The 139,875-nt window shown below is 39.9% G+C and overlaps 1 protein-coding gene, 2 long non-coding RNA genes and 1 other non-coding gene across 6 annotated transcripts; 2 read left to right on the top strand and 2 right to left on the bottom strand.

Annotated features, from left to right (window-relative positions):
• The first annotated feature begins 57,363 nt into the window (after positions 1-57,363).
• Positions 57,364-58,247, top strand: LOC142161695 (uncharacterized). The gene is made up of 3 exons (XM_075252704.1): positions 57,364-57,535; positions 57,614-57,893; positions 58,029-58,247. Exons 1-3 carry the CDS (start codon positions 57,515-57,517, stop codon positions 58,118-58,120), a joined length of 393 nt encoding a protein of 130 aa, XP_075108805.1. The 5' UTR covers positions 57,364-57,514; the 3' UTR covers positions 58,121-58,247.
• A 2,051-nt stretch (positions 58,248-60,298) lies between these two features.
• LOC107825943 (uncharacterized) lies at positions 60,299-69,454 on the top strand. 3 transcript variants are annotated; one of them, XR_012709879.1, is made up of 6 exons: positions 60,299-60,827; positions 60,908-60,980; positions 61,063-61,319; positions 62,004-62,046; positions 62,835-62,895; positions 68,331-69,454. It is a non-coding gene; the product is annotated as an uncharacterized LOC107825943 (transcript). The 3 variants fall into 3 exon arrangements; XR_012709878.1 differs by lacking the exon at positions 68,331-69,454 and adding an exon at positions 63,047-63,404 and having other exon boundaries at positions 60,300-60,827; positions 61,063-61,328; XR_012709877.1 differs by lacking the exon at positions 68,331-69,454 and adding an exon at positions 63,047-63,404 and having other exon boundaries at positions 60,303-60,827.
• A 15,521-nt stretch (positions 69,455-84,975) lies between these two features.
• LOC142181258 (uncharacterized) lies at positions 84,976-109,198 on the bottom strand. Its single transcript, XR_012709876.1, has 2 exons — positions 108,530-109,198; positions 84,976-85,324 (listed from the first exon to the last, which is right to left on the bottom strand). It is a non-coding gene; the product is annotated as an uncharacterized LOC142181258 (long non-coding RNA).
• Positions 109,199-129,093: 19,895 nt separating this feature from the next.
• LOC107823055 (uncharacterized) lies at positions 129,094-132,703 on the bottom strand. Its single transcript, XR_001656536.2, has 2 exons — positions 131,903-132,703; positions 129,094-129,355 (listed from the first exon to the last, which is right to left on the bottom strand). It is a non-coding gene; the product is annotated as an uncharacterized LOC107823055 (long non-coding RNA).
• Positions 132,704-139,875: the final 7,172 nt, after the last annotated feature.

Raw genomic sequence — 139,875 nt, 5'->3', positions numbered from 1 at the left:
ACAACTCTCAAATGTTTCGTGTGCTCCTCATGACTACGCGAATACACCAGAATATCATCAATGAAGACTATGACAAACAAGTTGAGGTAAGGCCGAAACACACTGTTCATCAAATCCATGAACGCTACTGGGGCATTGGTCAGCCCAAAAGACATCACCAAGAACTCATAATGACCATATCGGGTCCTGAAAGCCATCTTAAGAATATTTGAGTCCCTGATCTTCAACTGGTGATAACCTGAACGGAGATCAATCTTGGAGAACACTCTTGCTCCCTGAAGCTGGTTGAATAAATCATCAATGTGAGGTAAAGGATACTTGTTCTTAACTATTACTTTGTTCAATTGCCTATAATCAATGCACATCCTCATAGTGCCATCCTTCTTCTTTACAAATAGAACTGGTGCACCCAAAGGTGACACACTAGGCCGAATGAACCCTTTATCGAGGAGTTCCTGAAGATGCTCCTTTAACTCCTTCAACTCCGTTGGTGCCATACAATACGACAGAATAGAAATGGGTTGAGTGCCCGACACTAGGTCAATACCAAAATAAATATCCCTGTCCGGTGGCATGCCAAGCAGGTCTGCAGGAAACACATCGGGAAAATTCCTCACAACTAGAACAGAATCAATACTGGGGGTCTCAACACTGACCTCCCTCACAAAGGCTAGATATGAAAGACAACCCTTCCCAACCATACGATGGGCCTTCAAGAATGAGATCACTCTACTGGGAACATAATCAGTCACACCTCGCCACTCAATCCAGGGCACACCCGGTATAGCCAATGTGATTATCTTGGCATGACAGTCCAGAATAGCACGACACGGAGATAGCCAATCCATGCCCAAAATGACATCAAAATCCACCATACACAATAATAAAAGATCCACTTGGGTCTCCAGACCCCCAATAGTCACCCCACACGACCGGTACATACGGTCTACAACAACAGTATCGCCCACCGAGGTATATACATGAACAGGTGAAGCAAGAGACTCACGGGGTGTAGCCAAATAACGAGCAAAGTATGATGACACATAAGAAAAGGTGGAACCAGGATCAAATAATATAGAGGCATCTCTATGGCAAACTGAAACAATACCTGTGATAACAACATCTAAAGCAATAGCATCGGGTCTAGCTGGAAGTGCATAGAAACAGGCCTGACCATCACATGGTCGACCTCCCCCTCTTAGACGACCCCTAGCTGACTAACCTCCACCCCTAACTGGATGGGCAGGTGGTGGTGAAGTAACTGGCACTGAAGTCGATAACTGACCCATCTGCTGAGATGAACCCGCAAGACGATGAGGATAGTGCCTCCACATATGGCCCATCTCTCCACACTCATAACAACTCCCGGGTGCTGGAGAAGGGTACTGAAGGGAACCCCTAGCACCAGAATGACTAGCAAATGCACCTGGCATAGAAGAGCCCTGAACTGATGGAGCACGAGACGAACTCTGAGCTGGAAGGGCACTAAGTGATGACTGGCCCTGATGAGAACTGTGAGAACCATGACCCGATGATGCCCCACGATAAACTGGGTGAGCTGGCTGAGCATGCCTGAATGGACGACCTCTGCCGTGCTGAAACTGACCTCTCAAAGGAGTACCACTATAACTACCAGATCCTCGAGGCCTCTTGGCCTCCCTCTCCTCTCGCTCCTGGCGACGAACAGACTCAATCTCACGGGAAATATTCACAACCTCCTCAAAAGTAGCACCAGACACCCTCTCCCTAGTCATGAGAATGCGAAGCTGATAAGTGAGGCCATCAACAAACCTCTTAATCCTCTCTCTATCTGTCGGAACTAACCAAATAGCATGACGAGCTAACTCGGAGAACCTCATCTCATACTGCATCACAATCATCTCTCCCTGATACAACCACTCAAACTCCCTACGCAGCTCCTCTCTGCGAGACTGCGGCACATACTTCTCCAGAAAGAGAACGGAGAATTGTTGCTAGGTAAGGGGTGCTGCACCAATAGGCCTACACTCTCAAAAGTCTCCCACCAAGTGAAGGCAGTTCCATAAAATAGACAAGTAGTGAAAGCGACCCCACTAGTCTCCAGAATACCCGCTGTACGAAGCATCCTCTAACACTTATCCAAGAAACCCTGGGCATCCTCGCCCTCTACACCACTAAAGGTCAAAGGCTGAAGTCTACCAAACCTCTCCAACCTACGCTGCTCATCCTCCGGCATGACAGGAACTACATAGTCCTGAGCAGCTACCACCAGCTAGGCTGGATGCGCCCCCAGTGTCTGAAGTCCCTACATGACCTGCTCAGGTGTGCGAGCGGCGGGAGTCTGATTGCCTCCCCCGACCTGAGAAGTAGCTGCGGCTGTAGTGGCTGAAATCGCCTGAGCCAGGCCAGTGCAAACTGATAAGATCTAAGCTAAGGCCTCCTGAAGACCCGGAATCACAATAGGCAAAGGTGGTGCCTGAGCTGGTGCTTCTGGAGCGTCCATAACTGGAACCAAATCCTGAACAGGGGCAGCTGGTGAATCTACAGGTGCTGTCCTAGCTGATGTGCGGGTCACACCCCTGCCCCTACCGCGACCACAATCGCGTCCTCGGCCTCTAGTGGCCATAGCTAGTGGTACTTGTGGTCCTCCATCCTGAACGATAGCACGTGTCCTCACCATCTGTGAGAGAATAGAATAATAGAAGTTTAGTACTCGGATCAACAGATTTGCACGACAAGAATTTCAAGAATATGAAGTTTCCTAAAGGTTTTGCAGCCTCTCGAGGATAAATACAGATGTCTCCGTACCGATCCGCCAGACCCTACTAAACCTTCTCATGACTCGTGAGACCTATGTAACCTAGGCTCTGATACCAACTTGTCACGACCCTAAATTCGAACCCGGTCGTGATGGCACCTCTCGTTAAGACAAGGCCAGTTGACATTTTCCATTTCAGTTTTAAGCATTCAAACCATATGAATTTAAGTCTAAAACATGATAAATAATCCAAAAGTAAGCAGTTAACAGAAGTTGCTGAAGATAAACCCAACACAGTCCGATATCGGGGTATCACTAGTCATGAGCATCTAACAATATGCTACATGTCTGAAATGCCTACAAACTATTATAGAACAACTGATTAAGAGATAGAAATGAGATAAGGGGGGAGAAACACGAGACTGCGAACGCCAAGAAACTACCTCGTGGACTCCGAAGTTTGCCGGGAGCTCTCAACTCGCGCTAGCAGGATCAACAACGCCTGAATCTGTACACGGGGTACAGGGAGTAAAGTGAGTACTCCAACTCAGTGAATAATAATCATAAATAAACGACTGAGAGATATGAAAACACGTAAGGCACATTACAGGCTATATTGAAGCAGTAAAACAGGTAAGAACAGTGATTCAGTAAAGATATGTAAGATCATTTAAGTTCAGTTTAAACTTCATGAAATGCCTATTCAACAATTACATAGGTAAACGACAAACAAATAAGAAAGATAAACACATAAAGGTTCGCCCCTCAGGCACAATATAAACAAATTCACCCCTCGAGCAATATCTCAGAACAATAACAGCCCTTCGGGCTATATCTCACATCACAATGGGTACCCGCGCTCACTAGGGGTGTGAAAACTCTTAGAGGGGCCCTTTACGGCCCAAGCGCAATATCAAGCCATCCCCTGGCATCATCACTAGGCCCTCGGCCTCGTATCAACAAGACACCTCGTGGCGTACATATCTCAGGCCCTCAGCCTCATAATCATAATCAGTGTTTCCTCACAACATAGGCCCTTGGCCTTACTCAGTCAGAATCTCACAACCACTCGGGCAACAGTAAAACATAGTGCTTAGCCCAAAATATCATTTAAAATGTCATTTAAGTGTTAAAGCAGAGTAAACATGGCTGAGTTATGAAAAACAGTAGAATATAGCATGACTGAGTTCAAGTATAAAGTCAAAACAGTGAGGAAATATCAATAAAAATCCCCTAAGGGTTCAAATAGTTGGCACGAAGCCCAAATATGGCATTCAACCAAAAACATGACGATAGTAAATAGTTTTCAGTCAAATACGCGGTACAACAGTCATTCGGGATGGACTAAGTCACAATCCCCAATAGTGCACGACCCACGCTCGTCATCTAGCGTGTGCGTCACCTTAATATAGCACTACGATGTGCAATCTGGGGCTTCATACCCTCAGGACATTATTTACAATCATTACTCACCTCAATCCGATCCAAACTCTAGTCGACGACGCCTTTACCCCTCAAATCGGCCTTTACTCGCGTCGAATCTATCTAAAATCAGAATCACGGTGTCAAAATATGCTAAGGGAACGAAGCCCAAACGCAAATATTCAATTTACAACATAAATCCTGAAATTACCAAAATCTGACCCACAAGCCCACATCTCGGAATTTGATAATTTTTACATCAATAGATTCCTCATCTCCCCACGAGTTCATACATATCAAAAGTTCTGAAATCTGACCTCAAATGGTCCTTCAAATTCTCAATCAAAGGTCTAAGTTTTCAATCCCTAATTTTCCCCTAATTTTAACCCTTAATTTCCATTAATTATAGCTCTAATCCGTGAAATAATACCATAGGAATGAGTTTTAGGTCCAAAATCCTTACCTCAATGAAGTTCCCTTGAAATCCTTCTTCAAAATCGTCCAAAAAGCTCCAAAGCCGACTTAGAAATGGTGGAATAGCTCAAAAATCGCGAAAGAAACAATTTATATGTTCGGTCCCAGGGATTTTGCATCTGCGGCCCAATTCCCGCTTCTGCGGTCAAGACCACTGCATCTGCCATCCTCACTTAAGTCCCACTTTTCGCATCTGCGATGAATAATCTGCATCTGCGCCTTCGTAGGTGCGGTCCCATAACCGCATCTGCGGTTCCTGCCTTCCCATCCATTTCCTGCTTCTGCAGCCCCCTTCACGCATCTGCAGCATCGTACCTACGGTCCCCAATCCATAGATGCGGAAACACCAGAAGCCGAAAATCTGCAGCTTTCTCCAAAATTCCAAACTCTCCGTCAACCATCCAAAATCACCACGAGGCCCCCGGGACCTCAACCAAAAGTCCCAACATATCCCAAAACCTTATTCAAACTAAACCAATCTTCAAAACACCTCAAACAACATCGGATGAACCAAAACTCATCGGATTCATGCCTAAGTTTCAAAAATCTTCTGAATTCCGCTTTTGATCGAAACCCAACCAAACCACGTCCGAATGACCTAAAATTTTGCACACGCATCCCAAATGACACAACAGAACTACTGAAACTCTTAGAATTCCATTCCGACCCCTATATCAAAATCTCACCTATCAACCGGAAATCGCCAAAATACCAACTTCGCCAATTCAAGCCTAAATCTACTCCGGACCTCCAAAACACATTCCAATCACGCTCCTAAGTCCCAAATTACCTCCCAAAGCTGTCCAAACCATCGGAACTCACATCCTAACCCTAACACATAAGTCAATATCCGATTGGCTTTTCCAACTTAAGCTTCCTCAAAAGAGGCTAAGTGTCTCAAACCTTACCAAATCCTTTTTGAACTTGAGACAACCAACCCGATCGCATATAGAACCGATAGACAAAGCAATAAGAAGCAGAAATGGGGGAAATGGAGTGGAACTTATGAGACGACTAGTCGGGTCTTCACAGATTGTGACTTGGTCCTTCCTGTGAGTCTGTGGAATCGAATAGCTTATTGTCTACTACATGTTCCCTCTATTTTTATAGAAATTGACTGTACTTCATGTTAGAAATCATGTTTAGGCCTTGTGATATCACTGCTGGGACCCGTTGAGATCGTGTACTTGTTGAATTAACTGCTAATTGTTGTTTTGTTCTCAGTCATGATATTACTTGCGTGTCATACATCCGTTCCTTCTTATTTGTTATTAATACATATTATTATCTCTGTTTGGGGCTGAATTATGTGCTTTCTGAGAGCCCGAGGGACTGGAGAGGTTGGTGACTGAGATAGGGCATGAGTGCCAAGCTGTGAGCTTTGTGAGTGTATATGGATCGGGTTGCACGCCGCAACGAGCCTTCAGGATAATTATCTATATTGGATCGGGTTGCACGCCGCAACGAGCCTTATGGCTGTTTATATATTGGATAAGGTTGCACGCCGTATCGATATAGTGCTTGGGCTGAAGGAGCCCCTCCGGAGTCTGTACACCCCCAGTGAGTGCAGGTACCTATTGAGTGTGAGCATTGAAGGCCGAGAGTCGAGTGATTGAGCTGTTGAGATGAGCTGAGTGACTAATGTCTTGAGAGACTGTATTTGCTTTCAATTAATTGTTGCACTTAGTTGTTATCTGTCCCTGTTGTGCAAATTTCTGGAAGACTTGATATCTGGTTTACTTGAGCACAAACTGATTTGACTTAAACTACTAAATTTGAAAGCATGATTGTTCTTTATTGAAAGTTATTGAAATAAACTGTACTTGCATAGCTCGTCATTGCTTCTCAGTTCCTTATTTATTTCTGTTACTTACTGAGTTGGAAGTACTCATGTTACTCCATGCACCTTGTGTGCAGATTCAGGTTAGACCGGTCGCGGAGGTCGTTGAGTTCGTGCGTAGTTGACTATTGGAGACATACGAGGTAGCTGTCGGCATCCGCATCCCTTGTCTCTCCTTCCATTGTCACCTTTTCTTTCTGTTTTTGGCATTTGGCGGACTATTGTAAACTCTGATTTTAGACTGGTTGTAGATGCTCATGACGTAGTGACACCCCGATGTCGGGCTATCTTTTCAGCATTTTATTTTGAGTTTAACTCTTTTATGAAATTTCTATTATGAAAATGGGCTTTGACTTATCTTTTAATGAAATATCGAAGTGTTTTGGAAAGGTGTCGGCTTGTCTAGTACCACGATAGGCGCCATCACAACATGTTAGAGTTTTGGTTCGTGACATACATTAGTCATTTTTATTTAAAAATACCATAGGCTTCATAATCCTTTGGATATTTGCAAGAGGTAGTTAAAAGTGTTCTTATTCATGTTGAATTGATATCTCTTCCAAATGTCAACAGTAGATAGGACACTAATGCATTGGTATTAGAGTTCCATATAAATTTATGGTAGAAGGAGGTTTTAATGTTAGCACAATTTTATCCAACAATTAGTTTTTTGAAGAACAATCATTAATTGACGTCAGACAAAATTAATAGAAAAGAGTCTTGACGTGCATAAAAAGCAATTTTTTTAAAAATAAAATCTCGACATTAGCTTCTTTTTCTTTTCTTTTTTTGTTTATTTAAATAGTCAAAATTGTACAATTGGGATGTTAAAGTGCCATGTGTATAATTGATATCGATTAGCTAAATATTTTTCATAAATTTAAGCACTAATAATGAGTATAGTTTTATCCATTATGAAATATGACGATATAAATTTAAAGAGAAAGCAATGGCTAAAAGAAGTGGGAATCGAAGATAAATTTTCGAATTTGTTAATTGTGGTAGCCTTCTAAAAAAAATCTTCAACGGCCAAAGAGTATGTAACTTTTAGAATTATGTAGTTACGTAAATGTGTGTGTTTTCTATATTTATATTTAGAGTGAAATACCGAAAATTAGAGTTTTTCTACCCTAATTCGGTGTTAGAGCCCCGAGCCGGCTCAGACTCTTTTGCGCAAACGTTGTGGAAAAAACTAAGTTATTGTAGTTAGCAAACAAAAGAGAGCACCATGTGATTGAACTGTTCGTAAAGAACACTCGAGCATACTGGAAGACTGACCTAATTAAGAATATCTATGCTCATTAGATAAAATTGAATACCTCAATTTATCTGTAATACTCTTTCAGATTAAATCAAACCTTGTTGGATTTCACATTCATGGCACAAAGAAGTACTTAGAAACCCTCCAACCAAAAACCTATGAGTTATAATTGATAATTTCCATCAAACACAGAACTTGAAAGACTTAATAAAGAAAATATTTCAATACAATGTAACCAGGAAAAAAAAAATCAATCAAAAACAATACTCAATTTATGTAATTCAAAAGTAATCGATTTGGATTTTTCATCAAATATATTATAGTTACATAGGATTATGAGACTAAAATTACTAACAAAACAAATAAAGAAAGCAAGCAAAAAGAAAGATAACAACGAATAAGGCTTGAATCGCAACCAAAACAAAAGGCAAAACAAAGTAGAAAAGAAACCACAACTAACCAAACCTATCGGACTTGAGTGAAAAGAGTGTTTTGATCATTAAAATGTATTACTTAAATCTAAGTTTAATGGTGATCAAATAACAAAATTGTTTTCCTTTTCAACGTGATCTTTTATGATTTTATGGTTAGTATAAAAGGTAAAATTTTAATTAATTGATTTTAACGCTTTAAATATAAATACTTTTTACATAGTTTAAATAAGGAACAAAATAGTAAATAAAATTTTGGTTGATTTAAAGTGCTAAATATTAGGAATATAATTAAATGACTACTTGTCCAATGTAAACTCTATTTTAAAAGGGTAAAAAAGGCGAACGATATTTCTCTAAGGGCCTTCGTGTTTTTTAATATAATATAGAATGTAGATAGATTTTAAGCTCAATGGACATTAAGCCATCTGCATGGATCGGGGCAATCGGACCCGGATGACCTAAAATTTTATCGGCCCATAAAAAATGACCTAAGGAACAATTGTCATCGCCTCGACATTACTGTACCTCATTTTTTAGCGTTTTAGGGCCATAAAACTGGAATTCCGCCCGATTCTAAGATTTTTGTGTGCTATAGCCCAAGCAACCAGACTCGAATCGCCTAAAATTATACGGGCCCATAAAAATTCACCTAATGAACAATAGTCATCTCCTCGCCATGACTGTTTCTCATTTTTTGGCATTTTATGGCCATACAATTAGAATTCTACCCGATTTCCAAATTTTCTATGCTATAGCCCACGCTATCTACATGGGCCCAGGAGACCAGACCCGGATTGCCTAAAATTTTACCGGCCATCAAAAACGAAATAATAGTCATCGCCTCGCCATGAACGTTTGTAATGACCCGACCGGTCATTTTGAGCTCTAGCACTTTGTTTGGTGGTTTGAGGCCATGAGCAGCTTTACTTAAGGTATTATGATTTGCATGCGTGGTCGGAATTAAATTTCGGGAAGTTCGTAGTTGATTTGGAAAGAAAATTCTCATTTCGGAAGCTTTAAGTTGGAAGAATTGACTAGAGTATGATTTTTGAGTAAACAACATCGAAATCGGGGTTTTGAAGGTTCCAACAGGTCCGTATGATGATTTTAGACTTGAGCGTATGTCCGGATCAGATTTTGTATGACCCATGAGCGTTTCAGCGCCTATTGTGGAAGTTCGCATTTTGAAAGAATTTCATAAATTAGGGTTGAGGTGTATTTAAATGTTATCGATGTCCATTAAGGATTCCCAGTCTGGGAATAGCTCTGTATGGTGATTCTGGTATTGGCGGCATGTCCGGAAATGGATTTGGAGGTTTGTAGATCATTTTGGGGTCATTTGGCGAACGTTATAAATTTGAAGATTTTTGAGAAGTTTGACTGGGAGTGGACTTTTTAATATTGGGGTCGGATTTCAATTCTAGAAGTTGGAGTAAGTCAATTGTGACGACCCAAAGGGTCATCACCGTAGTTCTTCCTTGTTCCGCGCTTCTGAGGTCTTGAAAACCTTGCTTTTAGTTGCCTCGATTTACGTGCGCAGTTCGGGCGCGTAGCCGAAAAGTTTTTATGTTAGAATATGTGAATTATGTGAAAAATTTGATGGATTTTGATATTAATATGCATAATATTGACTTCAGTCAACATTTTGGATAAACGAACCCGGACCTGTGATAAAATATGGGACTTGGGCGTGTGCCCGAAATTAAATTCCGGGGTCCCAAGCCCGAGAAATGAAATTTTGTGTGAAATTATTTTCTGAGATTAATTAAGGAAAATGAAGAAGGAAATTGATCAGAACACTGTGGTATCGGGCTCGTATTTTGGTTCCGAAGCCCGGTACGAGTCTTAAATATGTTTTAAGCACTATCTGTAAAGTTTGGCTAAAAACGGACGTCATATGACGTGTTTCGGACTTAAAATGGGGAATTTGAGTTTTATGAAAGTTGAAAGAAAATCATGTGTTTTGAGGCTTGATTCTATGTATATGATGTTATTTTGGCGATTTGATCGCACAAATGAGACCGTAAGATGTTTTTAAGATCATATGTATGTTTGGTTTGGAGCCCCGAGGGCTCGGGTGAGTTTTGAGTGGGGCCCAGGAGGTCTTAGACTTAAAAAAAATGCAGGTTCAGGTGTTGCAGGCCCAGCGCGGCCGTTTTCGCGCGGTCCACGCTGGCAGCCACGCGACCACAGTGCTTTTCTGTGCGATCCGCGTGGTGGGGGTTCAGAGGGTCGATAGCCAGGTCGACCAGCGCGGTCGCGCACCAAATCAGTGCGGTCCACACTGGGTGGGTTTCAGAGAGCCCACTTCTTCCCTCCCTCGGCGCGGCCGCGGTACATTTCCGTGCGGTCCGTGCTGGCAGCCACGCGGCCGCGGTGCATTTCTGCGCGGTGCGCCAGCCCCCAGCAAAAATATATAAATTCTGGATTTTCAGTCATTTTTCCACTTTTCAAAAACCCAAAACCTAAGAGGCGATTTTCCAAACAACTTTTCTTCTCCAAAACGATTGGTAAGTGATTTCTAACTTAATTTCTTTATTCCTTGACATCTTTTAAAATGATTTCAAACTTAAATCAAAGATTTTCATTGGGGAAATTGGGTGTTTTGGGTAGAACCTAGGTTTTCTACAAATTGAGAAGTTGGACCTCAATTTGATGTCCGATTTCAAAATAAATCATATATTTGGATTCGTGGGAGAATGGGTAACCGGGTTTTGGTCCGAACCTCGAGTTTCGACCATGTGGGTCCGGGGGTGTTTTTGACCATTTTGGGAAAAACCTTGTAAAATTTATTTTCATGCATGGGGAGTGATTCATTTAGTAATTATTAATATGATTAAGTAACTTATGACTAGATTCGAGCGGATTGGTGGTGGAATCAAGAGGTAAAGCTATACTAGAAGCGTGAGTTGAGTTTGGAGCATTCGAGGTAAGTGTTTGTTCTAACTTTGGCTTGAGAGAATAGGATTAGGATGATATTTGCTACTTGCTAATGTGGAGTACGGTGTATAGGCATGGTGACGGTTATCTATGCACCGGAATCTAGCATGACCGTGAGTCTTAATTGCTTTTAATTCGAATAGCATGACACAATCTCCTTGATTATTTGATGAGTTTCATATAATGTGAACGGTTGAGGTAAAATTGTGATTGGTGTACTTTTGGAGCGTTAGCTCGAACATGAATGTGTTAGTTGAGGAAGAAGGGATTCTAAAAAGAGAATGTGTTATGATTACTCCCTTGCCGGGATGTGTAGACCGATATATATACTCTCCCTTGTCGGGATATTTTGGGCTGTTAGTTGTACCCTTGCCGGGTTAGAGTGATATGTCGTTGATTTCCCCTCATGGGACTCTCCTTACAAAATCAGATGTTTTGAATTATATTATGGGATCGTGTGGCACGCCGTCCACTTTTATATATGATATTATGGGATCGTGTGGCACGTCGTCCACTTTTATATATATGATATTATGGGATCGCGTGGCACGCCATCCACTTTTATATGACATTATGGGATCGTGTGGTACGCCGTCCACTTTTATATGATATTATGAGATCGTGTGGCATGCCGTCCACTTATATATGATATTATGGGATCGTGTGGCACGCCGTCCACTATGTATATATATATCATGAGAACCGGAGTTTCTTCTGTTTATTTCCGATATTTCATTTTTATCTGTTACTCCTCGATAGCATGTCCCCTCCTAGATTTACTTTGTATTATCTTGTTATTGTTTTCTTGCACTTGTATATATATCTGTACAGGTTAATTGTGGTAGGTCATGTTTAGCCTTGTCACTACTTCGCCGGGGTTAGGCCAGGCACTTACCAGCACATGGGGTCGGTTGTGCTGATGCTACACTCTGTGCATTTTTGTGCACAGATCAGGGAGCAGCTTACGGTCCACAGCAGTAGGACTTCTGGGAGCTATTTTCAGTCCAGGGACTCTCGAGGTAGCCTAGCTGGCATTCACAGGCCGAAGCCCCATTCCATGTTTTTCGTTTGTTCATCTTGTATCCGACAAACATGATGTATTTCCTTTCAGACATTGTTTGTAGTATTCTGTAGTAGTCCGTGAGCTAGTGACACCAGACCTTGGGTAGTGATGTGTATTAAACTTCCGCACTTTTGATTTTCAGTTGCTTTAGATTTAAAGTCTTCCGCTTAAATTTTGTCTCGTTTATTATATTGTTTGAAAGAAAGCAGGAAAGGTGTTTTAAATATTTGGCTTGCCTAGCTCCGATAGTAGGCGCCATCACGACACCCGATGGTGGAAAATCCGGGTCGTGACAAGTTGGTATCAAAGCACTAGGCTACTTAGGTCTCAGAACTCACGGACAACTCGGTAGAGTCTGAGGGATCGGTACGGAGACGTCTGTATTTATCCCGCAGAGGCTACTGAGTTAGGAAAACTTCACCTTGTTCATTCTTGTCGTGTGATTCTATTTCTCAAATACTGATTGTCTTTCCACTCTATTCTTTCGCAGATGGCAAGGACACGTGCTTCCTCTTCTACCGCGCAGCAGCCCGAGCCCCCAGCAGCAGCTTCTATCAGGGGTAGGGGGCGAGGCCGAGGCCGTGCCAGAGGCCGAGGCCGGGGCAGAGCTCAGCCCCGAGCGGCAGTCCCAAAGGTGGAGCCTCATGTTGACTACGACGAAGGGGTCCCAGCTCCAGCAGCTCCGGTGGGCCCAGCTCAGGTCCTAGAGGGTTTCATAGCCACTTCAGTGCTTCAGGACGCTTTGGTCCGACTGGTAGGCTTTATGGAGGGCATTTCTAGAGGGGGTTTGCTTCCCGTAGCTCCAGCCACATCTCAGGCTGGGGGAGGAGTTTAGACTCCCGATACTCGTACTCCAGAGCCGGTAGCTCCTCGGGCTCAGGTTCCAGCAGTTCAGCCAACCATGGCAGTTCAGCCAACTATGGCAGCCCAGCCAAGTATTGCGGCTCAGTCCAGCGATGGTGCGGCTATGTCCGCGGATGCTTTGTGGAGGCTTGATCATTTCACCAAGCTCTTCACAACCACATATAGTGGCACCCCCTCAGAGGATGCTCAGGATTTCATATTCAGCTGTCATGAGGTTCTACGGACTATGGGCATTGTAGAGACCAATAGGGTCGACTTCGCCACTTTTTGCCTGGCAGGATCCGCCAAGACTTGGTGGAGGGATTTCTGTTTAGCCAGGCCAGCAGGGCCGCCATAATTAACCTAGGATCAGTTTTCAGAGTTGTTTCTGGGGAAGTTTCTTCCAGTTACTCAGAGAGATGCTCTTCGCAGGCAGTTTGAGTGTCTCCAGCAGGGTCCTATGACAGTCACCCAGTATGAGACCCGGTTCATTGATCTTGCTCGTCATGCCATTGTGATACTCCCCACCGATAGAGAGAGGGTGCGGATGTTTATTGATGGGTTGGCCCAGCCAATCCGTGTTCAGATGGCCATGAGTGCTGGTAGTGAGATTTCATTTCAGGAGGCGGCAGATGGTGCCCGCCGGATAGAGATGGAACTTGCTCAGGGAGGTGGTCACTGGTCTGATAAAAGGCCCCGTTATTCTGGTAGATTCAATGGCACCTCGTCTGGAGGTAGGGATTCTTATGGTAGATGCCATCCTTCGAGGCCCTTTCAGTCAGCTCTCCAGGCTTCTCATGGTACACCAAGTGGTCGTGGTTCTCAGCCGCAGTATTCTGACCAGCAGCTCTTCAGTTCACCATCAGCACCTATCAGTGCACCACCACTTCGTTATTCTCAGCAGCCGAGGGCTTGTTATACTTGCAGCGATGTGAGTCACATTGCCAGATATTGCCCTCGAGCTTCCAGCAGCTCGCAGCAGTAGGGTCCTCGCCCGATGATCCAGGCACCAGTTGCCCCACAGCCTGCCCAGCCAGCTAGAGGCGGGGGTAGAGTATATAGAGGTAGAGGTAGGGGTCTTAGAAGTGGAGCTCAGACCGCTAGAGGTAGGGGTCAGCCAGCAGTAGATCGTCCTAGGGATATGATTCAGAGAGGTGGGGCCCAGCCCCGTTGTTATGCCTTGCCAGCCAGGCCAGAGGCTGAGTCATCAGATGCTGTGATTACAGGTACTATTCTGGTCTATGATAGGGATGCTTCTGTGCTATTTGATCCCGGATCTACGTATTCATATGTGTCGTCCTATTTTGCACCCTATTTGGTTATGTCTAGTGAGGCCTTGAGTATTCCTATATATGTGTCTACGCCAGTGGGGAATTCTATAGTGGTGGACCGGGTTCATCGTTCATGTGTTGTGGTATTCAGGGGTCTTGAGACCCGTGTTGACTTGTTTCTCTTGGATATGGTGGATTTCGACGTCATATTAGGGATGGATTGGTTGTCCCCGTATCATGCGATCTTGGATTGTCATGCCAAGACCATGACCTTAGCCTTACAGGATTTGCCCCGTTTAGAATGGAGAGGGACTCCTGGTCATTCTTCTCGCAGCGTTATTTCTTATGTGAAGGCTCGACGCATGGTCGAGAAGGGGTGTCTAGCTTATCTGGCTTATGTTCGCGACTCCAGTGCTGAGGTCCCATCTATTGATTCTGTTACTATTGTTCGGGAGTTTCCCGAGGTCTTCCCTTCAGACCTGCCGGGCATGCCGCCCGACAGGGATATTGATTTTTGTATTGATCTGGCTCCGGGCACTCAGCCCATTTCCATTCCGCCGTATCGTATGGCGCCGCCAGAATTGAAAGAGTTAAAGTGTTAGCTTCAAGATTTGCTTGATAAGGGTTTCATTAGACCCAGTGTTTCGCCTTGGGGCGCACCGGTACTATTTGTGAAGAAAAAAGATAGTTTGATGAGGATATGCATTGATTACTGGCAATTGAACAAGGTGACGATTAAGAACAAGTACCCACTGCCGAGGATCGACGATTTATTCGACCAGCTTCAGGGTGCGAGGGTGTTTTCAAAGATAGATTTGAGATCTGGCTACCACCAGCTGAGGATTAGGGCGTCTGATGTCCATAAGACAACATTTCGCACTCGGTATGGGCACTATGAGTTTTTGGTCATGTCATTTGGATTGACTAATGCCCCAGCAACGTTCATGGAGTTGATGAACCGAGTGCTCAGACCTTATTTGGACTTGTTCGTGATAGTCTTCATTGACGATATTCTTATATACTCCCGCAGTCAGGAGGAGCATGAGCAGCACCTCAGAGCGATTCTTCAGACCCTGAAGGGTAGTCAGTTGTATGCTAAGTTCTCGAAGTGCGAGTTTTGGCTGAGTTCGATCGCATTCCTGGGTCATGTCGTGTCAGCAGCAGGTATTCAGGTAGACCCGAAGAAGATAGAGGCAGTCAAGAACTGGCCTCGACCAGCTTCAGCTACAGATATTTAGAGTTTCCTGGGGTTAGCAAGTTACTACCGTCGGTTCGTGGAGGGATTTTCATCCATTGCTGCCCCTATGACTAGATTGACCCAGAAAGGTGCCCAATTCAGATGGTCAGATGAGTGTGAGGCGAGCTTTCAGAGGCTCAAGGCAGCCCTGACCACGACACCGGTGTTGGTTTTGCCCACAGGTTCAGGGCCCTATACAGTCTATTGTGATGCATCTCGTATTGGACTTGGTGCGGTGTTGATACAGGATGGCAAGGTCATTGCCTATGCTTCGAGGTAGTTGAAGGTTCATGAGAAGAACTACCCAGTGCATGATTTGGAGTTGGCATCCATTGTTCACGCATTGAAGATTTGGAGGCACTATCTGTATGGTGTGGCATGTGAGGTGTTCACGGATCATAAGAGTCTTCAGTATTTGTTCAAGAAAAAGGAGTTGAATTTGAGGCAGAGGAGGTGGTTGGAATTGTTGAAAGATTATGACATCACTATCTTATATCACCCGGGAAAGGCCAATGTGGTGGCCGATGCCTTGAGTAGGAAGCCAGCCAGTATGGGCAGTCTCGCTTATATTCCGGTCGGTGAAAGACCGCTTGCTTTGGACATTCAGGCTTTGGCCAATCTTTGTGTGAGGTTGGATATTTCTGAGCCTAGTCGAGTATTAGCTTGCACGGTCGCTCGTTCTTCGTTATTGGAGCGTATCCGTGATCGGCAATTCGATGATCCCCATTTGTGTGTCTTGAGAGACACGGTGCAGCGTGTAGGTGCCAAGAAAGTAACCTTAGATGATGATGGCATATTGAGATTGCAGGGGCGAGTTTGTGTGCCCAATGTTGATGGGATTTGAGAGTTGATCTTAGCGGAGGCCCACAGTTCTCGGTATTCTATTCACCCGGGCGCTGCGAAGATGTATCAGGATCTGAGGCAGCACTATGGGTGGCGCAAGATGAAGAAAGACATCGTTGCGCATGTGGCTTGGTGGTTGAATTGTCAGCAGGTTAAGTACGAGCATCAAAGACCTGGTGGTTTATTTCAGAGGATTGCACTTCCCGAGTGGAAGTGGGAGAGGATTACGATAGATTTTGTTACTGGACTTCCGATGACTCGGAAGAAGTTTGATGCAGTTTGGGTCATTGTTGATAGGCTGACCAAGTTAGCGCATTTTGTTCCTGTTGCAGCCACCTATTCGTCTGAAAGGCTAGCCGAGATTTATATTAAGGAGATTGTTCGCCTTCATGGGGTGCCGCTATCTATCATTTCGGATCGGGGTACGCAGTTTACCTCGCATTTCTGGAGAGCGGTTCAGCGAGAATTGGGCACCCAGGTTGAGTTGAGTACAACATTTCATCCCCAGACGGATGGTCAGTCCGAGAGGACTATTCAGATTCTTGAGGACATGCTCTGAGCCTGTGTCATTGATTTTGGAGGCTCGTGGGACCAGTTTTTGCCTTTAGCAGAGTTCGCCTACAACAAGAGCTACCAGTCCAGCATTCAGATGGCTCCGTATGAGGCATTGTATGGTAGGCGATGTCGGTCTCCAGTTGGATGGTTTGAGCCGGGAGAGGCTCGATTATTGGGTACGGATGTGGTTCAGGAGGCCTTGGACAAGGTCAGGATTATTCAGGATAGACTTCATACACCTCAGTCCAGACAAAAGAGTTATGCAGACCGCAAGGTCAGAGATGTTGTTTTCATGGTTGGGGAGCGGGTATTGCTCCGTGTATCGCCTATGAAGGGCGTGATGAGATTTGGGAAGAAGGACAAGCTCAGCCCTAGGTTCATCGGTCCATTTGAGATTCTTGATCGTGTGGGAGAGGTGGCTTATAGACTTGCCTTGCCACCTAGCTTGTCAGTTGTGCATCCTGTGTTTCATGTATCTATGCTCCGGAAGTATCGCAGAGATCCATCGCACGTGTTAGATTTCAGCACTGTCCAATTGGACAAGGATCTGTCATATGAGGAGGAGCCGGTGGCTATTCTAGACCGGCATGTTCGACAGTTAAGGTCGAACAGTTTTCCTTCGGTGCGTGTTCAATGGAGAGGTCAGCCTCCTGAGGCATCGACCTGGGAGTCCGAGTCCGATATGCGGGGCCATTATCCTCATCTATTTCCCGACTCAGGTACTTCTTTCTTTTGTCCGTTCGAGGACGAACGGTTGTTTTAGAGGTGGAGAATGTGACGACCCAAAGGGTCATCACCGTAGTTCTTCCTTCTTCCTCACTTCCGAGGTCTTGAAAACCTTGCTTTTAGTTACCTCGATTTGCGTGCGCAGTTTGGGCGCGTAGCCGGAAAGTTTTTATGTTAGAATATATGAATTATGTGAAAATTTTGATGGATGTTGATACTAATATGCATAATATTGACTTCGGTCAACATTTTGGATAAACGGACCCGGACTTGGGCGTGTGCCCGGAATTAAATTCCGGGGTCCCAAGCCCGAGAAATGAAATTTTGTGTGAAATTGTTTTTTAAGATTAATTAAGGAAAATTAAGGAAATTGATTAGAAAACTGTGGTATCGGGCTCGTATTTTGGTTCAGATGCCCGGTACGAGATATGTTTTAAGCACTATCTATAAAGTTTGGCTAAAAACGGACGTCATATGACGTGTTTCGGACTTAAAATGGGGAATTTGAGTTTTATGAAAGTTGAAAGAAAATCATGTGTTTTGAGGCTTGATTCTATGTATATGATGTTATTTTGGCGATTTGATCGCACAAATGAGACCGTAAGATGTTTTTAAGATCATATGTATGTTTGGTTTGGAGCCCCGAGGGCTCGGGTGAGTTTTGAGTAGGGCCCGGGAGGTCTTAGACTTAAAAAAAATGCAGGTTCAGGTGTTGCAGGCCCAGCGCGGCCGCAGCCGTTTCCGCGCGGTCTGCGCTGGCAGCCACGCGGCCGCGGTACCTTTCTGTGCGGTCCCCGTGGTGGGGGTTCAGAGGGTCGGTAGCCAGGTCGACTAGCGCGGCCGTGCACCAAATCAGTGCGGTCCGCGCTGGGTGGGTTTCAGAGAGCCCATTTCTTCCCTCCCTCGGTGCGGTCGCGGTACATTTTCGCGCGGTCCGTGCTGGCAGCCACGCAGCCGCGGTGCATTTCTGCGTGGTCTGCACCAGCCCCTAGCAAAAATATATAAATTCAGGATTTTCAGTCATTTTTCCATTTTTCAAAAACCTAAAACCTAAGAGGCGATTTTCCAAATAACTTTTCTTCTCCAAAACGATTGGTAAGTGATTTCTAACTTAATTTCTTTATTCCTTGACATCTTTTAACATGATTTCAAACTTAAATCAAAGATTTTCATGGGGAAAATTGGGTGTTTTGGGTAGAACCCAGGTTTTCTACAAATTGAGAAGTTGGACCTCAATTTGAGGTCTGATTTCAAAACAAATCATATATTTAGATTCGTGGGAGAATGGGTAATCAGGTTTTGGTCCGAACCTCGAGTTTCGACCACATGGGTCCGGGGGTGTTTTTGATCATTTTGGGAAAAACCTTGTAACATTTATTTTTCACGCATGGGGAGTGATTCATTTAGTAATTATTAATGTGATTAAGTAACTTATGACTAGATTCGAGTGGATTGGTGGTGGAATCAAGAGGTAAAGCTATACTAGAAGCGTGAGTTGAGTTTGGATCATTCGAGGTATATAAGTATTTGTTCTAACTTTGGCTTGAGGGAATAGGATTAGGATGTTATTTGCTACTTGCTAATGTGGAGTACGGTGTATAGGCATGGTGACGGTTATCTATGCACCGGAGTCTAGCATAACCGTGAGTCTTACTTGCTTTTAATTTGAATAGCGTGACACAATCTCCTTGATTAGTTGATGAGTTTCATATAATGTAAACGGTTGAGGTAAAATTGTGATGGTGTACTTTTGGAGCGTTAGCTCGAACATGAATGTGTTAGTTGAGGAAGAAGGGATTCTAAAAAGAGAATGTGTTCTGATTACTCCCTTGCCAGGATGTGTATACCGATATATATACTCTCTCTTGTCGGGATATTTTGGGCTGTTAGTTGTACCCTTGTCGGGTTAGAGTGATATGTTGTTGATTTCCCCTCGTGGGACTCTCCTTACAAAATTAGATGTTTCGAATTATATTATGGGATCGTGTGGCACGCCGTCCACTTTTATATATGATATTATGGGATCGTGTGGCACGCCGTCCACTTTTATATATGATATTATGGTATCGTGTGGCACGCCGTCCACTTTTATATGATATTATGGGATCGTGTGGCACGCCGTCCACTTATATATGATATTATGGGATCGTGTGGCACGCCATCCACCTATATATGATATTATGGGATCGTGTGGCATGCCGTCCACTATATATATATATATATATATATATATATATATATATATATATATATATATATATATATATATATATATATCATGAGAACCGGAGTTTCTTCTGTTTATTTCCGATATTTCATTTTTATCTGTTACTCCCTGATAGCATGTCCCCTCCTAGCTTTACTTTGTATTATCTTGTTATTGTTTTCTTGCACTTGTATATATATCTGTACAGGTTAATTGTGGTAGGTCCTGTTTAGCCTCGTCACTACTTCGCCGGGGTTAGGCCAGGCACTTACCAGCACATGGGGTCGGTTGTGCTGATGCTACACTCTGTGCATTTTTGTGCACAGATCAGGGAGCAGCTTACGGACCACAGCAGTAGGACTTCTTGGAGCTATTTTCAGTCCAGGGACTCTCGAGGTAGCCTAGTTGGTGTTCGCAGGCCGAAGCCCCTTTCCATGTTTTTCGTTTGTTCATCTTGTATCCGATACACATGATGTATTTCCTTTTAGACATTGTTTGTTGTATTTTGTATTAGTCCGTGAGCTAGTGACACCAGACCTTGGGTAGTGATGTGTATTAAACTTCCGCACTTTTGGTTTTCAGTTGCTTTAGATTTAAAGTCTTCTGCTTAAATTTTGTCTTGTTTATTATATTGTTTGAAAGAAAGCAGGAAAGGTGTTTTAAATATTTGGCTTGCCTAGCTCCGATAGTAGGCGCCATCACGACACCCGATGGTGGAAAATCCGGGTTGTGACATCAATAATGTCGAAAATAACTTGTGTGCAAAATTTAAGGTCAATCGGACGTGATTTGGTAGGTTTCGGCATTGAATGTAGAAGTTTGAAGTTCTAAAGTCATAAAGCTAGAATTGAGTTGCGATCTGTTATTTTGGTATTGTTTGATGTGATTTGAAAGCTCGACTAAGCCCGTAATGTATTTTGGGATGTGTTGGTAAAATTGGTTGAGGTCACGCGGTCCCGAAGGCCTCGGGTGGGATCTGGACGGTGAACGGATCGAGTTTGGACATGGAAGAAAGGTTAAACAACCTGCCTTCTAGTGTAACCACACCTACAAGTTTTGGACCGCAGGTGCGGGGCCGTAGAAGCGGCCACAAGGGTCGCAGGAGCGGACTAGAAAGGGGAGGCCAGTGACCGCATGTGCGAGAAGGCTGGAGGCTTTGAGTTTTTTTTTAAAACGGGGGTTTGGCCATTTTTCTTCCATTCTCTCTTGGTTGGACGATTTTTGGAGAGCTTCAAGTGGGGATTTTCATCAGTCAAGTCAAGGTTTTTTTTTGGTTGAAAATATGGATATATATATAATCAAGTTCTTACAGGAGATGCATTAGAGGCATCAGATTTACAATACTAGAGGTAGCTAAGGCTCCCGTAGATGAACCAGTACTAGAAGAAAAAGTAGAACTACCCAAAAAATTACTATTCCCACCTCATTATAAGTTAAATACATGGTTTTATTATGGATTCAAGCATGAAAATTAGTAGAAATTTGGAATTTTGAAGAAAAAGCCTAGAAATTGGTATTCTTGAATTTTGACCACGATTTTGGATATGGAATTGAGAATAAATTATATATTTTAGTTCATGAGGTTATGGGTAAAGTTTATCTTCAAAAAATTTCAGAATCTGGGTACGTGGGCCCGAGGGTGATTTTATCAACTTTCCGAGCATAGTTGGGAATTGTTGTAAATTGAATTATTATGAGTACTAGAGTATATTTTCATTGGTTTGTACATTGTTTGGCTAGTTTTGGAGCGTTGTGCATCGGTTTGAGGTGTTAGAGTGGCGTTGGAGTCGGTTATGGAACATCGGAGCGAGGCAAGTCTCCTTTCTAACCTTGTAAGAGGGAATTAACTCCATAGGTAAATTGAATTATTATGTGCTTCTATTTGTGGGGGCTACATACGCACGAGGTGATGAGAGTTTGTACGTAGCTACTAGCTATGCTTATGTTTGGGTAGTTTCAGGCTTACATCATGCCTCGTTGACATGCTGTTAACTTATATTTATTATATGTCTTGAGAAGAAGAGAGATTGGTTAGCTTATTAAATGTTTTGAAAGGAGTTGAAATTGAGGAAAAGTTGGGAACTTAAAAAATTTCATTTGAAATTCGTAATTTTAAAAAGAATTTAGGAGTACTTTAATAACTTAAGAAATCTATGTGTAACCGTGTGGCATGTATGTTTCGCGAGCGGGGTAATTTCCTTAAAAAGCTACAAGCTGAATTTTTCTTATTTTGAAAAGAATCAAGAAAGAGATATGATTTTAATGTTAAATTTATATTTGACCGCGTTACAAGTATGATCTGTGAGCGGGGATTCCTTATATTTATATTTGACCGCATTGCACGTATGATTCGCGAGCGGGGTATTTCCTTCTACTTCTCTTATGGGATCGGGCCGCTTGCCTCGGCAGGATTTATGTACCACACTTTCATTGGAGCGGGTCGTTCGCCTCGGCAGGTTAATTGATGCATCTATGGTTCGCGCCGTTCGACCCTCAACAGTGCACAGTTTACTTTTATGTTGGATCAGGTCGTACGCCTCGGTATTTTAATATATATATATATATGAAATTCTCATGGAATCGTGTGTAACATTTGGATAGAAGCCAGTGTATCTGAGAGTTTTTCTCCTGATTTGAATTATGACAACCTCTTGATGATATCCACTATACCTTTATACATATGCTCCGGTTATGGAGGGAACTTGCTAGTTAAGAGCTTGAGTAAAATTGTAAAGAGTGGAATTGTACCACGTATTTTATACATGTTTATTTCATATATTTACTCTACTTCATACTTGTTCATTTCTTTACTGTATCTGATATCATTGGACCATTGTAAGTATTGTTCACTACTTCTTCGAGGTTAGACTGGATACTTACTGGGTATGTGTTATTTTCGTACTCATACTACACTTGCTGTGCATTTTTGTTGCACATGCACCTGTATGACTAGTGGCCTAGTGGGCGCAGCGGCATGGCCAATAAGGAGACTTAGGTGAGATGCATCTCTCGAGATGACCCGCAGCCAGCAGAGTCTCCTTCAGAGTATTGTATTTTCTTTTCTATCCAAATTTGTATTTCGGACAGTTATTGTATTTTATTTTATTTCCTAGTGATTGCTCATGCACTTGTGACACCGGGTTCTAGGGTGATTATGAGATATTCTGTGTTGAAATCGGAAAATATCATTATTTAATTTATAAATTTCATCTGTTACTAGTGGAATTGAAGAAAACTTCATGACTTCAAAAATAAATAAAAGAGAATTTAATTAAATATTTAGTGTCGGCTAAGCTGATAGTGGTGTACGGCGCCATCACGACCTTTAACTGATATTGGGTCGTGACAATATGGTATCAAAGCACTAGGTTCACTTAGGTCTCACGAGTCATGAGCGAGTCTAATACAGTCTTGCAGATCGGTATGAAGATGTCTGTACTTATCTTCAAGAGACTACAGGGTTGTTAGGAGCATTTCCCTTCTTTATCCCCCTTCGTGCAGTTTGATTCCTTTGAGGCTTTTGACTTTGTTTCTTTCCTACTCAATCTTATGCGACGTAAAACGCTTTCTATCAACTGAATTAAGAAATTGTAATGGTACTATAGATGCAGTATGGGATGCTTCCCCCTACGTAGTTGATTGGGCTATTGTCATCGCCTTGCAGAGGGATATTTCATCATTTCAGCTTAGTGGTTGTACTTCTGAGAGCTTCGAGGCTACACACAGGTTGCTATGTTGCTCATGAGTTGTTATTGCACAGTATTGAGGTGATGGTGAGAAGCTTGCCTATGTGTCGGGGCAGTGAATGACTTGAGATAAGGTTTGCTTAGTGCATGATTCAAAGATTCAGTATTTTATTTCCGATGGAGGAAAAGGCGATCGGACTATGAATGTTCAGGTTTGGGTTGACGAAGAGCGAGACTTGGTACTTTCGAGCGTGTGATGCAGTGTCATTGACCTTGTTGAATACGTTAAGTTTGCCGGTGTTATGGTTTTCTTCAACTCGCCTTTGGGGCGGGGTAGCGTGAAAAGGTGCTGGAGAAGTGTCTATCAAAGGTCGCGGTATCATGCGGTGGTTAGACTTCTATAAGGCCAAGTGTGAGAAACAGGAGTCGAGTAATTGCTTAAAGGAGGTAGTTTGACCAAAGAGGGAGAGTGGCAGAGTAGCATATGGGTTCTGTTGTAGGATGACTACATGCCTTGAGAAGAGGTTAGAGCGATTTGGGATTCATGGTGGACATTGATTAGGTCTACGGACTTAATTTAGAATATTGGCTATTATTCGGGAAAAGTCGGATACGACAGAAAAGAGTGCTTGATATGAAGAAGAGTACAATATGACTTTGGATTGAGGTGTATTGTTGAATCTTTTAGTTGATGTCCATGAGAAGTGAACGGACTCGTACGACTGGTGAATGGTCAAGGGCTCAGGATGGTTACTGATTTTGTAGCAACTGTACCTAGTGCAGCGACGAAGGAAGAATCTTGGTAGGTTGCAGGTTTATGCAATGGTAGCTTCAAGATAAGTGGGAGAGTCTCACCGCCTACGGTTGGATTGTATAGTTATCTACTTGTGAGGTCTCGGGTGATCAGCATATTAATGGGTTATTACGACTAAGGAAAGAGAACACCAGTGGTGATTTGAGCAAAAGGATTTGAGGAATGTGTGCTATAATTGGCCTTATTAATTCATGATCAGGATTTGGGAAGACTTAGGATGTATATTTAGTGTAGAGGTGATCTGTAGGGAAAGTTATTCAGTCGGGTGCTTCTTTGAGAGGGTGTTCATGTGCTAGTGAAGCCTTGGAGTTTAATAATATTTGGGACCAAGCAGTGGGTGACTCACAACAACGGTCCTAGTGGATTCAAAAGTTAAAGTGTGGTGCCTAAGGATTTTGAGTCCATAGTATGGTTGAGTATCGAGCGTTTGCAACGGATTATGATAAAGGATCTTGGAGTGTTCAGTGTTATCTTCCGTCTGCGGTGTAAATTTAGAGGAATGGGAGCAAATGACTTCGGATTCATAGAGGAATTTTTAGAATGGACGTACCAGTTGAAGACGCGATTTTGCGCACAAGGAATGTATGAAATGGTTCATGGGTTGGAGACAATGTGGTTGTATGAAATGGGGTCGCTCAAGACAAGTGCGGATTGAGTTCGCTATATTTTAGAGCTATTATAATTCCTAAGGCAAGTCCAGGGTAAATTACAAAAAGCTGGATCGGTTAGAAATGGCTGAATCAGCATGATGATAGCAATGATCAGCTCCTTCAGCGTGTTGAGTTACTCGTGTGGTTTGTGACGGTATGTGCGAGGTTCGACTGTCACCGTAATTGATTTTATTTGGAGGCTTTCGGGCATTATTTCATGTTATGTGCAGATGGGTCCTGGAAGAGTTATGGTGGTTTAGACCATTACTTGAGGTTAGTGTTTTCTGTGGATATGAGGAATCAGTCACGTGTTGCAATGGTTCTCTTAGAATAAGTTAAGTAAAAGGTTCCTATATGATGAAGTGTTTACCCTATTGGTGGTTCAGGAGTTATAAAGGAATTCTTGTACTATTGTATATTGGCATGATTAGGTGCAGTGGGTAGCATGGGAATTGTAAGTTGAGGATCAAGGTTGTCGTTTCGTGCTGGCAAGAATATTACGAGCTCGGAGGAGCAGGGAAAAAGGATTCAAATGGTTAGACCAAGCTGGTATTATTTTTAGCGTCACTTGAGATCAGTGTCTTGTGTAAGAGGCTTTGCCTACTGGTTGCAGATTCTTGATTTGTTTTACGGCATTAGTGCGGCCGGTGGTATGGATGTGCAGATTGTTACCTGGTGCGGAAGGTCGTGGGGGGCGTACCCCACGGGAAGATTGTATAAGTGTGACATGTAGTCACTTTATTGATTGAAGATTGAAACCAAGTAAGAAGATTGTGGTAATATTGCTAATCTGATAATTTATGCCTGGAGGGCGTTCAGTCCATTTGGTTGTGGACTGTGGAAGTTTGTTTCGGTTATGACGGTTGTTCTTGTGTATCATAATAAAAAAGGTTATTGTGAATCCTTGAAAGATTATTAGCCTAGTGTGGTACGATTAGAATTGGCTTGAGGTACGTGGATGGATCTAAATATATTTGTGGGCTTTATATCAGGTCGAATGTATTCATTTCAGCATAGCGCTCCTTATGGAGGAGTACTCGGGCTTTGGATGTTATTTTGTTGGTGGTTAATTAAGGTAATACTATATTGTGTAGTGTGGATTGTGAAAAGGCTAGATTTATTGCATATGTGTTGAGGTTCCACGTAGCGATGGTGTTATGTGAGCAGAATGACTCTCGAGATGCAGGTCATTTATTGCACCTTAGTCGTCCTTTAGTTTCATAGTTTATGGCACTATCCGTCTCCCCAGGGTTTGTATTATGCACTTCGCGTGCCAGTAGTTGATATTCGGTATTTCATAGGTATGAGCATTTTAGCTCGGTAAGTATTTCCTTTATAGATTGTCATGTTTAGATCGGGTGGCACACCGCCACAAGTATCGCGTGTGGATCGGGTTGCACACCGCAACAGTGTGATGTTGAGTACAATCCCTATACCTATTTTTATGTGTTTTGTTTCCCATTTTCTGAGGAAGGCTCATGACACCTTTTCGGTTGTCTAAGTAGTTACGTGGGTGGAGTAGTTCTTTCCAGAGTTCGTTTTCCCTATGTATCACATTCAAGTTGTAGCTTATTGGCACGTTGTGGCATCATATGAGAATTTTGGTAGTGTCTGAGGTGTTTTATTGCGTGAGCAGCTTATACTAGGTGGGACGAGATTATGGGACCTAGTATCAGTGCGGTCAGCTTTATATGAAGTATAGTAAAGAGCAAATATAGTTATTTGGTTCAAAATGAGGCAATGGTTCTTATCAGGAGGAGAGGCTCAATGAATTATTGACTTGGCAGTCGGTTATGAATTTCTACGCATCTCTTCCGTCAAAGTTGGAACAGGACGTATATATGTCATGAGACATATTGGGAACATCGGATTCGTAAAATTTCAACTATTGTTATCAGAGGATATTATTGTGGTTATGTGAGTTATGCAGTGCTAAGTGTGGATTAAGCAAAGGTACGCAATCATGTATCGTGTGGTGATTGATACGGTGTTCATATGATGGAAACAAGCATGGTAGAGAATTCCGGGTGATAGAATTGGGCTCTAAGGCTTATTCGCCTAAATAAAAGAGAATATCTTCATATTTGCTCTAGATAATAAGCTCAACTGACTTGTGGTAGCACGGGTAGGTGCACGAGGTGTTAAGGAGCAATTTCAGACAACTCCAGCACAGTTCTTAGCATGTTCGAGGACGAACGTATGATTAAGTGGGAGAGAATGTAATGACCCGATAGGTCACATTGTGCTCTAACACATCGTTCGGCGGTTTGAGGCCATGAGCAGCTTCACTTAAGGTACAATGACTTGCATGTGTGGTCGGAATTGAATTTCGGGAAGTTCAGAGTTGATTTGGAAAAAAAATTCTCATTTCAGAAGCTTTAAGTTGGAAGAATTGACTAAAGTGTGATTTTTGAGTAAACGACATCGGGATCAGGATTTGAAGGTTCCAACAGGTTCATATGGTGATTTTGGACTTGGGTGTATATTTGGTATCGGGTTTTTAATGACTCGAGAGCTTTTCGATGCCTATTGTGGAAGTTGGCATTTTGGAAGAATTTCATAAATTTGGGTTGAGGTGTATTTCAATGTTATCGATGTCCGTTTGGGATTTTGAGTTTGAGAATAGCTTCGTATGGTAATTCTGGTAGTGACAGCGCGTACGGAAGTGGATTTGGAGGTTTGTAAGTCATCTCTGGGTCATTTGGCGAAAGTTATAAATTTGAAGGTTTTTGAGATGTTTGACCGGGAGTGGACTTTTTGATATCGGGGCCGGATTTTGATTCCGGATGTTGGAATAAGTTCGTAATGTCGATTATGACCTGTGTGCAAAATTTGAGGTCAATGGGACGTGATTTGGTAGGTTTCGGCATTGAATGTAGAAGTTTGAAGTTCTAAAGTCATAAAGCTTGAATTGAGTTGCGATCTGTTATTTCGGTGTTGTTTGATGTGAGTTGAAGGCTCGACTAAGTTCGTAATATATTTTAGGCCGTGTTGGTAAAACTGGTTGAGGTCCTGAGGGTCTCGGGTGAGATCCGGACGGTGAACGGATCGAGTTTGGACTTGGAAGAAGGGTTAGAGCAGCTGCCTTCTGGTGTAACCGCACCTATGAGTTTTAGACTGCGAGTTTTGGACCGCAGGTGCGGGACCACATAAGCGCCCACAAGGGTAGAAGAAGACTAGAAAGGGGAGGCCAGTGACCGCAAAAGTGGACCAGAGACTGCACCTACGAAGGTGCAGGTGCGAAGGAAGCCATCGTAGAAGCAGCACAACGACGTAGAAGCGGCCTATGCACCGCAGGTGCAAGAGGGCTGGAGGCAGTGAGGTTTCTTTAAAATGGGGGCTTGTCCATTTTTCTTCCATTCTCTCTTGGTTGGACGATTTTTGGAGAGCTTCAAGTGGGGATTTTTATCATTCAAGTCAAGGTAAGTTGTTCTCACCTTATTATAAGTTAAATACATGGTTTTATTGTGGATTCAAGCATGAAAATTGGTAAAATTTTGGGATTTTGAAGAGAAAAAGTCTAAAAATTGGTATTCTTGAATTTTGACCACGATTTTGGACATAGAATTGAGAATAAACTATATATTTGAGTTTGTGCGGTTATGTGTAATATTTATCTTCGAAATTTTTGGAATTTGGGCACGTGGGCCCGATGGTGATTTTATCGACTTTCCGAACGTAATTGGAAATTGTTGTAAATTGAATTGTTATGAGTATTAGAGTATATTTTCATTGGTTTGCACATTGTTTATCTAGTTTTGGAGCGTTGGACATCGGTTTGAGGTGTTAGATTGGCGTTGGAATCGGTTATGGAACTTCGGAGCGAGGCAAGTCTTCTTTCTAACCTTGTAAGAGGGAATTAACCCCATAGGTGAACTAAATTATTATTTGCTTCTATTTGTGGGGGCTACGTACGCACGAGGTGATGAGAGTCCGTACGTAGCTACTAGTTATGCCTATGTCCGAGTAGTTTTAGGCTTACATCATGCATTGTTGATAACTTATGTTTATTATTTGTCTTGAAAAGAAGAGAGATTGGGTTAGCTTATTAAATATTTTGAAAGGAGTTGAAATTGAGGAAAAGTTGGTAACTTAAAAGTTTTCATTTGAAATTCGTAATTTAAAATGAACTAAGGAATACTTTAACAACTTAAAAAATCTATGTGTAACCGTGTGGCATGTATGTTTTGCGAGCAGGGTAATTTCCTTAAAAAGCTTCAAGCTGAATTTTCCTTATTTTGAAAAGAATCAAGAAAGAGATATGATTTTAATGTTAAATTTATATTTGCACGCGTTACAAATATGATCTGAGAGCGGGCGATTTCTTAAATTTATATTTGACCGCGTCGCACGTATGATTCATGAGCGGGGTATTTCCTTCTACTACTCTTATGGGATCGGGACGTTCGCCACGACAGGATTTATGTACCGCAATCTCATGGGAGCGGGTCGTTCGCCTCGGCAGGTTAATAGATGCATCTATGGTTCACATCGTTTGACCCTCGGCAGTGCACAATTTACTTTTATGTTGGATCGGGTTGTACGCCTCGGCATTTCCTATATATATATATATATATTATTCTCATGGAATCGTGCATAACATTTAACTAGAAGACAGTGTATCTGAGGATTTTTCTCCTTTTAATTATGACAACCTCTTGATGATATCCACTATACCTCTATATATATGCTTCGGTTACGGAGGGAACTTGCTAGTTGAGAGCTTGAGTAAAATTGTAAAGAGGGAAATTGTACCACGTATCTTATACATGTTTATTTCATATATTTACTCTGTTTCATATTTATTCACTTCCTTACTGTACCTGATATTGTTGGACCACTAGTAAGTGTTGAAGTCGACCTTTCGTCACTACTTCTTCGAGGTTAGACTGGATACTTACTGGGTACCCGTTGTTTTCGTACTCATACTACATTTGCTGTGCATTTTTGTTGCACAGGAACCTGCATGACTAGTGGCCTAGTGGGTGCAGCGGCATGGTTGATACAAAGACTTAGGTAAGTTGCATCTCTCGAGACGACCCACAGCCAGCAGAGTCTCTTTCAGAGTATTGTATTTTCTTTTCTGTCCAAATTTGTATTCCGGATAGTTATTATATTTTATTATTTCCCTAGTGATTGCTTATGCATTTGTGACACCGGGTTCTGGGGTGATTATAGGATATTCAGTGTTGAAAATCGGAAAATATTATTATTTACTTTATAAAGTTCATCTGTTACTAGTGGAATTGAAGAAAACTTCATGACTTCAACAATAAATAAAAGAGAATTTGATTAACTATTTTGGGTCCGGCGCTATCACGACCTTTAACGGATTTTGGGTCGTGACTCCATTCCTTGTTCTTTGACGTTTTAGGGCTATAAAACTAGAATTTCGCCCCAACTCTTAGATTTTGTGTATTATAGCCCACGCCATCTATATGGGCCCTGGAAATCGGATTCGAATTGCTTAAAATTTTGTCGGCCCATAAAAAAATACCTAAGGAACAATAGGCATTGCTTCTCCGTGACCGTTCCTCATTTTTTGGCGTGTGAGATCCATAAAATTGGAATTCCGCCCGATTTCTAAATTTTCGTGTGTTATAGCCCACGCCATATGTATGGTCCTGGGCAATCGGATCCAGATCGCCTAAAATTATGCCGGCCCATCAAAAATGTCATAAGGAACAACAGTCATTGCCTAACAATGATCGTTTCTTATTCTTTACCATTTTAGGGCCATAAAACTAGAATTCCGCTCGATTCTGTTATTTTCGTGTGCTATAGCCTACGCCATCTGTATGGGCCCCGACGACCAGACCCGGATCGCCTAAAATTTTATCGGCCTATAAAATTTGACCTAAGGAATAATAGTCATTGCCTCACTATAACCGTTCCTCATTTTTGGTATTTTAACGCCGTAAAATTGAAATTTCACTTAATTTCCAGATTTTCATGTGCTATACCCCACGCCATCTGCATGGGCCCGAGCGACTAGACCCGGATCACCTAAAATTTTGTCGACCCATAAAACAGGACCTCAGGAACAATAGTCATTGTCTCACCATAATCGTTCCTCATTTTATTTTATTTTTTGCGTTTTAGGACCATAAAATTAGAATTCCGTTCGATTTTCAGATTTTGTATACTATCCATGCCAATGCTTGGGCCCGAACGTCCGGATACGGATCGCCTAAAATTTTTTCGGCCCATCAAAAATGACCTCAGCGTGTTAAAATGTCAGTTATTTTTTAGGGATTATTTGGCTGGAAAACAAGTTATCCCAGGATTGTAGCCACAAGGAAAATCAGTATGATGAAGCCAAAAGTGAGACTGAGGGGAGGTATCTGGAATTATTATCCCAAGAGCACAAGTATAGTTTAGGACCGAGGCTCGGAACTCAAAGAGCAGGCGAGTAGAGGCGGCTCGAGGATTTAAAAATGGAGGGGGCATTAGAATTTTTAATTTAGACGGAGATGAAGACTTCACCTGTAGTTGTTGGGTGTCCGCAGATGCCAGCAAACTTCTAGTGATGACTGACATGTGACGTGAGTGAGTTGAGGTAAAGTTTGATTTGTAATTTGGTAAAAGGGATTCTGAGTTTTGTTCTTAGCAACGCGAAAAGACAAGTGTGATTTGGAGCTTTTTAGGGGAGGGGTTTATTCAAAACTCAAAAGAAAAAGGGGGTTTGGGTGTGTTAGGGGGTGGGTAGGTGGCTAAGGAGGAACCTAAAATAAAAAGGCAAAAACAAATAAATTAAAAAATCTGTGCTGAAAAAGAAAATGACCTTAAGGAAGGAGAGGCAGTGTTGATTCGAACCCGAACATTCCATAAGAAAGCAAAGGAAATTGCAGACTTGACCAGCGGTCCAAGCAGACTCTGATATTTTAGGGTGCCTAATTTAATATAAACCAGTTTCTCCAGGTATATATACATATAATACATATATATGTAGAAATTTTCTCGAGGTTAGTGAGGGCGGTTTTAGGTGTTGAAGATGATTGAAAGATAGTCTCATACATATTTTTCCTCCTTTTAATAGGAAAGTCATTCAGCTGATCACTTTTTAGCCTATTTTATATTTATCCATTGTTTGAAATTAAAATAATTAGTTTTTAGTTACACAAACTTTTTTGTCGTTATCTTCTTCATATTAAAGTTACAGAGACTTGCTTCTTCATTGCCTCCGCTTTCTCAAACATCAGGAGTCAGAACATTGTCTTGGAGTTTAAAATTTTAAATGTGAAATTCCAACATAACATGCTAGAATTTAAATAAGAAAATTTTTAATATACCGTATTGAAGTAGATAAATGTAGATCATGAATTATACAAGATCGAACATTCACTTTTATAAATTCGAACTCTGGAGTTTCACTTTTATATAGGCGTATCCACCATCTATGGAATTACTCCATTATAGTTTTCTTTGCACATTTCAAACTGAAATTACCCCATTAAATTTTTAAGTATCACCTACAAAGTTGTTTCACAATTTTCTTCGTTGAAAATATTTGATATTTTACATAGGTTAAATTCTGTAAAATGTAGATATAACCTTCGTTAAATTCACTTGACCGAAGATGATCCTTTGTAAAGATGGTCAAGGGTGTTCAAGTTTTTGAGTAGGTCGTGAGTTCGAAACTGGGCTGCAGCACTCGGACATGTTTTTCCCCCCTAGTTTTGTAGGCAAGGGACTAATAAGTAGTTACCCTTGTTAGTTGATTCTTCCTTTTCCTCTATGTGATTTAGTTTTTATCTCTATTTGTGTACTTTATTTTTATTTTACATTTCATCTCTTTACTAAAATCTAGTAGGAAATATTTTACAGTTTATTTTACTTTATAAGGACAAACTTTTCTACAAAATGAAATCTTACATTATTTTTGCTAAAATATGCAAGTGCAATTTTTAAAATTATTTATAATTTGTTAGTCCAACTGAAATTGTTTATTTTATGTTACATTAAATTATTAATTTACTTTATAAGCTGCCTTTTCTTATAAATTTGTATTAGTTTAGTTTAAGTCATAACTCTTTATTTTTTCGTTGTCTTTTGCTTGTAAATTAGCAACTTTTTTCGTTGCAGATTTGGATGTTGATGTGGTCATTTAATTAAAGTTTAACAACCTTAAGCTCAGATCCAAAATAATCACCGTTCATCGATATATGATGACGTAAATATTAAAAAAAGAAAGATGCCATACATTTTCTTTCTGGGAAAATGCCAAAAAATAAGGAATATTTTTCTTGATATCTTTCAGTTGAAGTTAGTAAAAGATGCAAATTATCCGATGTGAGATAATGACCCCAAGAAGATAAAAAATTAGAATTAAATATATGACGGGTTCGGGAATTAATGTTTTATGGTTTCTTAACTTACCACCGTACCCATATATAATTTATTAATTTTAGTTATTGCATTTGCAATTAAATATTAACATATATTTAATAAAGTTTATAATACAAAAATTAGATATAAGCAAAGGGGTTCATCCCAACCGTGGGTACCCAATACACTAGCTCACTATAACAAGCTGGCCGGTCGTTTCATGATTTATAGTCCCGTATCGTGTTGGTTGGTTCGGGTTCGGAGTTGTTTTGAATGAATTAGACACTTCGTCTCTTTTGAGAAGGCTTAAGTTGGAAAAGTCAACCGGATGTTGACTTATGTGTAAACGATCTCGGATGAGAATTCTAATGGTTCAGTTAGCTCCGTTAGGTGATTTTGGACGTGGGAGCGCGTCAGAAAAGTAATTTGGAGGTCTGTGGTAGATTTAGGCTTGAACTGGCGAAATTGGAATTTTGGCGTTTCTCGATTGGCAGTGAAAATTTTGATATCGGGGTCGGAATAAAATTCTGAAAATTGGACTAGGTCCGTAGTGTCATTTGTGACGTGTGTGGAAAATTTCGGGTCATTCGGAAGAGGTTTGATAGGTTTCGGCATCGTTTGCGGAATTTGGAAGTTCTTAGGCTTGAATCCGAGGGTGATTTGGTGTTTGGATGTTAGTTTGAGTGTTCTAAAGGTTTGAATAAGTTTGAATGGTGTTGTGTGACTTGTTGGTATGTTTGATAGAGGTCCCGAGGGCCTCGGGTTGATTTCGGATGGTTGACGGATCAAGGATGAAGGTTGGAGGAATGTTGAAGATTTGTTGTCAGCTGTCATAACCCCACCTGCAGAAAGGGGATCGCAGGTGCGGGCCCGCAGAAGCACAAAAGCAGCCGCAGAAGCGGCCACAGATGAGAAAGGCAGGAGTCGAAGGTGCGCACATGGGACCACACCTGCGAGAACGCAGATGCGGGTGTTTGACCGCAGAAGCGAGATTCGAGGTTTAAGTAAAAACCACACCTGCGATGGATTTTCTGAAGGCGCGGCGACGCAGAAGCGACATGGGGACCACAGATGCGGAAAATGCTGGGCAGAAAGTATAAAAGGTTTCTTTCGCGAATTTTTGCTTATTTCCTCCATTTTTGAAGATGGGATTGGAGCTTATTTCCTCCAGTTTTGAAGCGGGTTTAGTAGAGTCTCGCGGATCGGTACAGAGACGTCTGTACTTATCTTCAAGAGGCTGGAGAACCTTTAGGAAAACTTCACATTCTTTAATTCTTGTCGTGCGAATTTGTTGATTCTGGTGATTAAACTTCTGTTATTCTATTCTCTCACAGATGGTGAGGACATGTACTACCGGTCAGGATGGACGGCCACTAGTACAACCAATTGGGGCCGCGAGAGTCCGAGGTCGCGATCGAGGCCATGGTAGGGGTAGGGGTGTAGCCGCGTAGCAGCAGCAGATCCACCAGCCACCCCAGTTCATGATCAGGTCCTAGTTATGGACGCTCCAGCAGGACCAGCTCAGGCACTGACTTTGCCTATTGTTATTCCAGGTCTTCCGGAGAGCTTGGCTTAGATCTTGACCGTGTGCACTAATCTTGCTCAGGCGGTCGTTATTTCTACTACAACAGCTTCTTCTCAGGCCGGGGCAGGCACTCAAACTCCTGCCGCCCGTACACCCGAGCAGGTTGTTTAGGGACTGCAGACACCAGAGGCACCACCAGCCTAGCCGGTTGCACCTGCTAAGGATTATGTGGTACCAGTCGTGCCTAATGATGAGCAGCGACGATTGGAGGGGATTGGTAGACTTCAACCTCCGTCTTTCAGTGGTACAGATGGCAAGGATGCCCAAGGTTTCTTGGATAAGTGTCAGAGGATGCTTTTTACGGCGGCTATTCTGGAGACTAGTGGGGTCTCACTCACTACTTTTTAGTTTTCTGGATCTGCCTTTAATTGGTGGGAGGCTTATGAGAGTCGTAAGCCTGTTGGTGCAGCGCCTTTTACCTGGCAGCAGTTCTCAGTTCTCTTCCTGGAGAAGTATGTGTCGCAGTCACGCAGAGAGGAGCTGTGCAGGCAGTTCGAGCAGTTGCGTCAGGATGATATGAATGTGACGCAGTATGAGATGAGGTTCTCTGAGTTAGCCCATCATGCTATCTGGTTGGTTCCTATAGACAGAAAGAGGATTAGGAGGTTCGTGAATGGCCTTTCGTACCAGTTACAGTTTCTTATGACCAGAGATAGGGTATCCGGTGCTTCTTTTGAGGAGGTGATTGACATTGCTCGGGAGATAGAGTCAGTTTGCCGCCAGGAGCGAGTTTAGAGGGAGGCCAAGAGGCCTCGGGGATCTGGTAGTTTCGGTGGTGTTTCTCCTGGAGGTCAGTTTCAGCATGGCAGGGGTCGTCCATTCAGACATGATCAGTCAACTCGCCCAGCTCACCGTGGGGCATTATCGAGCCATGGTTCCCATAGTTCTCATCAGTGCCATTCATCACTTAGTGCTCTCCCAGCTCAGAGTTCGTCCCATGCTTCATCAGTTCAGGGCTCTTCCATGCCAAGTTCTTCTACTAGTCATCCCGGTGCTGGGGGTTTCCTTCGGTCCCCGTCACTAGCACTAGGGGGTTGTTATGTGGAGTGTCGGGGAAAATATGGAGGCAGTGTCCTCATCGTCATGGGGGTCCCCCTCAGTAGAGAAGTCAGCCATCGACTTCAGCACCAATTACTTCACCACCCACCCAGTCAACTAGAGGTAGAGGACAGTCAGCTAAGGGTCGCCCTAGAGGAGGAGATCGATCAACCGGTGGTCAGACCCCTTTCTATGCACTCCCAGCTAGACCAGATGCTATTGCTTCAGATGTTGTGATCACATGCATTGTCTCAGTTTGCCACATAGATGCCTCTGTATTATTTGATCCTGGTTCCACTTTTTCATATGTATCATCATATTTTACTCATTATTTGGATATGCCGCGAGTCTCTTGTTTTATCTGATGGTGTATCTAATTCGGTGGGTGATACTGTTGTTGTGGACTGCGTATATCGGTCGTGTGTGGTGAGTATTGGGGGTTTAGAGACCCTAGAGGACCTTCTGTTGCTTAGTATAGTTGATTTTGATGTGATATAGGGCATGGATTGGTTGTCTCTGTGTCGTGTTATTTTGGACTGTCATGCTAAGACAATGACATTGGCTATACCGGGAGTGCCACAGATTGAGTGGCGAGGTTCGATAGAATATGTTCCCAGTAGGCTGATTTCATTCTTGAAAGCCCAGGGGATGGTTAGGAAGGGTTGTCTTTCATATTTGGCTTTTGTTAGGGATATCGGTATAGAGACCCCTCCCATTGATTTAGTCCCGGTAGTGAGGATTTTTCGGGTGTGTTTCCTACAGACCTACCAGGCATGCCGCTAGATAGGGATATTGACTTCGGTATTGATTTGGTGCCAGGCACTCAACCTATTTCTATTCCACCGTATCGGATGGAACCGGTGGAGTTGAAGGAGTTGAAGGAGCAGCTTCAGGAACTCCTCGATAAAGGGTTTATTCGCCCTAGAGCGTCGCCTTGGGGTGCGCTTCTTCTATTTGTAAAGAAAAAGGATATCACGATGAGGATTCACATTGATTACAGGCATTTGAACTAAGTCACAATCAATAACAAGTATCCTTTGCCTCATATTGATGATTTATTTAACCAGCTTCAGGGAGTGAGAGTGTTCTCGAAGATTGATCTCAGGTCAGGGTATCACCAGTTTAAGATTAGGGACTCGGACATTTTTAAGACAACTTTCAAGACCCGATATGGTCATTATGAGTTCCTTGTGATGTCTTTTGGGCTGACCAATGCACCAGCAGAGTTCATGCATTTGATAACATCATGTTTCGGCCTTATATCGACTCATTTGTTATTGTATTCATCAATGATATTCAGGTGTACTCACGTAGCCAGGAGGAGCATGCTGAGCATTTGAGAGCTGTATTGCAGCGGTAGAAGGAGGAGAAGCTTTATGAAAAGTTCTCCAAGTGTGAGTTTTGGCTCAGTTCAGTGGCATTCATGGGACACGTGGTGTCCAGTGAGGGTATTCAGGTTGATCCGAAGAAGATAGAGGCAGTTCAAAGTTGGCCAAGACCGTCCTCAGCCACAGAGATTCGTAGTTTTCTTGGTTTTGTGGGTTATTACCATCGATTCATTCAAGTATTTTTATCTATTGCACCACCCTTGACCAAATTGACTAGAAAGGGTGCTCCTTTCAGGTGGTCAGATGAGTGTGAGGCGAGCTTTCAGAAGCTCAAGACTGCCTTGACCACAACTCCAGTGTTAGTTTTGCCATCAGCTTTAGTTTCTTATACAGTATATTGTGATACTTCTTGGATCGGTATCGGGTGTGTGTTGACGTAAGAGGGTAGAGTGATTGTTTATGCTTCTCGTTAGTTGAAGACCCATGAGAAGAACTACCTTGTTCATGATTTGGAGTAGGAAGCCATTGTCCACACGTTAAAGATTTGGAGACATTATCTCTATGATGTGTCTTGTGAGGTGTTTACTGATCATCATAGCCTCCAGCACTTATTCAAACAGAAGGATCTCAATTTGAGGTAGCGGAGATAGTTGGAGATGCTAAAGGACTATGATATCACTATCTTGTACCATCCGGGAAAGGCCAATGTAATAACCGATGCTTTGAGTAGGAAGGCGATGAGTATGGGCAGTTTGTCATATATTCCTGTTGAGGAGAGACCTCTTGCAGTTAATGTTCAAGCCTTAGCCAATCGGTTTGTGAGGTTGGATATTTCGGAGCCCAATTAGATCTTAGCTTGTGTGGTTTCTCGGTCTACCTTATTTGATCGTATCAGAGAGCGCCAGTATGATGATCCTCATTTTCTTGTCCTCAAGGATTGACTTCAGCATGGTGATGCTAGAGATGTGACTATTGGTGATAACGGGGTATTGAGGATGCAGGACTGGATATGTGTGCCCAATGTAGATGGCCTTCGGGAGTTGATTCTGGAAGAGGCCCATAGCTCACGGAATTCCATTCATCGGGGTGCTGCGAAGATGTACCAGGATTTGAGACATCACTATTGGGGGAGGAGAATGAAGAAGGATATAGTGGGGTTTGTAGCTCGGTATCTCAATTGTCAGCAGGTGAAATATGAGCATCAAAGACCGGGTAGCTTGCTTCAGTAGATGGATATTCCAGAGTGGAAGTGGGAGCGGATCACCATGGATTTTGTAGTTGGACTCCTACGGACTTTGAGGAAGTTCAATGTTATTTGGGTGATTGTGGATCAGCTGACCAAGTCCGCGCATTTCATTCCTGTGTGTACTACCTATTCTTCAGAGCGGTTAGCAGAGATTTATATTCGATATATTGTTCTCTTGCATAGTGTCCCGGTTTCCATCATTCCAGGCAGAGGAACTCAGTTTACATCGTAGTTTTGGAGGGCCGTACAACGAGAGTTAGGTACTCTGGTTGAGTTGAGCACAACGTTTCACCCTCAGACGGACGGGTAGTCCGAGTGCACTATTCAGATATTGGAGAACATGTTACGCGCTTGTGTCATTGATTTTGGGGGTTCAAGGGACTAGTTTCTGCCGCTAGCAGAGTTTGCGTATAACAATAGTTATCAGTCAAGTATTCAAATGGCTCCATATGAGGCTTTATATGGGAGACGATGTATATCTCCAGTAGGTTGGTTTGAGCCGGACGAGGCCAGGCTTTTGGGTATAGACTTGGTACAGGATGCTTTAGACAAGGTGAAAGTGATTCAGGAGCGGCTTCGTACAGCGCAGTCGAGACAAAAGAGTTATGCGGACAGAAAGGCTCGGGACGTGTCTACATGGTTGGGGAGAAGGTTTTACTGAAGGTTTCATCCATGAAGGGTGTTATGAGATTTGGGAAGAAGGGCAAATTGAGCCTTAGGTTCATTCGGCCTTTTTGAGGTTCTTTGGAGGATCGGGGAGGTGGCTTATGAGCTTGCTTTGCCACCTAGCTTGTCGAGTGTGCATCCGGTATTTCATGTTTCTATGCTCTGGAAGTATATTGGAGATTTGTCTCATGTTTTAGACTTCATCATGGTTTAGTTAGATGGTGATTTGACTTACGATGTGGAGCCAGTGGCTATTCTGGAGTGGCAGGTCCGAATGTTGAGATCAAAGGATATAGCTTCAGTGAAAGTGCAGTAGAGTGGTCGGCCCGTGGAGGAGGCTACTTTAGAGACCGAGTGGGAGATACAGAGAAGATATCCACACCTGTTTGAGGCTTCAGGTATGTTTCTTGACTCGTTCAAGGACAAACGTTTGTTTAAGAGGGGGGATGTAACAATCCGGCCGGTCATTTCATGAGTTATAGCCCTGTTTCCCCATTTATGCTTCTTTATGTGTTCTTCAGTTGTATGTCATTGTATCGTGTTGGTTGGTTTTAGTTCGAAGTGGTTTTGGAGTGAATTGAGACATTTAGTCTCTTTTGAGAAGGTTGGAAAAGTCAACCGGATGCTGACTTATGTGTTAACGATCTCATATATGAATTCTGATGGTTCGGTTAGCTCCTTTAGGTGATTTTGGACTTAAGAGTGCGTCCGGAAGGTAATTTGGATGTCCGTGATAGATTTAGGCTTGAATTGGTGAAATTGGAATTTTGGCGTTTCTCGGTTGGCAGTGGAAATTTTGATATCGGGGTCAGAATTAAATTCTGGAAATTAGAGTAGGTCGTATTGTCATTTGTGACATGTGTGCAAAATTTTGGGTCATTCAGACGAGGTTTGATTGATTTTGGCATCGTTTGCCGATTTTGGAACTTTGGAAGTTCTTAGGCTTGAATCCGAGGGTGATTTGGTGTTTGGATGTTGGTTTGAGTGATCTGAAGGTTTAAATAAGTTTGAATGGTGTTATGTGACTTGTTGGTATGTTTGGTAAAGGTCCCGAGGGCCTTGGGTTGATTTCGGGTGGTTGACGGATCAAGGATGGAGGTTAGAGGAATGTTGAAAATTTGTTCTCAGCTATCGTAACTGCACCTGTGGAAAGGGGATCGCAGGTGCGGGCCCACAGAAGTGCAAAAGCAACTGTGGAAGCGGCCATATATTAGAAGGGCAGGAGCCGCAGGTACGCACATGGGACCGTACCTGCGAGACCGCAGATGCTGGTGTTTGACCGCAGAAGCGGGATTCGAGGTTTAACTGAAAACCGCACCTGCGATAGATTTTCCGTAGGTGCGGCGTCGCAAAATCGACATGGGGACCGCAGATGCAAAAAATGATGGGCAGGAAGTATAAAAGGTTTCCTTCGCGAATATTTGCTTATTTCCTCTATTTTTGAAGATGAGATTGGAGATTTTGGGGAGTTTTGAATAGGGAATCAAGGGGTTCTTCATTGTGGTAAGTTTCTTGAGCCTAACACTCGTGATTATGGTGATTTTCAGTTGTTTAAGCATGAAACTGGTAGAAATTAGGGATGAAATTGAGGGGTTAGGGCTTGGTAATTAGAGAGTTTAATTTGAGGATTTGAGGGACCATTTGACGTCAAATTTTGATGATTTTGGTATGCATAGACTCGTGAGTGAAAGGGGTTTATAGTTTTGTGATTTTTGTCGGATTCTGAGAGGTGGGCCCGGGGGCCGAGTTTTGGTGAATTTCAGGATTTTGGTTTAAATTGATAGTTTTTCATATGGAATTAGTTCATTGGCCTATATTGATCGCATTGTAATGCTTTTGATCAGACTCGGGACGTTTGGAGGCCAATTCTAGAGGCAAGGGCATCACAGCGTAGGGATTTAACTAGTTCGAGGTAAGTAATGATTGTAAATCTTGCCCTGAGGGTATGAAACCCCGTATTTCACATCGTTTAACTATTTTGAGGTGACGCACATGCTAGACGATGAGTGTGTGGGCGTGCACTATTAGGGATTGTGACTTTGTCTTTCCGTAGCAACTATTAAGTTGTGTATTTGACTGGAAACGATATGATACGTATGTGTTTTAGAAAAAATTTCTATGGTTTGGGCCTCGTGCCAAGCAGTTTGGAACCTTACGGGCCTTTTCTTATTATTTCCTCACTGTTTTGACTTAAGATCTATACTCAGTCATGCTATGTTTTACTCATTTCATAACTCAATCTTTATTACTCCATTTTGATGCATAAAATGATATTTTTGGGCTGAGCACCCTGTTTTACTGATAACCCGAGTGGCTTGAGAGGTTTCTGACTGAGTGAGGCCGAGGGCCTATGTTGTGAGGATATTATGGGATTAGGCTACGCGCCACAGCATGTTGTTACTGATTTATGATATATGAGAGGCCGAGGGCCTGATTGATTATGCTACGAGGTGGCTTGTTATAGTGTTTGGGTTGTAGGAGTCCTTCCGGAGTCTGTACACCCCCAGTGAGCGCGGGTACCCTGAGTGAGTGATATGAAGTTTTGCCCAAGGGGCTGTTTTTGATTCATGTTGTGCCCGAGGGGCTATTTACGAGTGACTGTGAGGATAACCCGAGGGGCTGATTCTGAGTGATATTATGACCGAGGGGCTGGTTTATTATTCAGGTTGCTCGAGGGGCTATATATGAACTTTGTTTTGCCCGAGGGGTTGTATATGATTTTCATCACTTTTACTCTAAATTTCATCGAGCCTCTATTGAAACTATTGAAAATATTCTTCAAATGATTTTTACCGAAAACTGGATTTTAAACGAGATATTTGACTAATATACTGATTTGAAAGCATGTTGTTCTTACTGAGTTTTCATAATGTGGATTTTTATGTATTTCCTACTGCTCAGTCTTTATATACCTTTATTACTTACTGATTTGGCGTACTCACATTACTCCCTGCACATTGTGTGCAGATCCAGGGGTTGCTGAACGTGCTAGCGAGCGTTGATTTTCATCCGCCGCGGATATTTTGGAGTTGGCAAGGTAGCTGCATGGCGATCGCAGCCTTGCTCTTCTCCCTCCTATCTTCCTATAGATATTATTAGCTGATTTCCAGACTATTTTAGTCTTGTTATATTTCGGAACAGTTGTAGTATTTGCTCATGACTTAGTGACATCCGAGGTCGGGCTTTTATTTTCGCATTTTGGTTTTGAATTTATCTCTTTTATGGAACTTTCAGAATGAAAAAGTTTATTATCTAAATTCTAATGAAATGTCGAATTATTTGGGAATGTGTCGTCTGGCCTACTTCCATGATAGGCGGCATCACAACCGAGTTGGTTTTGGAGTCGTGACACTTACGAACATATACAGACATGTAAATGTACCTATTTATTATATACATGTTTCACCTAACTAGGGGCGACCAAAGGGTCAAGCAATTCTAATGAAATGTCAAATTATTTGGGAATGTGTTGTCTAGCCTAGTTCCATGATAGGCGCCATCACAACCGGGTTGGTTTTGGGGTCGTGACACTCACGAAAATATACACACACGTAAATGTACCTATTTATCATATACATGTTTCACCTAACCAGGGCGGCCAAAGGGTCAAGCAATTAAAACAGTAACTTTGGGGCCTCAATTTTTTTTAATCCTTATTCGGTATTTGTATTGAAACTCCGGCTAATTTGAATTTGAATTGCGTAAGGCTTAGTAAAAATGAAAGTGTACTCTAACACGATATCATCCATATGGCTCAAACCTGAAATATCTGATTAAGGTAAGTTATATCATATTCATTCCACCACAATTCTTGGAGGTGTAACCAAAATTTTACCAAAAATATATTGTAAGTTAATTCTTTTTTTAAAATATGAGTATTTCAAAGTAGAAAATTGAAATATTTTATATAAAGTAATATAACTTTTAGTTTGTTGATATAACCGTTATTTGAGCAAAAATTGGAGAAAGAGAATCACTCCCCTAAAACCCTTACTCTAAATACAAAATATTGGGTTATTTACATTTTTTTGATTGACATCATTAGTGAAGTATCTACATAATTCTTTTCTTTTCATATTTCGTCAATAGAAAATGTGTAATAAACTTATATAATCCCTTTTAAGGTGTCTCTAATAGTTCAAATCTCATTTTAAATATTTATCACCATAAAACATATGTTGTACTCTTATGCTCTCTTTCTTGGTTTCTGCAAAAATTTAGTTTTCAATAAACTATATTGTCCCGTAAAAAAAAGGTTACTTTTTTTTCTAATGATCAGAAGAGCTGAAAAGTACTATTGAATACATTATATTGCGCATTTTTAATATTTTTTTCTCAGGTTCCATGCATTGCAAGAAGTGTACTAAAAAGTCAAATAATTATTTCGATATTAAGTTATCAACTTCTTGAATCTGGTTCTATTTCCTAAGATCAACAATATCTTAGGAGAGGTTAAATGCTTTATAAAAGAAATTATTAATAACTTTATGTCGCGACCAGGAATTCCCACCACCGGGTCCGTGATGGCGCATAACATCGGACTCGCTAGACAAGCCAACATTAGAGTTCTATTCACCTTTTTCCTTTACATTTCATAGTTTAGAATTAACAAAACTAAATAAAGCTGAAATAAATGCGGAAGTACATAATTAACCTATTATCTATATACTATTGACAATACCGAAACTGTTACCACCTAGAAATTGGTGTCACAATCAACGAACACACTATGAATATCTACAAACATTAGTCTAAAAGAAATTACATCTGTTTCGAATGAAAAGAAAACAGGAATGTAGAACATAGGAGGGGACGCCAAGGCCTGCAGACTCCAGCAGCACTACCTTGGGTCTCTTAGATGAAATGCCTGCAACCGACCTCTCAATCAACCACAACCAGCTCCAAAATTTGCACAGAAAGTACAGAGTGCAGTATCAGTACAACTGACCCCATCTACTGGTAAGTGTCGAGCCTAACCTCGACGAGGTAGTGACGAGGCTACGGCAGGGTAGTTACAATATAACCTGCATACAGTGCATAATAAAATAGAAAGAAGAACGGAACAATTAAATAGTAACTTGCAAGGAAGGAGTACATAATTTCGGTATCTTTTCAGTAATCAGCTATAACCAATCCTTAAATATAAAGACAATTTACAAAATAACTTGCACAGTAGAAGAAAAGTGCATAAATATATAAACTGATGCGGCGCGCATCCCGATCCCACCATATAATCAATATCAATATAAATATTCACCCTTATTACTCTTTTCAATCCACCCTTATTCCTCTTGTTACGACGTGCAACTCAATCCCACCGTATAATAGTAATTCACACTTATTTCTCCTCAACATACTACCTTTATTACTCCTGTTGCGACGTGCAACCCGATCCCACAAGGCAATTACATTTTACCCTTATTCCTTCTTAATATATCACCCTTATTCCTGATGCTGCGGCACGCAACCCGATCACACCATATCAATACCAATCACACAATAAGAATAGGAATTTCACAATTTAGCTCAAAATCCTCAACAATATTTAAGCCTAAAAGCAAAAGGAAAGATATACAATTATGAAACTTCACTCAATTTATACTACACATCGAGACCAACCAAGTTATACCATGAAACACTGATAAACCAACTTAAATAAAAAATGAAATACAATGAAATTACGGGATAGTTAATATTTGTAATAAAAGAAACAACATCTAACAAGAAGAAATTAAACATGGAAACACCAATAAGCATGTAGTAGTTAAGACAGAAAGATATATATTAAGGCCGGGAAAAGAAACAGGTTAAACAAATAATTTGACGACGCATAGGGACTCGTCACCTCACCTATATGTCACACACATGGATTTTCACATTACAAATAAGTTGGGGATCCCTAATCCCTCAAATCAAAGTTAGACACAACACTTACCTCGATTCAACGGCCAACTCAACGCTCAATTACCGCTTTTGCTCTAGATTCCACCTCTAATCTACTCGTATCTAGTCATAATTAACTTAATAACATCAATTATCGCTAAAGAAATCAATTCCAATACATAATTATAAGTTTCCCAAATGTGGCCTGAGCTTAACACAATTGCGATCCTGAGCTTCGCAATTGCGAAGGTCCCCTCCCAACCCTTCTGCTCGCAAATGTGAAACTTCTTCGCAAATGCGAGCCTCGCATTTGCGAGTCTGCACACCTGAAGTATATCAGCGAAATTTCTTAAGTCCAAATCACTCCGTAGCCTATCCGAAACACACCCGAGCCCTCGGGGCTCCAAACTAAACATGCAAAAAAGTCTTAAAACATCATACGAACTTGCTCGCGCGATCAAATTACCAAAATAACACCAAGAACTACGAATTTAGCACCAAATTGCATGAAATTTTTTAAGAAAGTTTCAAAACTTCTATTTCCTCAACCAAAGGTCTGAATCACGTCAAATCAATTCCGTTTTTCACCAAATTTTACGGATAAGGTATAAATATCATAACAGACCTGTACCAGGCTCCGGAACAAAAATATGGACCCGATACCAACGAGATCAAATATTAACCGATTTCTTAAAACCATTGTAATTTTAGTCTTACAATTTTCATCAAAAATTTATTTCTAGGGCTTAGGACCTCATAATTCGATTTTGGACATACGCCCAGGTCACCTTTTTTTCTATGGACCTATCGGAACTATTGGGACACAGGTACGGGTCCATTTACCCAAAACAGTGACCAAGGTTAACAAAATCAACTTTTTAGGCCAAAAATTAGTATTTCAACAATTTTTCATATAAAAGCTTTTCAGAACCATGCCCGGACTGCGCATGCAAATCGAGAAGGAATAAAAATGAGGTTTTGAAGACTTCAGAATACAGAATCGAGTTCTAAAATATAAGATGGCCTTTTGGGTCATCACATTCTCCACCTCCAAAACAACCGTTCTTCCTCAAACGGACATAGAAAAGTATTTGAGCTAGTGAAAAGATAGGGATATCTACTCCACATATCGGACTCGGACTCTAGGTAGCTGCCTTAATAGGCTAACCTCTCCAATGCACTCGAACCGAAGGATAACTCTTCGATCTCAACTGACAAACCTGCCGATCTAGGATAGCTATCGGCTCCTCCTCGTAGGTCAGATCCTTGTCCAACTGGACAGTGCTGAAATCCAACATATGGGATGGATCGCTTTGATACTTCCGAATCATGGACACATGAAACACTAGATGTACCGTTGGTAAGCCTGGTGGCAACGCAAGTATGTAGACCACCTCTCCCACTTGATCAAAAATATCAAAAGGCCCGATGAACCTAAGGCTCAATTTGCCCTTCTTCCCAAACCGCATCACACCCTTCATGGGTGTTACCCGAAGCAACACTCTCTCTTCGACCATGAATGTCACATCACAAACCTTACGATCGGCATAACTCTTTTTCCTAGACTAAGTTGTACGAAGTCTATCCTAAATGATCTTAACCTTATCCAAATCACTCAATAACCGAGCCTCTTGGGCTCAAACCACCCAACCGGCAATCCACACCATCTACCATATATACCTCATAGGGAGCCATCTCGATGCTCGATTGATAATTGTTGTTGTAGGCAAACTCTGCTAACGACAGGAACTGATCCCAAGAACCTCCAAAGTCAATAACACAGGCGCGAAGCATATCCTCCAAGATCTGAATAGTGCGCTCGGACTATCCATCCGTCTGAGGGTGAAATGATGTATTCAACTCAACCCACGTACCCAACTTACATTGTACTGCCCTCCAAAAATGCTAGGTAAATTATGTACCTCGATCAGAATTGATAGACATGGGCACACCATGAAGACGAAAGATTTCACAGATATAAATCTCTGCCAACCGCTCCGAAGAATAGGAAACTGCCACATGAATGAAATGCACTGACTTGGTCAGCCTATCCATAATAACCCAAGCTGTGTCAAACTTTCTCTAAATCTGTGGGAGTCCAACAACGAAGTCCACAGTGATACGCTCCCACTTCCACTCAGGAATATCAATCCTCTGAAGCAAACCACCAGGTCTCAGATGTTTGTACTTTACTTGCTGACAATTAAAACACTGAGCTACATATGCAACAATATCCTTCTTCATCCTCCTCCACCAATAATGCTGCCGCAAGTCCTGATACATCTTAGCGGCACCCGGATGAATAGAATACCGATAATAGTGGGCCTCCTATAGAATGAACTCACGGAGCCTATCTACATTAGGCACATAAACACGACCCTACATCGTCAAAACTCCATCATCTCCAACCGTAACTTGCTTGGCATCACCATGTTGCACTGTGTCCCTAAGGACAAGCAAATGAGGGTCATCATACTGCCTCTCCATGATATGCTCAAACAAGGAAGACCGAGCGATTGTGCAAGCTAAAACACAACTGGGCTCAGAAACATCCAACCTCGCGAACTGATTGGCCAAAGACTGAACATCTAATGCAAGCGGTCTATCACCAACTGGAATGTATGCAAGGCTGCCCATACTGGATTACTTCCTACTCAATGCATCGGCCACCACATTGGCCTTCCCAAGATGATACAAGATGGTGATATCATAGTCTTTCAATAGCTCCAACCACCTTCTCTACCTCAAATTGAGCTCCTTCTTCTTGAACAAATACTGCAAACTCTTGTGATCTATGAACACCTAATACGACACGCCATATAAATAGTGCCTCCAAATCTTCAGCGCGTGAACAATGGCTGCTAGCTCCAAGTCATGAACTGGATAATTCATCTCGTGAATCTTCAACTGTCGCGAAGTATATGCAATAACCTTGCCACCCTGCATCAATACCGCACCAAGTCCAATACGAGATGCATCACAATATACTGTATAGGGCCCTGAACTTATGGGCAACACCAACACCGGCGCCGTAGTCAAAGCTGTCTTGAGCTTCTAAAAGTTCACCTCACACTCGTCCGACCATCTGAACGGGACACCCTTCTAGGTCAACCTGGTCATCGGGGCTGCTATAGATGAAAATCCTTCCACAAACTGACGGTAATAACCCGCCAATCCCAAGAAACTCTGGATCTCTATAGCTGATGTAGGTCTGGGCCAGCCCTTGACTGTCTTAATCTTCTTAGGATCCACCTGAATACCTTTTGCTGATACGATGTGACCAAGAAAGCAACTGAACTCAACCAAAACTCACATTTTGAAAACTTAGCATATAACTGGCTATCCCTCAGAGTCTGAAGTAGGATCTGAGGATGCTGCTCATGCTCCTCTCGCCTGCGGGGGTTGATCAAGATATCATCAATAAAAACAATCACGAAGGAATCCAGATAGGGCTTGAACACCCAGTTCATCAAATCCATGAATGTTGTTAGGGCATTTGTCAACCCAAATGACATCACTAGAAACTCATAATGCCCATACTGGGTCTGAAAACTGTCTTAGGGACATCGGATGCCCTAATCCTCAACTGATGGTATCCAGGCCTCAAATCGATCTTCAAAAACACCTTGGCACCCTGAAGCTGATCAAATAAGTCATTAATCCTTGGCAATGGATACTTTTTCTTGATGGTGACTTTGTTCAATTGTCGATAGTCTATGCACATCCTCATCGACCCATCCTTCTTCTTTACAAACAACACCGGCGCACCCCAAAGTGAGACACTAGGTCTAATAAAGCCCTTATCAAGCAAATCTTGCAACTGCTCCTTCAATTTTTTCAACTCCGGCAGGGCCATGCGGTATGGCGAAATAGAAATGGGCTGAGTGCCTGGAGCCAAATCGATGCAAAAGTCAATATCCCTGTTGGGTGTCATCCCCGGTAGGTCTGCAGGAAATACCTCCAGGAACTCCCGAACAACTGGTACAGAATCCATGGAAGGAACATCCGCACTAGAATCACGAACATAAGCCAAATAAGCCAAACACCCTTTCTCGACCATAGGTCAAGCTTTCATATAAGAAATAATCCTACTGGTAGAATGACCAGGAGTCCTTCTCCACTCTAATCATGGCAACCCCAGCAATGCTAAGGTCAGGTCTTGGCATGACAGTCCAATATAGCATGATAAGGTGACAGCCAATCCATCCCTAAAATGACATCGAAATCAACCATATCGAGAAGTAGGATATCTACGCTAGTCTCAAGACCCCCAATAATAACCACAAACGAATGATAGATACGATCTACAATAATAGAATCCCCCACCAGTGTGGACACATACACGAGGACACTCAAAGAATCATGAGGCACAACCAAATATAAAGCAAAATAAGAAGACACGCAGGAGTATATCCCTACCACTTTGAACCATATCACTGGGACGGCCTCCTATTGGCTGGCCTCCACCTCTAGTGGTTTGGCCTCCAACTCTAACAGCCTGACCTCTATCTCTAGCGGGCTGACCTCTACCTCTTGCTCCCTGACCCCTACCTCTAGATGACTGAGCAGGTGGTGCCGGGATCATGGTATGAGAACCCTACTACTGTGACTGAACACCCACTAATATCATACAGGACCTCTAGATATGCCCATACTCACTACACTCAAAACATCCATCCTGATACTGCGGCTGAGGAAACTGAGACTAAACCTGATGAGTTGACTGACCGTGATAATAACTCTAAAGAGGAGGTTCTTTAATAGAAGCTGGTGGTGCACTATAAGCTGACTGCCCTGAAGGAGGTACATAAGGACCACGACCCCTTGAAACTCCATGGGATGTCTAAAGTATTGAATTAAATGGCTTGGGAGAATGGCCTCTATCAAAAGTACCTTGACTTTTAGATGAGGCCCCACTGAATCCACCAGAGTGACGAGGCCTCTTGTCAGACCCCTGACCACTCCCTTGAGCTAAAACCATCTCAACTCGTCTGGCCACATTGGCTGTACTTGGAATGAAATCTCACTCCCTGTCTCCTTAGCCATATGCAATCTGATAGGCTGAGCGAGTCTCTCGATAAACCTTCTCACCCACTCTCTCTCGATAGGAAGTATAAGAAGAGCATGATGGGCCAAATCAACAAATCTAGTCTTGTATTGAGTGATAGTCATAGAACCTTGCTGAAGACACTCGAACTGCCTCCGATAGTCCTCTCTCTGAGTGATAGGAAGATATTTCTCCATAAATAGCTGAGACAACTGGTCCCAAGTGCGAGCTGCCAAAAAATAATCCCTCCACCATTTCTTGGTGGAACCTAAAAGACGAAAGGCAGCAAAGTCGACCTAATTGGCTCCATTATCCCCATGTTCCATAATACCTCGTGACAACTATCCAGATAGTACTGCGGATCCTCTGAAGATGTACTATCATAGGTACTGGTGAAAAACTTGGTAAACCTATCCAATCTCCACAAGTCCTTAAATGACATAGCTGATCCATCATCGGTCTGTGTTGCAACACCCGGCTAAACTACCTCAACAAGCTGAGCTACTAGAGTCTGAAACTGGGGAGCCATCTGCTCTGAAGTGTGAGTAGCGGGCGTTTGTGCTTCTCCCCTAGCCCGAGAGATGGCTAGTGCTACAGGGAATGTGTCGTCCTGAGTAACACTCTCCATAAGGCCCACTAGATGGACCAAAGCATCCTGAAGTACCAGGGTAGCGATGAACCCCTCTGGAACCTTAGCCGGCCTTGCTGGAATAGTCTGGGCTAGAGCCTCCTCATCAAACTCTACTTGAGGCTCTGTCACTGGTGCTGCTGCTCGAGCTCTGGGTTGAGATCTGCCCCTGCCTCGGCCTCTGGCACGGCCTCGGACTCATCCTCTTTGCCTCGTAGGATCTTCCACTAGGGGCTCGGGCTGCTGATCAGTTGATAAAGCGGTATGTGTTCTCTCCATATGCGAATGAACAAGAGTAGAGAGTTCAATTAGCATTGAGAGACCAAATCGCACGACAAAGAAGAATAAATGTGAAATTGTTCCTAACTCTGTAGCCTCTAGGGGATAAGCACAGACGTCTCCATACCGATCCCTCAGACTCTACCTAGCTTGTTCGTGAATTGTGAGACCTAGACAACCTAGTGCTCTAATACCAACTTGTCACGATCCGGAATTCCCACCATCGGGTCCGTGATGGAGACTAATATTGCACTTGCTAGGCAAGCCAACATTAGAGTTCTATTCACCTTTTTCCTTTACATTTCATATTTTAAAATTAACAAGACCAAATAAAACTGAAATAAATTCTAAAGTACATAATTAATCGGCTACCTATATACTATTAACAATACTGAAACTGTTACCACCCAGAAACTGGTGTCATAATCCATGAACACACTATGAATATCTACAAACGTTAGTCTAAAAGAAATTACATATAAATAAAACAGGAATGTAGAACATAGGAGGGGACGCCAGGGCCTGCGGACGCTAGCAGGACTACCTTGGGTCTCCTAGATGAAATGCCTGCAACCGACCTCTCAATCAGCCACAACCAGCTCCAAAATTTGCACAGAAAGTGCAGAGTGCAGTATCAGTACAATTGACCCCATCTACTGGTAAGTGTCGAGCCTAACCTCGACGAGGTAGTGACGAGGCTACAGCGGGGTAGTTACAATATAACCTGCATACAGTGCATAATAAAATAGAAAGAAGAACGGAACAATTAAATAGTAACTTGCAAGGAAGGAGTACCTAATTTTGGTATCTTTTCAGTAATCAGCTATAACCAATCCTTAAATGTAAAGCCAATTTACAAAATAACTTGCACAATAGAAGAAATGTACGTAAACACATAAACTGATGTAGCGCACATCCCGATCCCACCATGTAATCAATATCAATATAAATATTCACCCTTATTACTCTTTTCAATCCACCCTTATTCCTCTTGTTACGACGTGCAACTCAATCCCACCGTATAATAGTAATTCACACTTATTTCTCCTCAACATACTACCTTTATTACTCCTGTTGCGACGTGCAACCCGATCCCACAAGGCAATTACATTTTACCCTTATTCCTCCTCAATATATCACCCTTATTCCTGATGCTGCGGTGCGCAACCCGATCCTACCATATCAGTACCAATCACACAATAAGAATAGGAATTTCACAATTTATCTCAAAATCCTCAACAATATTTAAGCCTAAAAGCAAACGGAAGGATATACAATTATGAAACTTCACTCAATTTATACTACACATCGAGACCAACCAAGTTATACCATGAAACACTGATAAACCAACTTAAATCAAAAGTGAAATACAATGAAACTACGGGATAGTTAATATTTATAATAAAAGAAACAACATCTAACAACAACCAATTAAATATGGAAACATCAATAAGCATGTAGCAGTTAAGACATGAAGATAATATATTAAGGATGGGGAAAGAAACAGGCTAAACAGATAATTTGGCGGTGCATAGGTACTCGTCACCTCACCTATACGCCACACACGTGGATTTTCACATAACAAATATGTCGGGGATCCTTAATCTCTCAAGACAAAGTTAGACACAACACTTACCTCGATCCAACGGCCAACTCAATGATCAATTACTTCTTTTCCTCTAGATTTCACCTCCAATCTACTCGTATCTAGTCATAATTAACTTAATAACATCAATTATCGCTAAAGAAATCAATTCCAATACGTAATTATAAGTTTCACATCATTTCCCCCAAAAAGTAAAAAATCGACCTCGGGCCCACTTGGTCAAAACCTAAAATTCGGACCAAACCCCGATTACCCATTCACCCCCGTGCCCGGATATACAATTGATTTTGGAATCTGACCTCAATTTGAAGTCTAAATCCCCAAATTTTGGAATTCCTAAGTTCTACCCAAAAATCCTCAATTCCACCATGAAAAATCCAAGATTCTAGGATGAAATCTTGTAAAAAGAAGCAAAAGATTGAAATAAATAAGTTAAGATTCATTTACCTATAATTTGTGGAAGAAATGGTCTCTGAAAAATCGCCTCTTGAGGTTTAGTTTTTGAAAAATAAGAGAATGAATGAAAAATCCTATCCAAAATCGTTTTTTAACAGTTGCAGGTATCGTATTTGCAATCAGGGGTTCACAATTACGAACCACGCAAATGCGAACTTTACTTCGCAAATGCGAAGAATAACCTGTCCTGCTAGCATCACAAATGCGAACAAGTGTTCGCAAATGCGGCCTAAGCTGATCGCAATTGCGATCCTAAGCTTCGCAATTGCGAAGGCCCCATTCCAGCCCTTCTGCTCGCAAATGCCAAACTTCTTCGCATGTGCGAAGTCTGCAGACCTGAACTATACCGGCAAAATTTCTTAAGTCCAAATCACTTCGTAGCCTATCTGAAACACACTTGAGCCTTCGGGGCTCCAAACCAAAATTGCACACAAGTCTTAAAACATCATATGAACTTGCTCGCACGATCAAATCGCCAAAATAACACCTAGAACTATGAATTTAGCACCAAATTGCATGAAATTTTTCAAGAAAGTTCCAAAACTTCTATTTCCACAACCAAAGGTCTAAATCACGTCAAATCAGTTCCGTTGCTCACCAAATTTCACAGATAAGGTATAAATATCATAACGGACCTATACCGAAACCAAAATACGGACCTGATACCAATGAGATCAAATATTAACCAATTTCTTAAAACCATTATAATTTCAGTCTTACAATTTTCATCAAAAATTCATTTCTCGGGTTAGGTACCTCGAAATTCGATTCCGGGCGTACGCCCAAGTCGCCTATTTTACTACGTACCCACCGGGACCGTCGGAACATGGGGCTGGGTCCGTTTACCCAAAATGTTGACCCAAGTCAACAAAAATTAACTTTTTAGACCATAAATTAAAACGTTACTATCCAGTAAGGAAATCATACAAAGTTTGATTAAATTCACCAAAATGTGATGTTCTACATCTACCAAGTAGCAATCTTCAACAAGGAATTCATGCGAAATTATACGGATCTTCCCCTACTTCGATCCTCCGTTACATGCTTCGTCGCAAAAGACGTATGTTAGAGAGATTTTCAAGAGAATCGGCTCATGTATGTTAAGGTTATCCCTCCTTTCTTTTTGGCATGATCCGTACGAAATAAACGAAACGATCAAATGCACAACTTTCATAAATGACTCTATTCATAGAAATCTTAGGGGTGTCTATATTCTTGATTCCTCATGTGAATTATTATTATATCTTCTGTTCATGGGTCTCAGAAAAATACGTACTTGATAAAGTTTATCCGAAAGGCATATTGATTTTTTGGAAATCCGAGTAAATCTTATTAACGAATTTCTTATGCATTTATACATGTACATTGACCCATGACCAGATGTCATTATATACACGTATATATGTATATTATGCGTATATGGGATATGGGAAAATGTTATGGCGTTATATACGCACCACCACCTGATCAGTTGGTATACGTTGATGATTTGCCCACAGTGGCCGAGATGATATGATGGGATGCCCTCAGAGGCTTGATGATGTTATGAACACATGTGCCTATGCACGACATGATATTCATACGTATATGCATGACATTATAAGTACTTCATGATTTACAGAGTTATCCAGGCTTACAGGTTAAGCCATTTATTCTATATTTCTTCCATGTCTGTTATGTACTTATTTATGTGCCTTACATAGTCTGTAAATTATTCGTACTGACATCCCTTTTGCCCGGAGAAACTGCATTTTATGTCCGCAGGTCCCGATAGACAGGTGGAGAGCCCTCCAAGTAGGCAATCAGCTTAGCGGAAGATGTTGGTGCACTCCATTTGCTTCGGAGTTGCTTGTTTTGGTTAGTACGATTTAGATGAGTATTGTTGCGGGACTCTGTTCCGACTTTTATGAAAATTATGTATCCTTAGAGGCTTGTAGACGGATGTCATGTACGTAAAAGATTGTATGGCCTTGTCGGCCTATGTTCAGCATACGTTGTTATTTTGGCCTTATAGGCCCATACGTCATATGTATAAGTTTGGATTATATGTTGGATCGTCCAATATCGAGTATTTTTCCATGTTTTATTGTACTTATCTCACGACAACTTCTCTGGCTCATTTACCTATGATAGTATGATACGAAAGATACGTCACGTAGGCACTCAGTTGAGTAAGGTACCGAGTGCCCGTTGCGACCCATCGGTTTGGGTCGTGACACTTTTGGGTCATCACACTTTACATTTCAAAAGTTAGAAGAAAATAGACTTTTAATAAAAATATATATGAAGGTTTTGTTTAAAAAAGGAATCCAATTAAATTTTTAGTTTAGGCCTTGAATCTTGTTCAGTTGCCACTATGTATAACAACAACAACAACAACAACAACAACAACAACAACCCAGTATAATCCCATAAGTGGGGTCTGGGGAGGGTAATATATACGCAAACCTTACCCCTACCCCGAAGGGTAGAGAGGTTGTTTCCAGGAGACCCTCGGCTCAAGAAAGCAACAAGAGACGATATATTAGTACCATAGAAATGCATAATAAAATAACAGCAATATAAGAGATATGAAATACAGAATACGAAATACGAAATAGATGGCTGGTATAGTAAAAACTAGCACGTAAGGCCCTGCATCAATAGACGACCAATGACATTCTTAGTCTAACTCCTAACTGGCTAGTCTCACTCTATTGTGCTGTAGAAATATTCACAACTTTCCCCTAACCTACAACCTTAATGCTCGACCTCCATAATTCCCTGTCAAGGGCCATGTCCTCAGTAATCCTAAGTCGCGCCATGTCCTGTCTGATCACCTCTCCCCAATACTTCTTAGGTCGCCCTCTACCTCTCCGCGTGCCCACTACAGCCAGTCGCTCACACCTCCTCACCGGTGCATCAGTGCTCCTCCTCTGAATGTGCCCGAACCATCTGAGTCTTACTTCCCGCATCTTCTCCTCCATGGGGGCCATGCCCACCTTCTCTCTAATATCTTCATTCCTAATCTTATCCATCCTTGTATGCCCGCACATCCACCTCAACATCCTCATCTCTGCTACTTTCATCTTCTGGATGTGTGAGTTCTTTACCGCCCAACATTCAGTTCCATATAACATGGCAGGCCTAACCACTGCTCTATAAAACTTACCTTTTAGTAACGGTGGCACTTTCTTATCACACAAGACTCCCAACGCTAACTCCACTTCATCCACCCCACCCCTATATGGTGTATGACATCCTCGTCAATCTCCCCGATCCCCTGAATAACCGATCCAAGGTACTTCAAAACTACCCCTCTTGGGAATGACTTGAGAGTCAAGCCTCACTTCAACTCCCGCTTCCGTTGGCTCAACCCCAAATTTGCACTCGAGGTATTCCGTCTTCATCCTGCTCAACTTGAAACCTTTAGACTCAAGAGCATGTCTCCAAACTTGAAACCGTTGCCACTATGTATAACATGTTTAAGAAAGATCGTTGGCGTGTGTCTTTTACTTGTTTCTATGAGCCAATTCTTTTCTAACTACAAAGAACGACTTCGTTGATGAAATAAATGATATGCTAATTGCTCAATTTCCAGCTGATGAAAAAGTCTATTTAGCTACCGATGAAACAATTGATCCAAAAGATCAAAGTGAATATGACGACTTTTTGCACGCTTTAAATCCTCCTGGTTTACCTCCTTATAAATTGTGTCTAAAAAAAATTGTCCAATTATATTATTAAGAAATTTGAATCCTTGCGACAGTTTGTGCAATGGGACACGATTAATATATAATGACTTCAAATCTCATGTTATTAGTGCTACAATATCCAGTGGTGATTTTAAAAATACACATGTATTCATTCCGCGAATACCACTATTAACATCAGAAGATGAAAAACTACCCCTTCAATTTAAAAGAACACAATTTCCGATACGGTTATGTTTCGCCATGACTATAAATAAAGCTCAAGGCCAAACATTATATTTTGTTGGCATTTATTTGCGAGAACCTGTATTTTCTCATGGTCAATTGTACGTTGCTTTATCAAGAGCTAAAGGTTCTAACTGTGTTAAGATATTAATTAGACCGGTTATAGCTGACGATGATGATGATCACTCCACATATAATGTAGTTTATAATGAAATTATTGAAAAAGCTTTTTCCATAACTTAGACCATCATTCCTAATAGTAAGTGTGATGTACAACTTATTTACTTTTTTGATTCTTTGATTTTGTATTATAATCATTCTAACAATTTTACGTTTGCTCATTATTATAATTGTGATGCGTTATGATTATCGATTATGTCTAGATGGCAGAAAGATTCAACATCAATGCGATTACTCCAGAAACGGAAGAATGGACCTGCAAGATACAAGTAGTTGATAAAGGCAGACCTAGAGACAACAGAGAGAAAACGAAAAAAATCAGCTGATGGTTTTGCAAGATGAAGAGGTAATCATTAAAGGATTCATAAGTTTGCCAATAGTAATTAAGTTAATATTATTTTAATTGTGCCTTATTTTGTTACAGGAAAATCAAGTGGAATGCGTTATATTCAATGCGGAGATAATGCATTTTGCAGATCTGTTTCGCCCTTTCCATACTTACTTGGTGTCAGTTGCACAAGTCAAAGAATCAAACTATATGTACGGAAATCCACTTAACAAATTTACATGGACAATTGATAGGTGTACCATTGTTGAGCCAATAGAAACTGTTAATCCTCCAGAAAAGCCACTACCTCCGCCAACGCGCCTAAATCTTACACCATTTGGCAACTTTGAATATCAACTCGAAGGATCTGAATTCGGTAATTGAAGATTTATCTATTTATGTTGTTTGTTTGCCTAAAATTCACATTTATTAGTATTGTTATTATTACGATTATTGTATATATCAATTTTTATTGTCTATTAGCTTATTCATCGTCCTTTTTAAATGCAAGATGTGCTTGCCATCGTGCTCAACGCAAGCCCCTCAACCTATGCTTCAAATGGGCGGAGAATTCAAGATTTTATCATCATGGATGATCAGTAAGTATACATAAACCTGTTTTATTGGATCCAACTAGCAACTGCTGATTCAAGTATGATGTAATGTGTCACTTTTTGTATATTGTCTAACAATACCCCGCAATAACTGAAACCAAAATTCAAGTTGAGATTGTACCCTTTTAAAGGCTGCTTTTCATGCTTCAATTCAATTTTGGCTTTGCTGCAATTATAATGTTTCAAAGCATACTTAGATCTACTACGCATTCCTGGAATTATTATGATTTAAGCTTTTTACTACTAATAATATTTGATCATATCTTTAAATATATTCTCAACAATGCAAAGTTCTTATCTTGTTGTTTCTCTTGCTATAAGAATCTAAGTAAAATTAGGATTGATATCATATTGTGCTTTGATTTTGTAAATTTTAATTTAGCTCAGCTTTTTTGCAAGTAATTTATGCTTTTCCAAAATTAACTTCAAACTTTCAATTTATTTTGATTTATATATCAACAATTGTTGGGATAGCTGCATAGAGTGATGATGTTTGGTGGCTAAAAGTACACACCAATCAAAGAGTTTAAAAACCATATCATTGGCCTTTAACATTTTAAAAATCTTTATTTGTTCTTCAATAAAGTTAGAAGCAATGATCCAAACAAAGAAATTTTAGTTATGGCAAAATCACTAATTAGAAAGAAGCTATTAAAAGCTAACTTAAAAATTATTTAATGTTATATGCGTCAAGGAATTAGATTGTTGCTAAGAGGTATTCAAAGAAAAATATATTGCCTTCAAATGTAGAAATATAACATAATTAAATATGTAGTTGCTTATTTTTCTCTTTAACAATGACTTTCTAATTTACCCGTAGTTGTTCTTTAATAAAGGTAGTGTCTCAAAAATTATGATTATATTTAATTTTTTTTACCTACTATTAACTCATCCGGGTTTAGTAAAAAATTCGATCCTTTTGATGTCATGTTTAGCTATTGGATTTTAAATCAAATTATATTTCAAAAATATGCTTTTTTCCATTCAATACTTTGGATTAAGATTAACCAAAATATTCATGTAATTAGAAAGCTGAATAAAGAAGAGCGACTTTGTCTCCTCTAATTTTATATGTTTCTGAACAAATAGACAACCTATCTCAAATTATAGCCAATATAATCTCCCTCTTATTAGGAATTTAAGATATAGTAGTTCTTGCACAAATTGTATAAAATTGATGAATCTTATATATACTAGCTTTTAATTAAAAGAAATTAGAGTTAAACATTTGAATGTCTTTGAAGAAAAGCTAATAAGTAGCTTATAGAAATTCTATTCAGAGTATTCATGCAATTGTGGATTCCTAAGTACTAAAAGTTTGTATATCACCAACATTTTTATAAACTATTGTATTTCAAATGTGCAAATATTACCAATGCTGAAAGATCTAATAGAATAAAGTAGCATATCATTATTACGAACATCTCTATTAAATATTCTTGTAAAAGGGAATTAAGATGTTAAAGAGAAGAGATGTACACCTCGAGTCATATAACAATTACAGGTAGACTCATGGATAGGCAAATAAAGCCACATATATTTATGATACAACAAAAGTGATGCTAAATGACTAGATTGCTCTCATGCATTTTGAAAAAGACACTAAACATTTATCAGATGCATAGCAAAAAACATGAGCAAAATTGAATAAAAACAAACCTGCAGGTAGAAGCAATTTGAGGAAGATGAAGATGTCTCTAAGAAGCAACGAAAATCTAAAAGTGTAAACAAAATGGAGGAAACCTAATATGTTGTCTATGTAAAACTCACTTGGGCTCATTTAAAACTTACACGTAGCATTTTGTATAGAAAAACTAAGCCACATGTATAATAAATTTGTAAGAATTGGCGCGAAAGGACTAATATACCCTCGAGCTTTTTAGAAATGACGTAAAACACACATGTCGCCATTCCAGGTTTTCCTTAAGTTTCTTCTTCACTCTGGCCACTAGCTTTTACTTGATATCTATAATTTTTTCATTTGCTCTTTGGTTTTTGGGTTTTTTATCATATATGTGAATTCTTCAGAGTTTCTTGGTGATGCGATTTTGATGATACGTGTTGGTTTTTGCAGTTTCCTTCTTTGTGATTTTGGGCTCTAGTTACATCGTAATATCTAAACTTATTCAAAACATCTTTATGTTGAAACTAATTGGATCATTGATACAATAAGTTGTGAATTATATCTATTTCTCTTTTAATAAGCATAAAGCAATTCTACCATCTATTCTAGATTTGAGACTTATTGGCTCTTCGACAACATATGACAGTTCAAACTATTTTGCTTTAGAAGCTTTTGTTAGGGACCAATAGTCAACACCTCAGGAAATATCTGTTTTCTTCGAAACTAATTGCATTATAGAAATTTCTACACATTAAGATACCAATATGTGTTCATTTTTTAATCATGTCTAATATTTAAATGTTGTAATTGATGCTCATTTATGCTGCTTAAGCATTGACATTCCCATGTTGATTTAAGATAGTGATTTAACAATTTTGTTCTATTTTATACTGCAAAAAACCAACGAAATTCACACTCTGGGAAGAATTTATTGATCATGATGGGAACAAACTACTCGAACTGCTTAAAAAAGAATATCCAATCATTCTTGCTAAAAAAGTTGCAAGACCAAAGTCGTCGTCAGGTAAAACACCTCAAATGCATGCAAGATGGAGTAACAAATTCAATACAGGTAAAGTATATAAGCAATTATATTTTAGTTTTTCATATACCAGAGGACCAAATTAGAACTGAATGTTCAAATGTATGTAGGATTGACTAACAGATTCAGTACAACAATCGAAATCAATCCTCCATACCCACAAGCAAATGCGCTGAGAACATGGTATTGTAATCAATATATTATTGGTCGTATATGTGCTTGAACATATACAAGAACTAATTTTGAAATGTTAACATACTTGAAGGGCCCAACAAAATGAACAAATGCTTATTGCGTACACAATGAAGAGCACAGGTCCAACAGGCTCTCTTTTATTTGTTCCTTTCGAAGAAGAGATAGTACCGATTGCAGAAATCCGACATTGCTCTTCCCAGATATACGTGTAGGTTGTCTGCTACTCCAGATATATGCTTTTCTTCTTTTTCAACATAAACATATTCCTTGGCTAAGCATACACAAGAAAAGGCATAGAGAAACGATCCATCACAAGATCGAAATCAGGTAAATCAGGTAAGAGTTTCTTTCTGAAGTTCACTTCAATTCTTTTTGGTTTTGGCATTTGTTGGCCTGTGAGTTGTCCAGTTTTCTTCTCAAATCTCTTGAACTTTCGGGTAAATTTCTTAGTCTCTAATATCAATTTTGTTATTTTCTATGTGTTGTTTCTCCTTTTTTTGTTCCAATTTGTTTCAACTCAGACAACATCGGGAAATTTCAAAGTTAGGGCTTTCATGGATGAAATTGGGGGAATATTTGGGGTTTTGATAATTGGTAAAAGTCTGATTTTTTCCCCACCGAGAAAGCAAATAGAACCCAGGTAATAATCCCTTTTAGAAGTTAAAATTTGATTTTGATCTAAAACTATTTTGCTCGATCATTGCTAATGTTTCTAATTTCTACTTAGTTTCCTCATCTCTCTGAAAATTAGCTTCTTTTTCTTTTTACATATCTCCCTTTTCTCTTTGATTCTGGAGTTTGTTTTACCTGTAAGTTTTGCTAAGTTTCTTGGTGATGGGATTTCGAAGATATGTGTTGGTTTTTGCAATTTTCCTCTTTGTGTTTTAGGTACGTGTGATTTGGCGGATGATTTTTTCTTCTCTCTTTGTTGCTTTCTTTGTTTTATCCATTTATGTTATTTTTTATTGATGTTGTTGTTAATTTATCTTTATTTCATGTTCTTTGTTTCAGTTTTTACTCTGGGTTGTGGTAGCCGTCTCCTCTGCATCATCCTGTAAGCACTGCACTTCTATTGGTTTTTTTCCTTAACTTCTTAGTAGATTATTTATTTATATATATTATCTGTTTATTAGAGTTATTTTTGGTTTGTAATGTATGTCAATAACACACAACTTATATTACTATATATCTAGATTTAATTTTAATTTAGTATTTTTGAAGCCTTATTTTTCAACGAATAAAATGGACTTCATTGTTCTCGAGTAAGTATAAAAAGGATCAAATGTTTGAAAAATACTACCGGTAAAACGACTAGGCAACATGAATTATATAGAGTGATGCTGATAAAAAGGATGCTCTTATACCGTAGGTCTAATATATGACACTGGAAAAAAAATGATTAATAAAAGAGAAGAAAAAATTTGAACTCGATAGCCCTTTTAAAGGGGGTAAATGCAAATATGGATTACTATCTGTTAAATTCTCCCATAGTGAGGAATCTGCGGTGAATCGAGCAAGTGTACATCCTGGTGTATGATGAAAATACCAACAAAATGCCGCAATCAGTCATATTCGAGTAATTTTATTAATTTCATATATTCACTTGTACATATATATTCTCATAGTTGGTTGGTGTTTATTTGTTTTAGTAGGATATATAAATAGCAATATAAGTCTTCTCGTATGGCTGGAGTGACAGAGGTTGGCTACTAAGTTGGGCATTGTTGCAAGCTGCTCATGTCGATGTTTAGGATGTGCTTTATGTTATGCTTGAAAATACAAACTATCCCTATGTATTTGAGAGGCATGCAGATTCTCAATTTATCTTCTTTATTATTGCAGTTCTAGCGATTCGCTGTGGTTGTTTTCTACCTCTGTTATTCAGTGGCACTTGAACCGAAAGGTAAATTTTCTAATATCTCGTGATTTATTTTTAGGTATTGTAAGTTTTTGCTTGAGTTCTTCTAAAAAATTATAATAAACATATATAAATATTAAATAATATTGAAAATATATTCAGTAATGCAAGTATGCACTTGACATTTCTCCTTCAGGAAATAGATGCGTGAATATGTCGAGTAAAAATCATAAAAATGAAAGTTGTGAAAAAATATATGCTGACAAGAAGGCTAGGTGACGCGAATTATACAAGATGATGCAAGACGATAAAAAGGAGGCTCTCCTAGTGCGAGCACGCGCGCGAGCAAGTAAGGACGAAACAAGTGGTCGGCAACTTCCTGCTTGCTCACTAATTAATAGCTCTGTTATCGCATCATCCTCTATGAGTGCTAATATTTCAAGCGAGCAATATCTTCCTTTTGTGGGATATTCAATATATGAAGCAGGTTAGAGAGCTAGACTATGACTTCTTGATGGTATACACAAGTATAAATACGTATATGCATTTATAACTATCAAAATTATATATTTATACTTGTTATTGTTGCATCCCAGGATTTACATCTAATACAAATCATGAACACTATACTGAAGAGTCAATAACAATTCAACCATCAATTGATTATGTTATGTTAAAAACTGTTCCCAAATGCAAATTTTGCGAAGCCAAAAAATTTGAATACGAACCACCCGCATTCTGTTGTCGCAAAGGCACTATTAAGCTGATTTCACATCAAGTACCACAAGAGTTACGAACTTTGTGTCTAGGAAATACTGAAGAATCAAAGCATTTTCGAACCTACATAAGAACATACAATAATACATTTGCGTTCACATCCCTCGGAGTAAGTTATGACAAAGAGTTGGCGAAAAGGAATGACCTGATACCAAGTAATGAAAAAGGAAAAAATCTACAATTATATTTCTATGATAATGAAAATGAGGTGAGCAATCTTGAGAAGAAATATCTCGTTTCTCTATGCCTTTTCTTGTGTGTGCTTAGCCAAGGAATATGTTTATGTTGAAAAAGAAGAAAAGCATACATCTGGAGTAGCAGACAACCTACACGTATATCTGGGAAGAGCACCAAAGGGCACGTATATAGCTAATAAGAAATGACTGAAATAGCCTCAAGCTTGTTTCTAAGCATACATGTTGAAAAACTTTCTCTTCTAAAGAAGAAGAATATCTCGTTTGTCGTTTTTCTAATGGGGCATGACATGAGATGATAGAAATATTAGTAGGTTATTTGAATACTTTGAAATAATTAGTGAAAATTCTTAAAACAACATTCTTGACGTGTGAAAAATGTGCCACTTGTCATTTACTTATTTTAAACCCTTAAAGAGAGGTAGAAAAGAAAAGCTAAAATATAAAGCAATTATTTTCACATTATGGTAGCTGAGACTCGAGTTCACCGTTTTCATAAAACAGAGTGGCTTTATTTAATATTTAGTATTATCTCCGTTTTAATTTAGATAATATAGTTTGCCTTCACGCAAAGTTTAAGAACAAAAGAAAACTTTTGAAATATTTGTCCTAATAGCTTAAGAGACAAAAGTTTTGTGGGGCTATGATATTTGTGTGACTATAAAAGCTTTTCATTAAAAGTAAAGTGACTAAAATAAAAAGTTTAAAATTAAATTGTTTCTAAATATAGAAATGTGTCATTCTTTTTTAAACGGTCTAATAAAGAAAGTGTGTCTTTTAAATTTAAATAAAGGGAGTTTAGTTTTGGGATGGTTATTGCTAGACACCCTCTACGCAAATTTTATGGTAGTTGAGATCACTTGAGTTCCATGTTTATATGAAATAATAAAGTGGCTATATATGAATGATATACAGTAGATTTGAAATGATTAATGCTAGAGACTACATTTTAACTGCACTTTATATATATATATATGATATAAAGAAGTTTTATGGTTCCTTAATAATCTTCAACCAAGAATATTATTTGAAAACGATGCTTTTAGATTATGCATTTTACAATATATAGACCAAGTACTGTATTGATTCACGTGTAAAACGAAACGATAAGAGATTAAAAACACATGCACGAAATTAAAGATACACTTCATTTTTGGAAGTAAAAGGAGCTCACAAAATCGACATTAGACCTTCACTTAACGGCTATAAATATGCCCCTAATAACTCAAACAAACACAACTTCCCCACTTCAAGTTTCAAGACAAAGCATTGGCAATGGCTGGAATTAAATTTGCTTTCTTTTTGGCTGCTGATCTCCTCTTGGCGATTGTTGGTTAGTGGTTGCATTCCCCTCTTCCTAGCTTTCGATCTCTATGTATATACCATATTTTTTTTCGTCCCAATTTATAATGCATATTCTATTTTAGTCTATCCAAAAGAAAAAGACAATTTTATTTCAAAAGTCTTTATTTGTTTTTCCTAAATCTCCGTGTTAAGTCAAACAAGACCACGTAAAGTAGGATGGCGAGTGTGTGCAGGGGAGGAGCTAGAAGCCTAAATACGGTTCAGTTGAACTTAATAACTTTTGCTCAAGCAGTATATTTGTGTTAAAAAATCATTATGTAGAAATATTAAACCTAGAACGTAGTTATTAGCTAGCACTTGAAGTCGCCACTCTAAAATCTAAAACACATAAAATTGAAATTCTAGCTTCGCCTCTAAGTATGTGCAGGGGCAGAGGCAGAAGCCGAGCAAAGAGTCGACAGAACCCATCAGCTTTTGCTCAAATAATGTATTTTATATTAAGAAATTCATCAAATATGTGTAAATATTAAATTTAGAACCGAAATTCATCAAATATGTATAAGTTATTAGCTAACACTTGTAATTGCCGTTCTAAAATCTAGAACACATCAAATAAAATTGCATTTCTACTTGTGTTTATCTTGCCTTTCATGTACCTACTTTGAGTGAATAGTGACGACTAAGATGTAATTAAGATGTCCAAATATTCGTGGTTATTTCATATCATATATGTATATGCCTACTTACCATGGAGCATTAATCTTAATGAATGAAAAAAGTTATGCAGTTTGTGTATTCTCTCTCTTTTAGTACTATTTCTTTCGCTTCATCATTTTTGAAAAACGCTTCGAAAAATCTTATCGTTAAAATTGAATGGTAACTCAATAGTAGAGTTGTTATCGTGCATCTTAGAGGTGCCATTGTGTAGCAATTGTCATCTTAGAGGTGATAAAGAGGAGTTGCTCTGGTGGTAAGCAACCTCCACTTTCAACCAAGAGGTTGTGAGTTCGAGTCTCCCCAAAAGCAAGGTGGGAAGTTCTTGGAGGGAAGGATGTCGATGGTCTATTTGGAAACAGTCTCTCTACCACAGGGTAGGGGTAAGGTCAGCGTACACACTATCCTCCCCAGACCCCACTAAGTGGGATTATACTGGGTTGTTGTTATTTTTTTCTACAAAACAAAAAGTTAATATTCGAAAAAATTGATTGTTATATACGTCTTCTCGCATTTTTAAAGTAGTCCCTACACAACGCTCAAAAACCTTTCCATCAATATTGAACACCTGAACCTAACCTGGAATGACACATTCCCGTTTGTAAACCTCTGGCTCAATAGGAACAATAACTACTACAACAACCTTTGTAAAGTCCTCACCTTCAACATTGTTGTCATACGTTGCATGGAGTATAAATTTTACATTGACTGGCCAAACCAAGATCGCACCTTCACTCCTATATTGGTAAGGTGGCACCCCCCGGCTGTAACTGATTTAAAACTCAACATAGATGGAGATTTTAAAGGAAAATACAGAAAAAGGTGGTATTGGAGGTATTTTCTAGAATAAAAATATCGACTGGATCCTTGGCTACTACATGCCCGCTTATGGCTACAAGGCTACCTACATGGAGTTGCTCGCCTTAAAGCATGGCCTCTACATTGCACAAGCTAACCACTTCCACGGTTTAGAAATTGAAATGGATGCCACCGAAATATTCCAATTACTTTGCCATGATAACTGCTCCCTATACATTAACCTTGTTAATGAGTGCAGGTCATTATTGAAGGAACTGGGGAATTCCGAGGATCCGGCATAGCTTTAGAGAGGGAAACAATGTTGCACATGTTTTGGCTACAGTAGGATCCAAGCAAGTGTAACGACTCGGTCGATCGTTTTAAGAATTTACACCCCGATCCCCTATTAACTGCTTTCTCCAAGTTTGTTTCTGCTATTTTGAGTTGTTGGGAGGATTCGTTTTGTATTTTGGAGTGTTTTGGGACACTTAGTCCCTCAATGAGTGCTTAAGTTTTAGAATTTGGACCGTAGTCGGAGTAGTATGAAGACGGCCTCAGAATGGAATTCTGTCGGTTCCTTTAGCTTCGTTGGGTAATTTCGGGCTTAGGAGCGTGTTCGGATTGTGCTTTGGAGGTCCATAGCTTAATTAAGGTTGAAATGCCGAAAGTTGAAATTTGGAAGTTTTCCGATTCGATAGTGAAATTTTGATATCGGGGACGGAATCCAATTCCGAGAGTTGGAGTAGCTCCGTAGTGTTGAATGTGACTTGTGTGCAAAATTTGGGGTCAATCGAACTTGGTTTGGTTGGTTTTATCATCGGGTGTAGGATTTTTGAGATTTCTAGTTCATAAGGCTTGGATTGGAGAGTGATTTATGGTTTGGCGTTGTTTGATGTGATTCGAGAGTTGGAATAAGTTCGTATGATGTTTTAGGATTGGTTGGCATGTTTGGTTGATGTGCCGGAGGCCTCGGGTGAGTTTCGGGTGCTTAACGGAAGTTGAATTGGACTTAGCAGAAATCTGAAGTTGACTGAACCTGTCATAACCGCACCTGCGTGTGTAGGACCGTAGGTGCGGTATGAAGATCACAGGTGCGGGCTAAGTCTTGAGTGGAGTTGGTCGTAGATGGAGCCCAAGGACCGCAGAAGCGGACAACATCTGCGAGTTTGTAAGCGCAGGTGTGGAAGTTGGGTTTTAATGAAATGTCATAGGTGTGGTCCATTTGCCGCAGAAGCGGATTCACTGGTCAGAAAAAGAGAAGAACGAGGGTTTGAATTCAAAACTTGGGAAAATCGATTTGGAGCTCGGTTGAGGGTGATTTCTCGAGGGTTTTTGAAGGAGAAATATTGGGTAACGTTTTCTATCTTAATTTTGATCGTAGAACTATAATTTATTGTTGTTTTCCTCTTCTAATTAAGGAAATTGGGGGTAAAAGTTTGGAAAATGGGAGAAGGTTTCCCGAATTGAAAATTTGAGTTTTGAATGAGATTTTGACGTAGGATTTTTGTAATTTTTGTTCGAGTGTGTTCATGAGTAATTGGGGGTTCTGAATTTGTAAATTTTATCCAATTCCGAGACGTGGTCCCGGGGGACTTTTTGGGCGATTTTCTTAATTTCGCGTGTTAGCTTTGAGTTAATTAGTTAAATTAGTTTCTTGAAGTTATATTTACATTATACTATTAATTTGAATAGATTTGGGCCATTTGGAGTCAGATACTCGTGGCAAGAACGTGATTTCGAGTTGATTGAGCTGGTTCGAGGTAAGTGGCTTGCCTAACCTTGTGTGGGGAAACTCCCCTTAGGATTTGAAAATGTGTTATGTGAGTAACGTGTACGTGAGATGACGAGTGTGTACCCATGTTAATTGTTGAAATTTCGTTTTTATGAAGTTAATACCTATGTTTTCTTGTAATTGAGTAATATTTGTACTTGAAGCCTCTTGCTTAGTTTAGAAAAACCATGCTTATTTGATTTAACTGTCTTACCTGCTTTAATTGCCTGCTTGTAACCGTGCAGCATGTTAGAGTACAATTTCCTGCTTGAATTGAAGAGAGATCCCCCTGCATGTTTACTTTGGGACTACGGATCGGTATTCCGGTATATCCCCCTGCATATTTATATTTGGGACTCCGGGACAGCACCCGATAGATCCCATGTACTGGATATTTACTTTGGGACTACAAATTTGTTTTCTAGGAGTTTCCCCTGCATATTTATGATTCGGACTACGGGACGATATCCCAGGAGATTCTCTGGACATTTACGTTAGGGACTATGGGACAATATCCCAGGAGATCCCATGTTGCTATTTCTTTGTACTGAGTTAGATTCTTTCTATGATTTTATTTGTTATAGACTGTTAGCATTTTCAACTATGTTGTCATATTCTATATTGTTTTACCTTGTTTTTTGTCTATAATCAATAGGGCCCTGACCTTCCTCATCACTACTCGACCGAGGTTAGTCTTGGCACTTACTAAGTACCGCTGTAGTGTACTCATGCCCTTTCCTGCACATGTTTTTCGTGTGCAGATCCAAGTTCTTCGGCTCAGTCATACTTCCAGTGAGGCGTGGCGATCTTCAGAGACTTCGAGGCATATCTGCCGTGTCCGTAGACCGAGGAGTCCCTCTCTATTCTCACTTCTAGCTTTAGCTCTGCTGTATTTAATTTTGTTTAGATATTCTGAAGTTAGAACACTTGTATTTATTCCACAACTTGTGATTTCATGAGGTTCCGAGTTTTGGGAGTTGATTCAGTTTGAGAGTTTATATTTGTATATACCGAGTGGCATCTTAAACGTTTTATTTATGTTTATTCCGCAGTTTTTGTCTAGTTTTTATCTTTCATTTCTTTTTCTGCAAATCGTTAGGCCTACCTAGTCGTAGAGACTATGTGCTGTCACGACTGTTCATAGAGGGCGAACTTGAGTCGTGACAAGTTGGTATCAGAGATCTATGTTAATAGGAGTCATAAATCACAAGCTGGTTTATTAGAGTCTCATGTATCGGTACGGAGACGTCTGTACTTATCTACAAAAGGTTATGTAACTATTAGGAAAATTCCACTTCATTTGATTTCCTTGTCGTGCGGGATTTTGGTATCACAATTCTAAAATTCTATCTTCTATTCTCTCACAGATGGTGAGGACACGTGCTACCGGAGATGACCAGGCACTCGCATCCTCTGCTAGAGCCGTCAAAGGTCGGGGCCGGGATAGAGGCCGAGGACGCGCCTGTGGTGCAGCCAGAGCACCCGCGCGAGCTCCATAGAGAAGCCACCAGCAGCTCCAGCCGGAGTCCAGGCACTTGATACGTCTACTGCTACTACTATTCCAGCTTTTTAGGAGACTCTTGCACAGTTCGTGAGCATGTAAACCACTCTAGCTCAAGAAAGGTTGATTCCCTTTGTTGCAGCCACATCCCAGGTCGGGGTAGGAGCACAAACTCCCGCCGCCCGCAATTCTGAGTAGTGGGTCCAGGTTGATCAGATCCCAGGGGTTATACCGGTACCACCTGTGGCCCCAGGGCGGCGACTTTAGAGGATGAACAGCGGAGGGTTGAGAGGTTCAAAAAGTATAAGCCTCCTGTATTCAGTGGTTTAGCATCAGATGATGCCTTGGGATTTCTGGAGTAGTGTTACCGTATCCTCCGCACTATAGGTATAGCAGGATCGAGTGGGGTTTCTTTCACAGCCTTCCAGCTTCGAGGAGCAGCCTACCAGTGGTGGCGCACTTTTGAGTTGGACAGTTTCGCTGAGGAAGCATCCCTTATTTGGACTCCGTTTTCAGATATGTTCCTGAGAGAGTTTGTCCCTCAAAGCCGTAGGGATGCATGGCGCACAGAGTTTGAGCATTTGCGCTAGGGCACTATGACTGTTTCGCAGTATGCTATCTGTTTCACTGACTTGGCCAGGCATGCACCAGCCTTGGTTGCTACAGTTTGTGAGAGAGCCTTCCGGTTTATTGAGGGTCTCATTCCCAGCATCAGGTCTAGCATGGCTCGTGAGTTGGAGATGAATATTTCTTATCAGCAGGTGGTGAGTATTGCTAGGAGCGTAAAGGGTATGCATGCTCGGGATAGAGAGGAGAGGGAGGCCAAGAGGTCTCGAGAGTCGGTCCATTATCCTAGTGCTCGTGCTCCAACTGCAGTTCGTCATGGTAGGGGTTATATGAATTGCCCCATTCATTCAGCTCTTCCAGCAGCCAGTGGTATTCCAGCTCCTCCTAGACCTCAGGAGCCTTATTGTACACCTCTAGAGTCTAGTGCGCCTCCTGCACGGGGTGCTTTCAATGGTCAGTCCAGCAGACCTAGCCCAAGCTAGTCCCAGCCACCACGTTCTCCTAAAGCTTGTTTTGAGTGTGGTGACACACGCCATATAGTGAGGGATTGCCCCAGACTTAGGAGGGGTATACCTCCACAGACGTCTCAGCCGCAGCGTTCCCCGCAGAGTTCCCAGGCTATGATTACAGCACCAGTTGCTACCCCACCTGCTTAGCTAGATAGAGGTAGAGGTCGAGGAGGTAGAGGTCACCCTAGAGGGGGAGGTCAGGCCAGATATTATGACCTTCCTGCCAGCACTGAGGCTTTCACCTCCGATTTTGTCATCACATGTATTGTCCTGGTTTGTCATAGAGATGCATCGGTTCTATTCGATCCAGGCTCCACTTATTCTTATGTGTCTTCTTATTTTGCCTTGCATTTAGGCGTATCTCAGGATTCTTTGAGTTCCCCTATTTATGTTTCTACTCATGTGGGGGATTCTCTTATTGTGTACCGCGTTTATCGATCGTGTTTGGTTGCTCTTAGCGGGTTTGAGACCAGAGCTGATTTATTATTACTCAGCATGGTAGATTTTGATGTTATCTTGGGCATGGACTAGTTGTCGCCCCATTATGCTATTCTTTATTGTCACACCAAAACCGTGACGCTGGCTATGCCAGGTGTACTGCGAGTAGAGTGGATGGGTACTTTAGATCACACTTCCAGTAGAGTTATTTCCTTCCTTAAAGCTCAGCGAATGGTTAAGAAGGGGTGTGACACGTATCTGGACTATGTGAGAGATGTTAGTATTGATACCTCTACAATTGATTCAGTCCTAGTAGTACGGGACTTCCTTGATGTGTTTCCAGCTGAACTTCTGGGCATACCGCCCGATAGAGATATTTATTTTGGCATTAATTTGTTGCCGGGCACTCAGCTCATTTCTATTCCTCTATATCGTGTGGCCCCTCTTAAGTTGAAAGAGCTGAAGGATCAGTTATAGGAATTGCTTGATAAGGGTTTTATTCTGCCTAGTGTATCACCTTGGGGTGATCCTGTCTTGTTTGTGAAGAAAAAGGATGGTTCTATGCGTATGTGCATTGATTATCGCCAGTTGAACAAAGTTACAGTGAAGAACTGGTATCCTTCGCCTCGTATTGATGATCTGTTTGACCAATTACAGGGTGCGCGAGTATTTTCTAAGATCGACTTGCATTCAAGTTACCATTAGTTGAAGATTCGGGAGCCAGATATCCCGAAGACTGCCTTCCGAACTCGGTATGGTCATTACGAGTTCCCTGTTATTTCATTTGGGCTGACCAATGCCCTAATATCCTTCATGCATTTGATGTATAGTGTGTTCCGGTCATATCTTGACTCATTCGTCATTGTCTTTATTGATGATATCCTGGTATACTCCCGGAGTCAGGAGCATCATGAGCAGCACCTAAGGACAGTGCTTCAGACTTTGAGGGAAAAGAACTTATATGCAAAGTTCTCGAAATATGAGTTTTGGTTGGATTACATGGCATTATTGGGTCACGTGGTATCGAGTGAGGGTATACAGGTGGATCCGAAGAAAGTGGAAGTAGTGCAGAGTTGGCCCAGACCATCCTCAGCTACAGAGATCCGCAGTTTTCTTGGCTTGGCTTGTTATTAGCGTCATTTTGTGGAGGGGTTTTCATCGATTGCAGCCCCTATGACCAAGCTGACCTAGAAGGGTGCTCTGTTCCAGTGGACGGAAGAGTGTGAGGCGAGCTTTCAGAAGCTCAAGACAGCTTTGACTACAGCCCCAATTTTGATATTGCCTACAGGTTCGGGGTCTTATACTGTCTATTGTGATGCCTCAAGGATTGGCCTTGGAGCAGTATTAATGCAGGATAGTAGGGTGATTGCCTACACGTCCAAACACTTGAAGGTACATGAGAAGAATTATCATGTCCATGATCTCAAGTTAGTTGCTATTGTTCACGCCTTGAAGAGCTGGCGTCATTATTTGTACGGTGTTCCTTATGAGATCTATACTGATCACCGGAGTTTGCAGCATCTGTTCAAGTAGAAAGATCTTAATTTGTGCCAGAGGAGGTGGTTAGAGTTGCTGAAGGACTATGATATCACTATCTTATATCACCCGGGCAAGGCTAATGTGGTGGCCGATGCTTTGAGTTGTCGGGAGGAGAGTTTGGGGAGTTTGGCTTATTTACTAGCAGCAGAGAGGCCTTTGGCGATGGATGTTCAGGACTTAGCCAGCCAGTTTGTGAGATTGGATCTTTTGGAGCCTAGTTGGGTTCTATCCTACGTGATTTCTCGATCTTCCTTATTTGATCGTATCAGAGAGCGTCAGTATGATGACCCTCATTTGCTTGTCCTCAAAGACAAGGTTCTGCATGGCGATGCTAGAGATGTGATTATTGGTAATGACAGGGTATTGAGGATGCAGGGTCGGATATGTGTACCCAATGTTGATGGGCTTGGGGAGTTGATTTTAGAGGAGGTCCATAGTTTGCAGTATTCCATCCACCTAGGTGCCGCGAAGATGTACCAGGATTTGAGACAACACTATTGGTGGAGGCGGATGAAGAAAGATATAGTTGGGTTTGTAGCTCGATGCCTCAATTGTTAGCAGGTGAAGTATGAGCACCAGAGACCATGTGGGTTGCTTCAACAGATAGAGATTCCGAAGTGGAAGTGGGAGCGGATCACCATGGACTTCGTAGTTGGACTCCCACGGACTTTGAAGAAGTTCGATGCCATTTGGGTGATTGTGGATCGGCTGACCAAGTCCGCGCACTTTATTCCTATGTGTATTACCTATTCTTCAGAGCGGTTGGCGGATATTTACATCTGGGAGATTGTTCGTCTGCATGGTATTCTAGTTTCCATCATTTCAAATAGAGGTACTCAGTTCACATCACGGTTCTGGAGGGTCGTACAGCATGAGTTGGGTACTCAGGTGAGGTTGAGTACAACATTTCACCCCCAGACGGACGAACAGTCCGAGTGCACTATTCAGATTCTTGAGGATATGCTCTGTACGTATGTGATGGAGTTTGGAGGTTCTTGGGATCCGTTCTTGCCATTGGCGGAGTTTGCCTACAACAACGATTATCAGTCCAGCATTTAGATGGCACCGTATGAGGCTTTGTATGGTTGGCGGTGTAGATCCCTGGTGGGTTTATTTAAGCCGGTGAGGCTAGATTATTGGGAACAGACTTGGTTTAGGAAGCCTTGCAGAAGGTTTAGGTGATTCAGGATAGACTTTGCACAGCCCAGTCCAGACAGAAGAGTTATGTAGACCGGAAGATTCGTGATGTTTCCTATATGGTTGGAGAGCGGGTCTTGCTTCGGGTTTAGCCTATGAAGGGTGTTATGAGATTTGGGAAGAAGGAGAAATTGAGTCCGAGGTTTATTAGTGCTTTTGAGATATTGCGACGCGTTGGGGAGGTTGCTTATAAGTTTGCCTCACCTCCCAGCTTGGCAGGAGTCCTTCCGGGATTTCATGTTTCGATACTCCGGAAGTATCATGGTGACCCATCGCACGTATTGGATTTTAATTCAGTCTAGTTGGAGAAGGATCTATACTATGTTGAGGAGCCAATGGCAATATTGGATAGGCAGGTGTTTACCTTGAAAATGGTAATAATAATTACATTTGTTGATGGGACTCTAAAAATACGTGATCTATTTTTATACTAGTTGTTAAGCAGTTGATGCTAGGTATGCGAAGTTTAAAGACGAAATGCGAACAAAAGTAGAGTTATAACCGAACCGAGGGGTTGGCTATTCGGGCCTCGGACTGGCCGATGAGAGGCCTCGAGGTCGATGCCTAGGCTCGGGCTCGAGTTATCGGGGATAATCAGGAAAGGGCTAACAGTTAGGATATGATTAAGGGAGGCTCTTTATGGCCAATGACAAGCAATAAAAGAAGAACAAGTATGAAGGCCATAAATATGAGCAATAATATCGAAGGAATATGTTAGAGAGAAAAGAGAGAGAGAGTTGTTATTCATCTTGTGTAGGATAGTTGGAGCAACAACAACCCTTTACAAAATGGCAAGGATCCCCTTTACAAAATGGCAAGGACCCCCACTTTTTCACTACTTCAGGTATGTCTCTGTGCTCGTTCGAGGACGAATGAATGTTTTAAGAGGGGGAGGATGTAACGATCTGGCCGTTCGTTTTAAGAATTTACATCCTGATCCCCTATTAATTGCTTTTCCCAAGTTTTTATGCTATTTTGAGTTGTTGGGAGAATTCGTTTTCTGTTTTGGGACACTTAGTCACTCAATGAGAGCTTAAGCTTTAGAATTTGGAATGTAGTTGGAGTAGTATGAAGATGGCCTCGAAATGGAATTATGTTAGTTCTGTTAGCTCCGTTGGGTGATTTCGAGCTAAGGGGCGTATTCGGATTGTGTTTTGGAGGTCCGTAGCTTATTTAGGCTTGAAATTCCAAAATTGAAATCTGAAAGTTTTCCGGTTCGATAGTGAAATTTTGATATCGGGGTCGGAATCCAATTCCGAGAGTTGGAGTAGCTTCGTAGTGTTGAATGTTACTTGTGGGCAAAATTTGGGGTCAATCGGACTTGGTTTGGTTGGTTTTATCATCGAGTGTACGATTCTTGAGATTTCTAGTTCATAAAGCTTGGATTGGAGAGTGATTTGTGGTTTTAGGTTTGATTGATGTGATTCGAGGATTGGAACAATTTCTTATGATATTTTAGGATTGGTTAGCATGTTTGGTTGAGGTCCCGGGGGCCTTGGGTGAGTTTCGGGTGCTTAATGGAAGTTGAATTGTACTTAGGAGAAATGTGAAGTTGGATGAACCTGTCGTAACCGCACCTGCGTGTGTAGGACCGCAAGTGCAGCACCGCAGAAGCGGTATGAGGATCGCAGGTGCGGACTAAGTCTTGAGAGGAGTTGGTAAGCGGTATGAGGACCGCATCTGCGAGTTTGTAAACACAGGTGCGGAAGTTGGGCTTTAATGAAAAGTCGCAGGTGCGGTCCCATGGTCACAGAAGCGGATTCGCTGGTCAGAAAAAGGGAAGAACGAGGGTTTGAACTCAAAACTAGGAAAAATGAGTTGGAGCTTAGTTGAGGGCGATTTCTCGAGGGTTTTTTTAAAGAGAAATATTGGGTAACGTTTTCTATCTTGATTTTGATCCTAAAACTATAATCTATTATTGTTTTCCTCTTCTAATTAAGGAAATTGAGGGTAAAAGTTTGGAAAATGGGAGAAGGTTTCCCCAATTGAAAATTCGAGTTTTGAATGAGATTTTGACGTCGGATTTTGGTAATTTTGTTCTAGTGTGTTCGTGAGTGATTGGGTTCTGAATTTTTAAATTTTATCCAATTCTGAGACGTGGGCCTAGGGGACTTTTTGGGCGATTTTCTTAATTTCGTGTGTTAGCTTCGAATTAATTATTTAAATTAGTTACTTGAAGTTATATTTACATTATGCAATTAATTTGAAAAGATTTGGGCCATTTGAAGTCGGATACTCATGGCAAGAACGTGATTTCGAGTTGATTGAGTTGGTTCGAGGTAAGTGACTTGTCTAACCTTGCATGGGGAAACTCCCCTTAGGATTTGGAATTGTGTTATGTGAGTACCGTGTACATGAGATGATGAGTGCGTACACGTGTTAATTGTTGAAATCCCCTTTTTATTAAGTTAATACCTATGTTTTCTTGTAATTGAGTAATATTTATACTTGAAACCTCTTGCTTAGTTTAGGAAAAGCATGCTTATGTGATTTAACTATCTTACCTGCTTTAATTGCCTACTTGTACTCCATGCAGCATGTTACAGTATAATTTCCTGCTTGAATTCTAGAATATAACTGTAAATTCTTCTAAAATTATTGTGTGATTTACTTTGGGACTACAGGATGATATCTCGGGAGATTCCCGTGCATGTTTACTTTGGGAGTACAGATCGGTATTCCGGTAGATCTCCATGTACATTTATATTTGGGACTACGGGAAAGCAACCGGTAGATCCCCTGTACTTGATATTTACTTTGGGACTACAGATTGGTAATCTGGGAGCTTCCCCTGCATATTTATGATTCGGACTACGGGACAATATCTCGAGAGATCCTCTGGACATTTACGTTTGGGACTACTGGACGATATCCCGGGAGATCTCCTGTTGCTATTTCTGTGTACTGAGTTAGATTCTTTCTGTGATTTTATTCGTTATAGACTGTTAGCATTTTTAACTATGTTGTCATATTCTATACTATTTTACCTTGTTTTTCATCTATAATTAGTAGGGCCCTGACCTTCCTCGTCACCTTGTAGTTATTCCACAGCTTGTGATTTCATGAGGTTCCAGGTTTTGGGAGTTGATTCAATTTGAGAGTTTATATTTGTATATGCCGAGTGATATCGTAAACATTTTATTTAAGTTTTTTTTGTAGTTTTTGGCTAGTTTTGATCTTTCGTTTCTTTTTTCGCAAATCGTTAGGCTTACCTAGTCGTAGAGACTAGGTGCCATCACGATAGTTCACGGAGGGCGAACTTGGGTCGTGACAGCAAGCTACCACCAACACTCTTGCAACACAAAGATCTCCCCCTAGGGATGTTTTGAAAGTTGTCCAGGAAGACAAAATCGGAGCACCCCATACTAGATTAGTAACTACAAATGTATTAAATAGTTTGGTTAAATTTGGAAATCTTAGTAGTATTGGTAACTCTATCTCTAACCCTACTGTCTTGGATGTTTTTGATAGTCCCAATGGACATCATCCTTATATACTGCTACTAATTAAGTTTTAATAAATTTTGTCTTTCTACCAACAAAAAGTAGTTTTGCATGCGGTTATATGCAAATATAAAAGAACGATCTTTTCCCATATCCAAGTACAATGGGATAGTACTTAATTATTTTGCTCGTATCTATAGCTAATTTTTATGATACATTATGTCACGACTGGAGCCGTGTGCCACCGCTTGAGCTACTGTTAGTAGTCTGTATTTGAAAATTAAATTCTAGAAAAATAAATAAGAAAAATAAAAATGTGGAAGAAGCAGAAATTAATCCGAGCTTATTAAATTTATAATATTTTCTTAAGGAGCTTAATCACCTCCTAGTACCCGAGTTTTAGAATTATTTCCTCCTAAGATAGGATGAATAACCACACTGGTGAACGGTGCTTCAAATATTAGTGTATAATGAACACAAATGGTGGCAATAATCGCGCTTACTGTGTTTTTGTAAGAAAACAATGCAATTTAGAAAAAAGAGATTTTAGAATTTTCGTAAGTACACTTGAGGGAATGACCTAGTATTTATCGACAGCAGGTTGAGTTCAAACGAAGAGGTGCAACTCTTCTGAATGGCCTTTCGCGTAAAACATCTATAACATAAATGACTATTTATGCAAAATAAAATGGAAAATTAAATTCAGAGGGAAACTTAAATTACCGTTACAGAAACTGTTAATTTGGATTAAAAATATTAATATGATTTTAATATTAATATTAATATTAAACAAATAAATATGTCCGAAGCTGAAGTCCTAAAGCCAAGCGATGACGACGGCGCAAGGCGTGACTTTTTCTTATCTCTTTAAGAGCTAGAAGAAGTGCAATTATATATATGCCCAACAAATGAGTTTTCCTCTTCCAATATGAAAAATTTTCCTTTGTAAAAATGAGGAAAATTTACAATTTTATTTTTTCCTCCATTTTCTATTCACCTTAATTTTTAATTAAAAATCCAACAGCTACTACCTATTGAGCGGACTGTAATAACAATAAGAAAAAAATCAACTGTAATCTCACATGTGGAGTCTAACGAGCTCTAACTTATTATCATTTTGTGAAATAAATAGTAGTTTAAATACTAAGATAATACATAAGATATAAAGTTATATAAATGGATAAAATCCCATAATACGCTGATAATACAGGGTATGGACTAACCATCTCGGCCAAAATATACATGTAACGACCCGACCGGTCGTTTTGAGCATTTGAACTTTGCTCGGTAGTTTACAGGCATGAGTAGCTCCGTATGATGTATTATGACTTATGTGAATCGTCGATTTTAGTTTTCAGGTTATTCAGAATTGATTTAGATGAATGAATTTCATTGATGAAGCTTTGAGTTGAAAGAGTTGACCAATTTTGACTTTTTGTGAATTTTACCTTGGAACAGAATTTTGATGGTTCCATTAGGTCTGGATGGTGATTTTGGACTTGAGCATATGCCCGGATTTGCATTTGGATTTTTGTAGAAGGTTTTGGCACAAATTGGCGCAAATTTGAAATTTGAAGGTTTGGAAAGTTCAAAAGTTTGACCGAGAGTGGACTTGTGGATATTGGGTTCGGATTGTAGTTTCGGGAGTCGGAATAGCTTCATTATATTATTTGGGACTTGTGTGCAAAATTTGAGTTCATTTCGGGTTGGTTTGCTATGTTTCGGCACAAGTTATGGTAGTTAAAAGTTCAAAGTTCATTAAGTTCGATTCGAGGTGTGATTCATCGATTCAATGTTGTTAGGTGTGATTTTAGGCCTTGAGTAAGTCCGTGTTATTCTATTGGACTTGTTGGTATATTCGGACGAGGTCCCGAGGGGCTCGGGTGAGTTTTGGACGAGGTTTGGAGTATTTTGGAAAGTTTGGCTAAAGCTGGTTTGGGCAGAGGTTCTGGTGTAAGAGCACCTACGGAGCCATGAGCGCAGGTGCGGAGCCGCAAAAGTGGCAATGTCATTGCAGATGCAAAGGAAGGCTTGGCTGGGGATCATCGCAAATGCAAAGGAAGAGGCGCAAATGTGTGTGCGCAGAAGCGGAAGTTGTGATCGCAGAAGCGAGTTTGTGCGCAGAAGCGCATTTTGTCTCGCACCTGCACTTGCACAGAAGCGGTGCCTGTTGCACAGGTGCGGAAGGGAAGACCTCCAGTGTTTTCCGTAGGAGCGGGAATTTTGTCGCAAAAGCAACACTGCTGAAGCGGCCATTTCTTCGCAAAAGCGAAAATCACTGGGCAGAAGCTATATAAACATTGAGGGTTTTGGTTCTTTCTTCATATTTTGAGATGTGGGACTCGAATTGATGCGATTTTTGGAGCAAATTGTGTCACGAGGATTGGAGTAAGTATTCTACACTTGGTTTTAGTCTTATTCAATGAAACTATCTTCATTTTTGACAATTGGTTGATGAATTTTAAAGAGAAATTAGGGGGTTTTGCCTAAAGTTTCATAAAACGAATTTTTGAGTTTTGAACACCGATTTAGAGTCGGAGTTCAATGAAACTAGAATGGTTGGACTCATAATTGAGTGGGTTGTCGGATTTTGTGTATTTTATCGGGTTCCGAGATGCGGACCCAAGTGTAACTTTTGGCCGGTTTTGGGTTTTTATTAAGGATTCAATCTTTATCATTTGGAATTGTTTCCCGGGCTTTATTCGATGTATTTGAGTTTCTTTTGTGTAGTTCTGATCCGTTCACGCGAGATGATATTTTTGAGCATCGCTTGGCTTGCTCAGTGTTGGAATTGGATTTTTCGAGGTAAGTAACACTTCTAAACTTGGTGATGATGGTATGAAACTCCGAATTACGTGTTATATGATGGTATTGAGGTGACGCACATGCTATGTGACAGGCATGTGAGCGTGCATCATGTAAATTGTAACCCCGTTATTTCTGTGGTATTGTGGAGTTACCTAATATTACTTGTAACCATGAAATTTCTATGTACTTGATCTATTGAGCTGTGATCCATGTTAGAAACTATGCCTAGGCTACATGTTTAACCTATTGGGACCCACTGAGGTCATTTCTACTGTTGAGTTATCTACTTTCATTGCATTACATACTCAGGCATACGCATTCATATAAATATCATATCTCAGTCTCCGTTGTTACTTATTGATACATTGTATCATCATTTTCGGGCTAGTTCCATGACATTGTGAGCCCATGAGAGAGAGAGAGAGAGAGAGAGAGAGTCTGGAGAGATTGATGACTGAGTGAGGCTGAGGGCCTGATTATGAGTGATATTATGGGATCAGACGGCACGCCTCAGCATTTTATATTAATTATATTATGGGATTGCACTGCATGTCGTAGCAGGTAATATTGATTTGTGCCATGATTGGATTGATATAGCGCTTGGGCTGAAGGATCCCCTCTGGAGTTTGCACACACCTCCAGTGAGCGTTGTTGATTATATTGAGGGATGGATCTTCCCTGTACATGGATCTTGTCCGAAGCATTTATATACCTGGGGGATGGATCTTCCCCAAGGCTGGATTAGGCCCTCTCAGTACTGGGTGACTGTTGGTCAGTTGATGTATATATTTTGGGATAGATCTTCCCGGGCCGGATTGGCAATATACAGCACTGAGTAATTTGCCATGATGAGTGGAAAGTGTGAGACAATGAGATTGAATCTCTGAAAGTGTAAGTACATGAGTTTATCTCTGAGATAAATTGCATTGACATGCACACATAACATACAAGTATAGAGATGTATTTTTCTCATGTTGTATGGTATCACGTCATTCATGACGTATTGGCATATGGGCATAGTGATGCATTTTACACTGGCTATCTGGAAAGAATATGAAATATCTTATCTTTGTTGAAAGGATTTTTGGGAAAATTTTTGTTTTCAAACTTACTCATATTTATGGCAACTTCGGTAAATGACTTAGGTTTTCCCTTATATACTTGAAAGGCAGAACTATTTTTTTAGAAACCATGATTAAGCTGAGCATTTTATCTCTACTTTACTTCTTTTATTACTTGCTTTATGTAGTTATGGACTGTTGTTGGCTATTTGTCTTTGACTTGACCCTTGCTCCAGCTCATCACTACTTTCAACCTAAGGTTAGTTTTGTTAATTATTGAGTGCATGGGGTCGGTTGTACTCATACTATACTTCTGCACCTTGTGTGCAGATGTTGGATGCTGACGCTGCTGTGTTTGATGGGAGCTGGATTTGAAGATGTACCTGTGTTTCGCTTGTAGTTGCCTCTTGTTCATGGTAGCCTTAGATTCATAAAATTTTGTTTATATACTTTTCAAACAGATGATGTATTTACTTCATACTAGCCTTGTAAACTCTATTCTTAGAAGCTCATGATTTGTACTACCGGTTCTTGGGGAATGTATCAGATTCAGATATTTCTTTACTTAATTTCTTTACTAATTGTTATTGGAATTGGTTAATTGTTAGTTGGCTTACCTAGCGGGTTAGGTTAGGTTCCATCACGACTAGTTGGATTTTGGGACGTGACAGCTTGGTATCAGAGCCCTAGGTTCATAAGTTCTACAAGTCATGAGCAAGTGTCTAGTAGAGTCTTGCGGATCGGTTTAAGGACGTTCATAACTATCTTTGAGAGGATGCAGGATATTTAGGAAACACTTTCCATTTTTCTTTCTTTATCATGTGGCATTGATTCAGCTTGAAATGTAACTATTTGAATTTCTTCCACGTATTCGTATGCGCATGTGAGTGCTCAGTATCAGCTGTGCATCGATGGCTTGCGATTTAGTGGATGAAGTGAGAGATGTAATTTATGTGTGCTTATGATGGGCTAGTCTGGAGGACTTGAGGCCAGGTTTTGACTGTAACTTGAGCACGGGGATTTCGGTTGTGTGAGCACGTGCTTTTGGACTTATAAGTCCGGTAGTGTCCCTATTAGTGGAATTTGTGGCTCGATGAATGGTTGGATGGCTATATAATGAGTATGTTGTGACTGTGGGAAGTGTTTAGATTGATTGAATGTGACAAAAAGAGTTTGATTGAGATGTGAAAAGGACTATTGGGTGCTTGAGTTCTATCTTATTGCAACGTATAGTCTCGAGTTAAAATTGTATTGGAGGATCTATCATGTTGGTTAATTGTGGAACGAATTAGATTCTCATGCCTTGTTGGTGAGTTCAGAATCAGGGAGATTAAGTGATTGCATAGTAGTTGTGACTGTGGAAGGGTATAGAGAGATGTCTGTTTGAGGCAAAGCAGTTGGGTTATCTCCTGCGGGGGTGTCTTGAGGTTTGTATGATCCCAATGTTGTTTTGTAGAGAGTTCTCTTTTACCAGTGAATTATATGTGTTGCAATTTGAGTTTGGGTCGCTTATGAGAGTTGGCTTGACTGTTACAAGGGTGAATGCGAGATTTGCAGATGATTTTAGATATTAGATGGTGTGTGTTACATGAGCTTATGAAGGATTTAGTTGAATCTCACTATGGTATTATGGTAGTAATAGAGTGTTTGGTTATTATGAGTTATCGATTGTTTTGTTCTATGGCTTTGAGCCAAGTGGAGGAGTCTGCTATTGATGATTTGATTGCACGGTTATGTGTTGTATTGGTTTCGATTTGAGGTATGCTTGTGAATCAGTTATGACTTGCAGAGGTTGAGATCGAGGATGATTCGAGTAAAGGAAATTTTTGATACGGGTAATATTACACTCTACGGTTATATGGAAATCATGGAATTATTGAGTGGGTATTCGTGAAAGATGTACTGTGCAGGGAGTAGGAATTTGTTCGGTTGCATTAAGGTGGGGTTACTTCCTTGGGTGTTGGTGTCCTAATGGGGCATAGGTCGTTCGGTCTGTTTGGTTGGTTTAATTGAGATTTGAGCTGAGCGAAAGACACTCAAGAATGGTTCTAATGGATTCAAGGTTTATATGTAGTGTCACACCCCCTTTTTTCCCTTCGCGGGAAAGTTCGGGTTTCGGCATTTATGGCGGAAATAACTCGTTTCCTTTTGGGAATTGTGTGTTTTTTGGAGAGTCACCACCTAACGGATTATGGTGCGTTAGGGCACCTAGAGTGATTAACTCTTATAACTAGTTTGCATTACTGTCACACCTCCTTTTCACTACCCCCGAAAGGGTATAAGGGAGTTTTTTTCAATTTAAATGACAACCGAAACGGGATTATTTATTTAAAATTCAGAGTCGCCACTTGAGATAATTTATGGTGTCCCAAGTCACCGATTTTAAATCTCGAATCGAGGAAAGTTGACTCTTATTCATGATCCGCGAACACAGAAATCCGGGTAGGGAATTTTGTTAACCCGGGAGAAGGTGTTAGGCATTCCCGGGTTCCGTGGTTCTAGCACGATCTCTCAACTATTATTATTGCCTAATTATCTGATTTTAAAATATTTTAAAACCTATGTGCATTTTAACACTTTAAAATCGCTTTTAACTATGTAAGAATTAATTCAAGGTTATTTAAAATATATCGAAAACCATGCTACATGAAATGCACCCGTGGTTCACGACACGTTCTATTTAACCTCCTTGAAAATTAGAACCGGTCAACATGAAATGTACCCCTGGATTTATAACATGATAATTATATAATGGGCACGCCTAAAGCAAACTACGAGATTTATTTTAGCATCTAAATTATAATGTTTGTTTGTGAGGGCCATAAATGATTTAGCTAAATGGCACACCTCAATCTATTAGGCACTTAGTTAAGCCTAAAGGACATTAATATTCGCACGGGATAAATTGTTTCATAGTTAACAAGGAAATTAAAGGCAAGCATTGGGAACCTGGGCTGAAGCTTAACTCACGAGACTGAGTAGGTAAAAGGGCAGCCCAAACGACTTATTCATTTTTGGACTGGGCCAACATTGAGCCCAGCCCCCAAAATTCCACAAAAACGCTCGAGCTATATTACACAGAGTAACAACATGTTTAGTGAAATCAAAAATTGAATTGAACATTTGAGTCGAATTTTTTGTCAAAATCCTTCTCTTTTTGAATCAAGCAACACTTAAGAAAACAAGAAAATACGGTAGGCTATTGGCCCCAAATCGAGCCCACAATAGAGCAAAACCATACGGCCATGGATTGACTTCCTTGGGCCTACGTTAGGCCCATCAATCCTTAAGAAACTTTTCAATTTTAACACCTATTGGAAAACAGCAGTCTCCTTTTGGAGCATTAAATACCTAATTATTTAGATTGTACAACCTACTTTTAATGAGAACACAAGAACATGTTTCTTCTTTTTTTTAAACAAAAATTATCAAGCTTACATATGCATCCATCAATTATATGACAATTACGAACCAATCATGTACTACTTCAACTCTAGATAATATTGAAATCCAACTAGGGATTCTCATTCAGCTCCGTACATATGATTCAATAATTCAAACAAAAGTCCAAAATATCACAGTCTTTAAACATAGAATTCAGCACTGACTTCAGCAAACTTAAGCAAAATTAAAAATGTCCAACAAGGCTTTCACCAATTCATAAACCAAACATGCTAGACTAGGGTACTTGGCCAACTTACAAATGAGATTCAACAACAATAACGTAAATGAACACATAAAGAAACTAGATGACTACAGAAACGAATAATCTAAAATATAATTCAACAAAACAATGTGTCATCAAAATTCTCATTACAGATTTCAATATGTCACTCGAGGTCCAAGGCATACCTGGAACAACAAGAAACAACCACAGAACTTCAGCAAGGAAATAGCAATAACAATAGCTCTTAAACAACAATAACAACAATTATCAACCATCTACAACCATCTTTTGAGCCCAAAAGAAGAGTAGTGCATTCGAACTTTTAAAACCCTAAAAATATGAAGACCAACTGTAATGGAACAGTGATTGCAATTTTTTTCTGTTTTTTCTTTCTAATTTTCCAAACTCTATCAGTGAGGGTCTATTCTTCAGCCGTTTTCTAGTTCTTAATATTGTAATCTCTGCCTTGACAATGAAGGAGGCAGGCCTTATATAGAAGACCTTAGGGCAGCAGAACTGATTTTAACATTACCCCTTCCCCAATTTTCTTTTTCATTTCAAACCCTAAAATTACAGCTTGTTTGTTAAACCACCCCAATCCCACCTTCCTGTAAACTTCTCAGTTAGTTAGGAAAGATTCTCCTATCTAATTTTTCTAAACTACCCTTCAAATATCTATTATTTACCTTATCAAATCCAGCAAATGGGCCACAACCAGAATTAAAACCCTCTTTTCTTTGGGCTTCTGTACTGCAAGTCTTAGTTACCAGTCCAAAACCAACAAACCACAAAATGGACAGGCCAATGGAGTTTTGAACTCCTGGCATCAAACTTCCAAAAAATCAAAAACAAAAGAAGAATTGAGCACAAAAAAAACAAGCACGAAATCAAAATGTTCTGACAAAAATGTCAATTGTATTATTAAGCTAAATACTATAACCTAATATGATTTAAACCTACATGCAAGCAGAACACGGCTTGAAACATAAAAGCAAGGAAGAAAAAGAAAGAAACAGAAGGAGATGAAGACCCAAAAATAAAGATAAAGAATGAGATGAACAAGCTCACCAAAACTCGGAGAATAGGGCCTATATGACCAAACTTAGGATGCTTTGGCAAGGCTTGAAGCCGACCATAATGACCACTCTAGACAAGGATGGTCTACCAGGGCTAGCTTCGAGCCATGACAAGCGGAAGCTTCAAAAATATTCTGAACCCCGAAATTAGGGCACATCTGGATTTGAGATTCAACGAATTCCAACAGCTATTTGGGAGAAACATCAATGGTTTCGAGTTTGAGGAGGTTTGGTAGTTATAAGGTGTGAAATTAGCGGCGGTTTAGGGTCGCGCCGCCGATTGGAGACGATGGGGATTTAGGGCAGCGGGTCTTCTAAGGTTTAGATTTGAGAGAGATGAAAGAGTGGGAGGAGTTTGAATGGTTTAGGGGGTGGGTTCAGACATTCTTATACGACCTGGATACCCAGTTCCCAGCCGTTGGATCGGATTAGATCGACGGCTGGGATATATTTTAGGGAAACGGGGTCGTTTTGACTTGAGAATGAGGCTGGGCTGGATCCGGGTATAGAGATGGGCTGGGCAAATGGGTGAGGAAAATTGGGTTTGAATGTTTGGGTCTTGGCCCAAATTGGGTTTTAAGACCAAACTCCATTCCCTTTCTTTTGTTCTTTGTTTTCTTTTTCTTTTTTTTTTAATTAAATAAAACCTAAATTAATCTAAGTTGTAAAATTAAACTAATTATCTACCATAGTATTTACAAGAATTAACTGCTCCTAAATTAAAAGAGAAAATTACTAATTTTAAATTGAATCTCATCCTAAGAGTGAAAACTTCAAAGCCAACTTATATTTTCTCAAGGCAGAGCCTATGCTAGATCTTGCTACTCATGGATGTTTTGAATTTTAACTAAGTCACATTGTCTAGAAGGGTCCTAAGAACTTCAAATTAAATCCTATTATCCAGGCAGGTCCTGGGAGTTTACGGTCGAATCTGTTCGGTAAATGCTTTCCTTATGGAGGGTTCCTCTGGAGTAAACAAGATTTCCTGCCCCTTTTTCAATCAAAGAGAACTTTATCAGTTTGAAAAATGTGGTGGTTAGTTTGTAGCATTCTTGTTGAAAATGGTCTTTTCGTTGTCGTGCTTTACTTTGACTGGCTGCCTTGAACTAGCCAAGAATTGTTTGCCTTTCTGACTGAATTTCAACCACAGGACTCTAAATGAACCGAGTACTCTATACCCAAACCGTTGTTTTACATTTCTGACCCTTCTACTTGAACCTCTATATCTCCCACAAGATTACTAAACCATTTGACCAATGGAACTTTCACTGACACCTTATTTCCCACTTTACATTATGCTAAATCTGGTATATTTTGGCCGCACTTTAATTTGTACAATCCGGAAGTTGGTAGTAAGCTTTGAAATTCTTTCTTACTTGCTTGCAAAAGGCTGACATTGAAAAAACCTCAGAGAAATAAACCCAAAAGAAATGAAATGCAATGCCTTCGAGAGTTAGGAATAAAGAAGAAAATCCAAAACTAGATAACTGTTTGAGGGAGAAAAGGGAAAAAGACTTATCTGAGTGGAGCAACTGGTACTAATGATCATGACATGCACTTCGGATTAATCAGCCCACCCTATCCAACCAATCAACTTTCAGTTATCATACTTTATGTTCCAGGCTCTCCATAACCCAAATTTCTTTGCCAAATCACTGACCTTGTTCGGCCTGCGGTGCCCTGAAGGGTTTTCACTAACAAACCTCTCTCATTTGTTCATCTCTCAACTAAATGTCGCCTTACGGTGCTTGTGAAGGTTTTCACCGATAAGACTCTCTCATTTTTAATTTCTCTCAGCTTTCCATCGCCTTACGGTGCCCGTGAGGGTTTTCACCAATAAGACTCTCTCATTTTTTATTTTACCCACTTGAGCTGGAGTGTTGCCCCTGTTATGAATCACCTCTACTTGCTCGACTTGGAGTTTCTCGAAGACTAGTCAGAAGGTCTTCCTTTGGACTGCAATGTGGGCCTTTGGATAGGGTTAGAAAGAAAGGGTATCACGAACGCTCGAAACAACTGAATGGCTTCAAAACTACAACTTTTGGAATCAGATCTTTTACATAACCACAACTTTTGCCCCAGTTTCTTTGCTTGGCGACTTTTGGATTTTTATTATGATAGGACCGAACCGTGAGGCTGCCTATGTATCCTTAAAAGGAATCAGGTCGAACGTAGTTCATGACATAGGAATTGCTTTGTTGTTGTTACTTTTCTCTTTTCCTTTTCTTTCTCTCTTTTTCCATTTCTCTTTTCTTCCTTTTTCTTTCTTTTCTCTCTCTTTTTTTTCTTTATTTTCTTTTTCTTTTCTTTCTTTTTTTTCTCTCTTCTTTTTTTTCTTTTCTTTTTCTTTTCTCTTCTCTTTCCATCTTTACTTCTTTACTTACCTTTTGCGTTCGTATTTCTAAATTTCGCTACTGATTCCAAAAGAGGGGTATGAAAGGAAATAAATAAGGCTGAAAGGGGTAACAAAGGATAAAGTGTTTAGATAGCAGAACAAAATGGCTTTGTCATTCCAATCTTCAAAACATGCCAAGTATAAACAACACAATTTAAACCAAAGAAATCATACATAATATCTTTTGATTGCATCAGAATTGATAGTCATGTCTACACATTTGCCTTCTATATCTGTTAAATACAAAACACCATTGGACAACACTCTCACTACGATGAACGGCCCCTGCCAATTTAGGGCGAACTTGCCTTTCGCCTCAGCCTGATATGGAAGGATGTGTTTCAATACTTGCTGACCCACTTCAAATTTCCGTGGACACACCTTCTTGTTATATGCTCTTGTCATTCTCTTTTGATACAACTGGCCATGACACACTGTTGCCAATCTTTTCTCATCAATCAAACTCAATTGCTCCCGACGGGTTTTGACCCACTCATCATCATCAATTTCGGCTTCAACAACAATCTGAAGGGATGGAATTTCAACTTCCGCGGGTATCATTGCTTTTGTGCCATATACCAACAAATAAGGAGTTGCACCTACTGAAGTGCAAACAGTAGTGCGATAACCCAATAATGCATAGGGCAACTTTTCATACCATTGCTTGGAACCTGCACCATTTTCTGAAGTATCTTCTTTATGTTTTTGTTGGCTGCCTCGACTGCTCCATTCGCCTTGGGCGGTATGGGGTGGAATTACAATGTGTAGTCTTGAACTATTGACATACCTCTTTCATCAGATGACTATTAAGATTAGCACTGTTATTTGTGATGATCACCTTTGGGATTCCGAACCGACAAATAATATTTGCATACACAAAATCGACAACTGCCTTCTTGGTCACAAATTTGAAAGTTTTAGCTTCAACCCACATAGTGAAATAATCAATGGCCACCAGAATAAACCTGTGTCCATTGGATGTTGCTGGCTCAATTGGTCCGATGACATCCATACCCCAAGCGACAAAGGGCCATGGTGCGAACATTGTGTGCAATTTAGATGGCATAGAATGAATCAAATATCCGTGTACTTGGCATTGATGACACTTGCGCACAAAATTGATGCAGTCTCGCTCTATGGTGAGCCAATAATAACCTGCTCGAAGAATTTTTTTGCCAGAACATACCTACTCATATGCGGCCCGCAGACTCCGGAATATACTTCGGTCATGATAGTCGTGGCTTGCTTTGCATCGATGCACCTCAACATCCCAAGATCTGGAGTTCTTTTGTACAAGACTCCCCTGCTCAAGAAAAATCCATTGGCCAAACGCTGAATTGTTCTCTTTTGATCACCTGTGGCTTGTACCGGATATACCTTCATCCTTATATACTCCTTGATGTCATGGAACCATGGTTCACCACCGAGTTCTTCTTCCAACATGTTATAGTAAGCATGATGATCGCAGACCTGAATATGCAAAGGGTCAACATAAGTCTTATCTGGATGATGTAACATCGATGCCATAGTAGCCAAAGCATCAGCAACCTTATTGTGGATCCTTGTAATATGCTTGAATTCCACTTATCTGAACCGTTGACAAAGATCATGCAGACATTGTCGATATGGTATAAGCTTTAAATCTCGTATTTCCATTCTCCTTGAACCTAGTGCACCAGAAGGTCCAAGTCCCCCAAGACCAAGACTCCCTGAATTCCCATATCTACAGCTAGCCTTAGTCCCAGAATGCATGCCTCGTGCTCAGCCATGTTATTAGTATAATAGAAATGCAGTTGGGCCGTAACAGGGTAGTGATGCCCTGTTTCAGAAATAAGCATAGCCCTTATCCCGACACCTTTCATGTTGGCAGCCCCATCAAAGAAAAGTTTCCAACCTGGTTTTTCAACCTGCTCCACCTTGTCAATGTGCATTACCTCTTCATCGGGAAAGTAAGTTCTCAATGGTTCATATTCTTCATCGACCGAATTCTCGACCAAATGATCGGCCAATGCTTGGGCTTTCATCGCAGTCCGAGTCACATAGATAATGTCGAACTCTGTGAGCAAAATCTACCACTTCGCAAGCCTCCTTGTGGGCATAGGCTTCTGAAAGATATACTTCAGAGGATCCAGGCGAGAAATGAGGTAAGTGGTGTAGGACGACAAATAATGCTTTAACTTTTGTGCTACCCAAGTCAGGGCGCAACATATCCTCTCAAAGGGAGTATACTTAACCTCATAAGATATAAATTTCTTGCTGAGATAGTAAATGGTTTGCTCTTTCCTACTAGTGATACCATGTTGACCCAAATCACAACCAAATGAATTATCCAGGACTGTCAAATAAAGAATCAAAGGTCTCTCTGGCTCTGGCGGGACCAACACAGGTGGGTTCGACAAATACTCTTTGATCTTATCAAATGCTTCTTAGCACTCATCAGTCCATTTGACCGCAGCATCCTTCTTTAGCAGCTTAAAGATGGGCTCACAAGTTGTCGTGAGCTGAGCAAGAAACCTGCTGATGTAATTCTGCCTCCCTAACAGACTCATCACCTCGGTCTTGTGATTTGGCGGTGGTAAGTCTTTGATAGCTTTGATCTTTGACGGATCCAATTCAATGCCCCACCGGTTGACTATGAACCCCAACAACTTCCCCGATGGAACACCGAATGCGCACTTTGTAGGATTGAGCTTAAGATTATACCTGTGGAGCCTTTGGAAAAACTTTCTCAAATCTTTGACGTGGTCAGACTGCTTCTTGGACTTTATGATCACATCGTCCACGTAAACCTCAATCTCCTTGTGTATCATGTCATGGAATATGGTTGTCATCGCCCTCATGTAAGTTGCCCCAGCGTTTTTCAGACCAAAAGGCATGACCCAGTAGCAGTATGTTCCCCATGGCATGATGAATGCCGTCTTTTCCGCATCTTCCTCATCCATTAAATCTAATGATACCCCGCATAGCAATCCATAAAAGACCCAATCTCATGCTAGGCACAATTATCAATCAAAATATGGATATTTGGCAGTGGGAAGTTGTCCTTTGGACTTGCCTTGTTGAGATCACGGTAATCAACACACACTCTGGTCTTACCATATTTCTTTTGCACAGGCACAACGTTGGCTAACCACGTGGGATACTGCGTGACTCGAATGACCTTTGCATCAAGCTGCTTTGTAACTTCTTTAATCTTCACACTCATGTCAGTTTTGAACTTTCTCAACTTCTGCTTGACAGGAGGGAACGCTAGATCAATTGGCAATTTATGGACCACCAAATCGGTACTCAAACCAGGCATATCATCATACGACCACGCAAAAATATCCTTATATTCAAACAATGCTTTAATTATTTCTTCCCTGATTTGCAGCTCAAGATGGACACTTATCTTAGTTTCTCTGACATTATCTGGGTCCCCTAGATTGATTTCTTCTGTATCATTCAGATTAGGCTTGGGTTTTTCTTTAAAATGACTTAGTTCCTTACTAATCTCCTCAAAGGCCTCATCCTCATCATATTCTGACTCATCATCACACTCTATTTCTTGGATTATTATTTCAGAATTAGATTAACTTTTAAAACTGGGCCGAAGATTCCTCATGCATGTCAAGTCATTGAAACCAGCATAAAAAGAACTATACAAAAAAGAAAAGAAAAACAAAAAATAAAACTATCAGGAGTGATGGAAAGGGAAATTGCATTTTATTAAAATAAAGGATAACAAGGTTTGTACATCAACAAGCGAAAAATAAAAGTCTGGGTCACAACCCTGGAATGACCCAGATAGAAAGGAAAACAAAACAAACTACCAAGACTCCTTTCGGGTAGGGAGAGGAGTAGCCTTCTAATTGTTAAGCTTTACATTCGGCCCGACGAACTACACGCCCGCTTTGCTAGAACCTTCTCCAACTTCTACCATGTTCACATCATTAAACAACTTCTGGAACCTTTCAGTTAACTCTTCATCAATGTCAACCACAGAACTTGGAACTGTCGTCACTGGGCGTTTCCTGGCACCGGGCTTGACAAAAGACCTGGAGAGATGGGGAATAGGCTTTGGAAGTACCCACAACTTCTGTTTCAACCTTTTAGCCCTTTTCACATCTGTCGTTGTAGGTTTGAATCCAAGACCGAATGTACCCAAATTTCCAGGGAGGGATACTGGTTGTATGATACCCTATAGGAATGCACCCAGACCTTTACCTGGCACAAAGCCATTTTTCAGCATTTCAGAGGACACCATGACTGATGCAGAGGTTATCTTTGGAGTTGGGACACATTTCCCTTTTGGAACCTTCTCGACCGGCACCGTTTCAAAAACTTGATAGACCCAAGGCCCTTTGCCATCTTCAGCCTCAATGAATGGGACAGAGGCATCACTGTGAGCACAAAAATTCTCCTCACCATGCACGACGATCTCCTGCCTATCCCACTCGAACTTGACCGTCTGATGCAAAGTGTACGGGACTGCTTTGACGGCATGAATCAAAGGTCGACCTAACAGCAAGTTGTAGGAGATGGCTACGTCCAGTACCTGGAACTCCATAGTGAATTCCACTGGTCCTATTGTCAACTCAAGCATTATATCACCCACTTGAATCTTTCCCTCCACCATCAAAACCTTGAACGCAGATGATGTTCTTGTGAATCCTCTCATCATCAACTTTCAACTTGTTCAGAGTAGAGAGAGGGCAAATGTTTGCACTGGAACCATTGTCGACTAACACCCTGGTGACCACAGAATCTTCACATTTCACCGTAAGATAGAGAGCTTTGTTATGTTCAGTACCTTCCATAGGCAACTCGTCATCAGAGAAGGTACCTCAAATATTTTGTAGGTGATTTTCTCCAGATGGTTCAATGAAATTTTGTCGGGGACATGAGCTTAGTTCAGAATTTTCATCAGGCCCAACGAGCTCGTCTAAATAGATCAGCAATGACAGCAAGGAAATTTGAGCAGGCATCTTTCTCAGCTGCTCCATGATGGAATAATCTTGTAGCTTCATTTTTCAAAAAAACTCCTCCGCCTCTTCTTCAATGACTGTTTTTTTTACTAGAACTGGGTTATCTCTGGATGTTTTACCTTTCCTTAACTCTTCCGAGGCAAAGCATCTCCCCGAACGAGTTAATCCTTGGGCCTCATTGACTTCTTCTTTCACTTCATTTCCCTTATAGGTCACTATCACCCGTTCATAGTTCCATGGGATAGCCTTGGTATTGACTACCGGCAACTGGATTACAGGCTTGGTGATGACAGGGTCTGTACAGGCACCCTCTACAATTATGATAGGCTTGTTTGCCACTCCTGGTACGACCACTTTTGACTTTTCTTGCTTTGATACAACATCACTTGGAGATCTTTTCTTAACTACCACAAATGGCTCACCGTTTGTCATGGTCAACTTGTTCACTGATCCTTCAACCATTGGTTTTTTAACTGGCTTGACTTCACTGAACCGAATCATCATGACGGACTGTGAAGGCTTCTTAGTCTCCCCTCCCGTGTGTACTATCTCGATCATGTTTGTTCCCTCATGGGTTGGCAATAGGTTCTGGTTGATGTTGGGTGCCTCTAGAGTTTGGACCTCAATCCGATTGGTGTCGATGAGCTCCTGGATGGCATTTTTCAAGTGCCAGCACTTCACTGTATCATGTCCCGGAGAATCAAAACAATATTCAAAGCTCACGGAGTAATCAAGATTTTTTGGAGGAGGGTTTGGAAATATCGACTCAATTGGCCTCAGCATATCCAACTGCCTCAATCTATGGAATAAATTGGTATAAGACTCCCCCAACGGGGTGAAAGTTTTCTTTCGCTGCAACCTCTCATTTTGGAATACTTGATTGGGTCGGAAACCTGGGCCAGCAGGGTTTCGGTAGGCTCGTGGGGGTGGGTAAGCATTTTGTCGAGCTGGATAGGTGTTTTGTGGGGCTGGAGCACGCCATTGTGAGTAGGCAGGGGGTTGAGTATATGTCTGGGCATGGTGGACAGAAATATGAGGGTCTGGTGATGGGAAGTAGTGTTGGGGTGGGTTATATAGGGTTTGGGTATAGGTTCGGTGAGGGGGTCGAGGCTGGGTATTATGGTATGACGGTCCCTTGGGTCCAAACCATGATCCTGAATCAATTGTTGCCATGTCTTCTTTCTTCTTTTTTCCAATCACTCCCCCAGTACTGTTCTGAATGGCTTGGGTAGTTGCCTTGATAGCCGAGTAACTCATGATTTTGCTTGATTTAAGCCCTTCTTCCACCATGCCACCCATCTTCACTACCTCGTTGAAAGACTTGCCTATGGCCGATATCAGATGGCCAAAATAGGTAGGCTCCAGAGCCTGCAGAAAATACTCCACCATTTCGCTCTCCTTCATCGGGGGATTAACTTTTGTCGCTTGTTCTCTCTAGCGAAAACCATATTCTCTGAAACTTTCACTAGGCTTCTTCTCAATCTTAGTCAAAGACAAACGATCTGGAACAATCTCGATGTTGTACTGGAAATGACGAGTGAATGCTTGGGCCAAATCATTCCAGGTATACCATCTGCTGTGATCCTGACGAGTGTACCACTCCAATACCGAGCCACTCCGACTCTGGCTAAAGTATGCCATCAGCATCTTTCCCACCAGTTCATCTCATTTTACTACAGAATCCCCTCAAATGGGCTATCAGGTCTGCGTGTCCATCATATAGATAAAATCTATGCATCTTGAATCCCACAAGCAACTGAACATCGAGAAATAGACACAAATCTTTGTAGGCTACGCTCACCTGGCCTCCCAATCCCTACATGTTTCTAAACGATTGTTCCAGGCTTCTTACCTTCCTGAACATCTCCTCTTGCTCTGGGTTTTTAGGTGGTTTCTCAGTCTCAATTGGGAGGTCGAAACGAGGAGTGTAAGAGTAATGCTCTGGGGCCTTGAAAGTAAGCTCCGGGGGATAGTACCTGTTATCCTGGGTCTGGAATAAAGGCTCACTGGAGGATCGATGGAGTGTAGCGGGTGGGTGTGCCACGAAAACAAGGGTGGCTGGTGGAGGAGGGTATGGGATTAGTTTGGGTGGCGGTGCTTGTGGGGTTTGGGAAGTGGTGCCTTGGCAGTGGTGGTAAATGGGGAAGCCTGGAGATGAATCAACAGTGGGAGGTTCTTGGGATTAAGCCAGCGGCGGGACGAAAGCAGGGTTGGCGGGGTATGATGGTGGTGGATGCCCTTTCATCCACGCCTAGTACATCTCCACCATCTGGTGTTTCAACTTATGTAACTCCTCTTTCAGATTAACATCAGACTCTTCCCCATCCCTTGACGGATCGATAATACTTGCATCCAGTTCTTGGCCAGTCATGATCAACTTATCTTTAGACCTGGTATTGTACGGGTGAGTTGCCAGAATTCCAAACAAACTAACCATCTGCTTGTACTTGATGACAACAAGCAAACTCATTAGTGATTAAAGCTTAACAGATAGGTAATCGCACATTAGGGAATGCAATGCACCTAAGCAGTTAATCATTTCTATTATGCATTTGAATGGCTGCTTGCATCATCCCGACTTTCACTAGTTTCCATTTTGCAATTTCACTCTCTCTTTTTTTTCATTGCTGTTTTTCTTTGCTTGATTCTTGTCTTTATTCTTTTACTCTCTCATTTTCACCCTCTTGTTTTGCCATTATTTCTTTTCCACAATTTTATTGTTTTCTCTCCTTTTTTTTTTTCATTTCACGGTTATAATCGAATCTTATGGGGATTGCCTACGTATCATGACGCCGCATGAATCAGACCAAGCGTAGTTCTGGGAATAAGTGTAAAATACAAGAAAGATACATTTTTTGGGTTTTCAAATTTTTTTATAAAATAAACATCTTTATTACAAAGACTTCTCCTACAAAACTTAATCATAAAAACTGACAGACTCGAAAAAGAGACTAACAGACTCCAACAGAAAAATAAAAATACAGACTCAAAAATGGACTAATAGACTCTGAAAGAAAAATGAAAATACATACTGGAATGAAAATCATGAATACATAAGTGCCTCAACTGCTCCAGGGGCCCGCGGGACATCAGTCGGTCTCGCCGCGGGCCTATGCGCCATATCTTCTTGAAGGCGGAATAGGTTATCCATGATCTATCGGACAAAATTCATAACGGAAGCGAAGAACATAGATCTAGTCATGTCTTCACACTCGTTGCACTTCATCACAATGTAGTCCGCAATGCTTCTAACCCTTTCTCTGATAATACCCTTCTCTTGTAGCAACCGTCCAATCTGCTGAGACATGGCCCCCAAAACTTGTTCAGCTGTATGATTTTGCTCTTGAAGCTGTTGCAGGTCTTTTTCTAATTGTGACATCAGGGCGTAGCAGTGTTCTCTTTCCGCTTTGAAGCTCTTTGTTTGTTTGACCATCTCGTTCTCAAGGGTAGTTAGTTTTTTCTTTAAATTGGTAGCTTCTCCCTCATATTTCCTTTTTAATTGCCGGACAAACTCTGCTCGTCCCTCTGCGTTCTTCGCTAACTGTGCCCGGGCTCTCGCCAGATTACCCTCGGATTTTTTCAAATCATCCTCACACTTAGCTATTTTTCTCCTAAAACTACTTATGAGTCTTTCATCCTTTCGGCTCCTTTCCTGATTCCCAGCAACTATTTTCATTTTTTGGATCTGTGCTCGAAGGGCATTGTTTTCTTGAGTCAATTTCTTCTTCTCCCCTTCATCAGCAGCGGCCTGTACACTTTTGTCAAATTTAAGATCCCGGATTTGTCCCTCCAATTTGCTTATTGTGGCCCTGTAGCTTGCCTCTTTTGCCAACTAATCTCATTGCTCTTGCGCTCCATCAGTGAATTGTTGGACATTGGGCCTCTTGGCGGGCTGTTCGGGCTCTTTATGGACTTGAGACCTTTTACCGTACCAAGTTGTATAACTAGGCTCTAACTCGCCTCTGGACAGATCGCGTACCTGAGTCTTTGGCTCTAAGAACCTGCATTGATGCCAAATTCAACGCACCCTTTCTTCCGAGAAAGCAGCTTTTGGTTCTAGTTCGATGACCTGTCGGCTCAAATCCTCATCATGTGGGATAGTCTGGTACCTGCCTAGCTGGCGTAGAACTATGTGTGGGGCATAAGGCTGAATGCTCCAGAGACCCATCAATAGAAGAAAACATACTTCGGCCGACATGTAAATGACTTCATTGACCAGGAGCCACCCGAATGTCCACGCAATTTTGTCTGCGGTCAGGGAGCTCAAATGTGCAAACCATGCCTCCGCACCATCCGGAAACTCACGGCCCTCCACCCGCTGTTCATGTTTTTCAATGCTTTAAGACTGGTCATGCCGCAGTTCATGTACCCCGGACGGTGGCAAAGGTGTTCCTCCATCCATAGTTGTAGAAGCATATTGCATCCTTCAAAAAACTTTCCTCCTTCTCGGCAAACAGTTAGAACTCGGTAAATCTCCGCCAAGATCATCGGTACAATGGTGTCATTTGCCTTTTTAGTCATGAAGTCAACTATTCTCACAAGCCCCAATTCTATGTTTCCATCCTTTCTTGGACAAATCAAAACACCCATGAATGCCACTAAAAAGCCAGTCCCCGCCATTTGTTACCCGAATGAGTAAGACCGGTATCTAGCATCTCAAAACCACGGGGATTCCCGTAATGTCGGTACAAGAAGTAGAATGTGCAAAATCCCTTAGCCAAATTTCTATCTTGAACTTCCCGACTGATGCTTAGAAGATCCAAAAACTTCTGAGGAGTCATTGTTCTAGGTGCCACCGGGTATTGATTTCTGAGATTCCCACTAAAACCAGCGTAGCCCGCTACTTTCTCAAGCGTAGGGGTTAGCAGCAAAATGGAACACATTATGTGCTGGGACCCAGAAGGGTATCAAAGCCTCAACTATATCCTTCCTCGCCTTATCTTTAGAAACCCAACAAGACTACCCAAAGCTTTTATCACACTATCTTGGCTGACTTCCCCCAAATCATTCCACCACATATGTAGTTCTAATGGGATTTCCTCGGGGACTGTGAAATGTTCATTTTTAATCATTCTCATACTGCACATTTATTTAAAGTGATTGATTAAAAGACTGTGATTTATTTTGACTCAAGAGAAAAATACCAATTTTCGAAAACTGCAATTTAAAACAAAATACCTTTACGAATACAGCCCTTCAGCACTTCAAGAAAGAAAATTTTAGGGTTGTGTTTGCTAATCAACCAAAATTTAAAAAAGGACCTTAGGTGGCTATTCTTGCAAAAGCAGCCTTTCGGCGCCCTTATGGGGCATTTTGGCTATTACGGACAAGAACAACATTACCTAGCTTATTTATGATAAAATAGCGACACTTCATATTTTTGGGTTATTTTTACAAAAATGAAGTTGGACCCGATGAGGGTTGCCTACGTATCCCACATCCGGTGAGATCAAACTTGCGTAATTCGGTCAATTTTGACGCAACAGAAAAAACAAACATTTGAAATAGCTTTTTCCCCATTTTTTTTCCTGAAATTTTCAAGAGAGATTCGGGGTATTTTGGACACCAAGTTTTTTGCATGCGGGCAATTTCCTCTCTCTCACCTCAATTTGGTTTTTTCTCAATTTTTCCTCCCCTATTCTAGAAGCCGGTCAACATGCAATCCGAGTCAAAAGGTGCAAGTAGCAAATAAAATGCATTAGGATGGTCTTTTGATTTCGGGTACACCTGTCCTAGACGGACCCAACCCCAGTGTTGAGTCCCCAAAGCCAAATGCACGTGATGCAAACAAGCGTTCCTACTAGGGATCCGGCATGAGACTATGTTATACTAGGTTTGAAAACCTAAGTTTATTTGTTCTAGACCTGGCTTACCCGAGCGGACAGCTCGAGGGGGGCAGCGTACCGGGAATACAGAAGCTTCACCGGCTTTGCAACTTGTCCGAACCTCGGTCAAAAATTGGACATGACTGTAACAGAAGAGAAGCTACACGAAGTGCACCTTTCTCAAATGATTTAGAAGACTCAGAGAGATGAGGGATTCGTAACAATTTAGATACAGATCAACAATTTCAAAGCGGTAAAAAAACAACATTTAGCACATTAGAGTCAAACATTTAAATAAAACCAGATAATAAATAAAGTCAACTATAACAATTATTCTAAGCTCGAATTCTTGAACCCTAAACCAGAGATTCTGGGTTCTTGTCCCCAGCAGAGCCGCCAGAGCTGTCACACCTCCTTTTCCCTACACCCGAAAGGGTATAAGGAAGTTTTTTCCAATTTAAGGGATAATCAAAACGGGATTATTTATTTAAAATTCAGAGTCACCACTTGGGATAATTCATGGTATCACAAGTCACCGATTTTGAATCCCGAATCGAGGAAAATTGACTCTTATTCATGATCCGCGAACACAAAAATCCGGGTAAAAAATTCTGTTAACCCGGGAGAAGGTGTTAGGCATCCCTGGGTTCCGTGGTTCTAGCACGGTTGCTCAGCTATTATTATTGGCCTAATTATCTGATTTTAAAATATTTTAAAACCTATGTGCATTTTTAACACTTTAAAACCGCTTTTAACTATGTAAAGAATTAATTCAAGGTTATTTAAAACATATCGCAAGCCACACTACATGAAATGCACTTGTGGTTCATGACAGTTTTATTTAACCTCGTTGGAAATTAAAACCGGACCACATGAAATGTACCCCCGAATTTATAACATGATAATTATATAATGGGCGCGCCTAAAGCAAACTACGAGATTTATTTTAGCATCTAAATTATAACGTTTGTGAGGGCCATAAATGATTTAGCTAAATGGCACACCTCAATCAATTAGGCACTTAATTAAGCCTAAAGGATATTAATATTCGCACGGATAAATTGTTTCATAGTTAACAAGGAAACTAATGACAAGTATTGGGAACCTGGGCTGAAGCTTAACTCACGAGACTGAGTAGGTAAAAGGGCATCCCAAACGACCTATTCATTTTTGGACTGGGCCAACATTGAGCTCAGCCCCCAAAATTCCACAAAAACGCTCAAGCTATATTATACAAAGTAACAACATGTTTAATGAAATCAAAAATTGAATTGAACATTTGAGTCGAATTTTCTGTCAAAATCCTTCTATTGTTGAATCAAGCAACACTTAAGAAAACAAGAAAATACGGAAGGCTATTGGGGCCCAAATCGAGCCCACAATAGAGCAAAACCATACGGCCATAGATTGACTTCCTTGGGCCTACGTTAGGCCCATCAATCCTTAAGAAACTTTTCAATTTTAAAACCTATTGGAACGCAACAGTCTCCTTTTGGAGCATTAAATACCCAATTATTTAGATTGTACAACCTGCTTTTAATGAGAACACAAGAACATGTTTCTTCTTTTTTTTTAAACAAAAATCATCAAGCTTACATATGCATCCATCAATTATATGCCAATTACGAACCAATCATGCACTACTTCGACTCTAGAAAATATTGAAATCGAACTAGGGATTCCCATTCAACTCCATACATATGATTCAACAAATCAAACAAAAGTCCCAAATATCACAGTCTCTGAAGATAGAATTCAGCACTAACTTCAGCAGAGTTAAGCAAAATTAAAAATGTCCAACAAGGCTTCCACCAAGGCTTCCAGACCCCTCTACCCTTCGGGGTAGGGATTCCCATTCCTGGAAACAGCCTCTCTACCCTTCGGGGTAGGGATAAGGTCTGCGTACATATTACCCTCCCCAGACCCCACTTGTGGGATTATACTGGGTCGTTGTTGTTGTTGCAACAAAGCTTCCACCAATTGACAAACCAAACATGCTAGACTAGGGTACTTGGCCAACTTACAAATGAGATTCAACAACAACATAAATGAACACATAAACACCTAAAGAAACTAGATGACTACAGAAACGAATAATCTAAAATTGAGTTCAACAAAACAATGTGTCATCAAAATTCTCATTGCAGATAGCAATAACAGCAGCTCTTAAACAGCAGTAACAGTAATTATCAACCAGATACAACCATCTTTTGAGCCCAGAAGAAGAGTAGTGCATTCGAACTTTTAAAACTCCAAAAATATGAAGACCAGCTGTAATGGAACAGTGATTGCAATTTTTTTCTGTTTTTTCTTTCTAATTTTCCAAACTCTATCAGTAAGGGTCTATTTTCAGTCGTTTTCTAGTTCTTAATATTGTAATCTTTGCCATGACAATGAAGGAAGCTTGCCTTATATAGAAGACATTAGGGCAACATAACTGATTTTAACACCCCTTCTCTAATTTTTTTTTTCATTTCAGACCCTGAAATTACAGCTTGTTTGTTAAACCACCCCAATCCCACCTTCTTGGAAACTTCTCAGTTAGTTAGGCAAGATTCCCCTATCCAATTTCCCTAAACTACCCCTCAAATGTCTGTTATTTACCTTATCAAATCCAGCAAATGGGCCATACAGCCAGAATTGAAACCCTCTTTTCTTTGGGCTTATATACTACAAGGCCCAATTACCAGTCCAAAACCAACAAACCACAAGAAGGACAGGCCAATGGAGTTTAAACTCCTGACATCAGACTTCCAAAAAATCAAAAACAAAAGAAGAATTGAGCAAAAAATACAAACACAAAATCAAAATGTTTTGCCAAAAATGTCAACTGTATTATTAAGATAAATACTATAACCTAATATGATTTAAACCTACATGCAAGCAGAACACGGCTTAAAACAAAAAAGCAAGGAAGAAAAAAAAAGAAACAGAAGGAGATAAAGACCCAAAAATAAAGATAAAGAAGGAGATGAACAAACTCACCAAAACTCAGAGAATAGGGCCTATATGACCAAACTTAGGATGCTTTGGCAAGACTTGAAGCCGACCATGATGACCACTCTAGTCAAGGATGGTCTACCATGGCTAGCTTCGAGCCATGACAAGCGGAAGCTTCAAAAACATTCTGAACCCCGAAATTAGGGCACATCTGGATTTGAGATTCAACGAATCCCAACAACTATTTGGGAGAAACATCAATGGTTTCGAGTTTGAGGAGGTTTGGTGGTTATGAGGTGTGAAATTGGAGGCGGTTTGAGGTCGTGCAGTCGACTGGAGACGATGGGATTTAGGGCGGCAGATCTTCTAGGGTTTAGATTTGAGAGAGATGAAAGAGTGGGGGTGTAACAACCCGAACCGTCGTTTCCTGTATTTATGTCTCGTATTCCCCGTTAAATGCTTATTCATGTTTCAATATGTGTACTTGGTGAATTTGAGTCAATTCGGATTGAGTTTGGTATGAAATGGGACAATTAGTCTCTTTAAGGAAGAATTAGTTTGGAAAAGTCAATCGGACGTTGACTTGTGAGTTAGAGGGCTCGGAATTGAATTCCGATGATTCGGTTAGTTTCGGGGGATGATTTAAGGCCTAGGAGCGCAATCGGAATTAATTTTGGAGGTCCGGTGAAGAAATTAGCTCATTTTGGCGAAGTTAGTATTTTGGCGATTTCCGGTTGATAGGTGAAATTTTGATCCGACGATCGGAATGGAATTCCGAGAATTTTTGTAGCTCTGTTATGCCATTTTGGATATGTGTGCAAAATTTCAAGTCATTCGGACATATTTTGGTCGAGTTTTGATCGAAAGCGCGTTTTGGAAGTTTTAAAGGAACTTAGACTTGAATTCGGTGTAATTCGATAATTTTGGTATTAGTCGAGGTGTTTTGATAATCTGAACAAGTTTGAATAATATTATAAGATGTATTGGTATTTTTGGTTGAGGTCCCGAGGACCTCGGGATGATTTCGGATGGCTAACGAGAACTTTTCAAGTTGGAAATTTCATAATAGACGAAAGTTGTAAATAAGTGCGCACAAGGCCTCACTTTGAACGATAATATCTCTCGTTATATAAGGAGTTGTGTGAGCTACAACCTATCAAATTAAAGCCCTTTGAGTCTAGTTTCCAATGCAACAAACCGTTCGTCATTTGGAAGTGTATACAGGAAGTTATGACCATTTCACTGGTCAGGTGTCAGAGCGCGCGAAGTATCGCGCGAAGTCGCGCATTTCGCGCGTCTGAGGCAGAATGCTCAGCAAAACGCGCGAACAAACGCGCGAACAACGCGACTGAAGGTTTTTAAGTACCCCAAGACCGGCCTAGAGAGTTCCCAACTCATTTTTGGGGTTAAGGCTTGCTCTCTCAAGGGGATTTCGTCCCAAACTTCATCCCTATGATCCTAAGGTAAGATTTTTGGAGTATTTTGAGTTGATTACTACTCCCAAACACTTATATTAACATGGATTGATCTTAAAAATCCTTAGATTTTCAAGAAATTCCTTCAAGAACTCAAAGGAGGGTTTTGCAAGATTTCTTCCAAAAGGTAATCCTACACCCTTAGACTCACATATATGGATATATTATGGAAATATGAGTATGAATCAAGTATTACAACTTATTGTATGGTGATTGGAAGCCATAAATTCCCAATTTAAATACATGAACATGGTAGGGATTTAAAGGTATTTATTTGATGGAATTTTTGTTGGTTTGGGTGTGAATGGTTGATCACACATATGATGTTAGGAGTATAAATTGTTAAAGAATAATAGTGTGATGAATTGTTGGTTAATGGTGATAGTTGGAGGAACCAATGCTATAGTTAAGAGGTGTAAATATTTATGCCTACAAGATGTTTGATAATATGCCTAAATGGCATAATTTATGGGATCTAGTACTAATATCATTAAAGGGCGAAATTCAGATATGTATGGTTAAAACCCCGTCTTTTAGAAATCGAACTTCATCGAGGTTTGTGTGATTTTTGGCAGATTCGTCACACGAGGAGGCCAATTAGAGAGGCAAGGGCATAGCGAGCTAGAGGTGAGTAATAGATGTAAATGCTGTTCTGAGGGTTTGAAACCCCGGACTTTCACATCGTAACGCTATATTGAGGTGTGACACGCACTCCATGGCGAGTGCGGGGTCGGATACTATTGGGGATTGTGACTTGGTCCATCCCGTGTGATGTTTATACTATACTGGTGATTGATACATATACTTCATTGATATTACGGGGCTTGATGCCATGTTTGGGGCCTTGGGCCAATTTGTAAAATCCTTCGAGGATTGATATTATTGCTTAGCATGATTTGCATATCATTTAATTTCAGTCCAAGGTTTTAAATGTTGTTTTGCAAACTCAGCCATAATTCTAAGTGTTGAAAACTTAAATGATATTTTAAATGTATTCCGGGCTGGGAACTTCTGTTTTGTAAATGCCCAAGGGGCTTATTATATTATTTTCTGGACTGATTATAAAGTGACTTGAAACAGTGATAACAATGACACTGTGTGATATACTTGAAACAGTGGTAATAATGACACTGTGTGATATACTTGAAATAGTGGTAACAATGACACTGGATGATATACTTGAACAGTGGTAACAATGGCACTGTATGATATAAATTGGTCAGGTAACAATGGCTGACCGGTCAGGTAACAATGACTGACCAAGATATTGCGCTTGGGCTGTAGGAGCCCTCCGGAGTCTGTACACACCCCCAGTGAGCGCCGTCGACGATAAATAAATATGGATGGCTCGGGCTGCACGCCGCAGTGGGTACGGGAATATACCATCATATGCATTGCATTGTATTCATGTATTTGTATCTATACTGTTGTTTAGTTGTTCAGTTCCATATGTTGCTGTATATTTGGATTTTAGCTTACTTTGTGTATTTACTGGGTTTTCTTATCTTCGGACTGTAGTTACTTTTATTACTCACTGGGTCGGAGTACTCACATTATTCCCTGCACCATGTGTGCAGATACAGGCAGAGCTGAGTTCGCTCCTGAGCGCTGATTCTTTCCAGACCAGGCGGTGACTAGGAGTAACGAGGTAGCTGTTGACGTCCGCAGCCCCGTTTTCTCCCTTATCTTTGTTATTTATGACAAGTCCAGACTTTGTAAAATATTAGTAAATTCTGTAGTAGCTCATGACTTGTGACATCCCGATTTCGGGCTGAGTTGGGATGGTTTTCTTTGTTCTATCACGTTTATTTCACATTTATGATTATATTGCCCATGATTTAGACTTATTCCTGCTACGTAATTATAAAGAGATGTACTGTTTTGTTGATTGGCTGGCCTTGTCCTCACGAGAGGCGCCATCACGACCGGGTTGGGATTTTGGGTCGTGACAGGGGGGAGGGTTCGAATGGTTTAGGGGGTGGGTTCAGACATTCTTATACGACCTGATACCCAGTTCCTAGCCATTAGATCAGGCTGGGATTGATTTTAGGGAAACGGGGTCGTTTTGACTCGAGAATGGGGCTGGGCTGGATCCGGATAAGGAGTTGGTCTGGGCGAATGGGTGAGGAAAATTGGGTTTGAATGTTTGGGTCTTGGCCCAAATTGGGTTTTAAAACCAAATTTCATTCCCTTTCTTTGTTCTTTGTTTTCTTTTTTTTTAATTAAATAAAAACTAAATTAAACTAATTATCTACCATAATATTTACAAGAATTAATTACTCCTAAATTAAAAGAGGAAATTACTAATTTAAAATCGGAAGGCTAAAAATGCAAAAGTAAGCCATTTTGGTGATTTTCATTTTTAATAAAATAAATAATTAACCAATTAATCCTAAAAATATGAAAATGACACCTAAATGTAATGCATGGTATTTTTGTATTTTACATGATTTTAATAAGATAAACATGCATAGAAAAATGCAAACCACTAGCAAAATTCTTACAAAATCCTATGAAACTGCAAATAATGGAAAAATTTTATTTTCTTAAATTTTATAGGAGTAATTCCTATAGGGCAAAAATCACATGCTCACAACTACAGATTAGGGTAAGGGCTCGAAATAACCTTGAGGGGAAGGTGTTAGGCACCCCTCGCAGTCCACAATGGTGGGTCCCGGCCGAACTTAAACTATGTGAATTAGTCATTTTTAATAAACAAACAGTTTTAACACATACTCGCAAATAAAGACATGTTTGGACATATATGATTCAAGTAATGAAAGCAAGGGAAAAGGTTTGAACAATTTGCACATATGTAAAGAAAAGCAAATTTATTTAAACAACGGGAGTTGGGAAAGAGGGGTCCTAGGTTGGTTAGTCTATAGGATCATACCCATACAATGCCTAGTAATCACTCCTCAATGAGGGGCTACACGTGATATTAGCACGTAGTCATCATATCCTTACTACCCAATTCTCTCCCCTTGGTCATAGCCTAAAGCGTTCTAGCAACCTTTAAAGATATCATATGCGTGCACTACCCCTCCCTTCTTTGTGGACCTGGAGGTAGTTAGGACCTCTAATTTAGGTAGTTCTAGACCATCTTGAGGTGCTTAAAATAGAAAAATCTAGGCGTCAATCAAAACAGTTAGGACTGCATTAAAAAGGACAATTAAAGGCTCACATTTTTACCTCCACAAACAGAACAAGTTGTCACATCTCATTTTTTACACCCCGAGGGGGTATATGGGGGAGTTTTTCAAATTAAAGTGACATAAATCGAAATGGGATTATTTTATTTAAATTCAGAGTCACCACTTGGAATAATTTATGGTGTCCCAAGTCATCGGTTTATTTTAAATCCCAAATCGAGGAAATTTAACTTTATTTAAAAGTCTACGAAATCAGAAATTCTAGATAAGGAATTCTGTTAACCCGGGAGTAGGTGTTAGGCATTCTCGGGTTCTGTGGTTCTAGCACGGTCGCTTAAACTATTAATATTGGCCTATTATATGTTTATTACATGTTTTAAACATATGGTACATTTTAAGCTTTATAACCGCTTTTAATTAATTTAAATCATTTTTAGGAAGATTCAATGTTATTTAAAACACGTCTTAAACCATGCTACATGAAATGCACCCGCGGCTCGTTACACGTTCTATTTAACATTGTTGAGAAATTGAAATTGGGTCACATGAAATGTACACCCGAATTTAAAAATCACAACTACATCATGGGAACCATACCCGTAACTGTGATTAAATTATTTAAAGATAGTGCCTAAAGCAACTACAAAAGTTCAAGGCAATTTCTATACTAATTTTGTATTTATGTGAGGGCCATAGATTATAGGATTTTATTTGTGTATGACGCACCTCAAATTATAAAGATTTGTATTGTTTTTTTTAAAAGGGAAACTAAGGATGCTCCTACTTTAATTTAATTGGCTATCACAACCACGTTACGGAAATCGTACCCGTAATTATAATAAATTAATTGTGTGCCTAAAGCAAACTAACAATGTTTATGAATTATTTTATTTCTAAGTTTGAGATTATTGTGAAACCAAACATTATCGAGATATAAACTTGGGAAAATTTTCAGCACTTAACAAATGACTTGTGAAAAGTGGGTTTCCAGAACCCAATTCCACCAAATCGAAGGGTGAAATTATCAGTTCATTTCAATCCAAATTTTAGATTAAAATGTCAGTTGCAATCTTAGCAATTAAAACATACTATAAATTTACATTCCCCTATGAAATACAGACCATTTAAAATTAAGGATAAAAAATAAATATGAAAGAACTACCTTGTCCTTTTTAATAGATTTCTCTACACATTTTAGTACAAATCATAGGACAAGCTTATCATATTTCAATCACATCTCAACCCGTGACAAAACCCTACTGCCATTGCCTAAAAAAACAGAAAAAAAAAATCGGTACCCACATTGTCCTATAAAGCACATGAACATAATTTACAACTAGGATGAACAATAATGGAGATCATTAAATCAATGATAAATTTTATTTACACAAATGCAGCTGAACCTCAGAGAGCAGAAACTTACAAATTTAAGACAACAATAAATTATAATAACACTTAAAGCGAGACCACGGAGTTCAAGCGGCTCAACCGAATCGGAACAAACAAAAACATGGAATTTCATGAAATCTCAAAAGGGAGGGACATGGATGTACCACATACCTGATTTAGCCAAAATACACCAAAAAGAGAATAAGTCTCTGAAGTTGGAAAGAGATGAAAGCAAAAGAACAACACAGCAACAGCAGCAGTGTTTAGGAAAATCGATACCAAATTTCAGCTTCCTTCTGATTTTTGTTTGAAACCATTTTCGGATTCGAGCTTCTTAATATGTTTGTGTATTTTCGCGTGTGTGAGCTTGGGTGTGGAGATTTGATTGTTCTTGTCGAGCAATGGAGAGGAGTGTGCCGTTGATAGAGTCCAGGAGAAGGGTTAGCTTTCGTCTCTTTTTAGAGGAATAATGGAGCGCCGTTTTTTGGTTGCTTAGGAATTGTTCGGTCCTTTTTGGAGAAGATGAAACGAGGAAGAAGAAGCAACCTGGGGAGGGGGGGGGGTCCACGGGTTATGGTTCTTGCTGCTTAGTGTTTAGGGTGTTCTCTCTTCTAGAAGATAACGACAGGGGAGGGGTCATTTTTTGTTGTAAACGGCGCTCGATCTCTAGAGTCTAGGGTGTAGGTCCTTTTTATATATTTAGGTTTTTAAAGGGTAGTGGGTTTGGGGCTGATGGGTTCAAGTGTATTTCTTATATTTGGGTAATTTTGGGAAGAATTGGGTCAATTTGATACAAAGAATTAATCCAAATTCATATTAAACCCCTTTTTTTCAATTACTTCTTTTATTCCTTTTTCCTTTGTTTTACTTTTTTTATTTTTTAATTAAAATCCTAAATCACCTAATTTGTAAAATTAAACTAATTATCTAAGTACAAAAGCTATAAAAATTACTTAATCCAACATTAAAAAGAGAAAGATCACTAATCTTAAAATTTAAAAGGTAAAAATGTAATTTGGGTCATTTTTGTAATTTTTATTTTTAATAAAACAAATAATTAACCAAGTAATCCTAAAAAGGTAAAAACAAAACCTAAACACAATGCATGGTATTCTTTGACATTTTTCATGATTTTTAATGAAAATTAAACGTGCACAAAAATGCAAACAATTGATAAAATTCCACAAAACTCCTATAAAATGGCAAATAATTGAAAAAATCTATTTTTCTTGGATTTCATAGGAGTAGTACGTTTTTACCTCCACAAACAGAACAAGTAAGTGCACGTCTCAAACAACAGTTTCAGGTATTTAAGAGAAAACCTTAGAACATGATATCTAGGTGAGCAGAGATTATACAGCATTGAATTAGAACCAAAGTGTCAAAGACCTATTCAGCTTGCCTACTGATTTTATACCTGTTGAATATGAGCAGTCAGAGATAACAGACCATAGTTTTACAGTTTGCAGAATTTTAATCGCCCTACAGGCTTGCCTAGGCGCATAGTAGTGGCGTCTTATGAGCATGGTATCTATTACTGATTAGGAATGCAGTAAAACGGTAAACAATTTTATACGGGAATTTGAATCCTATAGGTATGCTTTCTAGTGATATTGATTAACACGAAAGAGTAGGTTATTTAATTAAACTGATTCAGAACTTACAAACATGAGTTAAAGTTAAACTAAGCTAGTTTTAGATCTTATAGGCATGATTTCTAGTTAGACATAAGGCGAAGCAAACAGAATTTATTTGACCAAAGTGAAACCCATAGAGGCATGATTTCTATTAAAGCTGATTTAGACCCTATAGGTATAATCTCTATTATTAAAGCTGATTTAGATCCTATAGGCATGGCTTCTAATTGTGTGGAAGTAAAGCAAGCAGAATTTATTTAAACCAAAGTAGATCCTATAGGCATATTATCTAATACACACATTTGAATCGACATGGACCCTATATGCATGTTATCTACCCAAAACATTACCCACAGTATATGACAACCCACCCTTTTTCACTAATCACCCTAATGTTTATTTACAATTAATTATTACATACAAAGAATTGAATATAAATTACATAAATAGAATAGAAGTTAAACTATAGGGAGCCTGAAGCAGGCCCAAAACAATTCTGGTGTACCAAGCCTTTACTAGTCTCAAATGCCCAAAGTTCCATAGCCCAATTCATTTCTAGGTATGTCAGAGTTCCCTAAGGACCTCAAGGATTCCGGGCAGTGCTCACACCTAGACCTTTTTCAAATAAGAACTGATTATGTGCAGTGTGGAAGTGCCAGCCCTGATATACCAGAGTTCAGAGACATCTCAAGGGTCTCAAAGCAGTACACATATCATAGGGGCAGGACTTAGTAATCTAAGAGTAATGTGAGAGTGCATAATGATTTGAAAGAGTTTGGTAAGCAGTAGCAAGAGGGCCTCAGGAATGAAAAGATTTTCGAAAACAATACATAGTTAGGGGGAAAACAGTTTGAGAAAACATGAAGAATATTTTTGGGATCAGAGAGCAAGTCACAAAACACACAGTTTCAAAAAAATATTTTGGCAAACAGACTTTACACAAGGAGAATGGGGTAGGAACACCTAGAATTCACCTTAGTAATAGTGAACAAATACACAGATTCCTCAAGAAGTTGTGGAATTGACAAGTTAGTTACAAAGATATGTTGAGAACACACAGGTCTTAGACACAAACAGGATCTCATTAGTGAAGTCGAGCAGGTAAGGCTTAGATGAAAAAACTAGACAAACACTTCATGAAGCATTCAAGGTTTAGAAATACTAATCACATACAGAACAAGCCGAATTTAGACATGCTGGGTGAGACAATAAACAAACAATGCAGTTTGGACATACTAGTGAACAAATAGGATCCATGCAATTATCTAAAGTAGGATTGGGCATGCTAAAGAGTATACTACTATAGTTTTTAATAGAACAAACTTAAACATGTTGACTGATACAGTAATTAGGTAGTATGATCTGAGCATGCTGGTTACACATTGAGTATATGATAGCAGAGTAGCAAATAGAACTGGAAATCACAACTAATGAACTGCAACAATAGAGAAAACACATAGTTTTGGAATGGGAATTGAATCAGAACATACCAGTTAAGGAGAGAATGTAGAGTATAGAGCAGAGATGGTGCAAATAGCCAGCCTTGGCTTACAGCCGGCTGGAAACATAAGATGATAGAGAGCTTTTTGAGAGTGTGAGAGTGTAGATGAACTAGTGTTCATGTCAGAAGTGAGGAGTAAAGGAGAGCATATATGGCTGTTAAGAGCAAGGAAACTAAGGTAAAAGGAATCAACCCTTTTGCAATTAAGGAAGCCACAAAATCAATTATACACCAATTAGTATAATTTTTCCTTAATTAAGGGTAATTAACCAATGGCAGGGGTAGAATATATTTAAAAAAAGAAAATCAAATGAGCAATTAGGGGTAAATAGATAGAAATTTAATTAAGGAAATGATTAGTGAAGAATCAGTGAATATCATGGTTAATTGGATAAGGTAAGAAAGCTAATCAAGATTGTAAATAAAAGAAATAATCAGGAATTAGCACATAGGTCTTAACAAAACAAATTGATAAATCAAGAATCCAAATCAATTACTGATTTAAAGAGAAAAGTATAGGTTTACCATGAATAGGCAAAAATGAACATAGACGCATAGAATCAGTAGGAAAGTCGAACCAAGAACATTAATAGAGGCACAATAGGATAAAAAATCAAAAGATATCGAATTAGACTAAAGAATCATTGAAACCAAAGAATAGGACAAAGTTAGTACACAAGTAATTCAGAAACCAAACAAATGTCGAAAACATTAGGGCTTTTAGTATAAATGAGTTAGGGTCAAAGCAAACCTTACGAAATTAGTTAGAACACATAAGAAGCAGAAGGTTAAACACTCAAAATTATCAAACGTTTTAGAGAAAGAAAATTTCAGGAAAACCTAGTTTGAAAACACTTAAAGAAGAAACTGAAAGGTGTGTCAAAATACAGAGATTCGAACAAACAGAAGTCATAGAAGACAAAAACCTGAAGTATTGTAGTGTTTAAAATTGGTTAGTAGTAGAGGAATAAGAGAAACTTAAAAAAAACGCAGAAACTTGAAAACATTTCAATTATGCAAAGATCCAAACAATAGATAGCAAAGAACCCAAAATATGGTGCTAAAATCGGTTAACAGTAAATAAATAAGAGATCTTTAAAGAAAAGTCATCGCCATCGGGACGGATTCATGTTCAAAGATTAGGGTTTTGAGGAGAAAGGGGAGGGGTAAAGAGAACCTAGTTTTGAACTAGAGATTTGAACCATGGAACTTCAATAGAAATTACTCGCAAGCCATGGATGAACCCTGGAAGAGCTTTGAACGAGATATTGACCAGATCTCTTCGAGGTTCTTCCACAAAAACCAAATAATCGAACAACCAATGGGATAAGAGACAAGTAGAGGCTTCGTACAGCCATAGTACGCCATAGATCGGACAGGGATTCAAAGGATTAGGGCCAATTTTGGGTGACGGCGATTAGGGTTAGGGGTTGGTTTCAGAGAGAACTAGAGAGAAGAGGATCCAAGGGCGGTTGTATGGAGGAAATGATTAGGGTTTAGGGGGATGTTTGATTAAAAAGGCAAGTATTGATGTGGACCGTTGATCTAAAGGATCAACGGCCACAATTTGATGGGGATCTTGGGTCGGGTATGAAGGTTTGGGCTGCGTATGTTTTGGGTTAAATTGGGCTGAGTATTGGGTCCAATTTAGGATCAGAATTGAATAGAAAATGGGGCCAGATTTTAAATAGCCAAGTTAACAACTAAATAGTTTATAAAAAATAATAAATGAGTACCAAAATGTCTTTGTGCACTAAAATTATTTAAAATAGTTATTTAATATTTTTAAATTATGAAAGATCATTTTATGCATAAATAATATAATTATACATTAGTATGGATTATTATTGCAAAGATGTGCAATTTAGCTTGAAAAATGTAAATGCAATTATAAAAAATACACTAAAAATATTTAAACACTATGTTGGCATAAATAATGAATTTAGATGGCTAAATAATCATAAAAGTAATATGAAAGATAATTATTGGATATTAATAATAAAAAGAGGAGTAATAAATATATTTGGAGCCTTTAAAACTATAGAAAAAATTATAAAATGCTTATGCATGCTTATAACTGCATATGTACTATTTTGAAAGTATATAAATGTATTAAAAATATGTGTGGGAAAAATTGGGTATCAACATGTAGCGATTGAGAACTTTACGGTTTGTATATGGCTAGAACTGAGATTTACATTGGATGGTGTCGAGACTCGTAGTATTTCTATTATTCTTATGGATTCTACATTTCAATATCTGGAAGGTGAAGAAAACAACTTTAGATTCGCAGAAGGTCTCTTTAGAGTGGATATCTTGGTTGCGGTACTTTTGGGATACTTAAGAAGGAATTCAGCTGCTTATGGGCCTTATGGCAGTGTGGTTTTATGCTAGGATCTCGTGGAGTCAGCTTTGGTTCAGGATTATGGTGTTCTGGCAAGGAGAAGTGTCAACTTGAGGGTAAGTCGGAAGGAACTCAGAGAAATAGGACAGTTTGGTAGTAGGTTGGATTAGCAAGGTAATGGATATGATCGGTTCTTTGGGTGCTTATGATATGGGGGTTTTCTACAGGTGCTTTGTGGCAATACTCTTGGGTTTGGCGACCTACGTGGCTTGGTTGAGTTAGAGAGATTTAAATCTGATGGCTTGATTGTATGCAAATAGATTCCAAGGCATTCTCGAGGATTTCTACCACGGTTTGAGATGGATATTTCCTATCGCCATGAGAAGCATGTTGAGTATTGTGATTTTGTACTGGATGGGATCAAATGGAAGGTTTCTGGCTGATCGGATATGTATTCTACTTGTGACTCAAAATGATTATGAGGTTCTCGTATTTTTCATATGATGGCATGATAGATGCGGTGTGTTGTGTGCGATTAAGGTTTGCGTGTGCAAGGTCATGGTTTACTTTTGAAGGGGATGTCATAAATTCTTAGGCAACATGGACGATTTCAGCTGACTAGATGAATGATATTACTTCATTGGTATTGCGACACTCTCCTAGTTGATCGACTGTTGATTTTCAGATATTGCTATGTGGCACGGAAGAATTAGAGGAGTATTTCTCGTAGGATGATCATGTATGAGAGATGTGTTAGACATTCAGGCGGTGGAGTTAGGACCAGATATGGTGGTTCGTGTGTTCTATGGATTTAGAGACTAGGAGTTCTCAGGAGCAGATTGTTTCGTAGTTGCGAACTGTGAAAATAAGGCCAAAGCTAGCCGGAGGATGATAGTATGTGTTATGATTCAGTCATTGTGGATTTTCGGAAGGTTATTTATCTATTTGTGGGTGACCAGAGTTGATTTGGGATCCATTGGTATGCCCAATGAGGATGTATATTCTACACCGGGTCAGATTAGTTGACTTCATACTGCTATTGTAGAGGGGTGTGCCATTCAGTCAGAGTTGAGTTTGTTATGTTCAGATATGTTCCATGAGTTACTCTTCTATGCTATGAGGGGTTGTGATTCGTTGGTTATATACACACATGGTGTGGTTCTATTTGGGACCTATAGCAAAAATTAAGCGAGACGGGTATTTGGGTGTTGCATGATTTATTGTGTAGTGGTTATGTTCTTTCGGACTTATATAGCATTGTGTCATTTGCTTCTCCGTGGTTATGGTAATGCACTTTGGGATCTTGATGCCGAATTGCACGTGGTTATTGATTTTGAGTAAGGTGGCTCGAGGTATATAACATGGACCAACATTTGGATGGGGTCACGCATAGCAGCGGGGTTATAGAATCTTGTGATGGTTTTACGGTGTGTGATAGATTTTCAGCATTTCATTGTGATTTGTTGGAAGCTTGCGGGGTAGTTCTCTCATTTGAGTCATTTTCCATGACTGAGTACATTTGAATTGTTGCATATTGGTGCACGGATGGAACAGTTGTGGCTCTGGGTAGTATTGGTATGGCATGTCAGTAGAGTAGCTGGTATTTGATAAGATGAGGTTGTCGAACCTAGAATGGGTGCTATCGGGTCTGATTTCGGTATATTTGAAAGGATAATGTCGCTGATTGACTTAGAAATTTGCTACAGTTATTGTTGAGGGAGAGGGAGCTCCATGACTTTTTGATTTGATGAATGGTTATGAGTTTTTGCATGTTTATTGCATCATCGGCATGCGTACGAAGGTTTTAGAATAAATTTTTGTTTGATATGAGGCTTATTGCCGGATTGGGTTGTTTTGAGCAGCTACTGTGATTAGAAATCATTGCTACGAGTATTCAAGTTATGTGGTATATCATGATATTGCATCTTGGGTTATGGTTACGACTTGGTACAGCTTGTTCAGACTTATATAGAGTGTGGATGCGAGATTCTGATCTTATAGAATGGATTCTAAGGCTTATGGCTAAGTTGAATTTAAAAATTTCAGATATGTTGTGTTATCAGACCTATATGGGATACGGTGGCATGGGATCACCCTCAGGTATGTGCATGGTAAGGTTATATGGTGGTTTGATGGCTTTGGGAACAACTATTGGCACATTCGAGGACGAACGTATGTTTAAGTGGGGGAGGATGCAACGACCGGACCGGTCGTTTTCAGCATTTGCACTTCGCTCGGTAGTTTATGGGCATGAGTAGCTCTATATGATGTATTATGACTTATGCGAATCATCGACTTTGGTTTTCAGGTTATTCGAAAACGATTTGGAAAAATGAATTTCAATGTTGAAGCTTTGAGTTGAAAGAGTTCACCAAGTTTGACTTTTGGTGAATTTGACCCCGGAACGGAGTTTTGATGGTTCCATTAGGTTCGTATGGTGATTTTGGACTTAGGCATATGCTCGGATTTGCATATGGATGTTTCTAGAAGGTTTTGGCACAAATTAGCGAAAATTGAAAATTTGAAGGTTTGAAAAGTTCAAAAGTTTGACCAAGAGTTGACGTGTGGATATCAGGTTCGAATTGTAGTTCCGGGAGTGGTAATAGCTTTGTTATATCATTTGTGACTTCTGTGTAGAATTTGGATTCATTTCGGGTTGGTTTGCTATGTTTCGGCACAAGTTATGGAAGTTGAAAGTTCATTAAGTTCGATTCGAGGTATGATTCGTTGATTCGATGTTGTTATGCGTGATTTGAGGCCTCGATTAGGTCCATGTTATGCTATTAGACCATTTGGTATATTCAAAAGGGGTCCCGAGGGGCTCAGGTGAGTTTCGGACGAGGTTCGGAGTATTTTGAAAGTTTGGCTAAGGCTGGTTTGGGCAGAGGTTCTGGTGTAACCGCACCTCTGAAGCCATGAGCGCAGGTGCGAAGCCACAAAAGCGGTAGTGTCATCGCAGAAGTGAAGGAATGCTTGGCTAGGGATCATCGCAGATGCGGAGGAAGAGGTGTGCGTGCGTGTGCGCAGAAGCGGAAGCTGTGATCGTAGAAGCGGGTTTGTACGCAGAAGCACATTTTGTCTTGCATCTGCGCTTGCATAGAAGTGGTGCCTATTGCGCAGGTGCCGAAGGGCAGACCTCCAGTGTTTTCCATAGGAGCGGGAATTTTGACGCAAAAGTGACGCCGCAGAAGTGGTTCTTTGTTCGCAAAAACGAAAATCGTTGTGCAGAAGCTATATAAAAATTGAGTGTTTTGGTTCTTTCTTCATATCTTGAGATGCGGGACTCGGATTGATGCCATTTTTGAAGAAATTTCATCACAAGGATTGGGGTAAGTATTCTACACTTGGTTTTTATCTTATTCCATGAATCTATCTTCATTTTTGGAAATTGGTTGATGAATTTTAAAGAGAAATTGGGGGGTTTGGCCTAAAGTTTCATAAAGTTTCATAAAATAAATTTTTGAGTTTTGAACACCGATTCGGAGTCGGATTTGAATGAAACTAGTATGGTTGGACTCGTAATTGAGTGAGTTATCCAATTTTGTGAGTTTTTTTCGCGTTTGGAGGCGCGGGTGCGAGTGTGACTTTTGACCGCTTTTGGGTTTTGATTAAAGATTCGATCTTTATTATTTGGGATTGTTTCCTTGGGCTTTATTTGGTGTCTTTGAGATGTTTTTGGCTAGTTTTGAGCCATTCGGAGGTCGATACGCGCGAGATCGCATTTTAGAGTATCGCTTGGCTTGCTCGGTATTGGAATTGGCTTGTTTGAGGCAAGCAACACTTCTAAATTTGGTGTTGAGAGTATGAAATACCGAATTACGTATTATGTGACTGGTATTGAGGTAACACCCATTCTAGGTGATGGGCGTGTGAGCGTGCACCGTGTAAATTGTAACCTCATTATTTCTGTGCTACTGTGGAGTTACCTGATCTTACCTGTAACCATGCAATTTCTACGTACTTGAGCTATTGAGCTGTGATCCATGTTAGAAACCATGTCTAGGCTAAATGCTTATCCTGTTGGAACCCACTGAGGTCATTTCTACTGTTGAGTTATCTGCTTTCATTGCATTACATACTCATGCATATGCATTCATATGAATATCATATCTCATTCTCTGTTGTTATTTATTGATACATCATATAATTATTTTCGGGATAGTTCCATGACATTGTGAGCCTGTGAGAGAGAGACTAGTAAGATTGATGACCGACTGAGGCCGAGAGCCTGATTGTGAGTGATATTATGGGATCGGGATGCACGCCGCAATATATTTTATTGATTATATTATGGGATCGGGTTGCACGCCGCAATAGGTTATATTGATTTGTGCGATTCTTGGCTTGATATAGCACTTGGGCTGAAAGAGCCGCTCCGGAGTCTGCACACACCCCAGTGAGCGCGGTTGATTATATTAAGGGATGGATCTTCCCTGGACATGGATCTTGTCCAAAGCATTTATATACCTGGGGATGGATCTTCCCCACGGGATGGATTTGGCCCTACTCAGTACTGAGTGACTGTGATGGTCAGTGATGTATATATTCTGGGATGGATCTTCTCTGGGCCGCATGGTCCATATACAGTACCGAGTGGTTGAGCATATATATTATGGAGGGATGGATTTCCCTAGACATGGATTTGTCCGATATACATGATACCTGGAGATGGATCTTCTCTATGAGGCTGGATTTGGAATGTTTCCTCGGTACTGGGTTCTCATGGGGAATATAGCTGTCACACCTCCTTTTTACCTACACCCCTGGAAGGGTATAAATATAAGGGAGTTTTACCAATTAAAGGACAATCGAAACGGGATTATATTAAGAAATTCAGAGTCTCCACTTGGGATAATTTATGGTGTCCCAAGTCACCGGTTTAGAATCCCAAATCGAGGAAAGATTGACTCTGTTTAATAGTCCGCGAACCAGAAATCCGGGTAAGGAATTCTGTTAACTTGGGAGAAGGTATTAGGCACTCCCGAGTTCCGTGGTTCTAGCACGGTCGCTTTGATTATACTTGGCTTAACTAAATTGTTTAATTACTGAACTTAGAACCTATGTGCATTTACTTATTAACCACTTTTAAATCAAGAAAATTATCTTGAAACGGTCACGTGTATGTGTACCCCTTTGTTTGGCATGTCGAAAATCATGTCACGCGAATGTGTCCACAATTAATAATGCATTATTATTATTAAGAGAATTTGGTTTAAGTTGCGCGAACGCATACTTCGGTTTTATTTTCAAAATCGTAATTATGTCACGCGAACGTGTACACAATCACGGTTATAGATTAAATCGAGCCTAAAGCAATCTACGAACATTCATTTTGGAAACCATAATCATGTCACGCGAACGTGTACATAATCACGATAATAAATTCAAAACTTGCCTAAAGGTTCGCCTACGTATGTGTGGCCGGCCTAATCATGCTCCGATCGATCCGAACAATTAAAAGAGAAATGGAACAGGAACAACAGAGACTTTCTTAAGTTTAAATTCTTCCTCATATTTATCTAAGACCCAAATTCCCCTAACATTACACTAAACTAAAGTTTAAAGCTAGAATCTGATTCATGGTTACTAATTAAATAGGATTAGACTTTGTTTCTGCTTTTCTTTGCAGGTAATAATCGAAACATCCTTTTATCCCTTGGATAAAAATACTGATGATATGAATGTTACCAACCCTTTTTCCCCTCTATGAAACAGAGGCAATCCAATAATTTTAAATTGGTGAGCGTGATTAGCGCTGCACCCGCTACTAAAAGCTTCTTTTTTAAATGTAAATCTAATTAAGTACTAGAAATCTCTCTGTGAACCTATATATATAGCATCTGATTCATATATCGTGGGGCATTCACAACATTATTATAAAAGGATCATGGTTTATTTCAGCAACAATGAAGAGAAAACTATTAAAAAGAACATACACGGAATTTCTTAACCGAACTAGTCCAATTCTGATTAGAACAAACAGATGCAAAGATCACTAGGAAAATCACAAACATATTAGCACAAACGTTTCCTCCTCAATTCAATAACTTCATAACCAACAGTAGTCTACACAAAAATTGCATTCCAACAGTATATAAGAATTAATATGAAACAAAATTAAAAGAGAAGAAGAAATTAACCTTTGTTATCTCAGTAAAACTCGACTATGCCACATGACCGAAGAATAGAACCTCAAACACAGACCGGCGACAACCCCGAACAAACCCGTCAACCAAAGATCACGCCGGAAAACTCGACCTCGACGACTCGAACTCACAAACGACCCCAAAACTTTAACTGCCTTACGCTCGCTCCCTCACTCCGTTCATGTGCGTGACTGTGTGCGTGAGAAGGTGAAGCTCGCCGGATATGGCATTTTTTCGGCCAGATCTGTCACCAAACTGTTAGCGATGACATAGGGTGAGGAAGAACGAAGGATGAGGTCATTTCGACCATGGCTAGACGCCAGAGCTTCTGTTTCAATCCCTTTCCCGCCCTGTTATTTTCGTGTATGTCTGTGTGTTCGAATGGTATAGCCAAGATGAAGCTCAGGGTGGTCGTTTGTGGACTGGTTTCCGGCGAGGGGTCGCAAGATGGAGAAGCAGTAGCATCTCCTTGTTATGGTGTTGCTGTTGACAAAAAGCAGTGGAGAGAGGGGTGTTTGGAGGAGACAGACGCGAGGGGGGTGGGGGTCGTTCTCTGCTGTCGAGTTTCTAAAGAAGACGATGCGCAACTTCTGCGTCTTTGTTGCCTTCAGCCTTTTTTCGTTCTTATTCTTTTTTTTCTGTTATCTCTTTCGTTTTTCAAATATCCGATGGAGAGGAGGGTCGTTTTTAAAGGTAGGGTTATTTGGAGAAGATGACTCGCAGGGGGGTGGGGGGTGGTGAAGAAGACGATGCAGGGGGGTGGGGTTCATTCCCTGCGCAGCTTCTGCGTATCTTCTCTTCAGCCTTCTTCGTTCTTCTTCTTTATATATAGTTTAGGTTTTTCTTTTTTATTTCTTTTTTTTGGTAGGATTTTTAGGTTAAGGGGTATGGGCCTAGGAATTGTGGGCTTGGAAATTGTGGGCTAGGTCCAAAATTAGACCTAAAAATAGATTGCTCGAGCCCAAGTTTTATTCATCCCATGCGAACGAGATTAAAAATACGATCTCATTTATTAATTAATCATACTATTAAAATAATTATTAAAATAAAACTAACCATTAAAACAAACCTATTTTTTGGTATTTTCAAATATCATAACTAATTTTCCGTATTTTTTAAGATTAAAAATGACTATAGAACATTAATAAACCTATTTTTGTAATTTTTGTTTTCTTGTAATAAATAAAGTAAAAGAGTAAAAATGAGTTGAAATAGCTATATTAGGCTTAAATTAAAAATTTACATGCTAAAATATGAAAAATCTTGGGGAGGGTAAAAAATCACATGTCTACAGCTGCCCCTCTTTGACTGGAAAGACGTAGTATTTTCAGACAAAGAATGACTAGACAGATTTTTGACCCGACCCTTATTTGGAGAGACTAAAACTAAGAGAAAAGGGGAATGTGACCGAGCTCTGGTATCTGGGCTGCCTACATATCCTTGGCTATAAAGGAATCATGCCACGTGTAGTTCAGAAATGAGTGAGATGACGGAGTATGTCGAGGTGGAGATCCGGTCGATGTGCCGTTCCGCCGAGGTTCCGGTCCGCGGTCCTTGTTATTACATCAAAAATCAAATGAAAAAGACTAACTAAACCTTTCAACTACGAGTTACAAGATTCCTATCTATAAGTTTTCTGAAGCTTGATCTTGAGTCTTGAATGGTTCTTCATACAGACTTTAGATTTGAACTTTGGCGCTTGTTAGCTACAGGTGCTAGCTCGTTCTTCTTCAACCTTTTGGATCAAGACCGGACATGTAGTGCTTGTGACTTCCACCATGTCTTAAGCAGTTCACTTCTTTCATCAACTTCTGCATTTGGATTCACTTCTTGCCTTTCTCTCTTTTTCTTTATTGTGACTAACTTTTGTTGATAACCTCGGACTGTTGGCTCGCATTCTTGCCGCGAGATTCTTTGGTTGCTGACTTGAATTGCAATCTGAGATGTTTTTCCTTTTCTTTAGGTGGACGCCTGACTGTTGAACTCGAACCGTCTTCTCTTGTTACTTGACACTGTTTTGCTTTGCACCTTGAACCATTTTCCCCTGAAACTTGAACTGTCTTCCTTCAAAACTTCTTTCCCTAGAAACTCGAGTTGTCTCCCCTTGTTCTCCAGGTGGATGCCTGATTACAACAAAATAGACAAAACAAATAAATTTTTCTGCCTCAATTTGCACTAGGAAGATTTGTGAGTTGTTAGCAAAATTGTAAACCACTTGCACTATTGATGCAATGATGAAATTAAACTAAAGAATAGACTAGGAAACTATAAACTAAGCTTGACTAAAGTAAAAACTGGCCCTATTCTCCAGGCGGGGCCCCTGACTGCTAACTTGAAATGTATTCCATGTTCTCCAGGCGGGCTCCTGACCGCTGAACTTGAAATGAATTCCCTGCTCTCCAGGCGGGCTCTTGACTGCTAACTTGAAATGTATTCCCTGCTCTCCAGGCGGGCTCCTGACTTCACCAAAATAGACAAAACAAAGAAAATTTTTTGCCCCGGTTTGGTGGCTGGGCACAGATGTAAGTGTAAAATGGATCACATTACCAAATATCAATAAGAACTTGAAAGCTAAAACTTGAATTGTACTCCCTTGTTCTCCAGGCGGGCTCCTGATTACTGACTGGAAATGTATTCCCTGCTTTCTAGGCGGGCTCCTGACTTCAACTTGAAAGTGCTCCCTGCTCTCCAGACGGGCTCCTGACTTCAAGATAGACAAAACAGAGAATTTGAAAGCTAAAATTTAAATTGTACTCCCTTGTTCTCCAGGCGGGCTCCTGACTGCTGCGCTTGAAAGTATTCTCTGCTCTCCAGGCGGGCATCCTGACTGCTAACTTGAAATGTATTCCCTGCTTTCCAGGCGGGCTCCTGACTACAACAAAATAGACAGAGAAAATTTTTCTGCCCCAGTTTGGTAGCTGGGCACAGATGCGAGTGTAAAATTAAGTCATATTACCAAGTATTACTAAAAATTTGAAAGTTAGGTCCCATTATCCAGGGGGGTCCTAACAACTCTTAATTAAATGACAATTTTAAATCTAAGTTATATCTTCTAAAGGTGTGACTTCTGCTAAATCTTGTTATCTAAGAGGATCTTTGAACTACTCCCCATTATCCAGGAGGGTCCTGAAAAATCAAACATCAAGTCTTATCTTAAGAGTAACAACTTTTACGGCTGAATTATACTACCCTACAACAGAACTTACGCTAAATGTTGTTATCTAATTGAAATCTTAAACTAAGTCCCATTATTCAGGAGTGTCCTGGAAACTCCTAATTGAATCTTATTTCGATCATGCAAACTTCTAAGCCAACTTATATTCCCTTGGGATATTTTTATGCTAGATTATGTTATTTCTGAACTTTAAACTAGGTCCCATTTTTCAGGAGGGTCCTGAAAGTTTATGGTCAAACCTGTCTGGTGCTTACTTTTCCTTGCGGAGGGTTTCTCCGAAACAAATGAAATTTTCTGCCCCTGTTTCAAATCAAAGAAAAATCTTATCAGTTTAAAAATGTGGTGGTTGGTTTGTGGCCTTGACTTTGAGGGCGGTTGCTCCTTCACTTCTCATGATAACTGATTTCCCCTCGAGAACCTTGCTTGCTTATGGACTAGCCACTTTCTCTACCATCCTTATCACAGAAAATGCCCTTTCTCCGTTCAGACCCAATTCCTTCTATATGTTGCACTGCTCATGAACTGACATTTGCCAACCTTTGTGTTTTACCGAAAATACCTTTGATCTGTCCACCTAATACCCTCAATCTGTTGCATCGTCCTCTTGTGTTGACGTGTACTGAACCTTTGTGTTTCTCATGAATTCCAAAGCACGACAATTTCCACCCATCGCGCATGTTGTTTTTTCTTGACTTAAACCACTGGCCCTGGACTTGAGGTCGGCTGCTCCTTCACTTGCCACGATAACTTTGATTTCTGCTCGGAGGACCTTGCTTGTCACTAATTAAACACCTTTTGTCGATCTTACCACATAAAATACCTTTGATCCGTTCACCAAACCCCTCCATCTTGTTGCATTGTTTATGAATTGATATGTACCAAACCGTCGTGTTTCACGAAAATACCTTTGATCCGTTCACCTAACACCCTCCATCTGTTGCATTGTTCCTGAATTGATGTGTACCAAACCTTTGTATTTCACAAGGGATCCCAAAGCATGTTGATTATTACCAGCTCAATGCGCTTGTTGTTCTTTCCTAACTTATGACACTTTGATGTATTGGCCAGATCCCGTTTTGTGCAATTGAAAAGCTGGTGGCAAATTTTGAAGTCATTTCTCACTTGTTCTGACCAAACAGACTCAGGAAGAGAAAGTAAACAAGACAAAAGGAACAGAGTAAAGGGCAAAGGAAAAAGATGATTCCTAACAAAAAAATTATAAAGTAGAAACCTATCAGAGTGGATACCAACTCTAATGACCATGATATGCACCTGTAGCCTATTCTGTCAAGCAAGTCTGATGTTCAACCCCTGTTATACCTCTGAACCGTGAAACTGGGCTTCAATGCTCCGATCATCCAATCTGATTCACAATCCTTAATCGATTTGTAGTGCCCGAAGGGTTTTCACCATCAAGCCTCTCTCATTTTGTTCTTCCTCTCAACTTATCGTCACCTTACGGTGTCTGCGAGGGTTTTCACTAATAAGACTCTCTCATTTTTGGATTTCTCTCAGCTCTCGTTGCCCTACGGTGCCCATGAGGATTTTCACCAATAAGACTCTCTCATTTTTATTTTCCTGCCTGAACCAGAGTGTTGCCCCTGACATGAATTATCTTTACTTGCTCGAATAGCATTTCTCAAAGACTAATCAGAAGGTCTTTCTTTGGACCGTAATATAGGCTTTTCGACAGGGTTAGAAGGAAAGGGTATAAAAGGCTCAAAACAATTCAAATGGGTTAAAGTTACAACTTCCGGAATCAGGTTCTTCACAACAAACACAACTTCTGCCCCAGTTTCTTGCATGGGGGACTTTTGGATTTTTGTTTTGATGAAACCGAACTGTGAGGCTGCCTACGTATCCTTAAAAGGAATCAGGTCAAACGTAGTTCATGTTATAGGAATTACTTTGTTTGTTGTGATTTTTCTTTTCTTTTCCTTTTCTCTTCTTTCCTTCTTTTTCTTTTGTTGTCATTTTTCTTCTCTTTCTTATTCTTTTTTTTTTCTTTTCTCTTTCTTCTTCTTTTCTTCTCTCTCTTTTCATTCTTTTTCTTTTCTCTTTTTCCTTTATTCATATTTCACGCTTGCGTTTCTGATCTTTGCTACTAATTCCGAAAGAGGGGTATGAAAGAAAAATAAATAAGGCTCAAAGGGGTAACGAAGGATAAAGTGTTTAGATAGCAGAACAAAATGTCTTCGTCATTCCAATCTCCAAAACATGCCAAGTGCAAACTACACAATTTAAACAAACCAAGGAAAACATTCGTAACATCTTTTGATTGCGCCAGACTTGATGACCATATTCACACATTCGCCTTCTACATCTGTTACATACAAAGCACCATTGGACAACACTCTCACTCTCATTACCACGAACGACCCCTGTCAATTTGGGCAAACTTGCCTTTAGCTTCAAACTGATGCGGCATGATGCATTTCAATAGGGTTTCTTCATATTCTATCTGCCCCAGTTTCACACAATTCGGGCTTAAAGTGATCTCAACATGCCTTTACTTATTTCCCTCAAATGTCCCTATCATCTGCAAAATTGTTTCATTCATTGCTTCATGACTAAACTGAATTTTTAAGACCAGGCCAAGAATTACGCATACATGTCATGTTACTAGAGTCAACAGGAAAAGAACTATAAAATAAAAGAGAACTAAACGAAAATGACTAGAAATCACAAAAAAAAAGTTGCATTAGACAGATGGTGACAGGGTTTGGACAACAAAACAAACAAACTAAACTGGGGATACAAACCTAGAACAAACCTAGACAACACTAAACAGGCTACTAGACTAAACAAACTAGGCAAAATAAGAGGATAGAAGGGTTTGAGTCACAAGACAATATCTGGATTACAACTCTAAAATAACCCGGACAACAGAAACGACAACAAAATAAACCACCAAAACTCCTCCCTGGCTAACTAAGACAGGAGCGTCTTTCCAATTGCCAAGCTCGGCATCTTAGCCACTGAATTCTACATCAACATTACTAGGACCTTCACAAACTTCCATCACATTGTTCTTAACAAATTGCTTTTGGGTTCCCTTTGCTGGCTCGTTCTTAAGATCAACCTCTGATAGCACTGGAAACTTTGTAGCGCATGGGCCTCCGAGGATCTCAGAAGAATTATCACATTCCTTTTCAGAATAAACCATACCCACCATATGCGTCTCATTATGCACAGGCGATGGACTTTGGCTAGTGTTTGTTGCATCTGGATTTTGCACGACAATGTCACCTGCATCAATAAGCTTCTGAATTGCTTTCTTCAGATTCCAACACTTCTCTATGTCATGACCCGGGGCATCTGAGCAATATGCGCACCTTTGAGAAAAATCAAACTTCTTTGGAAGAGGGTTTGGCATTTTTATCTGGATCGGCTTCAACATGTCCAATTGCTTCAACTTTTGGAACAAACTGGTGTATGACACTCCTAATGGGATTAAAGTCTTTCCTTTTTTCAGCAACCTCTCATTCTTAAATGCTTGATTGGCCTGGAAACCTGATCCAGGGGGTTTTTGATAAGCTCGTGGGGGTGGATAGGCATTTTGTGGAGCTGGGTACTGAGAGAATGATGTACGATTTTGGGAGTTCCGTGGAGAGAAATGGCATTGGGGAGGATCATCTGGTGCATCAGGATATCCATGGGGACGATGTCGAGGCTGGAAGTGTTGAGCAAGAACGACCACTGGACCCTATCGTCGGTGGGGCTCACCAACATCTTTTCTATCAATGGGAGGACTATCCCGAGCAATTTGTTCGTTCCATCTAAACCAAAAATCCCTAAAACTTTTCTTGGGTTTCTTATCCATTTGAGATAGGGAGGAGCGATCTTGGACAACACCTGATCTGTATTGAAAGTATCGAACAAAATCTTGAGCCATGTCACCCAATGTAGGCCACTTACCAACATCTTGACGATTATGCCATTCCAAAGTTGCCCCAGTCAAGCTCTCACTGAAGTACGCCATCAACAAATCATCTTTCTCGCCAACACTTCTCATTTTACTGCAATAATCCCTTAAATGGGCTACCGGATCCCCACACCCATCATATAAGTTAAACTTTGGCACTTTAAACCCCGCAGGCAGACGAACGTCGGGGGACATAGATAATTCTTTGTAAGACATGCTACCCTGGTCTCCCATTCTTTGCTTGTTCTTTAAGGACTGTTCTATGCCTTTCAGCCTCCTGGGTATCCCATCTCGCCCTTTTCTTCCTGTGAACTTTTCATTTTCAGCATGAGGCTCATCCCGCGGACCCTGCTTGTATGAGTTGGGAACCTTGTGGGCAACCTCCGAGGGGTAATATTGGGCATCATGAGCTTTGAATGAGTATTCATTGTCGGGGATAGTAGATGTGACAGGAGGGCAATTTTCGGGAAAGGTAATTGGAAGATGAGTGACGGAGCTACTAGGGTGGTTGGGAACGCCACGATAAGCGGGTGGATCTGGAGAGTATGGGGGATCATCTGGCACTGTGATCGGTGTTTGGGTAAGGGTAGCATTTAGGAAGCTAGGAGGTGGCGGGGGTAGTGCCTTCCCAATCATCCAAGCATGATACATGTCTGTCGTGTGTTGTCTTAACATCTTTACCTCTTCAACCAACCCATTGTCCTGTTCAACCAACTGTTTTCGGGCACCGGTATCAACCAACTCAGTTCTGTTGTTGTCTGTCATTGCCTCTTGACTTTGTGTTGTAGAGAAGAGTTACCACTTTAAAAACAACAAACCAACCACCTTTCTGCTATGAATATAACAAAATGAAGCCATCACATTAGCGTTAGGGCATTTAACATAAGATATTCTCACTTTATGTGCGATGCACCTAGCCACAGTTATCGGTTCTAAAATGACTTCGAGGGTACAAAGGTCAATTGGCATCATCTCAATTTGTTCATTTCAACTTCTCTTTTCTTTGTTTTTCTGGTACTTGCTGGCTTGCCCATTTTCCTTCATTTCTCTTTCTTTTTTTTCCTTTTTTTTTCATCACTCTTTCTTTCTCTCATATCTCATATCCCACAATTTCGCCTCTTTTTTTTCGTTTCCCCTTCTTTTTTTTTCTTTTAATAATAATAACAAAATGATTCGATCGAACCCTATGTAGGTTGCCTACGTATCATGACGCTGCATGAATCAGATCTTTGCGTAGTTCTGGAAGATCGAGAATAAAGTAAACAAACTAACATTTTCTTTTTCATTTTCTTCTTCTTTTTTCCTTTTTACCTTAGTGACTAATCCGATGGGAAAAGAGAAATAAAAGAAGCAAATTTCTTTTTTTTGAATTTTCTGGACTGAATGCTCTATAACCTATTCTAAACTCAAGTTTAACGGACATGTTTTTCTTTTCTTTTTTCCTTTTGAAACAAATACTCTATTAAGAAAAATCCTACAAGAGAAAAATATTTTTATTTTTACATTTTTTTTCTCTTTTTCTTTTTTAGGAAGAAAATCTAAAGAATAAACCATAAAAAAAATTGAATTTTTATTTGATATCCTGATGCAAGATTTCGACACAAGCAATGAAAAAGATAAAACAAAATGTTTTTTAATTTCAATTTTGATTGCCTAAAGAAGAAATTCTAATGATAAACAAAAGATAAAGTATATTTTTTATATGTACAATATCCTAAAGTTCTAATGAAAATAAAAGATTCTTTTTTTATTTTTCACTAATTTCCCAAAAACACCTCAAAAGAAAATCATTTTGGATTTTAGAATTAACACCTTAAAGAAAACTTTTAAAGTACTAAAAGAAAATTCTCTTTTTCTTTTGAATTTTGGTCCTAATATACTAAAGGAAACATAAAAATAATTCATTTTAAGTCCTAGATATTAATGGCCTAAAGGAAAAATAACCTCAAAATTTTTTCTTTTTTCCATTTCTAGAATTAGTAATCTAAATAAAATTTATAACGGAAATATAAAATGCAACATCTCTTTTTTTTTTTGGATTTTTGACTTGTAACACATTTCCAAATACAATAACAAAACACTCGGCAAATTTAACTAGACTATTACAAACTCAAAAATTAACTAAATGACTGAATAGTACTGTACAAGACTAGAAAGTAAAACATGAACAAAAGACTCTAAAACATAAAAAAAAACTCCTCAGGCAACTCCCGAATGTAGTGATCCCGGGGTATCTGTCATGTTCAAACTCCGGTAAATAAATCCACACCTGTATGAGAAAATTAAAACCAAATAGGTTAAAGGCCTAGAACGCTATGTGAGACAAAACCTCTTTCTGTTGAAAACATGCAAGACATGATGTAGGCTATTTTTTGCAAAATGGCTTATTTAGCCAAAAGATGGCTAGAAGTGCAAAGTTTGGCTAAGACCCCGCAAAGCCAAGAATCTAAGATTTACTAGGAAGACCGGACCCTATATGGGTTGCCTACGTATCACGCCCCGAAAGACGAGAATCAGGTATGCGTAGTTCGGGCAGATTGGATACGGGCGAGAATAATAAAACAACTGACATATAGAAAACACATTTTTTCCTTTTTTTTTCAAACAATGATGAAACATATAAAATCTTTTTGGATTTTCTTTTCTCTTTTTTTTTTATTTTATTTTTGGAAAATGATAAAAGTGCAAAATCTTTTCAATTTTCAAGCTCTTTTTTTTAACAAAAATGTAACAGAAAACATAATTGGGCCTTACTCTCTTTATCCTCACACTTCACCCTTTCTTTTTTTCCTTTTATTTTTCTTCATTTTTTTTCATTCGCCCTCAATTATCATTGGTCCGCCAAATGACCCTTTTACCCTTGGAGGAATGCAACATGTAGCACACAGGATGCATCAAGATGGTCTGTTATTTTGGGTACACCTGTCCTGGACGAACCTAATCCCTGTGTTGAGTCCCCTAAGTCAAATGCACGTGATGCAAACAAACATTCCTACTAGGGATCCGGCATGAGGTTGTGTTCTTCTAGGTTTAAATCCTGGGGTTTTGTTCTAGACTTAGGGTACCCGAGCGGACAACTGGGGCCGAAGAAGGGGCGACGTACCGGGAGCACTGAAGTCTACTCGGCCTTGTCGCTTGCCCCGCCTCATTTTTTTGGTATAATTTCTACAGAAAAAGCGGGCTACGCGAACGTATGCACCATTTTCAGAAGACTCAGAGGGGCGGCGTAAGAAGACAGTTATATACGATTCAAACAATATTCAAGCGGTAAACATATAGCATTTAGCGCAAAAGGTTCACAGAATACAGTAATATCAACAATAAATAAAACCAAGCAAAATCATATTAACAAGCTCGAATTCTTGAACCCCGAACCAGAGATTCTGGGTTCGAGTCCCCAGCAGAGTCGCCAGAGCTGTCACACCTCCTTTAGCTTACACCCCTGGAAGGGTATAAATATAAGGGAGTTTTTCCAATTAAAGGACAATCGAAACGGGATTATATTAAGAAATTCAGAGCCACTTGGGATAATTTATAGTGTCCCAAGTCACCGATTTAGAATCCCGAATCGAGGAAAGATTGACTCTATTTAACAGTTCGCGAACCAAAAATTCGGGTAAGGAATTCTGTTAACCTGAGAGAAGGTATTAGGCACTCCCGAGTTCCGTGGTTCTAGCACGGTCGCTTTGATTATACTTGGCTTAACTAAATTGTTTAATTACTGATCTTAGAACCTATATGCATTTACTTATTAACCGCTTTTAAATCAAGAAAATTATCTTGAAACGGGTCACGCGTACATGTACCCCTTTGTTTGGCGTGTCAAAAATCATGTCACGCGAACGTGTCCACAATTAATAACGCATTATTATTATTAAGAGAATTTGGTTGAAGTTGCGCGAACGCATACTTCGGTTTTATTTTCAAAATCGTAATTATGTCACGCGAACGTGTACACAATCACGGTTATAGATTAAATCGAGCCTAAAGCAATCTACGAACATTCATTTTGGAAACCATAATCATGTCACGCGAACGTGTACATAATCACGATAATAAATTCAAAACTTGCCTAAAGGTTCGCCTACGTATGTGTGGCCGGCCTAATCGTGCTCCGATCGATCCGAACAATTAAAAGAGAAATGGAACAAGAACAGCAGAGACTTTCTTAAGTTTAAATTCTTCCTTATATTTATCTAAGACCCAAATTCCCCTAACATTACACTAAACTAAAGTTTAAAGCTAGGATCTAATTCATGGTTACTAATTTAATAGGATTAGACTTTGTTTCTGCTTTTCTTTGCAGGTAATAATCGAAACATCCTTTTATCCCTTGGATAAAAATACTGATGATATGAATGTTACCAACCCCTTTTCCCCTCTATGAAACAGAGGCAATCCAATAATTTTAAATTGGTGAGCGTGATTAGCGCTGCAGCCGCTACTAAAAGCTTTTTTTAAAATGTAAATCTAATTAAGTACTAGAAATCTCTCTGTGAACCTATATATATAGCATATGATTCATATATCGTGGTGCATTCACAATATTATTATAAAAGGATCATGGTTTATTTCAGCAGCAATGAGGAGAAAACTATTAAAAAGAACATACACAGAATTTCTTTACCGAACTAGTCCAATTCTGATTAGAACAAACATATGCAAAGATCACTAGGAAAATCACAAACATATTAGCACAAACGTTTCCTCCTCAATTCAATAACTTCATAACCAACAGTAGTCTACACAAAAATTGCATTCCAGCAGCATATAAGAATTAATATGAAACAAAATTAAAAGAGAAGAAGAAATTGACCTCTGTTATCTCAGTAAAACTCGACTATGCCACATGACCGAAGAATAGAACCTCAAACACATACCGGCGACAACCCCGAACAAACCCGTCAACCAAAGACCACGCCGGAAAACTCGACCTCGGTGACTCGAACTCATAAACGACCCCAAAACTTCAGCTGCCTTATGCTCGCTCCCTCACTCCGTTCATGTGCGTGACTGTGTGCGTGCGAAGGTGAAGCTCGCCGGATATGGCATTTTTTCGGCCAGATCTGTCACCAAACTGTTAGCGATGGCATAGGGTGAGGAAGAACGAAGGATGAGGTCGTTTTGACCATGGATGGAAGCCGGAGCTTCTGTTTCAATCCCTTTCCCGCCCTGTTGTTTTCGTGTATGTCTGTGTGTTCGAATGGTATAGCCAAGATGAAGCTCGGGGTAGTCGTTTGTGGACTGGTTTCCGGCGAGGGGTCGCAAGATGGAGAAGCAGCAGCAGCTCCTTGTTATGGTGTTGCTGTTGACGAAAAGCAGTGGAGAGAGGGGTGATTGGAGGAGACAGATGCGAGGGGGTGGGGGTCGTTCTCTGGTGTCGAGTTTCTAAAGAAGACGATGCGCAGCTTCTGCGTCTTTGTTGCCTTCAACCCTTTTTCGTTCTTATTCTTTTTATTTTTTGTGTTATCTCTTTCGTTTTTCAAATATCCAATAGAGAGGAGGGTCGTTTTTAGAGGTAGGGTCGTTTGGAGAAGATGACTCGCAGGGGGGTGGGGGTCGTGAAGAAGACGACGCAGGGAGGGTGGGGTTCGTTCCCTGAGCAGCTTCTGCGTATCTTCTCTTCAGCCTTCTTCGTTCTTCTTCTTTATATATAGTTTAGGTTAAGGGGTATGGGCCTAGGAATTGTGGGCTAGGTCCAAAATTAGACCTAAAAATAGATTGCTCGAGCCTAAGTTTTATTCTTCCCCTGCGAACGAGATTAAAAATACGATCTCATTTATTAATTAATCATACTATTAAAATAATTATTAAAATAAAACTAACCATTAAAACAAACCTATTTTTTGGTATTTTCAAATATCATAACTAATTTTTTGTATTTTTTAAGATTAAAAATGACTACAGAACATTAATGAACCTATTTTTGTAATTTTCGTTTTCTTGTAATAAAATAAAGTAAAAGAGTAAAAATGAGTTGAAATAGCTATATTAGGCTTAAATTAAATATTTACATGCTAAAATATGAAAAATCTTGGGGAGGGTCAAAAATCACATGTCTACATTGGCATATGGGCATAGTGATGCATTTTACACTAGCTATCTGGAAAGAAAATGAAATATCTTATCCATTGTTGAGAGGACTTTTGGAAAATTTCTGTTTTCAAACTTACTCAAATTTATGGCAACTTCGGCAAATGCCTTGGGTTTTCCCTGATATACTTGAAAGGCATAACTATTTTTTTAGAAACTATGATTAAGCCGAGCATTTTATCTCTGAGTTACTTTTTCTATCACCTGCTTTATGTTGTTATGGATTGTTGTTGGCTATTGGTGTTGGACCCGACCTTTGCTCCAGCTCGTCACTACTTTCAACCTAAGGTTAGGTTTGTTACTTATTAAGTACATGGGGTCGGTTGTACTCATACTATACTTCTGCACCTTGCGTGCAGATGTTAGATGCTGACATTGTTGTGTTCGATGGGAGCTGGATTTGAAGATGTACCTACGTTTTGGTTGTAGCTGCCTCTTGTTCATGGTTGCCTTAGATTCATAAAACTCTGTTTATGTACGTTTCAAACAGATGATGTATTTACTTCATACTAGCCTTGTAAACTCTATTCTTAGAAGCTCATGATTTGTACTACCAGTCTTGGAGAATGTATCAGATTCAAATTTTTTTTACTTAATTACTTTACCTAGCGAATTGGGTTAAATGTCATCATGACTAGTTAGATTTTGGACCGTGACAATACATCTCAAAACAAAGTACACGTGGAGCATCTATAAGTACTACGTAGTACAAAATTAGTACATAATCGGACAACATATATAAAACAGTAAAAGATATAAATATAGCAGGGTATTGAAATTAGTAAAATTTTATGTATTGATACTGTAAAAAAATATTTACCATATCAAATTATTTATTAAGTAATTATAAGTAAATCTCTTAATACGCATTAATTAGTAATATGAAAAAATAATAATTAATCTTGCTATCACGTATTAAAATTTACTGATAGTGTAAGAAATTATTAAAATACGAATTTGACTGTTTTAAAAGGTACTTCAGCATTTATGAATTATGATCAGGGGAATTTTAAGTTATATTGCTTCAAAATTTCATCATTATTATACTTCAAGTCTTCAACTGGGAGCATTCGTTACAGTGATGTTCGTAATGCGCCATTGTCCATCAAAAAGTGTGCCGTAAATAAAAGTATGCGCACTCTCTTTAATAGTTTAATCTTTTAAATGAGATTATCAACATTTAAACATAATGTCTAAGCCGACGAAGGTCTTTGAGTCCAAAAGTCACTATCATACATTATAAAAAAAAAATTCTCCTACTTTACTCATGAAAAATATTCAAGCCCATATGTGAAGGTACATGTTGAAGTTACAATTAAGTAAATAAAAGAACATTATCTTTAACAGCTTAAGTTTTTAGATAACATTCGAACTAATCAGTTTGAATTTCAATAGTTTGCTCACTTATCAATTATAGGAGCCGAGAATTAAAGTTTATGGTTTTTGTATTTGCCACTAAACTCATAGCTAGCTCATTAGTTTTAGTTACTGAGTTTTCAATTTACTACTATACATTTTTAATAATTTCCTAATACAAATATATAAGTTTTAAGCAAAGGGATTCAACCGAACCCGTACCTAATACACTAGCTCAATCCCTGTTAATATACACCATTAATTCATCAAACATCCATATACTTATATATATTTATACACACATAAATGTAGTTATATATTTATATACATGTTTCACCTGACATTGATCAAGATATTCCCAAACATAACAACCCTATGATCAAAGCAACCTTCAAAGAAATGTTAACCATCTCTAATCTAATGCTCTTCACACCTTGTGACAACCAACCCGACATGAAATTTCCAAAATTTGACTCAGAAGAATATATGGTTGATCACTCAACATTAAAACACACACGAGATATTAAATTCATCTCACTCATAGAAGAAGAGAAGCAACGAATTTATGAGCCATGGAAAAATTCTATCATTGTGAAACTAGTGGGGAAACGCATTTTACACCACTACTTAAAGAAACAAATTAAAGAAATATGGAGGCCAACAAAAGATTTTCAATTGATTGATCTCGGAGAAGACTACTACACAATTAAATTCAGGAGAAAGAAGAATACGGATAAAGCTTTACAACAAGGACCTTGGTTCATCAATGGGCACTTTCTCTCCATTACAAGATGGAAACCAAATTTTGTAGCTACCAAAGAGAAAGTGACTAATTCGGCAGTATGGGTTAGACTCCCTCAATTGCCTACAGAATTTTACGATGGAAAAATTCTAGAAAAAATTAGAAATGCAATTGGCCATCTACTGAAAATAGACGTTTGTACATCAACCACCTTGAGGGGTTGCTATGCAAGACTGTGTGTGGAGCTTCCGTTGGAAATCCCAGTCCAACCCTTTCTCTATGTTGGCCATCACAAACAAGTAATCCATTATGAAGGAGAAAATTTTCTTTGTAAAAATTGTGGACGAATGGGACACATAGCAAAACAATGTACTTATATTTCACATAATACCAAAGACAATGTGGAACCAAACATGGAGCAATCAACAACAACAAAGGCAGAGGAAAATCAAGAAGAATGGAAAACAGTGTCTTTTACTAAAGGAAGGCAACAAGGTGCAAGAGGTAATAAAAAACACAACAATACAAATCCGATCAAAAACTCCAATGGCACAGGTATCTCAGTCAAATTGTTCAATTCCAACACTGGTAAGTACTTAGATACACAAATATTGCAATATAAATATAAGGATCATAAGAATGATACTTCTTCATTAGATGAGAACAATTCAAAAACTACGGCCATTATGGTTGAAGAACAAACCAACTTGACAACAAAAAATAATTCCCTTCTGAGTGAAGAGCCAATGGTTTTGGAAGAAACCACCAAGGGAGAAAAAATTCTAAATGAAAATGCCAATAGTTGCCATGCAATTGAACAAATGTTCTCATCTTACAAGGATATTGACATGTTGGAAATAAACGTGTCTTCCCCTAATAATACTACTAATCAAATTAAAAATATTTCCATGCAAAATAATCATCTAACTGACAAAACTACCCCTCCTAATAAACGTAATGAAAAGGACAAAAATAGCCTTACTAACTGGTAAAATGGTAATAAACCTTCAATTACCCAAAATCTCAACCAAAATCTTTCCTTAAGATTTTGTAATCTCTCCACACCTAAGCATGCTATCCAACTGGAAAATGAAAAAGATAATAATGGACAAATATCCCCAAACCTTGAGCACGCAATGTATACTACATCCATGAAACATCAGCCTATAAAACCTAACATTGGGGACTCAAACGTCATGCAAAAGGCAGCCCCAATCATTACTCTATCAACCTATCCCTCCCATACCTCCAATAGCCCCTCTCCCACGCCTAACTTAGACTCTTTAAATACCGAAACCTCTATCCATTATGCCCAGAAAATCATCATCTTTAAGGAGGAGACACAGACTCTTTCAAATTCTACACCAACACAAAATCCATTCCATGGAAAACCTTCCACCTATACCCCCTAAACCAGAGAACCCATAAATAATTTATGTTCAACCACCACAAGCACAGGACTACCAACCTATGTCATGGATGGAGATGGGCCTGATGGGTCATGCATGCTCGTTCAGTGTCCAAATAAATAGTCAGGACTCAATCATCATTTTTCACGATACTCAGTACCTAGCCCAACTGGAAATGGAAGGTATGAGGTTGGCCATGAACAACTACCTCAACCAGGCTTGGCTCAACAATATCCTTCAACCCCTAGCACCCTCAGTGAACCCCCAGCTGGTGTATGCAATGAGAAACCAATGGAACTTACCACCACACTTTAACGTAATCTACCCACAGAATGCTCTCCTGGACAAGCCTTTCTTCATGCCAGAGACGTTAACCCATCTAAATCCCATATTCCTTCCATGGGAACAACCTCAGCCATCCTAGGAGCCACCAGTTCCACCACCTCAGCAACAACCTCCATCTCCACCCAACTACCAAGTCAGGAACCAGAACTAGTAGAAGCATAAATGGGGGAGGAGGAGGAACCCCTCAATCTACTCTTAGAAAGAGTCCTAGAAATCTCAAGTCTTGACGGAGTAAAAGTGTTTCTCTTCACGCGGAGGCAAGAGAAGAGGCACGTGCTCAGTTGCCCACTAGCATTATATAAATGCTCGATGAACATAAAACCACCTCAGGATCCAACAGTGGGCAACAGAGACATGATTCTAGTTCCATCCTTGAGAAGGAACCCAGTCCTGCTTTACATCTCGGAGAATGGGGATCCGACAAACTCGAATCTTAATATCTCAATGAATCAACCTACAAACATCATTATTTGGAACATAAGGGAGGGAACAATGATAATTTCAGGAGAAACTTCAGGGAAATGGTAGATACCCATAAGCCTTGTATGGTGGCACTGTTAGAGACTAGAATGGGAAACCACATGGAGTTGCTCAATGATTTTGGGTTCACAGAGCTGATAGAGGTGCCAGTGGAAGGCCAAGCAGGAGGTATGTTACTGTATAACCACGAAATTGTGACTGTTCAAAACTTTGTTCGAAGGGACCAAAAATTTATACAACGATTGAGGTAACTCATATATGTAAATATTAGCTTTTTAGTGCTATTTATGCAAGTACTAATATGCTTAGTAGAAATATAATGTGGGATAATCTTGAAAGTATTAGTAAAAATTATAATAGACTATGGTTGCTGGTGGGAGATTTTAATGATGTTTTAGGCACAAATGAAAATTTTGGTGGCAGGTCTATAAATGACAATAGGGCTAATTATCTTTGGTCAAAAATCAACAATTGCAACTTAATTGACCTATATTTTAAAGGTTGTAAATATACTTGGTCCAACTATAGACATAAAAATAAATGTCTCATTATGGAAAGGTTTGATAAAGTGTTAGAAAATGAGGAGTTGATTAATCTCTTTCCAAAAAGTTTGATTATCCACCTTCCTAAGACCCATTCAGATCATAACCCTATCCCAGTAGAATTGATCCCTAAAAATAATTCCTTCCACAAGCAACTCTTTAGACTTGAAACTTTCTGGTGCAAACATCCAGAATTCAAACCCTTAGTTCAAAACAATTGGGCTACTACAGATTACATTAGGGCTAGCCATAATTTCATAGAAAAAGTTAAGGTTTGGAACCAAAAAACCTTTGGTGATATAATCGGGGGGAAAAAAGGAAAGCTTCTAGCTCGCCTTCAAGGAATTCAAAATTCAAAGAATTATCCATATAGTATCTTCCTCCAAATCTTAGAAACTAATTTAAAAGGAGAATACAATGACTTACTCAAAATCGAAAAAGATTATTGGAAGCTTAGATCTAGGGTTGTGTGGCTTAATGAGGGAGATGTCAACACAAAGTTCTTCCACATCCCCGCCTCCAATAAAAAAAGAAGAAATAAAATTAACTTCATGAAAGATGAGGAAGAAAATTGGATCAATGATCCTCATCTAGTTATTTCTCATGTTCTTAACTATTTACTAATACTTTCACCACCTCTCAACCCAAGTCAAGTTGGGTTAGTCTTCTAAAAAATAACTCTGATAATTCTTTAAACCTTAGTTCTCTTGATAATCCTTTGATTGATATTGAAATCAAAAGGGTTGTTTTCTCCTTTAAGCCTTTCAAAGGGTCGGGTCCGGATGGCCTTCACCCTTTTTGTTTTCAAAAATACTGAAAAATTATAGGACCCTCAGTTACAAACTTGTGTCATAACATTTTTAGAAATCAGGAGATCCCCAAAGACCTTAATAGAACCTATCTTTGCCTAATTCCAAAAATCCACAATGCCAATAACATTAAAAGTTTTACACCTATTGGCCTTTGCAATACCATTTACAAATTAATCATTAAAATCCTAGCAAATCGACTCAAACCTTTCCTTGAACAGCTTATTAGCCCTTCTCAAGCTAGTTTATGAAAAATAGAAGGGCCTCTGATAATGCTATTATCATTCAGGAACTAGTTTCCAAATTACATAAATTAAAAGGAAAGCAAAGCCACATGCTCCTTAAAATTGACCTGGAAAAAACTTTTGACCAGTTAAAATGGTCATATGTCCATCACACATTAACATATTTTAATTTTCCTCAAAAATTTAAAAAGCTCCTTTTAAATTGCATCTCAACTAGTTCCATAGTTGTTTTAGTTAATAGTTCCATTAGTACGTTTTTTTGAACCAAGTCGGGAAATCAGGCAAGGGGATCCTATATTCCCTTATATCTTCATACTTTGTCTAGAAATGTTGTCTAGATACATAAACCATCAAGTTGATATTAGAAATTGGGATCCAATACCCATAGGGAAAAAAGTCCCAAATTTTCTCATTTTTTCTTTGCGGATGATCTCACCCTTATGGCTAAAGTCAATATAAAATCATGCCATGCAATCCAGAAAGGATTAGATCTTTTTTGTAATCTATCAAGGCAATGTATCAACACTTCTAAATCCAAAATTGTCTTTTCTAGCAATTGTCCCCAAACTCTGATGAAAGAGGTTACCAATAGTTTGGGTATTAAAAAAAGTGACTCCTTTGGCACATATCTAGGTTTTCCTATATTAAACAAACACCCTAGGCCAAAGGATTACCAATTCATAATTGACAAAATGGGAGCCAATTAACGGCTTGGAAAATAAATTTTATTAATATAACTGGCAGGACAACCCTTTCCCTCTCTTGTCT

The sequence above is a fragment of the Nicotiana tabacum genome, chromosome 5 (genome assembly GCF_000715075.1).
Source record: "Nicotiana tabacum cultivar K326 chromosome 5, ASM71507v2, whole genome shotgun sequence".
In the NCBI taxonomy this organism is placed as follows: domain Eukaryota; kingdom Viridiplantae; phylum Streptophyta; class Magnoliopsida; order Solanales; family Solanaceae; genus Nicotiana; species Nicotiana tabacum.
The sequence above is the reverse complement of the archived record's forward strand: the minus strand, read 5'-3'. Positions and strand labels throughout refer to the sequence as shown.

Bases quoted from the DNA above. Each gene is read 5' to 3' on its own strand.
- LOC142161695 (XM_075252704.1), top strand. From the start codon at position 57,515: ATGGTTTTGCAAGATGAAGAG. The intron at 57,536-57,613 runs GTAATCATTAAA...ATTTTGTTACAG, and splicing joins TGGTTTTGCAAGATGAAGAG to GAAAATCAAGTGGAATGCGT. The intron at 57,894-58,028 runs GTAATTGAAGAT...TTTAAATGCAAG, and splicing joins ACTCGAAGGATCTGAATTCG to ATGTGCTTGCCATCGTGCTC.